Below are 139,810 nucleotides of genomic sequence, written 5' to 3' on the forward strand. Positions count from 1 at the left end.
TCCACAAAGTGGGGTGACTATGCCTACTATACTTGATGAACTCCTAGGAAAACTAACAAACACTTCCAGGGTCCGTTGATGATATTGTTTTAATTTGTAGGGACAAATATAAGGATACCCTATGTGACAAAATGCAAACCGGATTGCGAATGATTTGTAACTGGTGCAGGAAGGCGGGGCTGCGCATCGATCCAGCAAAGGTCCATGTAGTATCATTCACTAGGAAGCGCAAGGTTGATCACCTGAGAGCGAGTAACAGAAGTCAAATATTATATTTGGAAATCAGACTAGATCAAAACTACACTGGAAAATACACGTTGAAAATATAAGTCGGAAACTCACACGGTGTCTGCTGATTTGTACGATGGCGGGTAGACTGCAAATCTAGGAAATTAGCTTTTGTCGACTTGTCTGTGGAACGTACGCAAGGCAGAAGTGAGTAGTGTGGACAGCTGATATAATGGTGAACTATCAGCCGATCATCAAATTGTTTGACTTTAATGGCATCACGGAAACCTTCAGAGATGACAATGCCAACACCATTTTTATTGCGTGGACTACCAAAATGGAGAAGTTGGCACCAATGTTTAGCACGGGACCATTGGGTTTCTTGTAGATCGCAGATATCAATTTATTATGTCTAATAAATACCACGTTATTTGCACATGCATGCATTTTAGCTACTGGGTCATCCTCATCGATACGGATTAAGTGACCCGCCCACCGTAACCTATTGAGCCGGATTTTATCCACAACCGGACGGTCAAGATATCGCTCATAGATTTCGTCGTTATGTAGGCTACGAAATCGTCCATCCTCATGTAGGGGGCCAAAAATTCTTCTCTCGAACTTGGCCAAGAGTTCGCAATTCTTTTTGCTAAGAACCCAAGGCCTGTGCGATCTGGATGAAGGCAATTTGTACGTCTCGGGTCGTTCTTCCCATGATGTCGATATCGTCAGCATAGGTTAGTAGTTGGGTGGACTTAAAGAGGGTCGTATCTGTTGCCTCTCTTACCTCAGCATCACGGATCACTTTCTCGAGGGCCAGGTTAAAGAGGACGCATGATAGGGCATCCCCTTGTCGTAGACCGTTGTTGATGTCGAATGGTCTTCAGAGTGATGCTGCTTATCTGGCCTCGCACATTGGTCAGTGTCAAATATAGCGCGAACTCTGTATGTCCTGTATGTCCGTGCAGAGAAACGGAGAATTAATATCTATTTTTCTGGCTATCTTTATTTTTTCATTCATGGCAGTTAGTAGATTACTCTCCAGCATGAGTGATTCCTTGGCAAATTCTAAATTTCACAGCAAAATAAGTCAATTTTGCATCTCTTGTTTCAGCGTCATCCTCTGAGCCCAAAAGAGTAGAGCATGTCACCGTGACAAAGCCGATTCAAGTAAGAAGTTAATCTCCCAAGCTACAGAAAACAGTCAGATGCTTTCACAATTTTCACGTTGTCACTTATCATATTTAGTTATTCGCCGCAGTTGTTCACTTTGATGTCATATTTTGGAGATGAAATTCGATAAGTCTGTGAAATAGCAGAATGTGATATCACGTAATGTATCCATGACTTTCCTGAACTTCCTCAGCAAAAAACGAATTTTCTTTACTTCGCTTTCACATATTGTTGCCAGAAGTGTCCCTACCTTCATGAAAATATAATGTTTGATTGTCTGGATGATCCCCAAGATTGAAGAAGAATCTTTCACGCGAAGACATTTTAAATTAAGTCTAGACTCTTGAGAATGGAGAACGAGGCTAATGCTTCTGCGAAGCGTGACTTCACAGATATGTTGTGGCATCATTCTCGAAAGTCTGTAACTGCTCTTGTATGCATAAGATTTTGCAGACTGGGATATCTTAAGATCAAGGGAAATCTGGCGGTACGTTATTGCACCGAAGGAGAGAAATATGGTTGTTCAGTGAGACGACGGTTTATTGTAATATAAAATGCAACGATGTATGATTAAGGACTCTTGCAATATTGGTAGATGTAAATTATGATATTATCTTTGCCTCGTAAAGCATATTCAAGAGGATCGAATCCAGCTATGCTTTGTTTTTGGAGTTGAATTTTAGCTTTATGGGAATATGATAATATGCTCCGTCAAAAAGGAGGCCCGAATCGTATCCTATTGCACTCCTTGTCAATTCATTTTGATTGGAAGCTGCTTTTTAATTTACTGCTTGATTAAGTGGCTCCATACGCAAGCTATATTCTGGCCCACTGAATAAAAGCTTTGGAAGAGATTAAACCGATGGGAATAACACCGAAAAGGGACGATTTTTTAGGATCCTAAAAGCAGCCAAAATGTAATAATCACGAAAAACGCAAATCCATGGTAAACTTGAAATGTTTGAAATGTCCCTATAGAAAAGGAAGAAACAATATATTCCAAATTTTCACCTACTCTTAGTGGTGAAAACCATCTGCTAGAAAACTGTTCCAAAATATTTTTTATCTTTTTTCCTTTTGTATATTTCGTGTCCCGATAGTTCAGTGGTTAGAATGCAAGGCTCTCGTTAGAATGGTTAGAATTCAAGGGTCTTGTCGTCGAATACTAGGCGACTTAGCTCGGAATGAGTACCAGAGTTAAATCGCGGTAATAATCTCGCGAAAGCGCAATGCCAACGCCCGACGGACGACGGACAAATGCTGCCACCACCTAGCATGGAAGAAACAATCCGCGCAATTCGTCAGCTTCAAGACCATAAGTCACAAGGAGCCGATGGAATTACAGCCAATTTGGTTAAACATGGAGGCGATCAATTACACCAAAGGATTCATCAACTAACGTTTAAGGTGTGGGACAGTGAATCAACTGGCAACAAGACATTATGTGTCCCATATATAAGAAGGCATCTCCCTCTCTTCTACTCTCTCCGCTATCTTGTAAAGCCGGATAGCCCCATAGGCTTCACTCCAGGCTCTGCAACAGATCAGATTTTCTCTCTGCGGCAAGCGATGGAAAGACTGCTGAAATATGGCCATCAGTGACACCATCTTTTCTCCGACTTCAAGGCCGCCTATGACAGCATAGCCAAGGTAAACCGCCAGGAGCCGATGGAATTACAACTGAATTGATAAATATGGAGGCGACCAGTTACACTAAGTGATTCATCAACTTGTGGTCAAGGTGTGGGACATCGAATCAATGCCTGACGATTGGCAACGAGGCATTATCTGTCTCATACATAAAAAGGGAGATATCACACAGTGCAGCTATTATAGAGGTATCACATTGCTCAGTACCATCTATAAGATATTCTCCGCTATCTTGCTAGCCCGAATAGCCCCATACGCCCAGAACATCATTGGCCCATACCAAAGAGACTTCACTCCAGGCAAATCAGCAACAGATCAGATTTTCTCTCTATGGCAAGCGATGGAGAAACTGTTGGAATATGGACATCAGTTGCACCATCCCTTCATCGACTTTAAAGCATAGCCAGGATAAAACTGTACCCGGCCATGGGAGAAATTGTATCCCAACGAAATTGATGAGACTGACTAGGCTAACTCTAACCAATGTGTGAGGCTAAATAAAAGCCGCAGGATCACGCTCAGGATCATACGACATCAACAACGGTCTAAGACAAGGGGATGCCCTATCATGCGTCCTCTTTAACCAGGCCTTGAAGAAAGTGATTCGGAACGTAAATGTTAATGCAAGTGACACCACCCTCTTCAAGTCCCCCCAAGTAGAAAATTTTAGAATATTTTAAAAAATTTTTGTGTTATGCGTCCTAATCGAAGCCCTATCGTATCTAATGTCAGTAAAGGTGGAAAAGTCCATCAGTCCCGGTAGAAAGTTTGAACAGAATACACGTATCGTGGAAGGTTCTGTTCAACTTCGGGTAATTGAGATTAAGAGGAGATTGAAGGGCAGTATATCCCCCGGGGGGGGGGGGGGTCCCATATTCGACACTAAATTCCTTGATAAATATCTGGATAATGCACGCTGATTAACACCTACAACCGTACTGCAAAATGCTGTTCTCATCTCCACGTTGGTTACGCCTGGCCATGCAAAGTTGCAGACGGAAGATGGTGAATTTTCTGCGCCGTAAAACCGACGACCCGATTGATTCCTCAGATTAGAAACTGCAACAGGGATAACAAGTTCACAGTACACTTTTGTCTTAGAACTTGAAATTGATCTTCGAATGAGATCAAGGATACAACGACAGCTAAAGCAATGAAAACTATAGAGAGTTCAATGTCTGCGAAAGGCGATCCCTATTCAGAACTGACATTCGTAGAGCATTCATCCAAGGAGGTGGAAAGTACAGGATAAATATTCTGGCGGTTCATGAAACGAAATTATTAGGCAGAGAAGAAAGTGAAAAATCTTTGGAACAGGATAATGCAACACAGTTTTTGTAGTTCAGAGGAACTTCGCTCGCAATATCGAATGACGAAAAGATAAGACTCGGCAACTTCAACGCAAAGATAGCAAAAAGCTGGTCCACCGTGCAGTTCTTAGGGGTCATACCCTTCACGATATAACTAAGGGGAACGGCAGCAGAACCTTAGAGTTCACTTGCAGCAGAAACATGACACTCTTATCGCTGAAATCATAAAAGAAAGTGGGCCTTACCAGATGGAATGACGTTCGACTAAATTGATCATGTTATCATTGAGAAGAGTGCTGCATCGAATTGTCCTGTTCAAAGCCGCGAGATCAATGTCACAGTATCCTTGACGTACGCTTATACCAATACGCTCAATATTTCGGAGGAGTACTTAATATTACAACCCAGTCTCCAAACGACGAAAGAACAGTTGCCATATAGGTACTTATTCTACAATCTACACTGGAAGAAATCAAGGATGCAATAAAACCGCTGAAAACACAATATACGAAACTGTGAATCAGTCGGTCTGGGGTTACGGAAATGGGACGTGCAGGTTAAATCACGCCGGAGAATAAACAAATAATGTTCTCGAAGGTTGAGTCCTCAGGAGAGTCTGAAGCGCAAATAAGGATGGACGGCGGGTGGCCAATGAGGTACAAGAGTGAGTTGTACCTATCATACGTCGAACCAGAAGCCAAAAGATGTAGATGAATCAAAAATTGAAAACTGCAGTCGATAGACCATTTCCAGTGTATGGACGCTGAAGGGTTCCTAGCCGCCTGCTCAAAGGCAAGGTGAAAGGGAATCGTCGATTGAGTGAAGATGAAAACTTCGGGGGGCAAGGCGCCGACATAGGATTAAATGAGTGGATTATTATTATTATTCTGTTAAGGGAAAGTCGCACCGCGTCCTTGAAGAACTATTGTGCCCCTTTTACTGGTTATAGTGTACCTGTTGATCATAGTATCTCAAGCAGGCCAGTAACCGTTAGGAACTTTAGTATGTTCCCCACTTCCAGCTTTACATCTGGTATTAAGTGTTCTCCCAGATGTATCGACCTACTTTGCACAAGTGCTGGACACTGTCCCAGGACGTGCATAGAGGTTTCGTCCTCCTCCTCACAGAACCTGCAGGCAGTGTCCGTAGATATCCCTAGCTTTCCTAGGTGGTAGTTCAGCCGACAATGACCAGTGAGAATTCCCACTATGATTCGGAGGTTCTTTTTGGTGAGGTTTAAGCAATCCTTTGTGCGCATGGGTTCGTATCCCCCAATAAGCACCCTGGACTGCTCCATCCCTGGTAGGCCCGCCCAATATAGTTCCCTCAACCGTTTTTCTTCGTTTCTTAGATTCATAGCCATGAAACCGTTTCCGATTCCACAGAAGGGTTCTGGCCCGTATAAAGGCATCCCTGCTCCCTTCTTGGCCAATTCATCCGCTGCCTCATTGCCTTCCAGCCCAGCATGGCCGGGAACCCAAAGTATCTAGACCTTGTTGGACGAGCCGAGTGTATTCAGTCTCTCAAGGCATTCCCATACCAGTTTAGAGTTCACCTGGTTGGACCTAAGTGCCTTGATCGTTGCTTGGCTATCGGTGAGAATAGCTATGTTCTGCCCCCTGTAGTTCCTTTGCAGATTAAAGGAGGCACATTTGTCTATGGCGTAAATTTCCGCCTGGAATATGCTAGTGTACCTGCCCATTGGCTCAAAGTACATTTTCCTTGGACCAATGACACCGGCACCCGCTCCCTCTGCTGTGAGGGATCCGTCAGTGTACCAAGTAATCAGTTGCTGGTTTAAGCCGTATGTCGCAGCCACGCTCTCCCAGTTTGCCTTGTTACTCCAACGTGTTTCAAACTTCTTATCGAAGTGAAACCTCGTTGTCATGTTGTCCCTCGGTATCAGTAATTCGGGATACCGCCTAGAAAGGATATCAATCTTCCTTCGATTTAGGCAGCTCCCCGCCTCACTCATGCTACCGGCCATCCTGAATATTGATCTCCTTGCCTGCATCTGTGTGTGCAGATGGAGAGGGGTTAATCCCAGAAGGACCTCCAGGGATGCCGTTGGGTATGTCCTCATTGCCCCACTGATACACACGCAAGCCAGCCTTTGGGGCTTATGTAATTCCCTGGCTTGTGTGCTGAGTTGGGTTCTTTCTGCCCAGATTACCGCTCCATAGGTAATCATTGGTCTTACTATTGCAGTATATATCCAAAGTAGTATCTTCGGGCTACAACCCCATTTTTTTCCTGCTATGGATCTGCAAGTCATCAGAGCCCTCGTGGCTTTCCGACAAGTGTTTCCGACATGTGTCTTCTAGAGTAATTTCTGGTCTAGCATGATTCCCAAGTATTTGACCTCTGTTTCTCGTGTCACCTCCATATCATGTAATGTTATGGCTTTCAGGTGATCTAACTTACGCCTCCTAGTGAATGGTACTATGGTGGTTTTGGTTGGGTTGATCCGCAGTCCCACCTTCCTGCACCATGCACTAGTAACCCTTAATCCAGTTTGGATTCTATCACATAGGGTATCTTCATATTTGCCCCTACAGATTAGAACAATGTCGTCCGCGTAGCCCTGGACTTGTATTCCAGTATTAGTTAACACGTCCAGGAGTTCATCCACTACCATACTCCACATCAGCGGCGATAGTACTCCGCCCTGTGGACAGCCTTGAATGGTGTTCATGATAATAGAATTTGTACCTGTTTGTACCTCTATTTGTCTGCTTTCTAGCATTTTGCCCATCCAGAGTGCCAGGGTGTTTCCCACTCCTTTGCGGCTCAGGGCATGCTGTATCTCTGTGTGCGATGTGTTGTCGAATGCTCCTTCTATATCCAAAAACGCGCACAGTGCAATTTCTTTTGTTTCTATGGCGTCCCGTAGTACCTCTGTCAGCTGATACAGAGCAGTTTCAGTTGACTTTCCTGCCCGGTAGGCGTGTTGACAGTGATGTAAGGGATTACGCTTTAGAACGTTAGTTCTAATATAGTTGTCTATGACCTTCTCCACCGTTTTGAGTACGAACGATGTTAGGCAGATTGGTCTGAAAGATTTAGGGTGAAAAGGATCCTTTTTACCCGCCTTCGGAATAAAGACCACTTTTGCCCGTGTCCATGCCCTTGGTATGTAACCCAGTGCTATGCTCCCCCTTACCACCCTCAGAAGAGACTCTAAGATAATTCCTAGGCCTCTCTGGATAAGTGCTGGGAAAATGCCATCTGCTCCGGGAGATTTCATTGGTTGAAAGGTTCCCACTGCCCATCTTAGCCTAGCTTCTGAGCATACCTCTTTTGCTAGTTTCCAGCTCTCTTTCCTTCCCCTTTTATTCGTTGTTGGGGTGTCAGGCAGATTATTGTCGCCTGCCGCCGAGGGGTAGGACCCCGGGAAATGAGTTCTGAGAAGCAGGTGTACCCTGTCCTCCTCATTCTCGGTGAATGTCCCATCTTCCTTTTTCAAGCAGACAGAGGATATTCTCCCGTCTTTGGCTACAGCCTTGTACAGCCTGGTTGCTTCTGTGATCTGTTCAATCCCTTCACAGAATTCCCTAAAGCTGTTCCGTTTCGCTTCCCTGATGGCGTTGCTATACGCAGTCAGTGCATTTTTATATGATACCTCCGCCAGTCCCCGGTTCGTTTTGCCCGGTTAAAGAGTTTTCGTACCTCCGTTCTCATTCTGGCTAAGTTTCTGTTCCACCATGGTACATCCCTTGATGACTTGACTGTCTTGGCCGGACAGCTGGCCTCGTATGCGAGGCCAACGAGTGGATAGTTAGAGGTATCGGGTGAAATTGCGTTGACGTTTTGTAGGTGCAAGATAACCGCAGCTACGCGAAGTGGACCAGATCAGTAAGCAATACTTAAGGATGCTTCAAGAGTATTAAGGAGAATTGGGTAGAGTTGAAATCAGAAGGGGTAAGCAATATAAATCAAGACATTCAAAAAGCGCGGTTACTAACATCAGTGTCTACTAAAGGACAGCTTAACATCGAATGTTACACCGAGGTCCTGTATGGAACTCAGATACGATGAAGGGTGGCTGTCCCAAAGAGGATTTAAGAGAAGAACACATTGAATGGCAGTAGTTGACGTGACTTGCCAACTTATTAACAGAGCGCCGGAGAACCAGAGTGTCAAAGTCCGTCTGTAGAGACATACAGTCTATTGGAAAAGCTACAAAGGAAAAGAGTTTAAGGTCATTATGGTAAAGCAAGGTAGTGAAAGTGAGGAGAATAGGAACTTCGTTGGTGAAGAAGTTGACGGTATCCAGGGGAAAGAGAAACCGGATATACAACCACTGAAGGGAATACTGCAGGAATGGCTAAAGAGATGGAATGCCGGCATTGTAATGAGTGGCAGACGAATCTTAAATAACATGTTAAGCCCAGTTTGGACGGTAGTATAGTGTTTATTAACATGATGCTATAGCCCAAGCTTGCTTCATCTATCGGTCCAAACATCTGCTACAAATCCGTCAAGATAACCCACACTTTCTGTTAAGAGTATAGGCATTTGGCTATGAATTCGTTGAAGTCTAGTAGATTGATAGCAGTGGACCGACGTTTTGAAAGTCGTGCTGCTCCTTGGCTATAAAATTGCCAAAATGAGCGGCCTCCAGCCGTTGACATCTCTCTCAATAGATCTGTAATAGGGAGAGAGGAGCGAAATAGAACGGTAATTGTCGGTAGAGAATGATCTTCACTTTATGTATAGGGATAATGCGAGCCTCTTTCCACAGGCGAGAAAAGTGACAACCTTCCAAGTCTTTATTGAAAGTTATCTAGAGGAGGAGAGAAATGTGTTAGTTGGTTTTTAGCAGAACTAGGTCGTAGGATCAATTAATGATTTCAAGGTTGCCAATGAAGTGTTTCACTAAGGAAGGAAAATAAAAAGACTTAGTTTTGGAATTAACATAAAAGTCCCAAGTAAGTCCTGCCTTCGAACTTAACGAAAGTGGAAGAGGGCTGGACGAGTGGCAGGTGTTGTAGATGTGATTCCAGAAGAGCGTCCGTATGCCAATGCGTCGTTGATACTTGGATATTAATGACTTTACTAAAGTTCACAAAGTTTTAATGTGAGAGAAATTATCGTAGGAAAAAGCAATACAACTTGCAGAAGATAAGATTAAGAGTGTTATTAGAGGTGAGCTTGAACTGAAGATAGGTAGGCTCATGATAGCGGTTTATGTCCCACCGCCTATGCCTAACTCTTCAAGTTCGAATAAACAAAATACTTTCCCAATGCCTTGTGAACCTCCTCCTTCGTGGTGATCTCATCCATATCCCTGTAGACTATAGAGACCTTGAAGCTACTGGCCCTTATGGTGGTTTCCGGTTTTTTCAATGTGGCTTAAGAGTTTCTCCGCGGTTACATCCAAGTAGTTCTTGAGCTCCAACATAAGATCTTCTTTCTGGGACCTCCCAATTCGGCTAATATTATTTCCCAAATGGGTGAGTTCTGGGTAGGCACTCACTCTCCTGGGAATGTCAGCGTATAACCCTTCTCCATGTTTGAATGTGAATATAATCTCCAAGCACTCCTTTTCGGCGGTGCAACCTTTCTCCAGGCTTCTGCATCCTCCTTATAGGGTGCATTCCCTTTCATCCCAAATTGCGGCTACGTGAGGTTCAACAATAACCTTAGCTCTCTTCCTCACCTGCTCCACTTTTTGCGTGTTGAGTACTTTTTTCTTTTGGTGTTTACTGCCTTGTTGACTTGTTCAACTGTTCAGACAGCCTCTCCCGTGTTCTGACTGGACGCCGCTTGTGTTGCATTTCTCTTTTTCGACCGATATCTTCACTCCTATTTTATCTTGGACTTGCCAAACACCAATCTAATGCTACTTACCATGCTATTTTCTAATTAATATTTCAGCGTTCCTTGATAAATTCGCAGTGCTTCGTGATTTTGTTACCTAGTTCGTTAAAAGCGGTTTCCAATTAGACGCTGCATCTTTCGTTGCTCAGATACTTTAATGTTTAAGCCTATGGGTTACAGAAAACCTACAACAGTTCCTGAAAATAAGAAGGTTGGTCCAAACCAGACCTAGGTGCCTGAAATAGAAGAATCTTAAGTACCAAAGTATCTTTTATAGAATGTTGAAGTTCTTGTAAACTGGGGAGACATTTTTCAACTCTGCTTATTGACACCACTTTTAAATCCTCATATCAACCGGTACCGTCAACTTAAAGTCCACCATTTTCAGCTGGGGTTGGAATTTTTTCAATAATGGAAGTTCATAAAATTCTCATATTCTTTCAATCTGTGAACAGCATCATCAGCACATCCTTGATCTTGACTGGAAGAGGCATCCGCATAAAGTCAGATGATATGAAAGCACTCACATATAACAGCTCCCCAGCCAGCCATTTGTATTTTCACACAGAAGTTGCGGTGTGATGTGCCCAAACTTTTCACGCAAGTAGTCTGGCAGGTTGCCTGTTTGCTGTTGGTACACACAAGCAGATCATATCGGCTCAACCATTTCCTTTTTGAGCACAATATGGTCCCCGTCAAAGCTCAGCGCAATTCAGTCACAACCTTTGTGCGATGATTGGAAATATTATGAACTTCCTTTTCAATATCAGGAGACTACTTTCTACACCATCTTTCTACGTAGTCGAATTGATTCCGCTGATTCCTTCAGATTGAGCCTGGGGTTGGTATCGAGTGCTTTTCGCAACGCAGTCAACAGGATTATCGTCGTTTTGATGCAAATGTTATTCCATTTGGCGTCGTTTTCTCGAATATATCAATGGGAAAGCCATGTCTGCAGTCGATTGGCATTCCGTGCTTCCAATAAACAGATGATATTTTACTGTATCTATTTGCATTTATTGAGCGACTGAAGACGTTCCGTCATATTTCACGCAGGGTAATTATTGTAATCTATTCCACCTTTATGACTTTAGCTGGCTCCGTGCTTGTGGGATTGGCTGCCTTTCTGGCAAACGTTCAATTGCCGATTTTATAACTATTTTGCTGATGTTTGGTGCTTGAGCTCGTTAGCATTCGGATCTTATCTTCACGTGGAACATCTTTACTATTCGACGTACTTATTTTATTTTGCTGCTCTAATGCCTCCCTCTGGCTCGCTGCCATTATTATTTTTGTTCCGCTTGTTGGCCTACACAGAGTAGTCGCGTCATACTCAACAGCTTTCTTGCTGCTTTCAACGGGGCTGGAAAAATTCAATCTTTTTTTCGAGCGAACTAAATTTAAGTTTTTATGGACAAAGTGTCTACACTTTCCGGGATTTTTCAAGCCCTTGTCATTGGCCTGTTTACTCGAATGTCGAGTTCTTGGCGTGGGTAATAACAATAGCTGCAACGAGGAAATTGTTCAATTATGTGAAGTGATGTGAGAACCTGGAAAAGTGGACGTGATTCAGTGAAGGTTTCTTATTTATTTGGGGTGGAGTTCTGTTCGAAAAGTGGAGAATTTGTTATGAAAGTTTGTGTTGTTCTTAAGAGGAACAGTGAGTGTAAACTTGGGGTGAAATCACGTAAATACCGTGTAAGTGCTTTTATTGTTCTTAAAATTGCTTTCCAAACCTTGCGCTCTGGCACCAATCGGCAGCAATTGAATTAAGTTTAAAGAAGGGACCTTCTATTGCGGTGGGATAGGAATGGTGTAGATATTGGAGCACAGCCAGCAAAATTCTCCGAAGTAATGAAATAATGGCGGACTTTCTTTCATACTCAAAAATATATTATTGTTCTATAGCCTTTGAAGTGGAGGCGCCAAACCATTTCGATTTGGAAGAAACATAAAACCGGCCAACCAACCAACCCTAACCACATACCCTATTTCGTTTTTTTTTCTATTTATGACCCTTTGGACTCTTTTGAAGCCTTTACCAAACGAAATTGAATAATGTGCTCCTTTGGTGTTTAATTTGTTCGTGAAACATTATCAAAGGAAATAAGCAATAAGATCTTCCTGCCACCGTAAAAGTTCGAAGTCCTAACTAGGACGCTATCAGGCTCCATTCTGTCACCGATATATATTATTCATCCTTGTTATCGGTGACTCCTTTCATGCTGCCAACCTAGCCTAAACACGACCGCTTTCACCCTTTAGTCATTATCTTCAAGGATATTTGAATAAACCAGCATATACCAGTACATTTGCTATCAGAGTCCGCAGATCAGGATACTGCTCTGGCTATTCTCAACAGACTACGCCTCACACATAAAGAGCTTCAATTTAGGGTTTACGACATGGCAACTTTTACTGATCAAGAACGGCCTGTGGAAGTATACACGAATACGTACAATATAGGTGTATCACATAGCTTTCGAGGATACGCCAACTTATTTAAGTCGAAGGTATAAAATCTCCTCCTTCTCCTCCGCTAACTCCGCAGGCCTGCCATTTTGGTATTACGTTGCGAGGCAAGATCAGTTAAGAACTGCGGTTTACGATGTTATTTATCACCTTCCTCTAATGCTCCCCCTCCCTCAACATATTTTGAATCATTAATTTTTCTACCGAACTCCGAGTTGTCTCAGAGGCTACCGTATGATCCATGGTATTCTTGGGTGACAAGAGCGCTTCGGTGAAAACTTCCACCTCCGCCCTGGACACAGCAAATCTCGAACAGTTAGAAAAAAGATGCTCCACATCCCCCACAATCATCTCAGAAGTTAGGCAACCGACGCGGAAATGGTAGTTATGCTCGCAAACCGCTTAGAAATTGAATCAGGTCGTAGCTCAATTTTTCTATCGTCATTTAATCCACTTTGTGACATCTAGGGCAATTATGTGATTCCAGCGATTTCAAGGTGAATCGTCTTATTCCTTCAGAAACTCTAGCAAAGCTTCAGTCGCACTAATTGCCGATGTTAGGTCTAGGGCTCACCGATTGCACGATGGGAACCATACCTGCTGTCACACAAGCTCCTTCATCTGATGTTGTACGGTAGGCGCACAATGCTTCTAATGTATTTAATCGGTGAGGGCCTGAAGCCGAGACTAGAGCTGTATAAGAGCTGCAGGATCGAACTAACAAATCCGAAGAAAAGGAGCTGAAGGCTTTGCTTTGGAGTACCTAGATTCGGTAACATGTTTGCCAAAAATGTATTGTCTCCCGATGCCTCTTTTACTTAACTCTCAAAATTTGGCTTGAAATGTAGCTTTCGGTCAAACATGACTCCTAGGTATTTGAGCGTTGGTTTCAAATGTATGGTCTGCTCGCCAATCCCACTTTTTATCGATGTCTCCTTTATTCGTTTGGAAGAGAGCGCGAGATCAGCGTTTTCATGCCAATATCTGATTTTCCAATATTATCTGCGAAGTTAACAACGGTCCATCAAATCAAAGTCAACCTTTCGTCGAACATTATTATACTCATTCATTATTATTATTATTATTCTGTTAAGGGGAAGTCGCACCGTGTCGTTAAAGAACTATTGCGCCCCTTTTACTGGTAATAGCATACCTATTAATCATAACTATAACCGTAAGGAATTTTAGTATATTCCCTACTTCCAAATATTTTAGCTTTGCACCTGGTATTAAGTGTTCTCCCAGATGCCTCGACCTACTTTGCACAAGTGTCGGACACTGTCCCAGAACATGTATAGAGGTTTCATCATACTCCGCATAGAGGGCGCAGGGAGTGTCCGTAGATATCCCTAGTTTCCCTAGGTGATAGTTCAGCCGACAGTGACTAGTAAGAATTCCCACTATGATTCGCAGGTTCTTTCTGGTGAGGTCTAAGCAATCCTTTGTGGGCTTGGGTTCGTATCTCCCAATAAGCACCCTGGACTGCTCTATTACTAGTAGGTCCGCCCAGTACACGACCCTCAACCGCTTCTCTTAATTTTTTAATGCCACAGCTATAAACCCATTTCCGAACAGAAGGGTTCTGGCCCATGTAAGGCGTCCCTGCTCCCTTCTTGGTTAGTTCGCCCGCTGTCTCATTCCCTTTCAACTCAACATGACCTGGAATCCAAAGTATTCAGACCTTGTTGAATCAGCTGAGTGTATTCAATCTCTCAAGGTATTCCCATACATATTCACCCGGTTGGAACTGGATGTCTTAATCGCTGCTTGGCTGTCGGTAAGAATAGCAACGTTCGGCCCCCTGTAGTTCCTTTGGAGATTAAAAGAGGTACTTCTGTCTATGGTGCATATTTCCGCCTAGAATATGCTAGTGTACGTACCCATTTGCTCCAAATACATTTCCCTTTGGCCAATGACACCACCACCCGCTCCCTCTGCTGTGAGGGACCCGCCAGTGTATCAAGTAATCAGTTGCTGGTTTAAGCCGTATGTCACAGCCACGCTCTCCCAGTTTGCCTTGTTATTCCAACTTGTTTCAAATTTCTTATCAAAGTGAAACCTCGTTGTCATGTTATCCCTGGTGGTGTAAATAATTCGGAGTTCCACCTAAAAAGAATATCAATCTTCCTTCTGTTTAGGTATTGCAGTGTATATCCAAAGTAGTATCTTCGGGCTGCAACTCCATTTTTTTCCGCTATGGACCTACAAGTCATCAGCGCCCTCTTAGCTTTCCGACATGCGTCTTGTAGAGTAATTTTTGGTCTAACGTAATTCCCAAATATTTGACCTCTGTTTCTCGTTTCAACTCCATGTCATGTAACCTCATGGTTCTCTGCTGATCAAGCTTATGTTTCCTATTGAATGGTACTATGGTGGTTTTCGCTGAATTGATGGGCAGTCTCACCTTCTGTACCAGGCACTAGTAACTCTTAGTCTACTCTGGATTCTACCACATAGGGTATCCTCATATTTACCCCTACAGACAACAATGTCGACTGGGTTAACCGTGGACTTGAATTCCAGTATTTGTTAGCACGCCCAGGTGTTCGTCCACTACCATACTCCACATAGGCGGTGATAGGACCCCGCCCTGTGGACAACCTTGAGTAGTAGTCACGACAGTAGAATTTGTACCTGTCGGTACCTCTATTTGTCTGCTTTCTAGCGTTTTGCCCATCCACAAAGCCAGGGTGTTTCCCAATCCCTTGTGGCTCAGGGCATCTTTAATCTCTGTGTGTGATATGTTGTCGAATGCTCCTTCTATATCCAAAAATGAACACAGTACAGTTTCTTTTGTTTCTATGGCATCCCGTAGTACACCCATCAGCTGATACAGAGCAGTTTCAGTTGACCGTCCTGCTCAGTAAGCGTGTTGACAGTGATGTAAGGGATTACGCTTTAGAATGTTAGTTCTAATATCGTTGTCTATGGCCTTCTCCACCGTTTTGAGTACGAACGGTGTTAGGCAAATTGGTCTGAAAGGTTTACGGCGGGAAGACCACTTTTGCTTCTCTCCATGCCGTTGGTATAAATTCCAAGGCTATGCTGCCCCTTACCACCCTCAGAAGAAACTCTAAGATGTTTCTTAGGCTTCTCCGGTTTAGTGCTAGGAAAATGCTATTTACTCCGGGTGATTGCAGTGGTTTAAAAGTCCCCACTGCCCACCTTAGTTTAGCTTCTGAGCATTCCCCTTTTGCTAGTTTCCAGTTCTCCTTTCTTCCCCTTTTATTCGTTATTGGGGTGTCAGGCAGGATGATGTTGCCAGCCGCCGTGGGGTAGGACTCCGGGAAATGAGGTCTGAGAGGCAGGTGTATTCTATTCTCCTCATTCTCGGTAAATGTCCCATCTTCGTTCTTTAAATGAACAGAGGATATTGCCCCGTCTTTGGCTACAGTCTTATAAAACCTGATTGCTTCTGCGATTTGTTCGATCCCTTCAAAGAATTCCCTGAAGCTGTTCCGTTTTGCTTCCCGCATCGCATTGCTATCCGAATGAGTGCACGTGTACAAGTATGCTGCCAAATCGATAGTTGATATGGCAACTCCTAAGTGTGATTGCCTCCAGGGATCGGTCATCTTCCCGTATCGTGAGAAGTCTATCTTTGCCCTCCGCCATGCTTCTTAAGACGCTCCATAATCGCATATGAAGATCCTCATTCTGAGCGATGTGGAGGTGGATACGATTTTAGGAGAAGTCCTAGAACCGATCTTCGTGGAACCCCACCGGTTGTCCTATACATTTTAGATTTATCGTGGGGCCTATAATACGGACCACCCAGAGGCTTACTTGGTTTCGGAGTAAACACTAGCTTCTGCTGCTTCCAATTTTTAAGAAAACTCCTTTCCTCCAGGCATGCCGTACATATTTTAGTTAATCCACTTGAAACTTTCTGTCCGTCTATGGAAACCTTAATGAGACGCTGATTTGACCATGCCAATGTGCAGGATTTTTATCCTTTCACAATTCTCTCGATCCCGCCTGCGTCGTGGAACCACCAATCGGTATTACATCCCGATTTGGAGTCAGCTCACGATTACGTTGTCTCCTTTCATCTACACGCGACGTCAGTAACCGTGTTTATGGCCACTTCTCTTTGTTGTAATTTGCTCTGGATAGATTTAATTGTGGACTTGACTCCATCCCAATCCTCCTGACTTGCTGTTAATCTCTGTCCACTTCTAAAATTCCTCTAGGTTCCTCCTTTCTTTCACGAATCCGGGACAGTGGAACGATACATGCTCTGGATCCTATGGAACTCCGTCGGAGTGTCAAGGGTAAGGTGGCCAGATTAATGTTGCACAGGTACTGGCGATATCCTCGATTTAAAAGTATTTAATGGGCGACTTGGAAGTGATCGTGTGATTCTCAATTTAAATGCAGGCGTAATTTCTTTTATGGCGGTTGGTCATGATGACTACATCAGACTTTAAAGTGTTAAACCAGAATTCTCTAACCAAACATTAACAGCACTGATTATTTCAGAAAAATATAACTAGGCATCTTCCAGATGACATGCGGTTACAACCGGTGCTATGCCATCGGCACTATCCATCACTCATCTGGAATCGGAAGTACATCATATATGATGTTCCACAACGGTGGCTCAAAAACGGAGCCTCTGGAACACCCGCGGTCATAATGTGCGCGGAGGTCCGTCATAAATGTCAAACGAGAGCTTTTTCTTGTAAATAACTATTAACATTAGTTGGTAGATAGAACAGAAGACTAATCTTCGCCAGCGATTTTGAGTATGAGGTTTCAATTTACTGAATTGAGTGCATTTCACACGTCCAGGAGCACCACCATGCAATATTTGCTAGTAATATCCTGTCAGTGAATTGCGTTTTTGCCAAAGCCGGTAACTAATGTGATGACGGTTCATCTCGGTTGATCTCGCTTCCCGAAATCCAACAGCCAAGAGTAATTTATTGTAGAGTACGCATTCTACCATTTTACCTATAGTGTCCAGAAGGCTTATGGGTCGGTAGGCCCGGTGGCTTTACCAGCCTAATGCAGCAGTACCAGGTTATGCTGCTCCTATTATGCAGGAAATATCCCCTCGGACATGCACACTTCAAATAACTCAGCAAATATGGCTGGTCGGGATTTCACAGCGAACTTAAGGGTCCTCCTTCCTATGCCATCCTGATCTGGGCTCCAACAGCTTGTCTCTGGTTACTGTGGGAATTACCATTACATTCAGAGGTGGCTGGAAATGGTCAGTTCTAATCTCTTTCTGGGGGGCTAGCCCCTGGGTGATTTTCAAAAATCTGTAAGGATGCATGGCCTGCGTGTGGTCCAACCACGATTCTATAGGCGTTACACCACGAGTTTACTTCAGCCTCTTAACAGAGGGGCTTAAAGCATTCCTTCTTGCCCCGCTGGAGCATTGTGGGCTTGCCTTTATGGTTGCTTTTTTTTTACCCCTGATTGATCCTATCTACTGCCCTCTTTGCCGTTCGTCTGGCTCGGTGGCAAGCTCATCGAATTCCAGCCAGTTCACAATTCTACTAGCAGTTAGCTGTGGTACTGAGAATGTGCACCTCTTAGGCATGGGCACGTCACATATTTTGCGATGCATAATGTCACATGAAGAGCTCTTTACATAGAGGCGCCCACTTTAGGTTGGCCAAATCGCACCTCTTTGTAGGTCTGCTTAACCAAAGACTTTGGAGACTATTCTGACAGCTTTCTTGATTTCGAGCGTGATGGCTTTTTGCTCTGTAGATTCCTTCTTAATTCGGCCTGGCGATCGTTCTGCATGTAGTCTTCGATGACATTTTGGAATCAAGGCAGGATAAAGGATGTTATTTAGTTGGAACAGCGAGAATAAAAATAGAGGAACTTTTTTCAATTTTGCCGAAAACGTGATGGCGGATCTTCCAGAGCAACGCACAACTGTGAAATTTTGTATCCTGTTGGGGACATCCACCGCGGAAACTTTTGTAATTTTAAAGATTGCTTACGGAAATGCTGACCTAAGTAAAAATAAGAGTCTATGAGTGGAGAAATGTTAGTTCAAGACCAACCCTGTACAAGACGCCCTTCAAGAAGTGATGAAAACGTTGACATAATCAATGTCCTCGTTAGTGAGGGCGACTGCCGAACCATTTGTCAACTCTGTGAGATGCTGGGAACATCATGCAGTTCAATTCAGATGATTTTATTTACAGATTTGAACATGAGAAAGGATGCGGCCAAATTAGTCCTTTGCGCTCTCCGTAATAAAGCTTTTGAACAAAATAGGATGACATCGATTGTCCTTTTTGCCGGGGTTTACACCAAAGAGTGCTCTAGGGATTTTATCCCAGATTTTCTCGCTCTCAAGTTGGTATTGCTTCTTGGAATTTTCTTCACATTTTATATTATTCACCGCAATTTATTGATCCGTATTGTGATACATATGATTCAACAGGACGTTGACCAACGAGGACCCTTCAGTCGATCTGAGGGGCATACTTTTCACTGTGTTACTTAACCGGATAGCTTCAAAGGGGTTCGGAAAGTTTTGACAGTTGCGTAGAGTAAATGTCTCATCTTGGCAGATGTGAAAGCATTGGGTGCTTTTCATCTAAATAACATTAAAGGGTCGGAATTACGAGTGGCCTCCATTAGATGCAATCATTTCTGTCTTTTCACTTAAAGGTAGGTAAATGATATTAACTCCACTTGTTTACTACACGCTATTTGTCCCCAAGAGTCACAGCTAAACTGAAAAAAACTTTCCACTTATGTTTTTGTAAATGTTCAGGGATTAACTTTATCCACAACCGGCATTAACAGCATTATCGGTATCGGTGGCACCCTAATTTCCTAGAATCCTAAATAGTTTACTGCCTTAATGATAGTATAATTGTGGGTGTTTTACTTTTTCATTCGGTGATAATGAAAACCTCATGTAACTAATCAAGATGGAAAGCTATTCAAGCAATTTGGAAAAATGTTAGAAGTTTTAGGAAAGATACTGTAATTATGAGAGCCCATCGATGAGAAAACAAACTATATTGTTCGGCAAGAGCCTGTGACTGCAGACAAGCAGGGAAAGAGGCAATAATTCATTCTGAAATTGAACCTTAATCAAATCAAAATATTCATTAACCGAATGACAATTTGATATTCATTGTAATTGACAAGTGTCCATGACCTTTGTCCTTAGAATTAGCTAATCTGGTCGCCATTGCTGTGCTTTTTGAGTAAATACTGTGTAACCCATATTCAGAACTCGGAGTAGAGAATTAAAGATTTCTTTCTAAATTCAGTCCTTCGAAAATTAAAGTGGTAAAAATAGCAGCTCTGGTGAAATACAAAATTACGCTCGACCCTTGACCGATGAACAGATGACTAATATCTGTTTTAACTTTATTTACTTGGACCCTTGCTCTAGATGGAGACCTCATGATTTTTCATCAAATCTATTGGAAGTTCCGTCCACTTAATATTAATTGGCAGTGTACAGGTCAGTTGTTTTTGCGAAATTACGTTCCTTAAAGTTTTTGTTAACCATTTCCCAGAGATATTCGATAGGATTCAAGTCAGTGGTTAGTACAGGCCATTGAAGGACGTTTACATTGTTGCCGGTTAGCCAACACTTCGTGCCCATGACCTTAAATATTGAGTCAACTGCATCGCAAGAAAAATGATATCGTACCATCATAGATTTGGCGTTCTACTGTTTCCCAAAAGTAGCTCAACATGATGAATCAGTTCTGTTCGCCGTGATTAAAATTGCCGAATTCCAACCTTGGAATGGACCTTATGCATATTGTTGTATAAAAACCCCGTTACTGATAGTTATGGCTCAGATTTTGCCTTTTTCAATGCGAACTAGCAGTTCTTTGTAGTTTCCGCATTTCTATTTGCAGAAAGGTAGGTCCAATTATCAGGAAGGAATGTCCACACACCACTGGATATTTTCAATCGTAGCTAACTCAAAAAGTTGCTAATAATAATAATCATTGGCACGACAAGTTGGATCCCTGACCCTAAAGCGTGTTGAAGCACTTCGTTCGGAGCACAGACAGGGGGCAATAGGGAGGCGATGTAGTCAATATTATTCTCGCCGGTGGCCATTAACCTAATACAGCTCAGGTACTAATTCCCACCTGAGTCGACTCTTATCCGAGAGAAATCCTTCTGCCACTTTAGCGGCCATACGCTCTAACCATTCAACCATTCGAAAACTCCAAAAACTTCCATAAATTCTCCATCCAATGCTTTTTACCGGTCGCTCTCCAAAGGCAAAGCATTTTTCGAGTCGGAAAATTGACTCTTTCGCTAGCGTGCCTTCACGTCGTTGCAGATTCTGTATTAGTTCGTGGGAGTTAGCCACTGAATACTTACTGCTCGTCGTCCAAAGGACTTGACACTTATTGATCAACCACTTAGCGATGTTATGCGTCGGTGAGTTCGAATCGGTAATGATTTCTCGCATCTCGTCCCCTCCTTGTGGATTTTTGGTTGACATCTTATTCTTTATGGCGCAGCATTTGGCATTCGGAGCCGCCCAATGTTTGGGAATACCGCACTAACTTTCTCCGCTGGTCCGCCTTGATAAAATATAGCGGTTTATCACGAAGTTCCCGTATTGCCTTCAAATTGCGTTTACAAATTTTTGGCTGCATGTTTTTTCGAATGATCTTACTTATACCTGAACGAACATACCACTTTTCTCAGTCGCTTCCGGTATATAAAATTTGTTTTGTAGTCTCACATTGACAGTCTGTGTCACGTGTCCAAAGTAACATCTTCGTCTCCATTACCGCAAGACGCCGTTCATTGTCTTTTATAGTTGGCCAACACTCAGAACCATAGAGAGCGACAGGACGGACAATCACAAAGAACACCAGTTGTGGAACGCCACTTCATCCAGGTTGCGTTAATGCGTGAAGCAATTTCATAACGGAGTTCTCCATTGGCTGATAGCGTTGACCCGAGGTATTTAAATCGGTCAGTGTTTGTTTAAATTCAATCTGAGACCGTGTTGCCTGAGGCGATCATTCCATTTTTGGACAAGTTACTCGAGATCATTTTTGCTATTAGATGCTAGGAAAAAATCATCTGCTTTATGCAGTGTGTAGGGTGCATTGAATGTCCCGTGTGACGGTGTGCATAACAAGAAAAAAGAGGAGTGGAGCGCGCTTCCTTGATGAACACCAACTGAGACACGAAGCGGTTTTTATACACCCGCTATACTTCGAGTTTTACTTTTTGGATCATGGTAGAGCCATTGAACCCAGTGCACGAGTTCTTCTGGCACGAAGTGTTGTCGTAGAGCATACCAGATGAGCTCATGTGGAACACAGTCAAACGCTTTCTCTAGATCCAGAGGCAATGTAAAGAGGGCGATGTTTCTGACGGTGTTTCTCCATGAGTAACTGCGCAGTGTGTATTGCGTTAGTAAATCCGGCTTGATTCACGGTTATTTCAACGATTTCGCGAATACGGTTGTCAAGAATGCGTTCAAAAATCTTCATGGTATGGGAAAGTAACCGGATCGGACGGTAATTTGAACATTCTGCTGGACTACCTTTCTTTTTCCATATTGGAACAGTGGTACTTTCTTGCCAGTCAGATGGTGTTCTTCCTTCCTGAATAACCCGGTTAAAGAATTCCCTGAGCCACAGTGTTGGGTCCCAGCTCTTCGCTTTCCAGAGCTCAGATGCGATGTCATCAGGTCCTGTTGCTTTTTATTCGTTTTATTGTTTCATCGACTTCAGTTGCGCTGACATATGGAACTGGTCCAAATATCGGGAATGATTGTGGAAGTGCAGGATGAGCAAATTCTTCAGTAGAAATCTGTTCCAAGACTCGACGGTTGGTAAGCAAAGTACCGTTCTTGTCATTAACGCAACAGAAGTGTTCGATATCCTGTGTACGTTCATTACGACTTTTAGCAAGTCGATACAGATCTCTCTCGCCATCCCGAGTGCCCAGTTTATCGTAAAGATTTTTGTAATGGTTCACTCGCGTGAAAGCGACTGCTTTCTTTGCTTCCCAGTTGGCATTCTTATAAATTTGCCAATTAGCCGACGTTTTATCCTCGAGAAATTTGTATTAGAGATGTTTCTTTTCACGCACCATCATTTCAACATCATCATCAAGCCAAGTATATCGGTTGATGTACCGCTTACCTGGCTTGGTGACCCCGAGAGTTGCAGAGGCCGCTTTGTGGATCGTGTCTTTTATTTGGTTCCATGATTCTTCCACATTCGTAATGGCCGGCAATCGCATGAATAAGATCGTTTCTTCTTTCTTCTCACCAAAACGCCACCATTTAATGCGCCGCAGGCCAGGCTGTTTTATCGGTGGCTTAATTCGCAGGACGGCAATCAACGGCGGATGTTGAGGTGCGATGGTCTCATGGGGAACGACTTTGCAATCAGTGACAATGGTAAAATGTTGGCGTCTTATGAGAATATAGTCGATTTGCGATTGACTGTTTCCACTATAAAATGTAGGAAGATGAGACAATAGTTTTATTGAACCATGTACAAGTACAAGATCATGGGTGTCCGCAAAATCGATTATACGCTCGCAACCCTATTGCGCGCTCCGAACCCCTTTCCCCCATGGCACCTATTACCGTCTGCCTTTTCACCCACATGACCATTAAGGTCGCCAATGATAATATAGTCGTCAGTAAGCACGTGACAAACCTTTTCATGGAGAAGTTGCCAAAAGGCATCTTTCTCCGCATCAGGTCGACCTGTCTGTGGTGCATACGCGGTGAAGAAGTGAGTAGTGCGATCAGCTTCATCAGCCGATCATCAAATCGTTCGACTTTTTTAATGACATTAAGGAAACCCTCTGAGATGGCATTGCCAACACCATATTGAGTGTGTGGTTTACCAAAATAGAGAAGTTTATAGCCGTTTTTACTGCGTTTGCATTCAATGTAGCAGCTTTTGGCACCAAATTGTCGGGTTTCTTGCAAAGCGCAGATATCAATGCGCCTGACATTAAGGAAATCCTCTGAGATGGCAATGCCAACACCATATTGAGTGTGTGGGAAACCAAAATAGAGAAGTTTATAGTCATTTTTACCGCGTTCGCGTTCAATCAGACCATCGGGTTTCTTGCAGATGTCAATGCGCCTTTTTCGAAGAGCTTCTGCAAGTTCCTCGGTCTTTCCAGTTAGGGTACCAACATTTAGCGTGCAGACACGTATTTGGTTTGTTCGGACTAATTTGCTTACGTCCTGACGCCGTCCATGCGTCAAGAACCCTTGCCCATTTGTCGACAGGACCGGGGCCCGTCCTGACACGACTGAGGTGGACGCCCTTGCATTTCTCCGAGGCTTGTGACTCAATCCGATCATCTTGTTTGTAACGACATTGTATGCATTTTCTTGGTCGCCCTGTCGCGGGACCTGTCACCAAGAGAGATCAGGTAGGATTTAGCACAGTGGAATAATTCCAACTTTATTTATCTTTCCCAGATCTCAGCATTTTATTTTTGTTTCACTGAGGATAATACAGAGCACGTTGCCTCAAACCCTCCTTTACCTGAGCTGGGAATCAGCATACTATGTTAATAGCATGGCTTAACCTACCACAAAAATCACACTGAATCAGAGGGATATCTTCAATGAAGATGACCAGAGGAGGGACTGAATTGGTTAATAAAATCTCCGCGCCTGGATAATAAATAGGCACGTATCAACGGAATACTTAGAGGACCGTCACGATCAATTCTCTAGGGTGACAGTGCTACTCTTGGTTGAGTATGGCCAACTGCATTCTGCAATCTGCCAACTGATTACAAGAGCAAACTCAAAAATCTGATGAACAATTATCTTTATTTCCATAATTATTTCTCAGGACAACCTGTAACTATTCTAGATGGTTATCTAGAATCACAAAACTAGGACGAATGAATCTTTAGTTTCCCACATACCTTTATTCAAAATATTATTACAATCAAGTATCAAGTATAGGAAAATTAAATAGTTTTCCCAATATAATCCGTTATCTTCTTTATTCTCAATCTATTTCTCAGGATAACAACAATGATGCTCACATTTCTGAATCTGGTCTCCCTTGGTAGCTGGTTTATCATTATTGAATCGAATTCGCGTATTACGCTTAGCCTTGTTCGGTCGTTTGCTATTTGGTGAAACCTGGGCTCCAGGTTTTACGGGTGGAACACCTCCTTGTCGGGATTTTTTATTCGAGGTTTTCTTCCGCTGATCTTTGAAATGTCGAGGTTGGCATTTAGTATTATTAATCCCATTTTGTTCACCCATATTGTTATGGGCGCGATCCATTAAGGCGTTGATGGTACTCCACTCAGCTCCTCTAAGGCGCATACTGTCTGTAATATGCTTAACTGAACTATTGCCCTTCCGAATAGCTTCAAGGCAGTTTGTAAGGTTTCCGCAGTTACGTAGAGTAAACGTTTCTTTGCAGATTCGATCAGGTTGAACGTTAGTCGTCTTAGCAAAATCAACGTGGGACGACAGTTGATCGCCATTGGGTGCCATGATTGATTTATCTGAATTCTTTTAGATACAGGACTAATATTAACCAAAGCTGCTTACCACCAGTTCTTTGATCTTAGCAGTTGAATGTTAAACTGAATTCACCCTACCCTTTACGTTATTATATACGAGTAGAGGTTAGTTTTAGTCAGAGACGGCAGCAGTTAAGGGATAGCATATTTATCCTGGTTCTTTAATTTTTTGGAAATAATTAAAATGGAAAATGAAGAGAAAACTTGGAGAAATGTTAAAAGTTTTTGCGAAAAGTCAATTATAATTACATTAGAGGAAAATCGCCATTTGACCTCCCCAATAATTGGAACATTTTGTGGTTTTAGGGCAAGCATACTGGGATACTGCGTAAACGGCTTTTAGTCTCTCCTGGAATATTTCAACTAATTTTTCCTCGTCTTTTGATTATTATGGCCCTAGGAGTGGAAATCCGGGTTACTGGGGGTAATTTCTAAGTGAATTAACGGTTCTTGGGTCAATCGTTTTTTGTTTTTTTTGAAAAAGCTGACCAAACAATAACACAAGTCTTATAATTGGTTCGCAAAACCGGAGCTTACTTTTCTTGGACGCTTTTTGTTTTTCATTGTCTGTGCCAATGAATAGTGGGATTTCTTCGCCATTCCCATTAGTCACTGAATATTTTCCCTTTCTTTATTATTCTTTGCTAAGTGAATGAATGCTAGGTGAATGAATTTTCCATATTTCCTAAATTGAAGTTCCCCATTAATATGCTACGATTTTAATGACATAAGTGAATTCTATTATTTGTGAAGATTTGTTGAATATTGCTCCTTTGGTAGGTTGTATTAGAAAGAATTCAGCGACCCTTAGTCTGTTTCGACGTGATGTCAATTTGTTGAGTAAAGATGCCTGGCATTCAGCCTTCAAACTATTCAATGATACCAATTTTCCGGCAAACCAAACTCATAAAATTCACTGCTTTGGTGAACCTTTTGCAAGGAGTGAAATTCTACGTCGGAACTCTGACAACTTCTGCAAACAGTTCTTGTGCCACTTGTGATCTAAGCACAGTCTTCTTTTCGAGATTTTCATCAGGAGTGAGGCATGATTCTTTACAGTAAAAGAAGGTTTTTGAAGTAAAATGTGTGGTTCAAGGAATTCAAGAAAGATCGTTAAATAATCCATATCGCAATCATGGTAATAAAATGAAATGCCAAATTAGTCCAACCTGTCAGTCATTTTTGAATTTTTATGGAAAACGTGCATTTTTGCCCGGCAACCCAGATCAAAGAGAAGTTGAAGAGGAAGAGTTTCTCCCAAGTAAATTCTACTTTTACCAAATCTTATTATCAACAGTCATCCGTCAATAGATCTTCTCATACCTGGAGCTTTCACTTTTCGGTTTGTCAGCCAGGAACAAAAGGCTTAAGCATGCACACGGAGACGTTGTTGGGCCCGCTGTCGACGTCCAGCCTAAAGAACTGCTAGCCTCTGTTCAACAGTTTATATGCGCCCCCATACGATAGTTGCGAGGACCCCGGGAAGCATCCACGCGAACCAAGATGTGCGTGCAGTTTCTTGAGGGGGAGGGGGGACGGGATGGAGGGAATCTCTGGAGTGTACCGTCCGCCAGCTGTCGTTTAGCTAGCTCAAAAGTCTGGACGGCCTCTGTAGATCAATCACGCGTGAGTCTTTGGTCTTGGGTCCAGACAAGTAGGCATTGATCACTTGATGTTGTGTGGGTTTGAGAGCATGACAAAGTGGATGAACCGCTGAAAAGTTTGCGTAGTATTTCACAGACCAAAAGGCGTTATTTTGAACTCGAAGAATCCAAAGGCTGTGCACATTGCCGTTTTCGGAATATGTTCGGGAGCTACAGGGAATTGATGGTACGCTTTGGCTAAATCCCAGGTCATGAAAACACGGCAGTTAGCGAGATTATTAGCAAAGTTGTGAATGAATTGAATAGTAAGAAGAACTCGTGCGCTGGGTTCAATTGCTCTGCCACGATCCGAAAAGTAAAGTTCGAAGTATGGCGGATGCATCGAAACCGCTTCGTGTCTGTGTTGGTGTTCATCAAGGAAGCGCCCTCTCACCACTCTTCTTTGTTCTTGTTATGGACACCGTCACACGGGATATCCAACGTCCAAGGCCCTACACACTGCTTTATGCAGATGATGCTTTCCTAGCATCTGATAGCAAAAATGATCTCTGCCCAGAACTGAGCGATTTAAATACCTCGGGTCAACGCTATCAGCCAATGGAGAACTGCGTTATGAAATTGCTTCACACATTAACGCAACCTGGATAAAGTGGTGTTCCACAACTGGTGTTCTTTGTGATCGACATATCAACGAACGTCTCAAATCCAAAATTTACCGCAATGTCGTTCGTCCAGTCGCTCTCTATGGTTCTGAGTGTTGGCCGATTATAAAAGACAATGAACGGCGTCTTACGGTAATGGAGACGAAGATGCTACGGTGGACTAGTGGCGTCACACGTTTAGATCATATCCGAAATGAGGATATCCGCGGACGTTATGGGGTTGCATCGATCGTTGAAAAGTTGCGAGAGAGGCGTCTCCGATGGTATGATCACGCAATTCGTGCAAACGAGAATTCACTTGCCAAGATTGGTCTGAACATCGAAGTCGATGGTAAGCGACCAAAAGGCAGACCCAAACAACGGTGGCTTGATACGCTAGATGGGGATTTGAAAGCCTCGAGATTGCACCCAGATCAGGTATTCGATAGAGCCAAATGACGAAGCCGATCACGACGAGCCGACCCCTCTTGTGAACGGGGCAAAGGCTAAAGAAAAAGAAGAAGTAGTAAACGTGCACAGGCTACTACATTTCTTTGCATTGTCGGCAAAGATGCGGTGATATCAGCAAATTCCAAGATTCGTTCAGGACCCGATTGTACATTTCGGGTTGCGGTCCGCGTACAAGTTCAGGACCGACCGAACGCAAGGCTTCTACTGGCGCCGTTAGTTTGGGGACAATAGCCGCGAGGGTTGCCACCGCCTGCTGAAACTGCGCAATTTGGCCGTGGCTTCACTGACAACAGGGCACGCATGAACCTCGTGAGTTTTGTACGTAGTGTTTTCTAACACCTCCAACGATTCGAAATCCGCACAGGCCAAGATGGCCTGGGTGCCTTACGGATTTTGCTGTAACCATGGCGACTTCGGAAGCTCAACTACAACCTTATCCCCGCCCAACTGCTTTATCTCACGCGGCAGCTTTGCTGACTCACTTACTGGCAGTCGGTTGATGAGAGTGCCCTTTAATTTCGAGTAGGAACACTCCTCCAAAAGGTCGGAGACGAGTTTAATCCACGTGCAGTGATGTCCACGAGCGCGAACTACGCCTCCAATTGTCGGAATCAGACCTCCAGGTTACGTCGCCGAAACGGTCGCACTCGTACTGCCACTGTGACTACGAGGAGCGCAGAGGCGCGGAAGGCGTTTTTCGCGATGCTCCCAAACGACATTTGTGAAAATAGACGGATTACTTAGAGAAGAGCGAGAAACGCAAAAACACAATCCCTTCCGAAGCGGAACTCATATCTGCAACGGAAGCACTCGAGTCCCACTGTCGATAGAAGAATGGCAATCAGGAGATACGACGGAGTAACAGAGGCACAGTCTTTGTTTGTTTTGATATTTTAATCAAAATTTTATATAAGAAAAATAAAGTTAAAGTGCCTTACCATCTGATCGTTGCAGTGCTGTTTAGCCTTCGGCGAAGCAAGCTTACCACTAGAAGGCGAACCGCGTTAAACTTGGCTTCGATTCGGAGGAAGTGATGCTGTGAAGATGCCAATGCAAGCGGTGGCGTGAATTCTTGTGAGTTTCCTTTCAATTCCAACAAAGTATTGGTGCAGCGTCGCTCCTTTTGCTTTATTCACTTTGATTGCCCATTATTATTATTCTGTTAAGGAAAAGTCGCACCGCGTCCTTGAACAACTATTATGCCCCTTTTACTGGTTATATTGTACCTATTGATAATAGTATCTCAAGCAAGCCTATAATCGTTAGGAACTTTAGTATGTTCCCTACTTCCAGATCTTTCAGCTTTGCATCTGGTATTGAGCGTTCTCCCAGATGCCTCGACCTACTTTGCACAAGTGCCGGTCACTGTCCCAGGACGTGTATAGAGGTTTCGTCCTCCTCCTCACAAAGCTTGCAGGCAGTGTTCGTAGATATCCCTTGGTTCCCTAGGTGATAGTTCAGCCGACAATGACCAGTGAGAATTCCCACTATGATTCGGAGGTTCTTTTTGGTGAGGTTTAAGCAATCTTTTTGCGTATGGGTTCGTATCCCCCAATAAGCACCCTGAACTGCTCCATCCCTGGTAGGCCCGCCCAGTATAGTTCCCTCAACCGTTCCTCTTCATTTCTTAGATTCATAGCCATGAAACCGTTTCCGATTCCACAGTATGGTTCTGGCCCGTGTAAAGACGTCCCTGCTCCCTTCTTGGCTAGTTCGTCCGCTGCCTCGTTGCCTTCCAACCCAGCATGGCCTGGAACCCAAAGTATCCAGATCTTGTTGGACTGGCTGAGTGTACTCAGTCTCTCAAGGCATTCCCATACCAATTTAGAGTTTACCTGGTTGGACCTAAGTGCCTTGATTGCTGCTTGGCTATCGGTGAGAATAGCTATGTTCTGCCTTCTATAGTTCCTTTGGAGATTAAAGGAGGCATATTTGTCTATGGCGTAAATTTCCACCTGGAATATGCTAGTGTACCTGCCCATTGGCTTTAAGTACATTTTTCTTGGACCAATGACACCGGCACCCACTCCCTCGGCTGTGAGGGATCCGTCAGTGTACCAAGTAATGAGTTGCTGGTTTAAGCCGTATGTTGCAGCCACGCTCTCCCAGTTTGCCTTGTTACTCCAACGTGTTTCAAACTTCTTATCGAAGTGAAACCTCGTTGTCATGTTATCTCTTGGTATCAGTAATTCGGGATACCGCCTAGAAAGAATATCGATCTTCCTTCGATTTAGGTAGCTCCCGCCTCACTCATACTGCCGGCCATCCTGAATATTGCCCTCCTTGCCTGCATCTGTGTGTGCAGATGGAGAGGGGTTAATCGCAGAAGGACCTTCAGGGATGCCGTTGGGCATGTCCTCATTGCCCTACTGATATACACGCAAGCCAGCCTTTGGAGCTTCTGTAATTCCCTGGCTTGTGTGCTGAGATCGGTTCTTTCTGCCCAGATTACCGCACCATAGGTAATCATTGGCCTTGAGTGGTGTTCATGATAATAGGATCTGTACCTGTCGATACCTCTACTTGCCTGTTTTCTAGTATTTTGTCCATCCAGAATGCCAGGGTGTTTCCCACTCCTTTGCGGCTCAGGGCAGCTTATATCTCTGTGTGCGATGTGTTGTCGAATGCTCCTTCGATATCCAAAAACGCGCACAATGCAATTTCTTTTGTTTCTATGGCATCCCGTGGTACCTCTGTCAGCTGATACAGAGCAGTTTCAGTTGACCGTCCTGTCCGGTAAGCGTGCTGACAGTGATGTAGGGGATTAGGCTTCAGAACGTTAGTTCTAATATAGTTGTCTATGACCTTCTCTACCGTTTTGAGTACGAACGATGTTAGGCAAATTGGTCTGAAAGATTTAGGGTGAAAGGCAAGCCCGCTAGGCGGGTGAGTCTCGCTTCGTGGTAAATTACGCTACTCTGGTGCGAAAACCAAACGGATCTATGAAATGTTACGGTAAAAATAGCTCTTCACAAGATAAATTTCCAAAATCGAATAATGGTAACTGAAGAGGAAGTTTAAAACTTATCGTGCTTGATGACGTATAGATCGCGACACAGGGTCGACGAACTTTTATTAGGGGCAAGGGTAGGCACTGGACTTTTCAGCTCTCGAAGAATGGTAATTAAATACTGTATGATCATCACAACCTCTGCCAAAAGGACAACAACCTTCGGAAAGATCCAAATTCATTATCTAATTTGGAAATTTCCTTGCCATTTCCTTAGTTCCGCAACATTTTTTTTAATTGTGAGTCTTTGGTGATTAGCATTTTGAAACTAGATAATAAATTCTAGCAAATCCTCAAAGCATTTTTATTTAAAAATGTCTTATCAATATTTATATTTTGGTCAATTTTCCATTGAAAAGCTTGTAGGTCGCACATATCACTTTATAATAACAAATCAAAATTACACACGAGCGTACTGTGGTCTTCAGTTTTTGCCTTTGTTTCAGATAGAACCGTTCCTATGGAGATACTAATTTCATAGTCCAGTAAGTTTGATAAGATGTTTTGAATTTTGCATTTTACCACGAATCAAACATTTAAGCTGATTAGAGGTTTAATTCGAGGTGATGATTTTTGCTTCAAAAGCTAGTAAGTTGGTCATTTAGAGAGATCTAAGGTCACTGAGCTCAACTACCATAATCTGTTGCAAAACGAAACTAAGGAAAACTGCCTATACTCGGAACGGACTAGAATCAATTTGGCGTTTCCTATGTATGGAAAAGTTTAGATGCACGCTACTAACCACACTTGCAGTATACTCGGTTAGACTATAACGGTTTCACATAAGCGCTACACTGAATTATTATTATCTTAATGAGTCCTGTATCTTCTTCATTGAGACTATCTGATCAAAGGCTTTCCTGGGCTCTACGAACAATTGCTTTCATTTCATCAAATCTGGGTTACACACCTTTTCCTTTGAAGAGATTATTCTTAAGTCCCATATTACTTCCTCACTTTGTAGAAGAGTTTCCCACCCCTTCCTCAATAAGAGCTAATCGTCTCTTGTGTTCGTCTTGGGACTTATCGTCTTTTGGATGGTTGTTTCCTAGAATTTTCTGGTAGGGGTATTTCAGTTCGAGCTCCTGGGGAGTGGCTTTCCCTAGCTTTCAGTATAAAAGCCACTCGTGCGCGTCTCCAGGACTGTGGTACGTATCCTAAAGAGATACAGCTCCGGTAAATCTCATCAAGCCACGGCATAACCCTTTGCTGCTGCTTCTGTAGCATGACTGGCAGTATATCACCTGGATCCAAAGATTTTTATGCGAAGAAGCTGTATATAGCCCAGCCGATCTTATACTCGGTAATTACTGATTTGATACTCTCGCACGGCTGGAGTGGCTGGAAACTCTCCAAACAAGGCTCTGACTCACAGTCCTCCTCGCTGGTGGGAAGGTGGGCTTGACCGAGCAGCTCTAAAGTTTCACCAGAGCCTTCCGACTTTTTAAGAAAGGATGCTCCCATGTTCCTAGGCCAGAATCTTACTGAGTCTTGCGGATCTGTTGGTGTTTTAGATGTTCTGACAATAGTCCAACCAGACTGCCTCTTGGCGATCTTGATGGCCGACTTGTACTTTTTCAGGCAGCCCTTGTATGGCTGCCAATATTTATGCCTGTAGCAGATGTTCAAGCTTTTCTTGCTCGGCTCCCTGGGGCGGGAGAGATCTTCTTTTCACCACGGTGGCCGTGTCTTCTTGCTGTATTTAGCAAGCAAGAGAATTTAAAAGCGGTATCGAATGCCTTTTTCGGAGCTCCGATTTTTGACTTCAGTTCGTCTGTCGTGTTAATCTTGCCAATTTGCGCACCGGAGAGTGTGCTCTTCATTGCTTGACCAAACTTTTTCTAGTCGATCATCCTGAGATCTCTGAAGGGTTTGGAGACCTCTGCGGCGAGATTTAGACTAAAAAGTATCCAATTGTGGTTTGAGGAAAATCTCTGGTCAGATACTCGCCGGTGCTCTATCTTAACAACCCCATCGTTGGTTAGTAGGGTGATAACAAGGACCTTTTCCCAACCGTCACAGTTCTCCGAGCTGGGGAAATGAAAGGTTGGTGTGCTGCCCTTGTTATCATACATACCGATAGGTTTGAAGTAATAATAAAATCAAAAAATGGCTCACGTCTCTCGTTGATTTCTGAGCTGTCCCAAAGCGTATGCCTTGTATTGGCGTCGCAGCCTACCAACAGGTTGGCCTTCTTTGTTGTTATGGTCCTCGATAAATGTTGCAGTTCTTCAGGGGGAGGTGATCGGTCGTGAGCCGTCTTTCGTGCCTGCCTATTCCAGTTTGACCATGGTTAGGTCGCTGGAACTCAGGTCTGTACACAGAAAAGTGTGCAGACTCTTTCTCATGAGGTTACATACTTTAGGTCTGTCCTGAACAGCATCTCGTGTGCTGTAGAATAAATTATAATATTTGCTTTTCAGCTCTTTGATGGTTCGGTCGCCTCCGAACCACGGCTCCTGTATTAGTGCGATGTCGATGTCTTTCTCTAAGGGGCGGAATCCTCATGTTTCCTAACTAGTGAGCTCATGCGAATATGCATAGGTTTGTACTTCCTGAAGATCTCAGCGAGAGGAAATGTCTATTGAGAAAGTGAATCCTCTCTCTTGATCATGGATTCTGAGTTTTACGCGCTGGTCAGAAGACATTTTTGTGGTTTTGTTGAAAACAAAATCATATTAAAATCGATTCACTGCCACTCGCTCCTTCCTCAGAAATGGTTACATTATCACGCAATTTGGTAGAAAGTTTGGAACTGTGAACCCCACACATGCGGTAGTTTGCATTGTTTCAAGTTGAACTTAAGGGATGCTCCCATACACGCACAATTTTTTATTCGCCGGATATAGTCAAATGAAAGGCCTGTTTGGAAGCAAGCGTCAGTTTTGATATCGGTTGTAAAGGGGAGCAACGCGAGGTCCGAAAAGGTTCAATTATTTAAGGACCCGTCTTTAGAAACTACGCAACTGAAAATCTGAAAGAAAATATGATAATGCACACACATAAGTAACGAAGTGAAAATGGGATATATTCAACTTATATCGACTACTAGCTATGCATATATGGAGCCACAAATATAATAATAATAATCATTGGCGCAACAATCCATGTTGGATCAGGGCCTTGAAGTGTGTTAGAGCACTTCATTCAAGACCATAACGGTACACCACAGTACACTGTGGGAGGCAATGTGGTCAGCATTGCGCTCGGAGCCACAAATGCTCAACAAAACCGTCGATCCTCCCTTTCGGCTTAGTACCCAAACAACCAGAAAATTAAAGACAAAGGCAGATGACGTTTCCCTACAGGACAAATGTAACTCATCAGACGCTACTTCGCCTCTGCTTTCGCAGCTGGGAGATTGAAGAGGTTTGACCGTTGTCCCATCTGGTGACGCAAATGTTCCCTTGTGGATCTTGTCGTGATTGAAACAAGTCAATAAGATTAATAGACAAGGTTTCTCCAAACTGCAATTTTTGGTTTAAAGTGTAAATATATATTTCGGGAGCGACTTAAACCCTTCATCAGTACAAAGTTATTTATTGTCAGCCTGTAGTGTAACCCCAAACTGAATGGTGAATAAGCTTATCTCCGTTCAACGAATCAGAGAACTCGCCGTCCACCCTTTCTCGTCTACTCCTTTGCATTGCTCGGGCTACCAACGTGGACTTGAAAACAGGGTTTGGTAGTACAGTCATAGGTTTTAAATCGATATGAATCACATAGGTGTTTATTGATGATTGCAGCGCTGAATCTGCAACTCTCCCTCAGACACGTACTATCCCCTATTTCTCAGTATTGGTCCAGGAAACTTAGTGTTCGCTTTGACTGGCTGACGAGAAAATGCATTTGCTAATATATAGCATTTTTCTTTTTCACATTTTAGCACCTTTTAGCATTTGCAATTTACGTCTTCCAATTTCCTAATTCCCATCCCGGCAATTACTTGTAAAAAAAGATTTTTGTAGGAATCATTTCTACTTTACTTTTCATAATTTTATCTACAGAACCATATGACCTTTAAACTTCCCTTGGAACTCTGAAAACCCATTTAATAATTCCCAAATTTAAAGCTTTTTAATATAAGTGAGATCTCGCTGTGTTTCTAGCAATTAAATTATTTGAAATAATTAAGACTTACCGCCATCAATACCCTTAGTCAACTTTTTCATTTTTTTTGAAAACTTGGGTGTTTAGCCCAAAAAAGTGGAGTCCATGGACTACAAAAGAGGAGATAAATTGCTTCACAAGTGGTCCGGTCCATCACCTAGTGGGTGCGGACTCGGGACTCCCAGCACCCTCAACAAATAATTAAGACTTCCTTTTCTTTTCGCTAGTAACATTTATTAACCTTGTAAATACTGATATTTCCGGAACCACTTGCTCCCTTCATCAGTGTTACAAGTCTCTGGTCAGCAAGCATCTGCTCAGTGTAGTGCTGAGTGGAGCGTAGCAGCTGTAGATGTGGACGCCTTTCACCTTCGCTCTGATAAAGCCCTCCTCCGGGTGCTCCATTATTTCCTCGAAGGCCTATTCTCCACAAGTCCATGGCGCTGCCTGGCCTGTTTGGTCTTTTGACCCAAATGTTACCACCGTGTTTTCAATATAGTTCACTAGTTATGGTCGCTTCGATGGTTTACGAGAGCAAATCTTGCGACTTTTGTTAAGCGCTCTCCTGTATACCGAGCATCTGCTGCTGCTTGCAATGTGCCGATGGTCCATCTTCCCCTTCCCCCTTCCTGACGTGGCACTCCGCTTCACATCTCTGGCGCCCGAACTGCCGTCGGGACTGGAACATGCTCTCTAAGGCGGCACTTAATCCAGCTTATTTTTACTATCCTTGCTGCCTCCACTGGTAGACTGATGATGTAAATTTAACTGTGAGACCTTGTAACGATTTTTCGCTCGAGAGAGAGAGAGTTGATAGGCTATCCATAAAACCTTTACTAAATAAATTCGAAATATAAAATGCGTAATATAATGGCAAATTTAGACAATCTTAGCCGCATAATGTTGGCCTAAGGTGAAACGTGCTAGAAGTTTTTAGTCTGTTGACCCGAACTGCGCTCCTCTTCCAATATTTGAAGATTTTGAATCTCGCTCCCTTGATCCTTGTCACAGGACGCTTCGATTCGGAAAATGAAAGAAATAGTGCTGTCCTTTTGGATATTGACTGCTTCCCTTTTATATAATCATTTCAGACTCTTCTTCGAAGGGCAGGAGAGGCGCCCATGGAATTCCTAGTGAAAATCAATAAATATAATCGAAAGGACTGAGCCAAACTCGCTTTCATAGTGATCCTAACGCATAAGCAACGATTACGGACCAAACCCATAATCACAAACGGGCCACGCGAGTAGGAATCTTTCTACCCAACACGATCAACAGAGACTTACTCTTTTGTGAAGTAGTTGTCATCGAAGCACTTCCATTTTCGACAAGTTTTCCAAAGTGGATAGGTTCGCTGGATCAAAGGAGTCGAGGGGTCACTCATCTGTCCAGCATCGAGGCTCGTATTTTGAAAAGGACACGACTGATTCTGCAGATGAAGGGAATCTTCTTTCTTCTTTTTCTTCAGCCTTTGTCCCGTTCACAAGCGAGGTCGGCTCGTCGTGATCGGTTTCGCCATTTGGCTCTATCGAATGCCTGATCTGGGTGCAATTTCGAGGCTTTCAAATCCCCATCTGGCGTATCAAGCCACCGTTGTTTAGGTTTGCCTTTTGGTCGTTTACCATCGACTTCGATGTTCAGACCAATCTTGGCAATTGAATTCTCGTTGGCACGAATTGCGTGACCATACCATCAAAGACGCCTCCCTCGCAACTTTTCCACGATCGGTGCAACCCCATAACGATCGCGTATATCCTCATTTCGGATGTGATCTAAACGTGTGACGCCACTAGTCCAACGTAGCATCTTCGTCTCCATTACCGCAAGACGCCGTTCATTGTCGTTTATAGTCGGCCAACACTCAGAGCCATAGAGAGCGACTAGACGGCCGACATTGCGGTAAATTTTAGAATTTGAGACGTTCGTTGATATGTCGATCACAAAGAACACCAGTTGTGGAAGGCTTGATTCATGATTATTTCAACGATTTCGCGAATACGGTTGTCAAGAATGCGTTCAAAAATCTTCATGGTATGGGAAAGTAACCGGATCGGGCGGTAATTTGAACATTCTGCTGGACTACCTTTCTTTTTCCATATTGGAACAGTGGTACTTTCTTGCCAGTCAGATGGTGTTCTTTCTTCCTAAATAACCCGGTTAAAGAATTCACTGAGCCACAGTGTTGACTCCCACCTCTTCATTTTCCAGAGCTCAGATGCGATGTCGTCAGGTCCTGTTGCTTTCCCCGATTTCATTTGTTTTATTGCCTCCTCGACTTCAGTTGCGCTGACTGGTGGAACTGCTCCAAATGTCGGCAATGATTGTGGAAGTGGAGGATGAGCAAATTCTTAAATTGAAATCTGCTCGAAATATTCTCGCCATTTATCCGTTGCGGCTCGACGGTTGGTAAGCAAAGTACCGTTCTTGTCATTAACGCAACAGAAGTGTTCGATATCCTGTGGGCGTTCATTACGGCTTTTAGCAAGTCGATACAGATCTCCCTCGCCATCCCGAGTGTCCAGCTTATCGTAAAGATTTTTGAAATGGTTCGCTCGGGTGACAGCGACTGCTTTCTTTGCTTCCCGGTTGGCATTCTTATAAATTTGCCAATTAGGAGGCGTTTTGTCGTCGAGAAATTTGTGGTAGAGGCGTTTCTTTTCACGGACTCTCATTTCAACATCATCATTCCAAAGCCAAGTATCTCGGTTGATACACCGCTTATCCGGCTTGGTGACCCCGAGGGTTGCAACGGCCGCTTTGTGGATCGTGTCTTTCATTTCGTTCCATGATTCTTCCACATTCGTAATGGTCGGCAATCGTATAAGTGAGACCGTTTCTTCTTTCCTCTCACCAAATTGCCACCATTTAATGCGCCGCGGGCCAGTGCATTCCTCACGCTGTTTTATCGGTGGCTTAATTCGCAGGACGGCAATCAACGGCCGATGTTGAGGTGCGATGCTCTCATAGGGAACGACTTTGCAATCAGTGACAGTGGTAAAATGTTGGCGTCTTAGGAGGATATAGTCGATTTGCGTTTTACTGTTCTCACTATAAAATGTAGGAAGATGAGACAATCGTTTGATGAACCATGTATTCATAAGTACAAGATCATGGGTGTCCGCAAAATCGATTATACGCTCGCCACCCTCATTGCGGGCTCCGAACCCCTTTCCCCCATGAATGGCAGTGATAATATAGTTGTCAGCAGGCACGTGACTAGTCTTTTCATCGAGAAGTTGCCAGAAGGCCTGAAAGGTCTGTGGTGCATACGCGGTGAAGAAGTGAATAGTGCTATCAACTGACATAATGGTGAGCTTCAACAGCCGATCATCAAATCGTTCGACTTCTTTAAGGAAATTAAGGAAACCCTCTGAGATGGCATTGCCAACACCATATTGAGTGTGTGGTTTACCAAAATAGACAAGTTTATAGCCGTTTTTACCGCGTTTGCGTTCAATGGCGCAGCTTTTGGCACCAAATTGTCGGGTTTCTTTCAAAGCGCAGATATCAATGCGCCTTTTCCGAAGGGCTCTTGTGAGTTCCTCCGTTCCAGTTAGGGTCCCAACATTTAGCGTGCAGAAACGTATTTGTTTTGTTCGGACTAACTTGCCTACGTCCTGACGCCGTCCATGCGTCAAAAACCCTTGCCCATTTCTCGACAAGATCGGGGCCCGATCGCCGCGTCGACTGAGGTGGACGCCCTAGCATTTCTTCGAGGCTTGTGACTCATCCAATCATCATGTTTGTAACGACATTGTATGCATTTTCTTGGTCGGTCTATCGCGGGACCTTTCACCCAGAGAGATCAGGTAGAATTTAGCACAGTGGAATAACTCCAACTATACTCTATTTATCCCTTTCCCAGATCTTACTGAGGATAGTCTGTTTCCCAGATCTTACTGAGAATAGTACAGAGTATGTTGCCTCCTCCTTTACATGAGCTTGTGATCAGCATACTAAATTAATAGCATGGCGAAGTTCTTCCTTTACTTACTCTTAACCTACCACAAAAATCACACAAAGTCAGAGGGGTACCGTCAATGAAGATGACCAGAGGAGGGACTGAATTGGCTAAGACAATCTCCGCATTCCCGCGCCTGGATAATAAATAGGCACGTACCAACGGAATACTTAGTGGACCGTCACGATCAATTTCTCTAGAGTGACAGCGCTACTCTTGGTTGAGTATGGCCAACTGCATTCTGCAATCTGGCAACTGATTACAAGAGCAAACTCAAAAATCTGATGAACAATTATCTTTATTTCCATAATTATTTCTCAGGACAACCTGTAACTATTCTAGATGATTATCTAGAATCACAAAACTAGGACGAATGAATCTTCAGTTTCCCACATGAATAAAGCAAAATATTCTATATAAAAATTTTATTACAAAAATTAAGTATAGGAAAATTAAATAGTTTTCCCAATAGAAAACGTTATCTTCTTTATTCTCAATCTATTTCTCAGGATAACAACAATGATGCTCACATTTCTGAATCTGGTCTCCCTTGGTAGCTGGTTTATCATTATTGAATCGAATTCGCGTATTACGCTTAGCCTTGTTGGGTCGTTTGCTCTTTGCTGAAGCCTGGGCTCCAGGTTTTACGTCCGGAACGCCTCCTTGTCGGGATTTTTTATTCGAGGTTTTCTTCCGCTGATCTTTGAAATGTCGAGGTTGGCATTTAGTATTATTAATCCCATTTTGTTCACCCATATTGTTATGGGCGCGATCCATTAAGGCGTTGATGGTACTCCACTCAGCTCCTCTAAGGCGCATACTGTCTGTAATATGCTTAACTGAACTATTGCCCTTCCGAATAGCTTCAAGGCAGTTTGTAAGGTTTCCGCAGTTACGTAGAGTAAACGTTTCTTTGCAGATTCGATCAGGTTGAACGTTAGTCGTCTTAGCAAAATCAACGTGGGACGACAGTTGATCTCCATTGGGTGCCATGATTGATTTATCTGAATTCTTTTAGATACAGGACTAATATTAACCAGAGTTGCTTATCACCAGTTGTTTGGTCTTAGCAGTTGAACGTTAAACTGAATTCACCCTACCCTTTACGTTATTATATACGAGTAGAGGTTAGTTTTAGTCAGAGACGGCAGCAGTTAAGGGATAGCATATTTATCCTGGTTTTTTAATTTTTTGGAAATAATTAAAATGGAAAATGAAGAGAAAACTTGGAGAAATGTTAAAAGTTTTTGCGAAAAGTCAATTATAATTACATTAAAGGAAAATCGCCATTTGACCTCGCCAATAATTGGAACATTTTGTGGCTCTAGGGCAAGCATACTAGGTTACTGGGTAAACTTTTAGTCCCTCCTGGAATATTTCAATTAATTTTTATTCATCCTCTCATTATTATAGTCCTAAGAGTGGAAATCCGGGTTACCCGGGGTGTGTGTGTGTGAGTGGTGGGTGAGAAGCTACAGCTGCTGAGCCCGAGTTCTAAGGCCCTGTTGGCCCATTGTATCTGCCACTCCCGTCTAACGGAATATTCCGGATTCGTTAACGTGTCGCAGAATTTCTGTTAGTGGATGGGATGCTACCGGTCGCAACTGGAGGACATCGGAACCAAAGATCTGATGCCTGATTCGTCCATAGGCGGGGCATTCATTCATTCATTAATTACAGGAGGGACGCGTATCATCTTGAGTAATTCCTATTCTGAACATATGCCCAACTAGTGAATTATGGCCAGTCAGAATGTCCACAACACACCTGCCCTCCTGTTTTTCGACAGGATAAACATTGCGGTTCGCCAGTTTTTGAAAACAGACTTAGCCAATGCTACTGATACTCCAATTGCTGGTTCTTCGAGAGGTGCACTCCGGCTTCAGAACCCTCTTTTGTTTTGAGCGATCGATGTAGAAGACTTCCATATATCCCGCCCCGCATTCCTCTGCGGCTTCCAACCTCTGTCTATTATTCAGGGTAACGTCATATCTTTTACCAAATAGATGTATGGGGACACAAGAATCGGAAGGCATTGTGAGAACTGGATTCAGTCCTCCCAGTATGTTCTGGTTGTTCAGCAGCTCAAAGTACTCAACCCATCGCTTCAATATGCCCATTCTGGCGAAAATCAGATTTCCCTCTTTGTCTCAGCAGCATTAGCATCAACGTGTGTAAGACTTCATCCTGCTGACTTGTCGGTAAAACTTGCGCGCCTGGTGTGGTTGCTCCCTGTACTTTTCTAGTTCATAGACCTGTTGATTCTCCCAGGCTTCCTTTTTCCGTCTATGAGATCGCTTCTCCGCTCGCCGGAGTTCGTGATAAGTCTCTGGGCGTGCCCGTGTTCTTTGAGAATGCAAGATTACTTGGGATGCAGCATTCTTCCGTTCCGTTGCTAGCTTACATTCATCGTCAAACCAGCCATTCCGATTTTTTTTGCGACTGGGGCCAAGTATCTTTGTGACCGTATCAATGATAACATTCTTCAGGTGGTTGTGAAGATCATTTATTGATGCTTCATCTCCAGGATCTCTGTTGATTGCGGTTATTGCGACGTCAATTTCCCCTATTGAGTGTAAATAATTCCGAAACAATAAGTTTAAACAATCTTGAATTGGATGGCTGAAGTTTTAAACGAACGTTTCTGCCCAGAAAATCGTACTATTGTCTCCTGAAGACTCTGTAGTGAAGCATAATGTTTTGTTTCGTATTCTTATTATTTGAACATTTAGTTTTCAATAACACTGGTCCGCATTTATCACTGTATAATATACCCACGTCGGCAAGACAAACACAAAGAACCCCTTAGCAATGAAATAGAGGGGTCGCCGTTCAACGAATTCAGCCATCGCACGTTTAATTAATAATGTTAAATTTCAATCTTATCCTACTGGACTATCTCATTTTCATTCTCTTCCACCTTTCTTCACGTTTACAGCTACATTTGATCATATCTGTCCCTGAACTTTCTCCCTTAGATTGGCTATTCAATTTCTGCAAGTCTGAAGTCCTTTCACAGAATATCGTATTAAAATTATTCATGGCATTTCCATTTAAATGTCGAAACATTTTACAACAGTCACCATCGGTAAGCCCTGGGAAATTGCATCGTCCTTTCAATTCACGTCTAGGGTTCATTGCCTTTGGAATAGTTTTATTCGTACTTCCAATGTCGACACAGTAAGGATGTTCTTGAATGTATAGTGTATCTGCACGGCGACCATTTTGGTCACATGCAGGTTCGCTACGTTGAACTGCCCCTACCCATAGTACGAAGAATAACAACGCTGACCATTTAAACTCCACAGAATCCCATTATCCATAACCTTCTCAATATCGGGGCTTGCTCTGTATACAAGGAGCTAACATATAGTCGAACATCCCATATAACTGACGTCCTTCTCATTTATCTGGTCTGTGCACTTTACCCTCAATTGAATTGGACAGATTGGATAGACATTCCAGTAAATCGAAGCCGTCACAACATTTATTTGAAAAACAGTTAATGGTTAGGTTTCGAGAGTATCTTCGTAAATTTCTTTATGGATCCTTGTGTTGTATTGATTTTAATGGAGGCATAATTCTTGGAAATTGCTGAGGTTATCTCTGCTTGCTTTTGGATAAGTGCCCAATTTATCCCTGCTGTCATCATTTGCTTTTATGTTACAAGAACTAGGAATAGATATTCCGTTCTAATAATTTCTTTTTTCAAAATTATTTTGATGAGACTCTTTTTATTCGAAATCAATTTGAAGGGGGGGATCCATATTTCATATTCCCCTGGGGCTGAGGTTTGCATGGAGGCTTTTGAAAAAATATTTTTGTAGGACTGAAGATCCAATTAGAGACTTCAATTTATTGGAGTCAAAAAATTCAAGTTGTATCTAAGTAAATTCACATTTGACAAGTGGCTCCACTTGAATTCATCTGATTTGTATATCGTCCGGGAAAATGTCGAATTTTTTTGACAGTTCTCATCCCCAAATGAATACTGAAAACATCATGCATGTGATTGAAACAAGGCTCTGACGTTATTTGACAAAAAACCCATTTGCATTTATATTTTCTATTTTATTCTCGAGCGCTATGCTACCAAGGAACCTCTGCCAGTACAAGGTCCTTATTTTATAATCCCTCGTAGGGTTGAATGAACCCGTACATTGTCAAAGAAAGTCGACAAGTATCTTCTTCAAATCATTAGAAATTGATTCAGATTCATGAAATTTAGGCTCTTCAGAGGAGCACATGCACACCATTATCTCGTAGGTTTGTGACGTACTGAATTTCCGTGCGTGCAGTTTCTGAAGTAAAATATTGTTCGGAATAACCTGCTACGTATTCATCTATTTATCTGGAATAAATTAATCAAATAAACCAATTATAGGTTCAAGATACATTACAAAGGTCAGAGTTGTTCATGAACCGTGAAAAATCTACGTCATCCAGATTATATCTGTCTTGAATCTCAGAATTATTTCATTGGAAGATATGGAGTCGTAGTAGCATGCCAGAAGGTATGTTGTTTCTCTGCAATTAATTGAATGCGAAGTGGGTTTCGGTAAAAGCGATGGCATTAATTAAGATATAAAGAGAGTAGGAAAGCGACAGAGCCAGAAACTGAGATTTAATTCCTTTGAATCTCCATTCGTATCCATAATCATTTGCTGAGATAGAATTAATAGGAAGGGGGCTAGACTACTTAGATGAATTATTGTGTGAAAAAACGATGACCAGGTCGCGCTATTACAGATGACCAAACCCAACTGTGTTAATACCCTATAAAATACCAGTATCTAAATTTATTGGATACAATGAGGAAGTACTCACTGGCATTGAAACAGAAAGGACCATATAGACAGACAGACAAAAAGGTTGGAGATAGGAGGCAGGGAGTTGCGGGCATTAAGAGTTTTATGGCTCTTCATGCGTGGGAACTCGTAGCTACAGCATTTCCACCAAATCTCGTATCAATGGGCATATCCGTTTCCGAATAAATGGCGTGTGTCAAAAGGACGTACAGGTAAACAGAGAAATAGATAGATAGAGTCAATCAAATCTTTCACTGCCATCGCGTTCGCCCCCAGGTGGCATACTTCTTGATATATAAATACGTGGAAATACACTGATTGAAGTATATGCATTGCCAGATGTTTACTCGTTCCTAATGCGTGGACACCTCCCCGTCCTGACACCCTAGAATACAAAAAAAAAATAAAAATGAAAAGGAGAATAAAACTTTTGGTGCAGGGGCTTGAATCCTAGTGCTTTTGCGAGTGTGTAAGCAGACTTCCAGTCGGTGATATCCTTCGGCGGTGGGTTACTTGTTTGCATCTGTTACTATAAAAATAATATTTAAGAGCAACAAATTCTTTCAAAGGATGGCTCTAGTAAGAGTGCATAAATGGAAGAGGACGGTAGATATATCAACATTTGGGACTTTCATCATCATCATCATCATTATCAACGGCGCAACAACCGGTATCCGGTCTAGGCCTGCCTTAATAAGGAACTCCAGACATCCCGGTTTTGCGCCGAGGTCCACCAATTCGATATCCCTAAAAGCTGTCTGGCGTCCTGACCCACGCCATCGCTCCATCTTAGGCAGGGTCTGCCTCGTCTTCTTTTTCTACCATAGATATTGCCCTTATAGACTTTCCGGGTGGGATTATCCTCATCCATACAGATTAAGTGACCCGCCCACCGTAACCTATTGACCCGGATTTTATCCACAACCGGACGGTCATGGTATCGCTCATAGATTTCGTCATTGTGTAGGCTACGGAATCGTCCATCCTCATGTAGGGGGCCAAAAATTCTTCGGAGGATTCTTCTCTCGAACGCGGCCAAGAGTTCGCAATTTTTCTTGCTAAGAACCCAAGTTTCCGAGGAATACATGAGGACTGGCAAGATCATAGTCTTGTACAGTAAGAGCTTTGACCCTATGGTGAGACGTTTCGAGCGGAACAGTCTTTGTAAGCTGAAATAGGCTCTGTTGGCTGACAACAACCGTGCGCGGATTTCATCAACTTTAAGACCCATAAACAATTATGCACTTTTTCTCTTCGTCAAAGATATTGAAAGTCAGACTCCAGTGAAACCATAAATGGAGGAACAGAGAAAAAAGTTGTTTGAACAGAAAACAAAGCGGACTTAGATGGACTTAGGAACGAAAAAAAAGGATGTGAATAGGCAAAAACTCAAACAAGCTACGCGGCAATGCCCCTTGTACACTCGAAAAACGAAAAAGCTGAAAAGACGGTATTATCAAATATATCTAACAGATCCGAATTATAAATTTTCACATTTCAAGACGAAGCAGGTCAGGTTGGAACGGGGTAGTCGAAAATTAGCTCAAGATAAGTATACCAAAGTTTTATCAAAAAAGATGTGGCTCATAAGAGGGGATTTTTTGCAAAGTCAACTCCGATCCGGAGGTAATAGACTGTGGACGGAACAATAATAAAATCAGACCTTCCCAGAGAAAGCGTAACTTGATGTTGGAGCGAGGTCAGGCGACGAAGAGAAAAGTCTATAGGGTAATAGGCTGAAATATGAGCTAAAACGGTGAAGTTCGCCCTACTATGCAAGGATATCCACGTGGAAGTTCGAGTTGTAAGAACTGACACTAAGGATCTCAGAAAAACATGAGGATGACAAAAACTGCAGCAGCGACTCTCTCGAAAGCAAGGGAGGCAAAGCCCGCTAGATTGTGTGTAGATTCAGGTAGGAGGTGCTTTTCAAAGTGTACTTCAGATACTCGGCATTTGGCCACATGACGTAAACAAGTGTTGATAATTACATATATGGTTGCCAATTACCCTATCAACCACACCTACGTGCAATCGTTCGCGGTTTCCTGAAATGCGCTTCAGTTCTCCCACTACTTCCTCAGAGCCTATAGGTGCCCTTTGGGGTAACCCACCTATCGGTCATCGTGGGTAAGTGGGTTCCACTGCATGGCATAGCCAGCAATGCAATTGTTACCCCTCCCGAATATGTGACCTAACCACTGCCAATTTTATCTTCCGATCACAACGCATACGGGGCCTGAATGTCGACCAATTTCTGTAATAGTATCGGTTTAGCGTACTCCAAAGGTACGACGTTTGGAATTCTTGAGTAATAGTGGAGGTTTCCATGTGCTACTCCCATATAGCAGCACCGAAAGAACACTACTACAGAACAGTCCCAACTTGATCTTTGATGTTGAGATAATTGCATTTCCAGATTTTAGGCAAAATAGCGAAAGCGGATCTAGCGCTATTATCGCGTCAGGCAATATCCAGTTCAGTGTCACCATTGGCAGAAATCACGTTTCCTAAATACATAATTTGATCAGCTCTTCGATCCTTTGCCCATTAATTTAGATGGGAAAAGTGCGATGATCCGTCAAACTGAGGACCTTGGTTTTGTTGATGTGTATCTTCATACTACTCTACTTGCCTCTCTTTCCAAAATTAGAATCATTTGGCCAAGGTCCATGACCCGATGAGAAAGCAAACATATGTCGTTAGGGTAGTTGGAGTGTTTGAGGAAAGATCTCATTGTCCATTGAATTCCCCCACGTCCTCCCAACGAGGTGGCATGAAGAACGTCACCAATACCAAGAAGGAATGATATCAGTGACAAGATGCCACCTGCCGGATTCCGATTTGGATCTCAAAATTCTATGCAACTTTACTTCGTTGCAATATTTGACATTTTGCGCAAATTTTTATAACTATAACAAATTTATGTGGATTTTTACTGAATTTCCCCTGGACACTGTATACATGCAGCTTCATGATTTTTTCGACCCCTGCCACTCCCCGTATTTCCAACAAATGTCAAAACTAAAACCAGACAAAATATTAATCAAGACTTTTCATTTGATATTGAACATAACTACATTCGGTGAAAAAAAAATTAACACCCTCCTTTTGTATGTATGAGGACCCCGCCCCCTTAACCTCAACGTAGAAAAATGTCACTCACTGCATGTCTGGCCGTTCATCGTTCCCACCTTCTCACCAAATTTCGAGTCAATCGGTATTGCCGTTTCTGCAAAAAGGTGCGTATGACGGACGGACAGACATTGAACTAATTTTAATAAGGTTTTGTTTTGCAATTGAATACTATACTCGCAGTGACCACCAGGCAATTTACATGGACATCAAGGGCAAATCGAACTCGGAAAAGAGTTCTTGCAGAATGCCGTGTGATTTGTTCGGCTGGACGAACAACACGTTTTACGCGCCCCCATAGATATCATCAAATCATCTGATGGGTGACGGAAGCATGCGGTACTACAATGCCTAGAAGGCGATTGCTCCCCAGTAGGCAACCCAACTACTAGTGAAGTACAGAAATCGCAAGTTTGCGAGCCGCATATTTCCGGGCAAGGTGGCTTTACCTGCGGCTCAGGGGAATGCCCAGTGCGGCCGCTCGAGAGGAGGCACAGAGGCAACTGTGTGGCCGCCTAAAAGAAGCCATTCAGAGAAATAAAAGCAATTGCTTCAAACAGCTGGGAGACCATGCCGATTTAAACCCTTGGACCGAGGCCTATAGTTTGGTAATGAAAAGGCAGCGGAGATCACCCCAGGTGACCTATCCGCACCTATTGAAACAGATTGTTACCACTCTGTTCCCTCACCACGAAAATACGGGAAGGTAAGCGGTTGTCTAGCTAAATGAGGACATAATACCTCCAGTAGCTGTGGAGGAGCTGCGGGAAATACATGGTAGGATCGGTGACAACAAAACCCCAGTTTTGGACGGCATTCCCAACCGATCTTTGGAACTGGTAGTGAAGAATACGCCTGACCTTTTTGTCAACATCTTCGAGGCGTCCCAAAAGGAGTGAACTTTCCCATTCCAGTGAAATAATAACAGTTGGTGTTGCTTTTCAAACCTAACAAGCCACCTGGAGACCCAGCTGCATATCGTCCTGTATGCCTGCTGAATACAATCGGGAAGATGATGGAAAGCAAGCGATGGGTTTTCGGAGTGCCAGTTTGGTTTCTGAAGTGCCAACTATACAGTGGATGCAATAAGCATGGTAGTGAACCTCGCAAAAGGCGCGCTAATTTCCGGCGGCTACTGTGCTGTGTTGGCGTTGGATGTTAGAAACTGGAACAACAGGGTGCGATATATTGTGAATGACCTCCTCCACACGTTCGCCAAATTGTTTACAAGATACATGGAATTATAGGAAGGCAACCCGCCTGGCCGTTTACCACCGTCAGGCAGCAACGCTGACTACGGCTGCTTCTATAATGTTGAAAATTTGTCTTTGAATGGCCGGTGGCCGGTCTAGACTTTGCAGGGTGCTTATTCGGTATGCGCCCCAAGCCCGGAGCTTAGATTTGTCCTCTATTATAGTAAATATCTACAGGTCCTTCTTTCGCCATAGCGAGAAATGACGTTTCATCCAAAAGTTTCCGGAAGCCTCCTGCATAGTTTTAGCAAAGGAATAGGGCACGTAACCTACAGAGACAAACTGTATTTGAACCGACCCATCCCGATTCGATACATGCTCTTTTATACGTTTTCATCCGCCTGTCAGAAGAGTTCCTTAAGATATTATCTCCTGCTCTACTGGCTACCCGGCTTGAAGCTGCTGCGATCCTTTTTGCTCGTGATTAGCTAGTTCCCTGTGGATGATTCGTTTGCCTTAATGGCAGCTCAAGCAAATGAGTGCGGCGCATGCACTGCTTCACCTGGAGAGCTCTTGCCGTGCAACTCCATGAATGTTTGCTCATCTAATACCCTCTAAATTCTAAGGAAAACTGCTTGGTGGTGATTGTGGATATAATCCTCACTATCATACAAAGACTTGTTACGCATATAGTGCGAATAAAAGCCGGCTTTACAACTAAACTAAACTTCCCTTTCCGAGACTTCTTCACTTAACTTTCGTTGGTCCATAGTATTTTTAACTGGTAGCATTTGCTTCCTTAGTTCCCCATTTAAGGGCTCTCGCGTTGAAGTTACCAGAAATAAACTTTGAATTTCGGTTGGTGTGCCTATGGAGGAACAAACTAAGCGATCTAGGGGTCCACTCAAAGCCTCTCTCCAATTTTACGAACCAACGAACTAGCTAGGCGAGGTTTCACCCTTGGCACCTCAATTGCTGTTGTCGGGAGTGAAGCTCAGAATTGTTTGTCAACTGTTGATTTGAGAATGAGCGTTGCCTCTGTTAAATTGAGAAAGACTAGGTTCTCGAATAACAAAACCCGAGAAAAAGATCTTATATGCCGGACATGTGGGTACGAGTACAGGGTCACGATGGTCTGCAGGGAGCACTAGCCAATACAAGATTGTGACCCTAAGCCGATGTAGTTTAAGGTATGTATAGGTATACTTTCTTTGTGACTGTCCAGCTCTAGCTGGAGCCCGACAACGGACATTAGGAAAACCATTCTTTCTAGTCTCAAGGGAATTTTCCACTGTCTGGTGAGGGAGTTTATATCTTTTTCTAATTCCACGAGCTAGCTCTGAAGATTAAAACCCGCAGGAGGTGGTCCTATTTTCCTTGTCACGGTCTTGAAAGTTGTGGAGTAAAATAGCGCATCACTTTATGTTATTCAAACCAACTAACCAACCGCTGGCAGTAATTTGGTGAGTTAATACACCATTTTGCAACGAGCTCAAAGTGGAGCTTTCTTTCATTCGAATCGTTCCGAGCAAGTTTCCGTTTATTGAGTTTTATTTAGTAGGCAAACTCTAATACGGGAAGCGCTATTCAAGAAATTTGAGGATTCTGAGGCAATTAATATGACAAGCCTAAGCTGGAAAAATAAAAATATCCAACTATCATCAACACTTCGTTCTTAAGTACAGAAAAAAAATGGGCAAAAAATCATCCATCTCTTATATAAATTAAAAGCATCCATCCCCTGCACCCCCTAAAACCATCGGGTTATTTCGCAAAATGTTTTCTAAGATAAAGATTTTCTTATTAAAGATTCTCTACAAATTAAGGACCACTTTTGTCCACTGACCAATTATTTTGTGGCCCATTTCGGAACAAAAAGCCTCTTAGAATTTCTGCTGCTGAAAAGGAGTGAATGGAACCACATTTCATTTAGACCCTCGCAAAATCCAATCTTCAAATGGAAAAGAACTAGAAAAAGCAATTTCATTAAAAGTAAATGAAACCATCCATCATAGCCATTTCTTCTTGGGCCGACATCAATAATTAGACTTTATATAGCCTACAATCAGCAATAAATTAACTTCGACTAATTTGTCCTCTTCGACTCTCTTTTTTGCAGGAACTTCGTCAGAATCGATAAGCTTTAATCATGAACTACGGTCGTCAACACTATAGTCGTGTCCTAAACAACGGAAGAGGTGGCGGTAAGTTCTAAGGACCATTCTGCACCCTTGGCATTTCCTCGTGTGTGGGGGTGTTGACTGCTGAGGCGACAACTCGCATAGTCTTCCTATTGTCGGTTGTTTGCCGATAACCTGAAACGACAAAACATCATCGACAAGAACGACACAAAAACGACCACCTAATTAATCGTAACGACATAATGATTAGCGGGTCATCCATAACGAACTTCACTAGCTACGGCGGCGGAATTCTAAGGAATGTCAACAGCACACACTATTTTATTATCGACAAGGAGGGGGGCGATGGGGGCGACAACCACACGGAGATGGATACAAGCGACGTAGCGGAACCGGACGATGTGATCCAGAATGAAATTGTGCAGATATTCTTTTGTGTCTTGTACTCGACAGTGTTTGTGCTGGGAGTGTTCGGGAATGTCCTTGTATGCTACGTGGTCCTTAGGAACAAGGCTATGCAAACCGTGACAAACATCTTCATTACGAATTTAGCACTTTCAGATATCCTTTTGTGTACTCTGGCCGTGCCCTTCACGCCACTATACACCTTCATGGGCGGGTGGGTGTTCGGTCGAGCCCTTTGCCATTTGGTGCCGTTTGCTCAAGGATGCAGTATCTACATTTCGACCCTGACACTTACGTCCATCGCCATAGATCGTTATTTCGTCATCATATATCCCTTTCGTCCGCGAATGAAGTTGACGACTTGTATTGCGATTATTGTCAGTATCTGGGTGGTATCACTCTTAGCGACCCTTCCGTACGGGCTTTACGTCAAGGTGTTCTCGAATGCAACGGACGGTTTCGAGAACACTTACTGTGAGGAGGACTGGCCCTCGGAACATTACCGCAAAGTTTTCGGCTCTGTCACGACGATATTGCAATTCGTCCTGCCATTTATAATAATCTCGATATGCTACACATGGGTCTCCTGCAAACTCAATGCGCGGGCCAGACTAAAGCCAGGGTCGAAAAACTCGAAGAAGGAAGAGGCAGATCGGGACCGTAAAAAGCGGACGAATCGCATGCTTATTTCTATGGTTGCGGTGTTCGGAATATCGTGGCTTCCCCTAAACCTCGTAAATATTTTCAATGACTTCTACGCGCGGTCGAACGAATGGCGGTTTTACACACTCTTGTTCTTCGTAGCGCACTCAATAGCTATGTCTTCAACATGCTACAACCCCTTCTTATACGCTTGGCTTAATGAAAACTTTCGAAAGGAATTCAAACACGTCTTACCCTGCTTTAATCCATCAAATAACAACATCATCAATATCACAAGGAGTTGTCGTTCCGAACGGAATACTTGCGCTCGCCACGGAGACTTCGAGAATGAGAACATCTTACCCCACAAACACGAGATTATCCCACGGGAACCCACTTTCGGTAAGGGACGTGGAGTCGTCATTACAAAGAAAGTTGACATTCTGCTTAATGACGATCCCATGCGCACGTCGATAGACCACATTGATGAAATCACCGTAGATAACCTTCAATCTGAAACGCCGTTCATTAGTAGCGATAACAATGTTACAACGAGTACCATGGTAACGGATAATCATCATTAATCGCATTAGAGACAGTTGTAAGAGCTTTCGCCATCCATTCTGCTTTTAAAATTTCCAAGGAGTGTCATCGCCCCACCGCCGTTTCAACGTTATCGTCGTAAGGAACATACTCTCAAGCGGATGGAAACGAAGGTAAGTACCTTGACTATTACTTGTCACAAGCACTAATTCAAGGATGTGATGCTTCCTGTATATGTTCATATCTCCTCCTCATATCTATTACAACAGGTATCCATTATTCCGTAATCCTTAGTGGGGAGCTCCTCTAATAAAGTCCTCTTCTTTCCACCGGAAGATATTGCACTTTTCTGTGGATTTCCAGGGATGAAAATTGTGTAAAGTAAAAGATGAAAACGTTTTCCTGCTTTCCCTTGTCATCTTGATGTCTATAAATTGGCCATGATGCATTTCAGATATTAATATTGCTTAATGACCCACTTCACAGGATATTTTTTGAGTTTATATTATTTTTGTTGCGTTCAGGAGCTTTCTGAATTTTTATTACTTCTCAGATGGATTGATGTTCATCCTTGAGGAAATAAAGAGATTTACAGCATTCAAAGTTGAAAGACATCAAGACTTTTACATCATGTCCTTGTGGACTCTTCGCTTTAAACTATTGAATTTTTCCCAAATATGATCCAAGATACTTTCAAGTATCCTTGAAAAATTTGAAAAGAAGGGAAGCAAGGTTTACTTTGAGAAGTATCTAGGCAACTAGGCTGTTGACATTACGAACGAAATTTCAACCCCGGTGCACACGGGAGGGGAAAATTCCTGGTATATTGTAAATGTCGTGTAAAGCCGGTTGAAGAGATGTAAACTAGTCTAATCTATCTATGCTTGTTTTTATTTCTGTAGAAACAAAGAAGTCTCGGAAGAACTAGAAATGTATTGCTAAGCAAGACCCTCTACCAACAGAAAGAGGCTTTACAATTAATCATCACCTTTATAGCCTTGTATGATAATTGCAGCAATTTCTACATTCTGTAGACCTTGAATCAGTTGAAGGGTTAATGTGAAGTTTGTAAGGCACCCTTTTACTTTTTGGGAGCTGGATTAGACAGGACTGACTGAAAAATATTAGAGTAGCCCCGTATGTGACCGGATGGTTCAGAGGTAAGCATGCTACATCCGTATAGCAAAGTTTCGAATAAGCACCCCCCTCTCCCCCTTCCTCCTGCTTCTCTTTCAATCACTGATTATTCCTTCTTTCAACCCGCACCCAATGAAGCGCCCTTTTGAATCCACTGATAGATTCGACAACATAAGAACAGACGAAACAAAAATGGAAAAATTCGTCCTCGTTGAGGACCGAGTGGGTGTGTCGTGAATTGGGCGGTTTGAAATTCTCTCAAGTATTCCCTGCGTGCCGTTAAAGGTGACTGAAAAGAGTAGAGCTTTGTGGGTTATTAATTTGAAGATCTTGAAATTCTTTGTGCATCCAAAGCGGATACAACTCCTTGTAATCGGATTGCTCGTCCTACGACAACATTTTGCTTTAGTCTACGGAATGTGTGGCTGCTTCTAGACGAGGGTACGGAGGCATCCTGAAATGTTCGCTTGCTCCAATTTTAGCGAGACTTGTGGCAGTCGTTGGGGGTAAACCAGGTAACATCATGGGACTCCGAGGTACACCGAGGTACACCCTCCTTCTGCAGCACTGTGCTACTGTACTCTGGTAAGCCTGCGAGAGATAAGCGTGAATCTGGTGTTTGATTACCGCTTACAGCATCTGCTAGGCGCGCCCTCATGCCTAGCGAATCAGTATTAGTCATACTACTAGCTGAGAGACTCCGGTCGAGGATAATGAACATCTCAACAATGCAGTATTGCGTACTAACAGAAGCTTGAGATCATCATCATCATCAACGGCGCAACAACCGGTATCCGGTCTAGGTCTGCCAGGAACTCCAGACATCACGGTTTTGCGCCAAGGTCCACCAATTCGATATCCCTAAAAGCCGTCTGGCGTCCTGACCTACGTCATTGCTCCATCTCAGTCAGGGTTTGCCTCGTCTTCTTTTTCTACCATAGATATTGCCCTTATAGACTTTCCGGACTGGACCATCCTCATCCATACGGATTGAGTGACCCGCCCACCGTAACCTATTGAGCCGGATTTTATCCACAACTTGACGGTCGTGGTACCGCTCATAGATTTTGCCGTTATGTAGGCTACGGAATCGTCCGTCCTTATGTAGGGGGCCAAAAATCCTTCGGATTCTTCTCTCGGTCGCGGCCAAGAGTTTGCAACTTTTTTTGCTAAGAACCCAGGTTTCCGAGGAATACATGAGGACTGGCAAGATCATTGTCTTGTACAGTAAGAGCTTTGACCCTATGGTGAGACGTTTCGAGCGGAACAGTCTTTGCAAGCTGAAATAGGCTCTGTTGGCTGACAACAACTGTGCGCGGATTTCATCATCGTAGCTGCTGCTGGTTGTGATTTTCGACCCTAGATAGGAGAAATTATCAGCGGTCTCAAAGTTGTATTCTCTTATCTTTATTCTTCCCGTTTGACAAGTGCGGTTTGATGTTGTTAGTTGGTTGGTTTTTGGTGCTGACGTTGCCACCATATACTTTGTCTTGCCTTCATTGATAAGCAGCCCAAGATCCCGCCCCAATTACCGCCTGCTCGATCTGGATGAAAGCAGTTTGTACGCCTCGGGTGGTTTTTCCCAAGATGTCGATATCGTCAGTCAGTGTTATCAATTTCGTCGGGATACCGAATTCTCTCATGGCCGTATACAGTTTTACCCTGGCTATGCTATCATATGCGACTTTAAAGTCGATAAATAGATGGTGCAACTGATGTCCACATTCCAAAAGTTTTTCCATCGCTTGCCGCACACAGAAAATCTGATTTATTGCTGATTTGCCTGGAAAAAACCTCTTTGATGTGGGCCAATGATGTTCTGGGCGTATGGGACTATCCGGCTTAGCAGGATAGCAGAGAATATCTTATAAATGGTACTCAGCAACGTTGCTGCAATGTGTGATATCTCCCTTTTTATGTGTGAGACAGATAATGCCTCTTTGCCAGTCGTCAGGCATTGGTTCACCTCGCCTGCATATTTAACCAATTCGGCTCCTGGCGACTTATGATTTTTAAGACGATGAATTGCACGGACTGTTTCTTTTATACTTAGCAGTGTTTGTCCGTCGTCTTCAGTTGGCGGGACCTCCAACTCGCCGATGTTCTGGTTGTTCAGTAGTTCATCAAAGTACTCAACCCATCCCTCCAATAAGCCCATTCTTGCGGAAATCAGCTTTCCTTCTTTGCCTAGGCAGGATGAACATCGAGGTGTGTAAGACTTCATCCTGCTGACTTGCTGGTAAAACTTCCGCGCGTAGTGCGGTTGCTCCCTGTACTTTCCGAGTTCACAGACCTGTTGGTTCTCCCTGGCTTCCTTTCTCCGTATGTGAAGTCGCTTCTCCGCTCGATGGAGATGCTTCATCTCCAGGATCTCTGTTGACTGCGGTTATTGTGGCATCCGTTGCCCTCTTATAGGTATTGCGGAGGGCTGTGTTGTGGATGACTTCTCACCTGATTGTCAGAGAGATTCTGGGTGGTGTTGTTATTCAAGCTCGAAGCACCAAGCCAACGAGATAGTTATCCGAGTCTATATTGGCCCCCCTATATGTTCTGACATTCATAATGGCTGAGAGGTGTCGGCGTTCGATCAACACGTGGTCAATTTGGTTGAAAGTGGTCCCGTCTGGAGAGGCCCACGTATGTTTGTGGACCGCTTTTCGCGCAAACCAATTACTTCCAACAACCATTTCGTGTGACACTGCTAATTGAATAATCCGCAGTCCGTTATCGTTTGTATTTTGGTGCAACCTATCGGAGCCGACGTATCGCCTGAATACGGGATCCTCCCTACTTGGCTATTAAAATCCCGAAGTATGATTTTGATATCATATCTGGTACAGTCATCGAGACTTCCTTCTACTACCTCGTAGATGGTATCCTTCTCCGACTCTGCAGTCTCCTTTGTAGGGGCGTGAACGTTAAAGTTATATTGGGACAGGGTATCGGCTAGCTGCTCAGCAGCTTCATCATTGTACAGGGAGCGCACGTTCCATAATGAAATGCGCAAATCGTTATTCCTTTATCGTTGCTGAGTTCGTCGTTGTGTAATCCGTCTGGTCCGAGGCTCCTGTTGTAGTTTCGTAACAAATTGTTTTCCGTGTAGGGTTGTCAACCCCCGACCTGGAGGACCAGTTGGTACAATTTGTCCCATTTTTAGCCACGGGAGACTCGCCTACATCAAGATGGGCGGCTTTTAAAAAAACTTAAAACCTTCAAACTTAGAACGGGAATCCCTGGATGACTTCCTATATGCTCCGGTAAAAATATCAATTATAACATCCGCTTCATCCTCTTATGCATAGAAAATTATGGTATTTAAGTCCTGGCTTCATTTCTGATTATATATTTCATTTAGTTCCTGCAAGTGAACCAGTTTAAAGTTCGAAATCCTCATTAATTTGAACTCAAGTCAAAATATGGAACCTCAGTTCAATGACGATCATGCAACCTTTCAAGAAAACTTGTGTGAGCAGGAAGGAAATCCAACAATTCAACTACAGAGGCGACCAGCTGTTACATCAATCCAAAATGGGGAAAACATCAAGAAAACTCGTAATATTATTATCTCCGAGGCGCGACAATTTTTAGCAAACCTGTCGCTTTCCAATAAAAGAAAGCGGAGAGCGCTTTTATCAGATGCGCTGATAAGGCTTGGTTCCTACGAGGAGTTTATTGCACCGCTTTTGGAGCGAAAAGATAATCCGTTGAGTCTTCGAAAATGCATAGGTGGGAATTCAACGAAGCTGAGCAATGAGTGATAGCCGGATTGATACCAAAATCGAATTTAGTTGCGAAGGATATTGTTAGTAAATATTTAGGTGTTGTTAATAAATGGTTTTAACATTAAGTCCAGTCTCTTTATTATATATGTTCATCATTTAACTGGAGAATATCATGTCAACCGCTCCCACCAGGATGTCCTGTGAACTTTTCACTTGTGCTTCTGGAGGACCCACTCACCAGCCAGCCTGGGTTACTGGATTGTATTGCATGGCTAATAGCCAATAGCCAATCCGCTATTGTTCCCCTGCTTAATGTATGACCTATCTACTGCTACTTCCGCCTATTTACCATATTAATATTTCCATGTATGTCTCCTTACGCTGAAGAAGTTTGTCGTTCGAAATAGTGTCAGGACTGAGTACCCCGATGATATGCCAGACAAATATTGACAATGAACGCTTGAAACTCTATAGTAAGAGGAGTTGTCATTCCTCCTCCAACTTTTCAGTTGCCTTCGCTGTATAGGCCTAAAATTCTTCTAAGGACTCGCTATCTGAAGGGCTCGATAGTCTGCTCTTCGAATGTGATGTATATCTCATTTTATCTAATATTCTTATAATAAGAGTGTGAACTCCATTACATTTAATAACACTTTATTTCTTAACTATACCATCTTTTATTTCAGGTAAGCTTTTCTGCCTTATGGCAGGCTTGTGCTTTTATGAATATCACTTCACTGACTTACCGTAAACTACTTTTTCTTGGATATTTTTTACATTTTTATTCAAAAATAAAAACATAAATGAACAGATTAACCAGGTACAATCCAAAACTCTATGGTTAATGGTTCTGGAGTCATCACATCAACATCAACATCACCGAAAACATCATCAACGGCGCAACAACCGGTATCCGGTCTAAGCCTGCCTTAATAAGAAGCTCCAGACACCCCGATTTTGCGCCGAGGTCCACCAATCCAATATCCCTAAAAGCTGTCTGGCGTTCTGACTTACGTCATCGCTCCATCTTAGGCAGGGTCTGCCTCGTCTTCTTTTTCTACCATAGATATTGCCCTTATAGACTTTCCGGGTGGGATCATCCTCATCCATACGAATTAAGTGACCCGCCCACCGTAACCTATTGAGCCGGATTTTATCCACAACCGGACGGTCATGGTATCGCTCATAGATTTCGTCGTTATGTAGGCTACGGAATCGTCCATCCTCATGTAGGGGGCCAAAAATTCTTCGGAGGATTCTTCTCAGAGAAAATCTTATCCATTGCTGATTTGCTTCTTTGGTATGGGCAATGATGTTCTGGGCGTATGGGGCTATCTGGCCTAGCAAGATAGGAGAGAATATCTTATACATGGTACTCAGCAACATGATACCTCTGTAATTCCTGCACTATGTGATATCTCCCTTTTAATGTATGAGACAGATAATGCCTCGTTGCCAATCGCTAGGCATTGATTCGCTGTCTCATACCTTGAGCATCAACAGTTGGTGTAACTGGTCGCCTCCCTATTTAACTGATTCAGCTGTAGTTCCATCGGCTCCTGGCCTGGCTCCCAAGCCGATGAATTGCACGGACTGTCCGAGTCTATATTGGCCCCTCTATATGTTCTGACATTCATGAAGGCGAAGAGGTGGCGACGTTGTTTGAAAGTTGGTTGAAAGTGTTCCCGTTTGGACAGGCTCACGTATGTTTGTGAACCGCTTTCCGCGGAAATCAGGTACATCCAACAACCATTTCTTGCGATACTGCTAACTGAATAATCCGCGGTCCGTTATTATTGGTATTCCTATGTAAGCTATGGCAGCTGAATACGAGCTCCGTCCCTACTTGACTGTTGAAATCTCCAAGTATGATTTTGATATCATACTTGGCTCGCTTCTCCGACTCTGTAGGGGCGTGAACGTTTATGAGGGGTATATTTCTAACCTTTCGCTTGTATTTTCAAAGCCGATAACAGCCGGTTTCATTTTCTCGCCGACTAAGAAACCTACTCCGAGCACATGGTTTTCTGGATAATAGTAATAATCATTGGCGCAACAATCCATGTTGGATCAGGGCTTTGAAGTGTGTTAGAGCACTTCATTCAAGACCGTAACGGTACACTAGGAGGCAATGTGGTCAGCATTGCGCTCGCCCGAGATTATTACCCTGATTTGACTCAGGTACTCATTCGCAGCTGAGTCGACTGGTATCCGACGTCAAATCACGATACAAATTCGACTGCCACCAGTGAGATTTGAACCGCGACCTTCCGTATGACAGCCTTGCGCTCTAACCACTCAACTATCCGGATACGTTGGTTTTCTGGATGGCTGTTATAATATACGGTGAAGCGGCTCTTCTCCAGGAAGACAGGAAGCGCACCTTCCATGAGATAGTGCGCAAATCGCGCGGTCAGTATGCAGTCGGGTGGTCTGGGTCTCCTTTGCCCTTGCTGATCAATGCGAGTCTGGCCACATTCCACCGACAAGGAAAAATGCCCTCCTTGAAGCAAGTGTTGACCATTTCAAGCAGCAATTCTGGTCGCTGGTAATTTCGCTTCCTCGTCTTTTCTGCTCCTGGCTTTTGGTTGGCAGCCTCTTTGTCTTTGGACAGACGTGTCTCTGGCGGCGGAGTCAGTGGTTTCTTTTTTCCTTCTTCGCCTTCTCTTTTTGGGCCCTGGAAACTACTTCGATAAAGTCTCCTTCAGGCACGTCGTCCTCGTTCCGCTTTTTCCCCAGTCCGCTTTGCAGTCCGTTTGATGCAAGTAGCGTTCTCAGCGAAGAGTGCGCTGTTTCTGCTGTCCAATCGTCTTCCTCTGATCTCCACGTTCGCCTATAGAAGAAGATGCGGTCCAATAGTTTCTGCAGTTCCATCAGCCCGTTTTAGACGCCTTTGCTGACGTTCTTTAGGAGGAACGTTGCCTACCGCATACGCTTCACCACTGCCGCGCATTTCCTAATGAGCCTTTCTTCTTCGGCTCTAGGGAGGACGGTCGACTGCAGCCCTCGCTGCCTCTTTCGCTGATCGCTGCGGTGAACAACGCATTTTTGTGCTGCGCCCAAACGCACTTAGCTCTTCCTCCTTCCCTGTGGTTTCGTCGATTTTTTTTGTTCATGTATGAGCGGGCCGTAATAGTCAGGAACGGATATGATAGCGGTGGTAACTGTAGCTGGTTGAAAGTGTCCCTCCTGCACGAGGTTCGTATCCTCGATCGCTGCTGCAAATGTTGGGACTGGCTGTGGCTCGGTTGCGCCTATTTTCTAGGTAGTTGCTTCGAGCGATAGGGTAATGGCTTCGAGTCCTCGGATTAGGTCCTCTTGCGATTTATTTGTCTCGCGCGCTCCTCCGAGTTTTTTGCTAATTTGGTCTTTTGAGTGCAAGCGCTTTCTGTCTCGCGGAAGCAGCAAATGCCACGACATGAGTTAGAAACATATTGTAGACAAAAAGCTACCTAGTTCTACAAGCCGTTGATTTTTGAAAAACTAGGTTCTTAGCCCAAAAGGAAGAGACAAAAAAAGTGGAGACGGTTTCTTTCCTGTTAGCTTGGCTCGGCATTATTATCCTTAGCGTTGTTCAGTAATGTTTCGTCATTGTATCCAACACTTTATGGAAATCGTCCTTTGTATATTTTAATTCTTAATTTGTAATAATAATTATTTTACATTTGACTGGTCGTGAATTGAATTAATCACTTCTGTAAAATTAAGTTATCTCTATGAACGATATTGTAGATATTTCAATTGCCTCCATTCGATCCCTTTTAACTTCATTGAAATGCAATCCTTCCTACCTTATGGGCCTCCCCAGAGTTGCTAATGGTTTAATGGACAATATACATAGACACATATATCCTATATTTACCAGAAAATCCTACGTATAACTTTCTTTACATTCTACATACATTTTGAATATATTATGTACCAGTTTCCCTTTATAAGTCTACTAAAAATCTTTTTCCAATAAACAAGAAACGAATAAAGTTGGCATTTCGGTGCTGGATTTTCTTTTCCGTACCAAGGTTGTTTTTACGGTTGCCTTCCTACATTTCATTTGAAAAAATCACTTTTCCGTAACTTCTGAATCAAGAGCATGTCATGAACCTAAAGAGCTTTTCTCCGACCTCCAGGATAATAAAAATAATTAGCTAATGCCAGGATCCTTCAACTAAAATTCAATTATATCATCTGTATCTAATTACCCTTTTAGCCTTAAATCAAGGTTTTCAAGACACTTTAAAAGAAATTGTCTTGAATTTGTCTAGTTAGATATGGTTGATGAGTAGCTCTAAGGATCAGGGGCTGGTAAATAAAAAGCCCAGATTAAAGGCTGGTGACTCAATTCTACCTATTACTTCTTCCAAGGACAACTTGAGGATTAACTAAAATGGATAACGACGTAGTAAAAGCCATTCTGGAAAATTTTTATCAAGACAACATGAACCCCACCAAGCAGGAATGTGCAATCCTTGCCAGGAGAGTTAATCGGTTAGAGCTTTTTGTGAGAACGTGGTTTGAGATACGAGGTACCGGCGACATGCGACAAATCCTTGAATACAATGAGAAAGTAGACACATATGAGAATTTTATTGCGCCCCTGCTTGAACGAAGTATCGAGTTTACGCACTATAAACCGTCTTCTACTATGATAAGTAAATTGAAATCAGATAGGAAGGCCCTTCTGCATTGGATTTGCCCCAACAAATTGGTTAAAGTTTTAAGAAAATTTAAATGGCTCGCATGGTTCATCGTCTTTCCACTTAGACAGTTGTATGGGATCCGAGGCTACTTTAGAGAATCTTTAATATGTGACAAATATTTCTAAGTTTCCTTTTAATTAATAAAATAAATGTCTTGTTGTTTCTAACTTTATTAAAATCGGTTTGCACTCATTCAATAGCGGTTGACCTCATTCGACGAAATGGTTTGAAAATAGAACTCTGCATACAGTTAATGCCATCTTTCTAGCTTGCAATTAGGGGGGGGTGTTATATTGCTATATATTCTTGGATATGAAATCTACAAGACCTTTTAAATTTGAAATGGCGAGCCCCGGTTCCCCCACTTAATTTCGGTTTACACATGTCGTCAAGGCGACTTCGAACCGTTGGTAAAGCCTCTGAGTACCCAGACCCTAGTGGTCCATTGGACAATCTTCTGCTAAAGGCAACCGAGATTTCATTTCCATCTACAACGCGATGAAAAGGTATCCAGAAAAGTTCCACCGTATTGGGTACAGAAGTAGAGTTCAAACGGTTTTATGTATTTCTGAACGACTTTCGACGTGATTCAAGGACTATTAAACGTCCTTAATGTAGCCTGGCTAATACTGCAGACTTCGATACGCCCGAAATCGCCATTAGGATCGCATATACTTCGTCAGTCAGTATATTCTGACACGCATTCTTCTGGCTCGTCTCAGTTTTCTCTTCGTTTCAAGATGCTATTATATCATATCTTCTACCAAACATATGTATGAGAATCTGAGAGTGGTGAGGTTGTACATCAATCCAGCCAGGGCTACCGCAGTATTTCACCATTCGCTACAAGGTGCAACCTTAATCACCATAGCCATTAGGATACATGGAGGTAGAGAAAGAGAGATTAAGAATCAAATACATAACATATGTCGAAAACTGACAAGTGCATTGATGAATTCCAGATCCTTAGCAGGAATGAAGTGGGGAGGTTTCACGAAAATACTACCCTGGACATACACTGCAATAGTAAGACAAATGATTGTCTATGGTGTGGTAACATGGGCAGATAGAACCGCCCAGCAACAGCACAGCCTAGTGTCTATCACTGGGGCAACGAGGACATGCCTAAAGTTATCCATGGAGGTCATTCTGGAATCAGTCCCTTGTCACCTTCATATACAGATGCAGAGAAGGAGGACGACCTTCAGAATGTCCGGGGTATCAGCGAAGCGGAAAGTAGCCTAAATCGAAAGAATATTGACATTCTTTCTAGGAGATATCTCGAATTATTGATATCGAGTGAACAGCGTGGCAGTAATCTACAGCCTAAACCAGGAGATGATTACCTGGTACACTAACGGGTCCCTTATAACAGAAGAAGAGGGCGTAGGGGTCAGTGATGCAAGGAAAATGTATTTTGAGCCAATAGGTAAACACACTAGTATATTTCAAGTGGAAATATACGACAGTTAATCGGCCATTACAATAGTTAGTTCCAACCTCTAAACTGGTATTAGAATATTTCAATAGATTGTAGGGCAGAATGAAAAGGAATGGCTGAGGGAATCATGCGAGGCGAGCTTCCTCCTGGTAGCCCTACTGGCCATCTTATACCTCTTCATACAGTCCTTGTAGAGTTTCCTTATGACAGCAATAGGAGCGGAACAACCTTCGATGGAAAAACTGATTTCATTATATAAGAAGAAAAGATTCAAATCCCTCATGAACATTCATTGAACTGAATTTAGCTTTAGGTCTCCTAGGATCATGAGGTATTCAAAGAGTAAGATGTACAAACGAAGGGCTCTGTACCGGCTCAAGGACGTCAAACGCCCAGTAGTCAAGAAAGAAAAGATCCCCTTCAAGAAGGTGAAAAAGATCGGAGGTCCCAAGAACGGTGGTGAACGGAAAGTTTACTTGAAGAAGCCAAACACTGAAGAGATTAGTCCGCTTCACACTCTTTGCTCATACCCGCAACACACGCCGCTCACTGAAGCCTAGTCGCATCCTGATTTTGCTCCTTGGACGTTATCAAAGCAGGTCCTGAAATCTGGTATGTTGTTGGTGAATGGCTTGTACACAGTGAACGCCTGTCCTCTTCGTCGCATCTCTCAGCGATATGTGATTGCCTCCTAAACCGGCTTGAACATGAGCAAATACAAGGTTCCAGAACACCTCGATGGCAACTATTTCCGACGCATCCTAAATAAACAGAAGAAGACCGGCGAGGCCGATATTTTCGCCACCAAGAAGGCCAAGTATGCGCAAGGGCGACCGAAAGGCTCTCTGAAGGTGATCAAGGAAAACAAGCAAGGCAAATTCATCATCAAAGACTTGAAGAATCATTTGAAGGCTATTTCCTGACAACCGTGACCTACGGGTTAGGCTGTGTACTCTAGGAAGCCATCCGCACACTCCATCAGGTAGCAAATAATAATGCTCCAGAGGAAGGAATTCGCTGGATTATTAAAAATACCTTTTATATGGATGACCTGGTGTATGGTGCCCATAGCAGAAACGAGGCCTAGGACACTATTCGCAAAATCACGGAAACGCTATGGAAGGGTCCAACTTCCCTTAACTAAGTGAGTATCTAAGAGGAGAGAATTTCTGCGGCACGCTGACGAGCGTCAGCAAATTCAGCCCTATGGTGAAAGCAGAGGCGGACCTCGGGATCCTTGGCTTGCATTATAGCATTCTATCAAAAGAAGAGTCCTTAGTATAGCCGCTGCTATTTTTGATCCTATCTGCTAGTTACTCACAATTGTGGTGGAATTAAGGATTGAAATTTAGCGTTTATAGTAGGGTGAGGTGTAACTCATAGGGTTTATGCATCGAATGACAGTTACGCAGCGGTCGTAAATAGCCGGAAAAAAGCGTTCAAAGGATATAACATTCGGTTGATTGCTGCTCAGGGACGCATTATCCCACTCAAAGCCCGAGTGAGGATGTCTTCCGGTGCATGTACCATTCCAAAACTGGAATTGCAAGCGTGCAAAATTATACACAGATGTACGGTGCGGCTTAGAAATGGTCCCCATGAGGTTCACCCTTTGTTGGGTTCGTAGTTAAAAGAGAACAAATTGTTGCAGCCAAAAGTTGCTATTGTTCATCATGCGAAATCGAAGTGTAATCCTACGGGTTGTGCTTCTAGAGGGCTGAGTCTGCAGAAGCTCATCAGTTATGGTTCAACGGACCACAGTTCCTGAAGCACGAGCTTCCCCTCACGTCTAAATCCAAAGATCTTTCCTCATCTAGCAGCTGAGTGTGGAGTAGTTAAACTTCAGCAGAGGCAGCTTTTTGGGGCAGATGAAGAGGATTAAACGAGGGAAAGCAGTAGAAAAGCAGTATTGGCTGTCAGCACTTAAACCGTTCACAGACGAAACCTCTGGAATTCTACGTGTGGGTAGAAGAATGAAGCAGGCGCTTATTCCTTTCAAACAAAACCATCCCATTATATTCCTGCCTTACAGAACTGGGTCAAAAGATGTATTAGGAGGTGTGGTTTGTACACTAAAATGCGTGGAAAAACCGCAGTGCCGAAGATGGCTGACCTTCTAACTGAACGAATAAGGCCAGCTACGATATTCGGGAATGTCGGAGTGTTTCAGATAAAGCCTTCTAATCTGAAATCTATAAAAGTGTACATAGTTGTTTTCGTTTGTATGGCTACTGAAGCGGTACATTTTGAGATATGTATGGATCTGAGCACGAAAGTGTTTTACCCGAAGAGGGCAGCAGCATACAGTTCGCTCTGATAATGGAATGAATCTAGTGGGAGCGCCAAAGGTGTTGAAAGAAGCTTGCCACCAGTTAGCATCCTGAAATTGAGGGGATATGGTCCTAAGATTGAGCTCCCAGAGCTAGTCACTTTGAAGGATTATTCGAGGCAACAATCGGGAGCCTGAAGCAAGTGTCTTTCATATCCAATTTCACGTACGACAGCTTTGACACAGCCGTTTGTACGTCGGAGCCAATCCTGAATAGTTGGCCATTATATCCGTTAACTAATAATAGCCAGGACTGACAAGTATTAATGCCAGCCAATTTTATTATCCTGAGAAGCCTCTTGTCACCTATCTGAGGTCATAGGTGCGAGTGGAGCTTCCGCAACTAACAGATTCAGGATTTGCAAAGACATTTCTGGCTGAGGGAGAGTTAATACTGGTTATGGAAAACAGTCACAGCTCATTAGATAGGAGAAAGGGGCTTGACGTTTATTCCGATTCAAAAGGGGCAGTGCGACAAGTAAACCTTAAAACTGCTAGCAGGGATAACATTCATTGAGCCATTCATCGGCATATGCCACTTCTGCCAGAAAAGGAACCCAGCGGCGATCCAATGCCAATGGTAATTCCGCCACAATTACATTGAAGAGCCAAACGGAAGCGAAGGCAAGCAGCGATTTGTTTGTGTCTACGCCTCTTGCTGGTCAGTGCGACTTCCTGGTCGATAGAGCAGTGCTAGAGTTCAGGGTAGTTGATTTGGGCGTAGTGCAGCCAAAAGCTTTACACCTAAAAAATGGCCACAACAATTGGAAAAATTCGGATGAATTTGCGATAACCTTTGGGAGAACGACCGAAGGCAAACCTACGGGCATGAGCGAGCGAGTATAGAAATAAGCTGGACGGGTGTTTTATGCTACGGCCCTGGGAAAAAGGGATTCTTCCAAACAGTGGACTTGACTTTACATTATCTCGGCCGGTTTAACTTCTCTAATAAGGGTAGATGAATTCGCTGTACTGCAAGCAACTTTTTTTCCTCCAGTTTCCCTTTCAAGGGGCTTTCAAAAATCTCTTGACATTTCGTCACCTTGGGTGGAGATAAAGGTTAAAATATGGCTAATATTGCCAGGGATCCATCGATTTCTATATAACTCTTGCCATTCATATTATGACTCTTTCACTGAAGTTTAGTGTATGCCTTCCCAGCATGCTTCAATCAGCATTCTCTCTTGCAGGACCTTCTTCTGTCTCTGTTACTAATGGGAACCTACTTCCTGGTTCAAATTCAATTCGCGTGGATAGTCTTTCTTCCTATCTAACGAGGGCAATTTCAATGAATGTTCTACTGAAAGTTTTCCTCCCTAACAATTTCCTTCAATTATTTATTTAATCGTGAATTCTTCAAAAAGATTTTGTCCGTATATAAATAATTTGGCCAGATAATTGCCAGAATGGATGGTATTCTTTGATGTTCCGTACATATTTTTGTTCCATTGCAGTAAGGCCGAATTTCAAAACACTAAGTGCTATTTTGAACTTAGTTTCCACTGCAAAGTTTCATTGGGATCCTGAAAGCGTCTGCAGAAGCTATTGAAAATATTCTTCAAAACAGAATAAGCACTCATTGTACAGTTTGACTTTTGATGGAATTACGAGTATTCCTTGCTTAAAGTTGGTTTTTCCCTATAGGGACTTTTCGCCAAAAAAATTGAAAAACGAAAGTCAATAACCGAATCTAAAAAATCAAATTCAAATATCGAAAACTTTCTCCGGGCACTGTTCATACAATCCAGTCAGCTTACATTCTTAACAAGGACTCCGAAAAGCATGAAAAGAAAAGTTGTCCAAGGAAGTGATGCTGCAGCAGAGTGGATACCATTTGTAGGATTGCGGACGGGATCCCATTGCCTGTACACGATGTATCTTCGAGTGATTCCCTTCCTGCTCGCCCCTTCACTCGCAAGTTTGTAAATTTGATTACCCAAAGTGTTCAGTCTCTTATCCTCAGAGGTTTCTATTAATTCTTCATGAGGGAATGGCTGTGTAGCGCAGGTGGGATTTTCTGAATAATAAAAGTAAAATCCTCTTTAATGGCTCCAAGCACTTTAGATACACACAGAATCATTTTGTTCGAATCGCACTCGAGATAGGGTCCCATTCACGGTCTTGAAATCAGGCTGTGTACCAAGGACACTGGCGGAAGATTCAGATGAATCATGGAACGGAAAGAAAAGGTAGAATGTGACAAAGAAGATTGTCATGTGGCGGAAAGGATGAGATGGATCAAAGGTTGCCCATATTTACATAATGAATTCTCATAATTTATGTCGAATCCTCTCTCTGCAGCATGTAGCCGACTTTCCGGGTAGTTTTGGGGGATAAGATGGCGCTTTATTGTTGTCTTTGCAGGGACATGAGCGAATATTTTATCCGAAATTAATGTCGTTTTATGAGCATAAGTCGTAAATATATTTAAGACCACGTACCTGTCAAGATTATGAGGATGGCTACCATATCGTTCATACACCCCCGAATACGACCTGTTTATTACATTCCCAATAAAACCCCCGCGTAAAGTTAATGAACAATGTATTCTTAGAAAGGATCATCACCATTATTACGCCAGTATCATTACCGTTTAACAACTTGGTTTAAAATGGGTTTACCGAGGAATAATCAGTTTTATTCAGTATGGCCAAAAAGTATGTTACCAAAAAGTATAAAAAAATGATTCCATTGTTCCATGATTCTCTGTACCTAAGAACATGGGAGTGAAGGCTCTCTATCCACTTACGAAAATGTAAGTACTTCATGCAACAGGAACTTCAACAGCGAAGATAATGATCTTTTTCCTGTAACACATTATTCTTAATGAATTTCATAAAAATAAAAAGAATGTCCTCACACTGCATTGAGAAAATTGTTGATGACGTGTTATGTTATAGCGGAGATGAACGTATCTAAATATGCGCTGATGACATAAATTCAACGAAAGGGAGTTTCCAATAATGGTTGGTAATTATGAAGAGAAAAGTTTAACCTAATCTGAAAAGCTGCAGCTCGACTACAATAGTGGAGAGGGAGGGGAGGAGGGTTCCCTTATTTGCTCTTGACCTACTTCCTGCTAGTGCGCAATGTGCTTACATAGGAACTCCAACGCATGCCTGCAAGTACTGTCAAAAGTGAACATCTTAGGCTTAGGTGAACGAATGATTTTTGGTTGGCTTATCTGGTAACCCCGTTGTCCTACAGATTTATTTGACTTATACGCCTATTGCCATGCATTAACTCCAAGCCTGTAAGAGACTCACCTTCGGTTCTGACTTCTAGAACAAACTGGAAGTTTTCAAAAAGATAAAAGTTATGTGATCTTACTTCCAAAGGCATCTCAGTTATTTTCCAGGAAAGTCCTCTGTTGCCTGTTCTAGAGCTGCCAATTATATAAGAAGTGTGCAAGGATATTTCATTTTACCAGCTGTTTGTTGTAAAGTAAGGTCCTCCGGGACCCCATTGCAGTTTGGACGACCAGGTGAGGTGTCCGATTTAAACTTATAGAGGTATTGTCGGTATCTATCATAAATGGTGAAAAACGGGGTAAGATTATAATTGATTGCCCCATTATTTCTCTAAGGGATCAACCTGTGTGTCCATCGACCCTTGTTTGAGTCGTCCCATCGCTGTTGCCATCTAATTATAGATCTCTCCCTTTCGGTGCTTTTCGCTTCCGATAAAGCAGAGATGGCCTTGATTTATATATGTTCGTCACCTCATCTGCCAAAATGCCAATCATCTGAGACGATTCGGACGGCAGAACACACCCTTAGGGCTATTTTTCTGTAGACCGCACTCGGTTTATCTGCGTTAGATAAGATATGCAGCACTGATCCCCAAACTGGGACTGGATACAGCAAGATGGAACTCTGGAACCCTGGCTACAGGCAACTTGCAAGTATGAAGCGGACCTCTCACATTGTTGGATACCTTTTTGCAAATATACTCCACGTGCTGCTTAAAACTGAACTTTGCATCTATCATCACTCCCTAATATTTGATGGCGGACTTGGAAGTGACAATATGAGCTACTGTCTCTTCCTCCGTGGTCGCTAGACCATTGCTAACGAACCAAGTCTTAACTGCACAGATTGCTTCGCATGAGAACCACTCAGCATCGAGATGCTTCGCTACCATAACCAGTGTAACGTCGTCGGTGTAGCCCACGAACGTGGCTTCTTCCGGAACCGACAAATTAAGAACATCGTTGTCTGATACATGATTTTCAACAGTAGTGGGTCAAATACGGAGCCTTGCGGGACACCCACGGAGAAAACATCCCCTTGGGGCCCATCATCGGTGTTATACCAGAGCGCCTGTTTTCGGAAGTAGCTTTCCACCGTGGCAGCGAGATAGGTGGATACACTAATCGTCGCCAAGGACTTTTGTGTACAGATCCAATTAACGGAATTGGATGCACGCTCCGGGCTTCTACCACGCAATGGTACCACCCCCTCCGTGAATTGAATTTTCGGCCAAGCCAGTAATCAATTTGATGGCGTCAATAGTTGATCTGGATTTACGTTTTTAATGAGTCAAACGACATCAATGTCGAATTGGTGGACCTCGGCGCAAAACCGAGATATCTGGAGTTCCTTATTAAGGCAAGCCAGATAGCGGTTGTTGCGCCGTTGATGATGATGATGAAACAACGTCAAGTGCGGCGCCCCTGTTAACAGAAACAACGCTACCTAGATATACGAATTGGTCGACGGTCCTGAAAATAGCAAGAATTTTGCGACCCATTAGACACAAAAAATTAGTTTTGTATGTGTTTATTTCCAATCCGACTCTACTTACCTCCATGACTTGGTGAGAGCAGATTTCATTATCGTAGCCAAGGTGGTCGAGGAAAGTTGGCATCATCCATTGAATTCCCCCTCACCCTCCAGCCAAAGCGGTGTCATTGATAATGAGAAGAAATACTACTAGGGACAAGACCATCACCATCAACGGCGCAACAACCGGTATCCAGTCTAGACCTGCGTTAATGAGAAACTTCTGACATTCTGGTTTTGCGTCAAAGTTCACCAATTCAACATTCCATAAAACCTTCCGGGTTCCGGTTGTAGAGGCTACGAAAACGTACATCCTCATGTCGAGGCTAGAAATTCTTTGGAAGATTCTTATCTTGAACACAGCCCAGAGCCGTAAGAAGAATCCTCCTGTTGGCTGAATCAAAACCAAGTGGCCAAGAAGTAAATCTACGTGCTTGCGTGATGAAGTAGGTGAATGCTCTGAGGCTTTATTAGGCCCTCAGATCCGTGTCTGCATCGGGGCTCATCTGAAGTGGCTTCTGACAGAAATACTCACCAGAGGTATACTAGCACCATGTGAACCGGGATAGTCTCAGAAGAATTCCTGGGGCATTTGCTTTTAGCCCAGTTATCAGTGGTTGGCCTCCTGGTGGGAGTTTCATGGCGGTTATGGTTACATCCAAGAGCATGAAAGACAAGAACATTAGTTACTTTTTGCGACAACTTAACCTAACTCGGCAGAACTTCTGCTCTTTGGACAGAAAGTGATTACTCTCTGGGTTCGCACGTTTCTTTCCAGTAAAAATAGACGTTATGAACTTATAGAGGATTGAAAATTAAATTATTGTTCTTGTGTCTACGCAGCTCTGTACCACGTACTTTTTAAGGAGTATGTGCAGTGAGGAAAACGTTTTTAAAACAGTCACTGCTTCACTATTATATCCAAATTTTTATCTATTCTGGATCTTCATCGTTGGCAGTACGAAACTGATCATCCTAGAGAGGAACTAATCTAAAGAATGAAGGAGATGCTCAATCAATTTAAGCCTCAACTCGCGGGAATGACCGCCATTAGAACTTGGGCATTGCGTGCTAGTGCAAAGAGAAACCGAGCCCGCAACTTCCCTCTCCTTCAATGGTATTCCGCGATTTTCTTTTCCGCTCTGTATAGTAAGAGTCGGTTACAGTGGCTCTCCTCTTCAGGTAATCAACCGCGTTGATTTCCTGCTTACCCTGGCAATGGATACCATAACTAGGGTGGTTGAAGTCTGAATTTTCGGTGATTGCGTTCCCTTTCAAACTAAAGTGTAGTCTATAATCTAAAATTAAGTCTTATCTACAAGAAACAACGAAAAAGGTTAATTTCTTCAAAGATCCGTAATCAGAAACTACTCAACCGAGAAATCTGAAAATGAATTATGCTGGTCCAGGCATATGGTATACAGGCCTCAAGTCCGCGATTTGTTAGCACCGATGAAGGGAACAAGTGGTTCTCGAAATATCGATATTTGCAAGAATAAATATCTACACCGACGAAAATGAAACAACAAGTTTTTTATTATTTTAGATAATTAATCGTTGGAAACACCGCATAATTACACTCAGATAGACATCAAAAATGCCTTTTTCTTGGGTGCTGCGCTGGTGGTCCATGATGCTCCGAAAGGGCGTCATAGGATCATAGGAAGTCGTGGAAATGGAGCGATGAGCGGATGGGGTCGAAAACTCTACTAACCGCTGCGAGTTATGGTGGGCGTGACGCGCTGAAACTCCGATGTCGAGCAAAATTCTGAGAAGTTCAGCGTAGTTTATGACGTGACATAAGAAAATCAACTATTGCGCTGGTCAGGGAAGCGGACGATGCTGCAGATCGCAATGATTTCAGAATTGTTTACCGCATCACGAATGAACTGGCATTTGGTCGGAAATTTTTCGATGATCCTGTGAAGGACGTTAACGGTTGACTTCACATCCACGATGGTGAACAACCGAAGGGGCGGACAGAACATTTCACCAGGGTCCTTAATGGTTTTATATTCCGTGAGGTTCCTACTCTTGGGGATGAAATGGCTAGTCATCGTAACATGCGGCTACGAACTGTTCCTCAAAGCTAAAGAGAAATCATTTCGGCCATAAATGCATTCAAATGGAGTAAAGCCGCTTGGCTTGACGTTCTTCCCACAGAGTTATTGCTTCCACTCGTACGGAAATCTTGAGAATCCGAGACCTTTCCCAGAGAGTGGAACAAGGGGATGATCGTTAAGTTTGCAAAGAGGACAGCCGTTTTAGGTGTTCCCCTGCTGTCGCAAAGATAATAGCTAAAATAATTCTGAAACGCATTAAAGAACATCTCAAAACTTGATCGACAGAGAGCGAGCTGGTTTCCGCTTTGGATTCTGCTGCATCGACCACATCAACACCCACACTAATTCACTGAACCTGCTCTTCATTCATTTCGAGAAAGTTTTGGTTAGCGTGAATACGGAGTGTATCAAGAGTGCTCTATATAGGAGGGGCATTCCGAAGAAACTAATGGCGATAATTAGAGCGACATATGATGCCACAAAATGTCACATGCTCCACCAAGGTAAAATCTCCAAGGATTTGCAGGTCCAAAGCGGAGTCCGCCAGGGTTGCATCCTGTCACCGATATTAATTCTTCCTGTTATCGATGGCGTTCTTCATGCTGTCCTGTCTGGGAAACGAACTAAATATTGTCAGACACATTAACAGCGTTAGGTCCGCTTTCGCTGACCTGCCCAAAATTTAGAAATGCAGTTGTCTCAACACCACAATGAAGTTGAGATTATTCTATGCTAGTGACACAGTTTTGTTGTGTTGCTTTATAGGAGTAGCACATGGAAAATGAATTCCGCTTGGGTAACCCCAAAACCTCCAAGTTTTCATCTATACCTGTCTGTGTCATATCATCGGAGTGCCACAGCTTGACACTATTTCAAATGAGCAACTTGGTCGGTGCACAGGCTTGGCGCCCGTATGCGATATGATGCGCAGCCGGAAGTAGCAGTGAATAGGTTACATATTAAGGAGGGGCAACAATTCCACTGCGGGCTATGCAATGCAGTGGAATGGATTCTCCCAAGATTGCCGACGAGAGGGTCGCCCCAAGTGCACTTGTCACAGAATAGTAGTGGACCAGTGCGAGCGTCTCGGGAAGTCGTGGAAGAGGGAGCTAAAATGCATTTCAAATAACAGCGGGCGCGTAAGTTTACTTGACGCGCTATACCCTACCAAGGGGTGAAAGGCAACCTTATAGAGCGCCTAATCATGAACGAGAAGTTTTCTCATTTGCCTCCCATTTAGTTAGTCAGCTTAGTTTAGTTTAGTGGGAAGAGCCGCAATTCCAGGCACTCAGACCTTTTGTTAGGCCAAGGAAATTACCAATGGCGTTGCGCCAGTGACGTTGGTAGACTTTTGGGAATTTGAAAACATTCTCCAAACGGAGAGAATAAGAAAATTCTTCGGTGAAGGAAATAGTAATTTTTTCCTGTGATAGTTTATGGAACAATGTTCTGTTAAAAACCCCACTAGGGTTTTCCTGGGTAGCGCCAGGTTCTGTCACCAAGATTTTTGTCTGCCGGCTAGAGTTCAAATTTCTCCATTTGGCTGCGTGAATTCTTGCACTGTAACCCTTCCGAGTGGAATTGACAGTGGATGACCGGATACCAAAAGCCAAAAGCATCATTGTGCTTGGACCTGATGACTGGTCGCCTTTCCAAGCGCCAAAGGAATCGATATGTGGTGTCGGTTGCTTCCCCTTTCACTACCTACTAAATGAGGGTAAATTTAAGCTAGTTTCGAGGGCCGCGATTGTCATAGTACTCATTGTTCCCATAAAACTTAGCCAATCGAGCCTTTGAATCTGCGTCGGCTGTTAACAAAGTTCAGTCTCGGCCACCGGAAGATGCATGCATACATCAAATTTGGCTTTATTATGGATATATACATCCAGTGAATACGTTGTGGTGAAAACCCTTGTTTCTGGATGTGGTTCTTTCACGTTAGTTTGGAGTTGAAATATAGCCCTCAATGTTTGACTGTTTATACCAGGTGGATTTCCTCCCCTGCTAAGGTGGGTATCGTGTTGCTACTCCTCCTAATGTTCCCAGTGGGCATCACTAGTCCATTTTTCCTAGCATTCATCCTGAGTTCGCTAAGGAGGCACCAACTGGGGATTCCATGGAGAGTTGCATTCCGGCAGTCACATACTGTGTTCGCAAACTTGCCGATAGTTATTATCGCTAGATCGCCCACAAATACTAGTGCGAAGACCTTTGTGACCTCCAGGAGCCGCAGCATTTGAAGGATCCAAATGATTCCATGCTGCCGCGAATTTAGCATAATTGAAGGCACTTTCGATGTCAGTGAATGGGTCGAATGCATATACTTTTTCGCAGATCATCTTGTCAATTTTTGCCGTGAGCTCATGAAATGCTGTCTTCGTGAAATTGCCTTTCGGGTAGGCGTGTCACCCAGAGTTGTAAACCGATCTTTTAATGTTTCCAGTCCTTTTGGCAAAATGTCGGTAGGCAAATGTAGATGCAGGGCATCCATTCCCTCTGCTTCCTATTTACAAACTTGTAGAAATTCCCAAATGGACTATGTATGCTTACCGTATCTTAGACAATGTCAAAATCCCGTTCTGACAATCACATTTCATTGAGTTCATTAAAAGCAAACACATTTCCACTTACCTTTGGTCAGGAGGGAATGAAGTTATCGGTAATTAATTTACTCTCATGCGGTTAAATTTATTTGGGCTGTCTATATGAATGAATCCTTAATTGGTCCGAATTTCCTGTTCGCTCGCCGAAGATATTATATGTACACATCATGAAAAACAGCCACTGGCTCACCGATTCCCCATACGGTTGCATGTCACATGACTCAATAATTCAATTATTCCTATTTCGACCTGCCAAGTGGAGAACATGTAATGTCGATTTAATTGTGACCAGAAACAATAAAACGTAATTTAATGGCTAATTTCAGTGTCAACATTAATTGCCTTCCAAGTCAAAAGCGATAGTGCTGTAATCAACATTGAGGGAGGTGTGAGGAAGGGATGCTTTGTTAGGACAGGGAACTAAGATTTATGCTGGAATTTCCTGGAAAGAATTCGATGTAGGCATATGTCAGGACCTAACATAGACATACACCCATGCATGATTTATGGTTAGAAAGATGAGTCAAGCATGCTTTTATGTGTAATCGATGTCCTTTAACAAATAGTTGGAAGTAATTCGAAGCTTTGTAGACGACTCTAACAATCACTGAATAGAATAATTTTCTGAGCACTTAACTAGCAGGAATGTCTCGTAATCCGCTCATCCCCAGCAGTAACATTGTAGTATCCAGCAAGCTGCCGGTGAAACTATTTCTCATTACAATAACGTGGTGCGAATGAAGCTGTTGAACAAACTTCAGCAAAAACCCCGTACGAAGCTTGCGATTTCCAGGATTCTCTTTTCAAAACTCGACACCACATACCTAAGTAGTTTCAGTTCCAGATTGATTTTAATAGCCAAGTTTACCCTTGCCCACGAACTTAGTTTGAGTCCGAGCATTCGTCGGGACGCCTTCCTGTCCCTCTGCCTGAGAGCTTCTTTCCTCTCACACGATTAACTTCATTTTTGCAGCGACTGGGACCCGGAAACATCAGCATCTGCTCCAGATGCAATCAAGCCATAGTGAAAGCTGAAATGCTTTGTCGTACGTGCCAGCTTCATCTCACCATGGGTGTCTACATTCCGCCCTTCTTGCTACAAATATTTGCTATTACAGTAAAACTGGCGGTATCCTTGTGGAAGTATTTGTTCTCAGGATCATTCTGTATGCGGGCGCTTTGTGAATCTTGAAATGGATGTGTGGATTTCTGGGCGTGCAGTTGGCGAAAGCAAATGTTGAATGGAAAGCAAAAAGGAAATGATGTCTCGCCACAGGCAAACAAAATGTTTCCTAGATAAAAAGGATATTGAATATAAATTGATGTGTATGCCTCTCTTGTATAAATGAAGGTTTTGATTTATTATATATTGGAAATACAATAGGAACACGCCTCACCTATTCCAGAGAGCCTCGAATACATTTTAAGTCCAGCCTCCTTTTTGATGCAGACACACGCAATTTACCTACCTATCTTTTTGCCCCTGGAGCGTGCACTTTACTCAATCAACAGAACCTCCCCAAATGCAAAAAATATCAAAGCGAGCACCTACAGCTTCCCTGCGGGCTTTATCCTTTCAGAGTCCAAATTAAATTTTAAATGGTTATGAAACGTTATGTAAAATATACCATTTGTGGAATTGAGGTAACGTAATTTGGATGGGCAAAATGAAATCAACTCTCAATGGAATAAATCCCCAAAAAGGTGTTTATAATTCAATTTTTCGAAAATTATCTCTTTGACCAGAGGCTATCAGCGCCTGAATTTCCGAGAGCTAATTTGATTGCTAAGCCATGGGGAGTCTTCCACTAAACCAAACGAGGGAAGATTAAAGAGGCTTTTATCGAATTTCCATTTAAATCAATTCTATTCCACTTTAATTTCGTTAAAATAACGCTATTTTCTAACCTTTATTTATCATCCCGGATTTAGAATTAATGACCTTAGGACAAAGAGCCTTTCACATTTTTTTGTGCCTTCTTTTGTTTCTTTTTTTCATTTCAACGTTGGGTATTTTCTGTAGATGTGCGGAATCTGGCTCTATCTTATTTACATTTCAAATTTGGCACAAACGTCAAGAATCCTGTATTTCTCTCCTTTCTCCGGTAGTATCGAAGAGCTATTATAATTTTTAATTTCCTTCAAGCATAGTCCTAGGCTTGGTTCAATAAGTGGTAAAATTCAAAGGAGTTAGCGTAGTCCTTATAGCCAAGAAAAAAATATTAGAAAAGGACAGTTGTGGACTCAACCTAGGCAGCAGTTGATCTCATAGTGTCATTGTACACTATTTAAGAGTAAGTAGCCATTCCGAGAAACTTGATTGGCGCCGTCGTTTTATTGCCACGAATGTTTACGATCACATCTTCCATCGGAAGGACAAAGGAACTAAAATTTAGCAAGTTCAAATCTTTAGATCCAGGCCGTAATAATTACGAAGGACAACAGCTTACCAACCCTATAATAAAAGATCTCTCTGAGGTCGTCAAAGGACTGTTTACCTAGCGTCCGTAACCTTTAATTGCAGCTGGATAAGCACAAATGAGGGGCCTTTTCTCTTCGACCATGCGAATCGTAGTGCTCTGTGCAAATCGACATAATTCTGTACAGATTTGCCAGTGTCTAACTCTTCGATTTCGTTTATACCAGTGCAGAATGAACCTGATCGAGACCAGGGCCCCTCAAGTTCTGTTTATGGCGCGTTAAAGCCCACCCTCTTCGGTAGCTTCCTCAAAATTCATGCCCTGCATAGTGCATTGCATAACAACTGCCTTCAACGGTAATTCACTCCGCATGCACATCGTGCTGGGTGAATAAGCCCCAAAGTCCATCCTTATATTCTGTTGCTTCCGTTATCGATACGACTTCACTACTGTTCTTGGTTGTATAACATTGGGCAGCGGTCTACCTTTGGTGGCTGAAGTGATTAGTTAACGGAACAAGCAAATGCGGACCAATCCTTGAAACAACCCCTAAAACAGAACTGCTCCTTGTCACCTCTAGTTGCTTCCATTTATTCAAAAGTTCTTGCATTTTCAGATGAATTGGAAAAAGGGGAGGATCATTTAAATTCCGAAAAAGGGGGCCCATCTTGAGTCATCCTGAGCTGGTCACATTAACACTCTGTGGGTCATTGAAAAGTTACAAACTGTGAACCTTGACTTCCTCCGCTTCTTTTCGACTTCAAAAAGACTTTCAATCGCGTCAACAGGGAGAGTACATAGATTGTTCAACGCAGGAGAAGCAGTTTAGGAAAACTATTAGTTATTATCAGTGCGATGTGTGACAGCGCAAGTTGCCACGTTCACATCGTATTACATTTCACAGTGTGAGGATTGCATTACACCACCGTTGCTATTCATTCTACTTATCTTCTTGGACAGTCTCATGGCAGGTCTAGCTAGACCCGAATGATCGATAGCTCATGCAATACCTCCTTGTCAATTTTGGTCTTCAGTGTGCGGTTCTCCTGTGCTATAGGTACCCCCCAGTGCAAAAACGATTGCCTGGCGATCTGTAGATTTAGTTCTCGCTAATATGTCACCACGTGTTACGGGCCAGTACAGTGCTGGCAACGGTAAACTCCTCTGTTAAGGCAGATGCCCTCTCTTTGATAAAGCATAACCTTCGAATTTTTTGGCCCCCTACATGAGATAGACGATTCCGTAGCCTACATAGCAACGAAATCTATAAGCGATACCACGAGCGTCTGGTTGTGGATAAAATCCGGCTCAACAGATTGCTGTGGGCGACTCATCTAATCCGTATGGATGAGGATCATCCAACCCGGAAAGTCTATAAGGGCAATATCGATGTTAGAAAAAGAAAACGAGGTAGACCCTGCCTGAGATATCGAATTGGTGGACCTCGCCGGGGTGTCTTGAGTTGCTTTCTAAGGCAGGTCTAGACTGGATACCGATTGTTGTATCGTTGATGATAATGACGATAGCTTTCGGAAGCTGTCATCATGTGAAAATGTACAAACGTTCCTAAGAAATTCCGCAACTTGCATTTCTTTGAGGGTCCATAAATTGAAATTAACAGCAATTAGTTTTGAACATCGTCATCTAAGGTCGAAGATCAAGTTATAAAGTATGTTTTAACTTTCGACGATATCAAAATTGGTGGAGCATAGTCCACAGAGCCAATAGTCAGCTGACTCATAAAATTTTGAATATTTTGTGGCCATTAAACCCATGGAACATTATGTACTAGTCGAGTCTCTGGCCCATTCATTTTCATTAAGATTTCGGTAACGTCCACTTATTAAGCAAAATTGGTTAGCAAATCCTGAATCATTGCCAATGATTGACTTCCATTGCAGTTATAGACTTTCTAAGTGGCATTGCTTTTTTCGGGAATATTGGTACCTTCAATGTAAAAACCTAGGAACCCGCAAGAACCCTTCGGAAAAGGCGTATTGATATCTTCACTTTACAAGGAACTCAATGGTCTGGTGCCAAAAGCTGTGACATTGAACGTGAATGTGGTAAGTGGCTATAAACTTCTCTATTTTGGTAGTTCACACACTCAATACAGTGTTGGCATTGCCACCTCAGAGTTGCCATTAAAGAAGTTGATCGATTTGATAACCGGCTGATGAAGCTCAACTAATCGCACTATTCACTTCTTCACCGTGTACCCAGCATAGACAGATCTAGAATCTGATGCCGAGAAAGATACCTTCTCGCAACTTCTCGATGCAAAGACTTCTAACTTGCCTGCTAATGACTATATCAACATTGCAGGCGACATGTGAATGAAAAAGCAGACGGGAACAGGTGCCATGGGGGAAAAAGGTCTGGAGCGCACGATCCATAAAGCGACCTCTGCAACCCTCAGGGTCACGAAGCCAGACAAGCGGTTAATCAACCGAGATACCTGGCTTTGGCATGACGATGTTGAAATGAAGGTCTGTGAAAAGAAATGCCTCTATCACCAGTTTGCCGATGATAAAACGCTGGTCTATTGGCAAATTTACAAGAATGCCTACCGGAAATCAATCACAGCGATTGCTGTCCATTACAAAGATCTTTACGATAAGGGTGGCGAGAGAGATCTGTATCGACTTGTCAAAAGCCGACACCAAAGCACACAAGATATCGAACACTTATATTGCGTTAATGACAAGAACGGTGCTGGTCGGCGATGGATAAATGACGAGAATATTTCGGACAGATTTCAACGGAAGAATTTATTCATCCTCCACTTCCACAAGCATTGCCGACTTTTGGAGCAACTGCACCTGTCAGCGCCACTGAAGTCGAGGATGCAATAAAACGAATGAACTCGAGGAAAGCAACAAGATCCGACGAAATCGCATCTGAGCTCCGGAAATCAATCGGGCTATTCAAGAAGGTAGAACACCACCTGACTGGCAAGGAAATATTACAGTTCCAGTGTTCAAATTACCATCTGATTCGGTGACTGTCCCATACCATGAGAAACATCGCCTTCTTTACATTGCATTTCTGGATCTGGAGAAATCGTTTGACTGTGTAATGGACGAACTCATCTGGTATGTTCAAATCCAAAATTTACTGGAATGTCAATCGCTATCTATTGTTCTTAGTGTTGGCAGACCGTAAAAGACAATGAACATATTCCAGTAATGGAAACGAAGATGTTGGATTATCCACGATTGAAACAAAATGATGAAACAAAATGTCGCAACCGATCACGACGAGCCGACCCGGCTTGTGAACGGGACACGGGCGAAAGAAAGAATGAAGATCCAGTCTCTTTCTGAAATGCGCAATCTACGTTTGAGCTTCCTATTGCAATCTTTTGCAATACAAACCATCTTCTCAGATTGAATTGATCACTACTGTTTCTACATGCTTTTGTTAAAAATTTATCTATTAGGCTTTTAATTAGGCCTTTCTTCCCAGACGGAAGACAATGTCTCCATTGCGGCCAATAACTTGTACACTGCCTCTGCTGACAGTTATATTGTCGTGATGTGAACATATCAATGTGTCTTTCTGCTTCATTCAGGTTCTCAAGCTTTACCCATATAGGACCTTTTCAGTTCGAACATGATATACCCTTTCTGAGGTTTTCGCAATCTTCTCGATTAATCAATCATCGACCCTTCATAGAAGTCCAAAATTACCTTGAAAATTAAATTGGGTAAATTTCTTGGCCTTGTAGTGAGAGACACTTTGCCATTAGTAGCGGAAGCTGGTGGTAGATGTATGCCCTTTTTCGGTGCAAAAAGCGGTATGACAGGAGAACTGTCAAAAAACTTGAGGAACTCTCCTGATGGTAGAGAAACACGGAGAATGCTTTAGCACCTCGCCAGTTGTAAGTAAAAAGTCTATGGTAGAGGTCATAATACTGAGGTAGACAGACTCCCTATCCCCTCTCTTTCGCCTATCGACTTCCATATCCATTATTTCCGATGAGTGTCTCCCGATATAATGCAATGGCTGCCTCCTAGGGATCGACTTTGTCTCGTTCACAAGCGGGGTCGGATAAATGAAAGAAACGACGATCGCAAATTTAAGCTCCTTTTGTTTGAATTAGCAAGTGGGGTGTGGATAAGACATCGTGGACAGGAAGCCTTAGTATAGACAAACTCCATCTTATTTCCAAAAATATTCCTGACTAAGAAGGGAGAGCGTTCAATGATCAGATAAGATAATTGAAAAGAAAGGAAATGGACTTTGATGCTGAAGAGCCTGAACAGTCAACGTTTTATCTTTGAGGGAATACTCACTATGTCCCCATAGTTGGCAATAGTCAACTTGCATGGTCATGTTCGTTACAATCTATACAGTTTCAGTCCACAGCCCCAAGTGAGTTACACTTTTCACTGCAAATACCTACCCGACCTTGGAGGGCACTTCATTCCTGCTCAATTGTTGGGATTTTTTTTTCAAACTTTATTTTAATTCAGCGCCACTTTTCGGATGTAATCCATTTTAAATTTTTTTTCTGTGGCCTCATTCTGTCTAAAAATTCTCCAGTAAACGAATTTCCACTGAGAGAGCCGGTTTCCTACCCCATGATCCGTGTCCTCTAGATACCAGCGGACAAGGATTCGTAGTCCATTAACTGCTGAATGTTCATGTGGAAAATCGGAACTGGACAAAGGAAAGAATGACCATACAAATATGTACACGGGTGTCGCTTTGGAAAAACAAAGTTGGTGGAAGTATGTAAGTAATTCCTTTTTAAAAAAATAATTGAATTGTAAATCGATAACAGTACCTGCTTAATACCCGTAACGAATATCATGCCGCCCCAAAAATGTTCACCGAAACAGTCCGCTTAAATTGCAACCGTATCAATGATAACTCCACATTGGTTTTTCTTATGGCTTTGAAAATTCAACACCATTTTGGCATTGTCTCCACTTTGTTGTGCCAGTTGCTTTATAAAGGAAATTAAAATAAACAAATGAAAGTAGTGAAAATATAAAGGACACAGTTCCATGTGCATGCACTCAAATTTATATCGGAATTTCACGTTAATTTCACTTATGGGGATGAAGCCGGAAGCATGAACAAATGAAAATGCTTTTAAGCGATTCAACAAAAATGGAAATTTAATGGAATTTAATGGAACTACTCGTAAATGGTATTTGAAAGCTTAGTTAAAATTGTTCACTACAATTTATGTTTAAATAGGAATAGAGTCCATGGAACAATGTGTGAACGAAACCATCTTTATCTTATATCTCCATAATCTGATTATATTTGTTATAACCTCGCACTGGCGCATTGGCATTACTACATATCCTTTCAGGGATATATTGTCCCTTTTTCTTAGTAGTTTCATATCTGACGTAAGAACAATCTACATGTAGTTCTCTTTGTATTCAGAGAGAGAACCTTATGTTCATGAGAGATGACCATCTCATATAAGTGCACCAGCCACAAACTCCTAAGGCCATTAGTGTTTTAATAAGAGTAAGGAGGCAGGGTCCAGCCAGCTCAGATCTTCAGAGATAACACGTAACATTCACGATGGGATGTAGCTCTCCCACCCTGCAGCAATGGGTCCTTAAATAATGGTTTACTTAGTATCCATAGCCTGGCTCTAGCTAGAGCTGGACAATCATAAAGGAAGTGTCTGAGGGCTTCTTTCTCCTCGCAGCAATGCAAATTGTAGGGTAATCCGAGTCTGGCGACGTTATCCCCTATAGGCCAGTGCCCGTAATAAGACCGTATGCAATTGCCCGGGTCTGGCACAATAGCTCTCGCGATCGGGTTTTCTTATATGCAGGCTAAATCCTCCTCGACTTGGCACAGGTCAGCCTTCGCCATTTAAGTTCCGCGGCTGCTAAGTAGTGCGAATAGATTCCGTTCCACCCAGACTATTCATTAGCCTGGGGGATGTCACCACTGAATCGTAGGTCTTAATAGCCGCTTGGTTGTCGGTCAGAATGGCTACGTTACGTTTGGAGCTTAATTCAACAGGCCTCCAGTCTCGCTAAAACTTTCGTTCAGAGTACACTGGCGAAGCCTGGGAGACCGTGCTATTCGGGTACATTCATGCACCCACTCCACACCATGTTTGATTCGTCGGTTAAGAATATTGTTTGATAGCCTTGCAACTTGCGTCGGCCTTTTGCTCCGCCCTTGTTGGAAAATTCACAGCAAAGTTTCTCTTGAAGCATTAGTAATAGAATCAGAATAGCAATATCTCCTTTTGGGTTGGATTTATGCCAAGTCTCTTCTTTTGGTTGGATTTATGCCGGCCCTCAGGAACAACTTTCCCAGCCCTCGTTCCATGATGTCTCTCATAATAGAGGAAAATATCCTTGACACCAATATCACCAAGTCGTCAGCATATGCCACTACCTTTACTCCGCTCCTGTCCAATATCCATAAAATGTTGTCCATCACAATAAACCAGAACACCGGCGGGATGGCGACACCACGAGACATGTCTCAGCTCATAGCTTTGATCAAGTGCATACTTCCCTGGTCAGATTGGATTATCCTAATTCATAGCATGGATGTTATCCAATACGTAAGACACCCCTCCAATACTGATCAAGGCTTTATTGATGGTATAAGTACCAACGTTGTTGAATGCTCCCTCTATATTCAGGAAAGAGCTAGAGTATACTGCTGCTAGTGGCCGCTCAATCGTCATTTAAGCTAGGCGTGTTGGGACTTAGAAAAAGTCGTTCTCTCCATAATCACCCTTACCTGGATATTCGGGACGCGCTCTAGGGTCTCACTAATGAAGTGCTGCTGATTAGTCGAAAGTCCTTCGCGAACTGATGGCTGCAGCTGCTTTTGATATGAAAACCACGCGGCCGTGTCTCTAAGACTGTGGTACGTATTCCGAAAAGATGCCGTTCCGATAAATATTGACAAGCCTCGGCACACCCCTTTCCTGGTGCTTTTGAAACAGCAGCTCCAGAGTTTCGCCAGAAGGTTCTGTCGGGAGCCTTCTGACTTTTTAGGAAAGGATGGGCTGTTATGTTCCTTTGACAGAATCTTATTGAATCTCGCAGATTCGCTTTCAATATCCAAACAACGGTTCAACGTGGATCACCTGGAGAGTTTTTTCTTGGTAAAAATTAATAATTAAATTAAATTAATAATAATAAATAACTAAAAAATATCCAGTTGCGATGTGAGCTCTCTGGTTAGACACTCTTCAGTTCTCCACCCTAAGGACCTCATTGTCGGATAATAGGGCGATAGCAGGGGCTTCCTCCCAACCGATGCAGTTCGTCGAGCTGAGAAAATGGAATGGAAGGCATCCCTTAAGCTTTAAAATATACACCCCTTCCTAATGACGGAATTGTCCTTAATACTACATTCTCGTCCTATCTTGTTGATTAGAGTTTCATGTCGTTGTCTGTGTAGCGTAACAGTAAAGTTTGTTTGATTCTGTCTTGAAACTGAAGCGTGCTTCAAAAGCAAAACCTCCCAGTAGCTTCTGGAGACGCATTTGTGAGCTAAGAACAAAGGCACGCAAAGACACCCACCTAAAATCTCTGGAATACTGCCCCTGTTTTGAGGAGGAGAAATTTTTCGCCATCTGAGAACCATCTCTCCTTTCATAAGAATGGTTGTCTTCCCTCTGTTATAGAAATGGATGATGATTAGCTAGTATTAGACTAGCAATGGAGTTGTGATCTCGAAGGGTAACCAATTTTTCGATATAGGTTAAGTTTCTGAATCCAAACAAAGGAAAGGAAGTATGTTATTGTATGGGAGGGAAATGTCAAGCTAAGATAGCAGCTCAATTGGCCGGGCCTCATCAACACCTGTTACAAAAGAGGCATTGGCACTTCACTTCCTTCGACTCCAAGTGCTCAGCTGTCCAGTTATTTGTTAACTTATCTTGGCGAAAGCTGAAGCTTTTCATAGTTTTTTCTCCAGATTTTTGGATTGTTGATCGATACCCTTTCCATCATAATATATATGGTTACCATTTACCTCTTGGTGGGGTATAGGGCGTCAACCAACCGACGATCCCCTCATTCATGATTACCGGAAATACGGTTCAGCTCTCCCAAGATTTCCTGAGATACCTGCACTCCTCCTCTACTGAAGTGGATTCCACAGCGCAGTGCAGTTGTCGCCCCTCCTTAATGAGTGATCTATCTACAGTCATTTCTGCCTTCCGATCACAGGTCTGTGCGCCGACCAAGTTCTTCGGTTGAGACAGTGTGAGACTAGCGTACTCCGATGATACGACGCAGACAGATGCTGACGAAGGTTTGGAACTTTTGCATAACAATTGAGTTCACTTTCCATGTGCTACTTCCATATGGCAACACAGGAAAAACGTTGGCACAGAACATCCCCAACTTGCTGTTTTTAGATAGATGCGTTTCCAGATTTTAGACAAAGCAGAGAGAGCGGATTTAGCGCTGTTAATGCGTCGGGCATTATCCAGTTCAGTGCTACCGTCGGAAACAACCACGTTTCCTAGATATACAAATTGATCGACGCCTTCGATGCTCAGCCTATTGATGCTGATAGAAGAAGTGCGATAAGCTGTCAGACTAAGATCCTTGGTTTTGTTGGCGAGTATCTTCAGTACAATTCTACTTCCTTCCCTTTTCACATCCAAAGTCATTTGACCCAGATCCATGACGCGGTAATATATAATATATGTCAGATCGTTGAGGAAAGATTTCAAGTTCGCTGAATTCCCCTACATCTTCAGGACAAGGCAGCAAGAAAACCAAAAAAAATGCCACCAATTGCAAGAAGAAATAATATCAGTGACAGGATGCAACCCTGGCCGACCCAGCTTTGGATGTTAAAATCCTCTGTGGTTCTACCTCAGCGCAGCACACTTCCTGACCAACTTAATAGCAAGTTTTCTCTTGCCATGATGTACACTACGCTCAACTTCTCGGAGTTCGAGCCCTGTCAATGGAACGAGCGGTCAATGGAACCTTCAACCCCTTCCATTCATCGATCCGCTTATACGATTATACGTGCAGCACCTGAGAACAGAGCGCTTTTGATGGAAGCTCAATGTTCATCAATATTCTCAGGTGGGCTGGTAAGTATATCTGCTGTCCGATCAGCAAGATAGCTCTTCTAATGCCGAGCGACAGTTGTATCATGTAAGCAGGTTTTGAACTTGGCGGGACATAGCTCCGCAAACCTGCGGGAAGTGGCGGACGCAACACGCTTGCTAATTTAAGTGACCATCATATGGTGATCCCTTTTGAAGCCAATGTCAGAGCCTTTCTTGTTCCACACATCTAAGGGACAATTCATAAATCTGCTGCTGATCGCGCGGTGGTGTTTTGTCAGTTGAAAACCAGCTGACCTTGCGGAACATTTTGTGCTCGAACAATGTGCCAACAATGTTGAGCCGGTGGAAGTAGCTGAAATCCACAAACCTCCCACCATTATCGTTACGGTCGCCAAGACCATGTTTCCACATTACATGTCTGAGCAAGGTGTTGACAGCGTCACGATCACATTGTCACCTTTAGGGAGCCTCCTCTGAACTGCGTGTAATTGCTCGTCCTTCTCCACTATATCGGAAGTCTCCGTTGGTACATAACGTTGTACAATTGTGATGCTCCTTAGCCAGGACCTTGCAGTCAGAAGTCTGTCAGAAACTGGCTGCCAGGTCCAGAGGTTGCACATTGCAGTAGCGGTCAGAAGCAATCCGACACCTGTTTCGTACTGGCTGTCTCTTGGCTTTCTAAAGAACAAAAGCACATTGCCGCAAGAGGGAGAGAAGTAATCTCCAAAGTTCCGCCATCTTATATCGCTGAAATTTCCGGTCGAGTTTGAGAAAGCGAACATTTTGTGGACAATATCTACCATTGCAGACGAGCATGCGCATATTCCAGAAACCAATCTTCGTCGTGAGGTCAGTTTCTATGATGATAACTTGAAATTGCTATATTTGTTCATCTGTTGATGCTTGTGGCACGTGCTGTATTTGGTCGCTTCATTGACTATGAACGGCTCTTCTTTAGAAAACCGTGAGTTCCTAGAGTTCCGAATTGATTAGTCAAAAAATTCGATATCGTCGAAAGTTTTGGAATATAGTGTGATTCCTCTGCATTGTGTCTCATAGTCATAGTTTAGATTCTTGGTCTAACATGTGGACAATCGTGTCTTTCATTGTTACTGGGGACCATGTGTCCATGATTAGCTTGATTGACGCCTCCTATTATTCCTTTGATATATGGAAACTATGGAGTTTATGTAAGTGATTTTAATCGAACAACCTCTTATTTTCGTTTCTGAATATTTTATGCTGCTTGGTAGTTATTATTGCTGACCTACAGGTGTTGCTTTATTCTGGCAACCTCTCCCAATAAAAGAGTTTTAAAGTATTGCATCTTACGGACGGAAGAAAGTGCTTAGCTACAATTTGGAGGTAGCATTCTTTTATGCGACGTCTCTAGCCTCAACTTCGTCAATCCTTGTAGAAAGTTTGGTGAGAAGGTCCAAGCCGGTGTCTGTGAATTCACACTGCTCCTGCTGATTCGAAGTAAGTGCCGTCTCGGATATTACCACGGAGTGTTATTCCAAGCATTTGAAACCACAATTGGTTAAGCCGGCCCAGCCTTGTTTGGAAATACCACAGCGAATAATTACTCCGGTTATCCTGGCCTAAAAGGGGAGAAGAGAAAGGGAGTGGTTCCCCCGGATTCGAAATTTTTTCGGGGGCCCATATTTCTACCATAAATTTAACCTCAGGCCAGGGCTTCCTCTCGAACACCCCACGTTCCGAAACTATAAAATTCACCTCTGCACTATATGGAACGTGAGGTTTTTGTCCCTGGAAATTAATTCAGTGCAAATAAGAAGACCTAGATTCTGCGTAATTTTCTACCTGCGACCTTCCAGCTAGAATGATGTTCCATTCACTTGATTCCGGTAAAGGCAGTTCTACTATTTGTTTTTCTTTATCGATGACATCGATCTAGATAGAATTTGCAGAGAGAATGTTCGAACTATCACTCTGTTGTTGTCACGTCTGGATAAGCAGTTCTTCTCACAAAAGTCTTTTGCCTTGATTGATTAAGAGATGAGGATCTCTTTCTAGGTGCTCATATCTCACTAACTCAACGACTTTATTTCGCTTTGGGACGTCAAACTCAGCGGGATTTGCCGAAATCTTGGGTAATTCTTTCGTTGACTGGCAACTGAGATAATAGGTAAGTGGTAAGGTAGTGAAAACTATCTGGGCCTCCTTAAGTTTGAAAATCAATCTAATTCCCAGGTTGCCTAGGAGATATTATCCTCTTCCTCCTCCCTTCGACGAGCCTGACAGCAACTTTACTTCTTCATCATCAAGGGAAAATGTTTAGCGACAGCTCTTTTATGAACGTTGATAAGTCTCCGTTGACTTTTCCAATGTTTTAGATCCATACATCAGAACGCTGGCAATACTCCATACTCAAGGCATTCTGTAAAAAAATTTCAACACTGTCTGGTTGCCACGAAGAATTCTGATGCAAATGCACAAGTCAAAGATAGTTCCATCACGATTAGATCGCCGAAGCACTTCTGTGATAATCAGAGAAAGAGACTCCAGGCTCGAGTTGAAAATCATTACGCTCGACCTTGAAATCGAGTAATCAATCAAACTTTGTCAAAGTCTCTCTGTTCCGGGCCGCAGAAAAAGCTCGGGGCCCGCTGGGAATCGTTCTTTTCCCTCCCCCAATCGATAGGACAACTTTCAAATAACCGATCTTTAGTCCATTTTTTTCGAGAATTTGTTGGATTTTCTGCCTGGAAACCGCACTAAGTGCCATTTTATGTTTTCTATAGTTAACAAATATATAACATTTATGACAACGATAATCTCTTCTGGATGATCCCGCTTTATCGACTGCTACAGAATTCCTTTGTTGCGCAAACACTTCAGGTTTCTTACCTCAAAACGCTATTGAACTAGAGGCAAAACATCACAATTTTCATATCGGAGGGGCTTCATTCCCGGCCGGCCAGGAATTCTCCAAAAACTTTGGAATGCAAACTGTATTGAAATAAACGAGTAATACGGCTATTAAGGTCGCGTACTCAGCGATGACCTCCTCCAGACTCCAATGCAAAAACGCGCTGAATGGTTTGGGCGGCACTCTCAAGGTCACCCTTCTCTGGGTTCCCGGTTATAGGAACAAAGAGGAAAATGAGCGGGCTGACCGATTAGCCAGTCGGGCCTCTGCTCTTGGAGGTCTTTCAGTGGATGCAGTCGGTGTCTCGCTGGCAACTGTCAAGGGCTGAATCTACTCGCACTACTTAGCAGCCACGGACCTCAGATGGCGAAGCCTCACCACCTGTGCCAAGTCAAGGAGAGTTTGGCCCGTTTGTAACAAAACTCGATCACGAGAGCTCCTGTGCCAGAACATCTCTAAAAGACAGCACCTCCGGTTTTCCGCCATGTTTGAATAGACGATTCACTGAATTTTACAGATGGTATCTGCAGTGGTGTAAAAAAAAGTCCAACAAAATGTCCGATGTCTTTGTGACGAGTAAAGCTGATAATTTCTCTTAAAATTTCAACCAAAAACTATTTAGGTAAAAAAGTTCTATTTTCCGCACAACTACAACCAACGACCGTAAGAAAATCAGCCCACGTTTTAATGCTGGCTTGCTTCCTAGTGCACGCCCCGATGGTCATACTATTCAATGCTGAGATTCCTTGGTTTGATTTTGGATGACATCCTTCATGCTGCACCCTGTTAGTAAAGGAGCATTTAATTGTTCTTCGTCAGGTTGCTAGATTTTTTGGTCTAAACACTTCCTTTACTTCAGTGTTGCAGAATTTCCCAACTTATTAAGTTAACTAATGTTTCTCCCCGATGGAAAGCTTTCAAATGCAGTAATCAAGCAGTAAAATGAAAATAGTCCTGTGGAAAATTCCTACATTGTACGCACATTAAAATGCATGGCAACATACTCCCTGAAATACGTCAGATGCCTCATGTATGACGAATTAATTTACGAAACTGCACTATGATATTTACGTATGCCAGGCAGAGGTACCACATAAGCTCTTTGGTAATGAGAAATTTCTAAAATTGAAAATATGAGTGCATACCTGGGCAACAATAGGACCAGCAGATGAAAACCTGGGAGAGTAGCTTTACGCCATTTCTGAACTTCGCACAGGATATGCAGGAGGATGTTAAATAGAACCATGAAATACTTTCATTAGAAATATTTCGAATCCTTAGAATAGTTCTGGTTTATAGAAGTTTCTGGGTATGAGAACTATTTGTTCAAGGATGCAAAGCATGGCCAGGACTGGTGGAAGCTCCAAATGGTAAAATTTCTCTCTACGCATTGCTAACAACTCAACAATGAAATTTTAATGGAAAAATCGGATTGCGGAAGTGAATCCTTTGAAATGATGGGGGCGAGTCTTAGGAGATGAGCTTACGCTAGTGGGCGTAATCTATTTAAGTGCACATTATATTACCATCAGTGGCATTCAGCGGGATTAAGTAGGTATGATACTAAAATTTGACTGTTATTGGTGCGGATAAAATTTTATCATAAAATCCTCCCCGGAAAAAATTGGCATGCTTTTGGGATTTTCTTCATTAGACATTTCAGATGAATTTGTTTTCCCCATTGAATAAGTAGAAAATATCAGTAGGTGTTCAACCGAGATAAACGTTCACTCAAGAGAAAGATAAGAAAAAAATATACCACCAGTTGGTCCTTCTAAAAAGAAATTGGTGTTGACTAACAACAAATAATTAACTTCTTTGAACTAGTGCCATCTATTCCGAACTGTGGTTTTTTTATCGCTTGTCAGTTCCATACATGTAGCACTCACACCCTGCGGTTTGATTCCATCGTTTTCCTGTTCATTTGCGTCAGCGAGGTTAGGAAGAATGCTAATAAAAAAATTTTGCCATTAACATCAACGAACACAACAAGTTAATAAATGGCCACTCCATAAAGCAGAATAAGGTGCATTGGCGCTATGGGGCCACGTTTTGATGGTTTGATTATTCAAAAAGGGGAAGGAAAGGGGCAAGTAGGGTATGACTGGTTGGGATACTTACAACCCCACCTTAGCCACCTTATAGTTAAGGACCAGACTAGACTAAACTACTAGACTTTACCAACTTTCTAATCGAATGTCTCTATATTCGGCATATCATCTGAACACGTTCTCTGACTATGTAAACTTCACGGACTTCTATTTCAACTTGCCCCTTTCAACGTTTCCCTTTCGCTAATTACAAGGCTCGTCTCTTACTTCTTCAACATTGATGGTTACACGCCCCGTTTCTTTTCTCCCTCCTATGGTGTATCGCAAGGTTCCGTCCAGCGTCCACCAGTATTTTTATTCTTCCTCCACGACCTTCCCTTTCTTCTCACGGCAACTAGCTTGCTTTTCCCCGATGACCTCAGCCTCTTTTCGCCTCTGTCCCTTCAGCCGAACTTAGACACTCTGTTTCACAAGTGATCTATGAATAAGTTGGCATTAAATACTAGCAAATACCAATTGATATTCTACTCTCTCAGATGCTCTTCCACTTTGTTTTTCTACTCTCTTGGTGATCAGCCTTTATTTTACCAGAGCTCTATCTAAGGGGTCGGTGTAACTTTCTATGAAAGAATGTTTGGCCTCATATTGCGCATCGCTTCTGTTTTTGAATCTGTCCCTCCTTAAACTTTTTAACAAGCTCATTTGTAACATTCATGAATATTGCTGTGTGATGTGGTTCCCTTCCTGCAATTGTAATTGTCTTGCCTTCGAAAAAGTTCAAGATAATTTACCCCGGTCTCAGTTTTTTTATAGGGACTTCCCCCGTGAGCATTATCCTACCCGATTCTACGCTGTCAATGTTTCTTACTTGAAACTATGCAAAACCTATATGTATACTCTCTTCGAACTTTCTACTGGCCTAACGGACTATCTCATTTCTATTAGTATAACTTGCCGCTAATACTTTCGTTTTAAAAGTAGGCTAAGCCATCCTATTTATTGTGGTGCGCCGTTTTGATGCCACAAACTCCTAAGACCGTGACTGGAGGAGAAGGGAGGCAGAGTGCAGTCGGTTCAAATCTTCAGAACTAACCCGTAGCATTTACCCAATGTCCGTAGCCTGACTCTAGCTAGAGCCGGGCAATAGCAAAGAAAGTGCCTGAGGGTTCCTCTTATCCGCAGCTTCGGCAATACGAATTGTAGGATATGCCGGGTCTGCTGACATCTAATCTTATATGCCCAGATTTCTCGAGGTACTTCGTCTAGAATGTTGCTCTGGCCGTAGGGCTTCGCTGCCTAGCATCCGGACTCACGTAGTCTGACGGCACTGCACGCTACCACATATTTAATGTGGAAGTCTAGAGGAAGGAGATGCAGGAGTACATTGAGAGCATCTGCTGGGCAGGATTGCAGAGTCCCGGTAGCACTTGCACACGCGGTTCCTTGAATCCTTTTAAGCTTCGTTCTATTGTGCTTTTTGGAAAGATTCTCTTGCAACATAGAAGGCTATACAGGCCTTCTTAACTTTGAGTTCTATGTTCAATCTCCAATTTAGCTTAGCATCCAGGATTACACCCAGGTAATTTATATTGGAAGAAAGAATCAATCTTTGTTCACTCAGCCGCGGCAGGTGGAATTCAGGTGCTCTTGTAGTAGTGGTGAATAGTATCAGTTCCGGTTTGGGCAAGTTTACGCCAATATTCTCTGAATTTCGTCCATCACTATTAACCAGAGCACCGAAGAAGTGGCGCCACCTTGCGACGTACTTCTGTTCACAGCTCTGGTCAAGTTGTTGCCTCCCAAATCCGACTGGATTATCCTGGTTCTTAGCATAGAGATAATCCAATGAGTGAGATACCCCTTCAATCCAATTCTGGTTCAGGCTTCTTTGACGCCGTTGGTACTAATATTGTTGAATGCTCCCACTATATCCAAGAAGTCAGCTAGAGTATACTGCTTGCAATGCAGCTCAACTGTGCCAATTATCTCGTGTAGAGTAGTTTCTGTGGATTTGTCTTTGAGGTAGGCATGATGTGACTTAGAGAAAGGCGTTCTTTCAATTATCGCCCTTAAGTGTATGTCCAGGACGCGCTCTTGGGTTTCAATGTAAAAGAGTTGAGACTGATTGGTCGAAAGTCCTTCACGGACTCATGGTGGCGCCTACCTGGTTTCGGTATGAAAACCACTCGTGAGCGTCTCCAAGACTGTTGTACGTATTCTAAAGAGATACGGCTCCATTAAATCTCGACAAGCCACGGTGGACCCCTTTCCTGCTGCTTCTGTAACACGACTGGCATTATGCCATCTGGACCCCAAGATTCATATGCGGGGAAGCTGTTTACAGCCTAGCCGATCTTATCCTCAGTAATTACCGATATGATAGTCTCGCATGGCTAGGGTGGCTGCAAACCCTTCAAGCAAGGTTCTGACTCACAGTTCTCCTCGCTGACAGGAAAGTGCACCTGAACCATCAGCTCCAAGGTTCCGTCCAGGAGCCTTCCGACTTTTTAAGAAAGGATAGGCTCCCATGTTCCTTGGACAGAATTTTACTGATTCTCGCAGATTCGCTGGTGCTTTCGATATTTTGACCACCTCTTGGCGGTCTAGATGGCCGACTTGTACTTCTTCAGGCAGTCCTTACATGCCTGCCAGTATTTATGCCTGTAGCAGATGTTGAAGATTTCTCTGTTCACTTTCCTGGGGCTGGGCAGATCTTCAGTGCAACACGGTGGCAATGTCTTCTTGCTGCATTTAGCAGGGCACGAGACTCTACAGGCGGTATAGAATGCCTTTTCCAGAGCCTCGACCTGTGACTCCAATTCATCTGTCGTGCCAATCTTGCCAATTTGCGCACCAGAGAGATTGTTCTTGATTACTTGACCAAACTTCTTCCAGTCGATCCTCCTGGGGTCTCTGATGGGTTTTGAGACATCAGCGACGAGATATAAACTGAAAAGTATCCAAATATAATCTGAGAATGATCTCCGGTCTGATACTCTCCCGTTCTCCATACAAACAACCCTATTGTCGGTTAGTAGAGTGATATCAAGAACCTCCTCAAAACCGGACAGTTCTGCGAGCTGATCGGTCGTGAGTTATGTAAGCCCATGAAATGTACACGTTCCCTGCCCCCGCCTGCTCCAGTTTGACCACAACTAGGACGCTGGAACTGAGGTATGTACGCAGAAAAGCGCACAGACTCTTGCTCGCAAGGATACATGCTCTAGGTCTGTCCTGATCAACGTCTCCTATGCTGTGGTATAAATTATAATCTTTGCTTTAGAGCCCTGTGATGATTCGGTCACCTCCGACCAAAAGCTCCTGTATTAGTGCTATATTGATATCTAGGAGGAGAGCAGATTAGCTGCGGCACACTTCCAGTGCTGCAGATTTATCTGCCTTACCCTTCGTATGATCTGCTTGCATGGGGGGTTCATCAATCCCCGTTGGACCATCAAGCCTCATCTCCTCCAACAGCTTGTTGGCGGCGTCGGTTGGATTCAGGCCGTCGTCCGGTGTTGCAGAGCGGAACAACTTCACCTTTGCGTTCCTGACTCCGAACCGCACTTTATAGTCGACCTTTTACAGTGCCTCCTGGCGCTCTCCATTTATTCGGAACAGAAAACGTTGGCTGTTTGTCTGAGGTTCCTCCTCCTTGATAACTACCCAGTCGTCCATGGGAATCCTTGGGTTTTGAAGGCGCAGAACGCAGTATCTATATGTATGCTCTCTTTTAACTATCTACTGGCCTTATGGACCGCCTCATCCCCATAAGTATTACGTGGCCCACGGCGTGTAGCAACCCCGATACCGATGCGTTCGAAGTGCCTTTCGCGCTAGAGCTTGGTCCGCTATACACTTATACTCTCGTTTTAAGCGTAGACTAACCTCTCCTTCGGGAGTAAATGAATAGATATTGTCCCGATGTGGCTACTACTGTTTATATTGTCTAAGATGGAGTGATGGCGCAGGCGAGCAGACCAGATAGCTTTTACAGATATTGAATTGGTATAGCTCTAGTTTAAATTTGAAAGTATCCAGATGTAATCCGAGAAAGCTCCTTGATTGCATACTTTTCAATTTTATATTGTCTAATAGTAGAGTGGTCCCATGAATCTGCTCCCTGACAACAACAACAATTAGCGAGTTCGCGTAGCAAAAGGCTGTCATGCTGTCCTTCTGTGAACACTAAACTGATATTTAATAATAAAAATATCAGAAAGAGGCTAACCTCGTTCGTTGATTTTTAAGAAATCATAACACAAGTGTTATGCGTTAGTATCGCAACCTTTAAATAGGTTGGCTTCCTCCAGTTTTGCAGTAGGCGTTAAATGCTATAGTTTCTATCGCGGTGGCGACTGATCAAGATCAGTCTAGCAGACATATGTATACATCTTTGCATCATCATCAACGACTCAACAACCGGTATCCGGGCTAGACCTGCCTTAATAAGAAACTCCAGACATCCCGGTTTTGCGCCGAGGTCCACCAATTCGATATTCCTAAAAGCTGTCTGGCGTCCTGACTTACGCGATCGTTTCACCTCAGGCAGGGTCTGCCTCGTCTTTTTTTTCTACCATAAATATTGCCCTTATAGATTTTCTGGGTGGGATCATCCCCATCCATAAGGATTAAGTGACCCGTCCACCGTACCCTATTCAGCCGGATTTTATCCACAACCGGACCGTCATGGTATCGCTCATAGATTTCGTCGCTATGTAGACTACGGAATCGTTCATCCTCATGTAGGGGGCCACAAATTCTTCGGAGGATTCTTCTCTCGAACGCGGCCAACAGTTCGCAATTCTTCTCGCTAAGAACCCAAGTCCCCGAGGAATACATGAAGACTGGCAAGATCATTGTCTTGTACAGTAAGAGCTTTGACCCTATGGTGAGACGTTTCGAGCGAAACAGTTTTTGTAAGCTAAAATAGGCTCTGCGGGCTGCCAACAACTGTGCGCGGATTTCATCATCGTAGCTGTTATCGTTTGTGATTTTCGACCCTAGATAGGGGAAATTATCAACGGTCTCAAAGTTGTATTCTCCTATCCTTATTCCTCCGGTTTAACCTCTGCGATTTGATGTTGTTGATTGGTTGGTTTTCGGTGTTGACGTTGCCACCATATATTCTTCTATTTTGTCTTGCCTTCACTGATGTGTAGCCCAAGATCTCGAGCCAATCACCGCCTGCTCGATCTGGATGAAGGCAGTTTGTACTTCTCGAGTCGTTGGGTGGACTTAAAGAGGATCGTACCTCTTGCATTTACATCAGCATCACGGATCACTTTCTCCAGGGCCAGGTTAAAGACGACGCATGATAGGGCAACCCTTTGTCGTAGACCGTTGTTGATGTCGAATGGTCTTGAGAGTGATCCTGCTGTGTACAGTTTTACCCTAGGTATGTTATCATAGGCGGCTTTAAAGTTGATGAATAGATGGTGCAACTGATGTCCATATTTCAACGGTTTTCCCACCGCTTCCCGCACAGAGAAAATCTGATCTGTTGCTGATTTGCCTGGAGCCGAGCCTCTTTGGTATGGGCCATTGATGTTCTGGGCGTATGGGGATATCCGGCCTAGCAAGATAGCGGAAAATATTTAATAGATGGTACTCAGCAACGTGATACCTCTATAATTGCTGCACTGTGCGATACCTCCCTTTTTATGTATGAGACAAATAATGCCTCGTTACCAATCGTCAGGCATTGATTCGCTGTCCCATTCCTTGAGCACAAGTTGATGAACCATTTGATGTAACTGGTCGCCTCCATATTTAACTAATTGGGCTGTAATTGCATCGGCTCCTAGCGACTTACGATTTTTAAGCCGATGAATTGCACGGACTGTTTCTCCTATTTTTGGTGGTGGCAGTATTTTTCCGTCGTCTTCAGTTGGCGAGACCACCGATGTTCTGGTTGTTCAGTAGCTCATCAAAGTACTCAACTCATCGCTCTAATATGCCCATTCTGCCGGAAATCAGATTTCCCTCATTGTCTCGGCAGGATGAGCATCGCGATGTATAAGGCTTCATCCTGCTGACTTGTTGGTAGAACTTCCGCGCCTGGTGCGGTTGCTCCCTGTACTTTTTTAGTTAACAGACTTGTTGGTTCTCCCAGGCTTCCTTTGTCCATCTGTGTACATCTTTTACGTTCATCACACTCTGGTTAGCTTGATTCATGGAGCATAGGGAAAGTAGACTATTTTTCAAGGGCTTCTCTTAGCTCAGCACCATCTCCGTCGTAGATGCAGATTGTAGATTGCTTGTTTCTTCAGTTAGGTGGGAGTAAGGAGTGTCCAAACAATCTAACCAGCAGAAACCGGCTTGAATTTTAGGAGCTACCAGTCGTTGCTAATCCAAATAGTACCTGAATTGCAGAAATTTTGGAGGAACTAGCTCTCGCATGCTACGACATGGAATTTACGAACTAGCTGGCATTGATCAGAATACGGATCCACTATCAGGGTGGTATCCATTGATTATGGGCAGCAGCTTAATCACGCCACTGTTTTACACCTCCGGTAATAGTTTATACTGATGGGATTACCATTATCTTGCGCTACTTGTAAGTGACTCTTGGCTATCTCTCTAAAGGGTTTCGGCGACCATGCGCCCTTTAATGGTCATAGCTACTAAGTTTTTTGGCGTTTAAAACTTTGTATATTCTGTAACTGCTTGGTTGAAGTAGGTTATGCTTTCTAATGGTCATCCAATTGTCTGCCGTGACTTTCACTAACAATTAACCCCGTTTTTTACTGAAAACCATTTCTCCTTTCGTGCGATCTTGATCAGAATATAGATAACCTTTTGATACAGATTCATGAGAATGACCGCAATTGATCTCCATTCCTTAAGCGGTTTGGATTGCTATCAGTACCTTCTAGTATTTGTTCTCCGCCGATCACTAGATGCCGATGGCTTCGATATTTGCTACGCACTTTTTGACAACATCGGCTTCCCGGCTAGAAAGTGGCGTTTTGTCGGGAATGGGTTGTAGTTTTTGGATTTTAGTCGTTGTATTCTGACAGAAGACAAGCAACTTAGCATCGTACTATGCCCCTTGAATTACCTTCCGTCCTGCTGCCGTCGTTATAAATAAGTTCCATAATAGCTCTAATGAGTTAGCGAGAAATAAAACGCCACCAATATTTCTTAAATAAGCCCGAAGGTATCTTAACTGTTCGGAGTTCAGATACTCAAAACCAAACTCTGCTTGGCTTGGGGTCCAATTGGCATCTTTTGCTAATATCAAGCAGTTATTTCCTGTTGTCCATCTGCAAATTTCACTTACCCCTAAAACATAACCAACAGCAAGGTGAATCTTTGTCAATGAGATAAATCTACTTCCAGCCCAGGCAACTCTGATAAAAGGCAGTTTCCAGCAGCCACCACCAGAAAATCGCATGAAGGGTTGTCAGCTTATGAAACCTTAACCTGAAGCGTGGCCTGACCAGGACACATAGTATGAATTGTGAAAATAATTCCATCTGAGAGAAACTTTGCCCCGTTCACTTAGTTCATCTTAAAATTCCAGCTAAATTAACTCCTTCGAAGTTCCACGAAATTCACTGCTATGCTAATGCCTAAAAACAAACTAGATTTTCCATTGGTTTATTCTCAGTGCAAGGTCAAATCCATTCCAGCTATTTATGTATATTACAAGTCTATATATTTTTCAACACCCCCGATTACATTACCCACAACGACGCAATATAATCTTTTCAACTTGCATTGCTCCCGCTTTCTTAAAGAGACCAGATTCTAGGATATTCTACCACGATTAGGTCGTTTATCTACTCGACTGGTCACAAGCTGGATGCAATACTCGCAATCATGAATACAAAACCAGAAATGAGGACAGGAACATGCATAGATCAATGTCTACATCGATTGAAAAATGCATTTTCCCGTTGACTGAATCTGGGCTGCACGTAGCCATTCATATTTGACATCTGAAAGATTTGCCATGCATGAGGACAATTTGTTACCCTCCATCCCCAGACCGGTGAAAGCAACAACTACGATAGAGCCAGAGGATGATGGCGCTTGTGATTTAAACGCTCATTTCATTTTCTCCAGTTCCGCCGTTTTCCATGAGAATCATGGGCAATAATGTAAGTAGATTTTCTGCGGGAAAAAGCTAGAATGCATTTGGCGACATTCCGACTAGTGTAATCCGATAAAAAGTGATGTATGGCATAATTTTTGGCCGGGAAATGGTTTGATAATCAGAGCAACGTACACGGAAAGTACCCTTGGTGGTTACACGAGTATTGGAACGTTGTTTGTCCTTCGGGCTTAATTTATGGAATTGCATAAATTGCATTTGGTTTTTACTTAGCAAGGACTGTGGCCTTGTGGGGAATGGAAAGTCATGGTATTATCAGATTTTCAAAAACTTGCTACAAATCGTGACTCTCTGTGGTTTTTCCCACTTATAATTCCAACCATGTTGGAAAAGTTTGGCGACGAGGGTTATTACAAATCTCAACCAATTTTATACTTCATCTGATAGAAATTGAATTTAAATTATTAAAATCTAATTGTTTTGCTTTTAGTAATATCACTACCCATAATCACGTATGCTCGCCAATCGATAAGCTGGCATTTTAGAATACTCGTAAGAGGTGCAAAGTTGATTCAGAAAGCACGCATTAAAGCAGGAGCCTTTCTTGCCCAAATTACTCCTCCACAGTATCATCATCATCAACGGCGCAACAACCGATACCCGGTCTAGGCCTGCCTTAATAAGGAACTCCAGACATCCTGGTTTTGGGCCGAGGTTCACCAATTTGATATCCTTAAAAGCTGTCTTGCGTCCTGACCTACGCCATCCCTGCATCTCAGGGAAGGTCTGCCTCGTCCTCTTTTTCTACCATAGATATTGTCCTTATAGACTTTTATGGCTGGATCATCATCATTCATGCGGATTAATTGACCCGCCCACCGCAACCTGCTGAGCCGGATTTTATCCACAACCGGACGGTCGTGATATCGCTCATACATTTCGTCGTTATGTGGACTTCGGAATCGTGCATCCTAATGTAGGAGGCCAAAAATTCTCCGGAAGGTTCTTCTCTCGAGCGCGGCTAAGAGTTCGTAATTTTTCTTGCTAAGAACCCATGTCTCCGAGGAATACAGGAGGACTGACAAGATCATAGTTATGTACAGTAAGAGCTTTGACCCTATGATGAGACATTTCGAGCAGAACAGTTTTATACGTTTTGTGTAAACATAAATCCTTATTCAAATCGGTTTACAGTCTGTCTGTCCGTCACATGTATTTTCCTCTGAGACGGTTGTCGCGATTGACACTAAATTTGGTAGACAGATGGGGACTGTGCACGCTCACGCATATAGTGAGTTACATCCTTTTACATTGAATTTAAGGGGGGTCTCCATACATGCAGAAGGGGGTGTAAATTTTTTTGTCAAATATATTCACGTGGGGTATCAAATTAAAGGTCTCGGTTAGTACATTTCGAAACCAGTCTTAGTTTTGACATTTGTTGGAAAGGTGGCGAGTGAGGTGGCCATTCTCGGAAACTACCCAATCGAAAAATCTGAAAAAGCCAAAAGGCTGCCACTATATGGTGCCTAGGCTCCGAAATACCCTCCATACCGATAGCTGTTCAAATAAAGTTAAGGAGGTCATCCCGTATGCCAGATTCGCGGAATCGAATCAATTATATCTAGATATAGTGTAGAATATATGGGCAAAGTAATTTTTTGGATAATCGGAGACGTTTGGAAATTATAATGTTAAACACGTGGTAAGTAACATGCCAGATTTGTGTCGATCGCCGTAATAAAGTGCGTATTTATCGATCCGAATGACGTTCGAATGACTTCGCTAAAAGGACAAAAATTGAGGCCAAGGCTGCACATGTGTTTCTTCAAGAAACCTAAGGTTTATGGATTAGGTATAGCAGATTAATGGTCAGTTAAGGTTTTATGGCTAAAAATCGCATTCTACTTTTTAAATGCGTTTTTCTCGAAACTGCATATTGAAAATCGGCTGCCACCATAGCAAAAATCTATCTACCCAAATTCGTTGAAGTTTTCACTACTTATTCAGAACATATTTCAACGGTCCGCAAACTAGGATAATTGCGATTCATTCAGTAGTTTTCTTTTTTTCATTGAAGAAGCAATGAAAAAACAACAAAATTCACAAAAAATTTAATACGGCACCAAAAGCTTTTAATATTTTTTAATAATCCTAGTTTACGGACTGTAGTTAAGTCTGTATGTTAAAATGCCGTTTACTTTTTTTTTAAGACCATCACAACGCCCTCTAGTGTGGCAGCGGAAAACACCTTTTTTGGAGATGGGTGTATAAATTGCCTTGCATTTTAGTAACCAACAATGCGATCGGGGTGAAAAAATTATTATGCACACTCAAGATATTAATATGATAAATCCACGGTGAAAAATTCGTATTTGTATCTTAATCCAGTTCTTCACAAAAAATTTCAAAAAATGCCAAAAACACGGCCTTCACACGGGATGGCCCCTTAAATAATAGTACATTACTATAATTTTAAGTAATTGACAGGAAAACGCTCCTTAAGTTCACCCTAGAATCATGCACACTCAAATCTCTTTATAAAAGAAATACACAAAACCTTTCATACCTGAAGCGTCTAGCTTTCGGATTCCCGATTCTTTATAAGCTCAAATAGGCTCTGTTGGCAGGCGACAACCGTGCGCGGATTTCATCGCCATAGCTGTTATCGGTTGTCATTTTCGACCCTAAATAGGAGAAATTTTCGACGGTCTCAAAGTTAAGGTCCCCTATTTTTATTGTTTTCGTTTGACCAGTGCGATTCGATGTTGTTCGTTCTTTGGTTTTTGGTTCGACAGTATAATTACCGGAAAGAATCAAACATATTCTAGGGATACATTACAAGAAAAGTTATCCTCACCCCAAGACTTCCTATATTGAAAAGCTTAAGGAGAAAATTTGCCCTTCCAACTTCATTTTTGATACTGATCGATAGACATACTGAATCAATCAATCAAAGTGAGATCGTGTTAGCCGCAGCTTCAATCATTCAGAGCTTTGTTAGGCCCATTGTATTATGCCCGGGAATCTCTATTCATCGGTCTCTCGCCGACGATGTTCGCAGGCTCTCGCGAACTTTTGAACATTCTCCAGGTACAGAGAATGCGCAGACTATTCGTTAAAAAAACCTTACCAAGGTATCTTCATCCGAGGAGGCCGGGTAGCTGCATACGAAGTGCAGGGCCGTCTCTTCTTCCTCCTTACATTGCCTGCTCCGATTTTTTGCATGTGCTAGTTTAAGGGGTAGTGTCTCGTTAAAACCCCTACTAGGGTTTTCCTGCACCACTTCTTACCAAAACCAAATTTTCTCCTATTTGAGGGTGCCTAACGTCTGTGGAAGGTGGTTGTTGTTGACGTAAAGCGGAAGCGTTGGCGTGAAATTTAGTCTGACTTATCTGTGACAAAAGATTTCAAGTCCTCATGGAAATCCATGAAGGGTTTTCGTGGTTACCTTAGCGGCAAGTCGCCATGTTGAGATCCTTTCTCTATAAGAGCTGACGGCTACTTTACTTAGGCACAAGCGTGCCTCCGCCTCTGATACGGATGATATCACTTATCAGCAGGTACCCTGGTTGGCGCCGGAAACATTTTTCTTCGTTGCTATATGGGCGTTACCTCATCTAGTGTAAGTTGAGTCCTTCTGAAAACTGATCTATCATTCGGTTGGTACCCATCTAAAAAACACTTAAGGACTCAGAAATTTCGACCACTTATCGCCCAATTGGTCTCATTAATGTGTTTGCTAAATTGCTTAATTCTGTGCTCATGGTTCGTACCAAGTTCATTGATGAATACAAAGTCCTGCCTTGCTAACTGTTATGTCTATTTGATGGGCAAATCTACGTCTGCTTGAATCATAACCTTTTGATAGAAAAAGATAAAGGTCAACAGGTGTTGACTATGGCATTGGATGTGAAGAACGCCTATGAGAAGATTGATCTGGCTACCCTTAGCGACGTAATGTCACATTTCGCTTTCCTGCTGAAATTGCTTTATGGGTGTCAAGGAGGCGTCGATTGAACACCTGGAGGGAGGGGCTGGACAGCGTTCAAGTTGAAAATGGCATTCCCAAGGATGCGTTTTAAGTCCAATGTTGTTTAATGTCTATACAACATCCCTGCATAGTAAAAGCTCTGATAGCCTGGCAATATGCGGACGATTTCCTCATTTTTGCCGCTGAAGACGATTGGTTGTCGATTCCCAAATGTTTGCAATAGCAGTTAGATGCATTTGCCGATGAATCCCGAGGATTGGGCCTACCAATCAACATAACCAAATCCCACTTTATATCCTTCAAAAGAAGCAGGGTAACACCCCCTATCGATCTGTGGCAAGGCCGATTATAGATTATGCCGCTACGTGCACTATGAATCCGCCAAAATATTTTGAAAACAAACTCAACTCAATATCTGCTTGTATCCTAAGAAGATGCTTATGGCTGACCGGAACCACCCCATTACATCAGATTTTAGCTTTGGCCAAGGAACGCCTCACCGTTTCAGAAGACAGACAAAGAACTTCTTAAATTAGGGGAAAGAAATTCTAAAACCCATGATTTGGTTGTTCAAAAACCAGATGCTGAAAATGGTGTCCTCTATCTGTAAGTAGTTCCGGAGCTTGTTTGACACTGTATTTCCCAATGTTATCCCCAGAACCTTTAATAAAAGTTAGGTTATCCTATTCTATGGGGGGGGGCACCTGTGGCAGGGCTCAGGTGGCGGCTGCATATGCCAGGGCGGTGGAAGGCCTCAAATCAAGGCGTTTTCCTATGCCGGCGTCTAATGCTGCGTCCAGGCGTGGTGGGTTCGGACAGGATGCAAGTCTCACGTTTTTCCTTGGATGTCAGCTCGGTTTTGGCGGTTGAACTTTTTGCCATCCTTCATGCCATCAAGGTGGCTTTCAGGATGGATGAGGAAAAGGTTGCTACTAATCAGATTCTCTCCATACTTGTAAATTACTTAAACAAACTACGCCATTGCATCACCTAGTGGGCGAAATACATGCCCTTGCTTTTGAGGTCTTAAGGTCTTTAAAAGTTATATGGTACTTGGCGTATCTGTGCTGTTCTGAACGCACTCCTATAGAAGGTGGTAGGATGAGTTTTTGGCGATATCACGTGTCAAAAAACCATTTTTCTCTAACATTCATGCTTTTCATATAATTCAGCAGGAGATTGTAATATATATAGTTTCAGTTTCTACGCAGCACGGCATTTCCTGCCATCCCCGTTCTCGTTTCTTGCATTGATCTCTCTTTACCCTTCGGCGCTCCAATTGTTTGCAATGATTAGTAGTGCCGCGAAGAAGTACTTGATCCATACTGTGTCAGATACTTTTAAACTACCGAGCAGTTTCTATGTGTTCCTGCGTCAAGGTGCTATCGGCTTTCTAGTCTAGACTGGGGGTCGTTCGGATGGAGGATGCAGACAACCATTTAGTTCACTCGAAAGAATACTGAAGCTTGGTTTTTCGGCCCTCAATCACCCTCAATTCTACAATGTATCCTGTTTTTCTCGGATATCGTCTTTTTTATTATCAATTCAATAAGGACTAAACACACATAATCCCAAAACATTAATGGCTAATACCTGCTAAGCTCGCAACACGTGTCCAGTCTGTTCGGGCAAGATTTGACACTTACGTGCTTGTAAGTATGTCGGCTAATTAAAAAAAATAATCAAATTTAATAAATTTTGCTTCTTTTTGGCCATAAACGACAGCATATTTCTGGCAACATAGGTTGAATGCCTGCCTGTTGATGTACTTCGTGGGTAGCTTCAGGTCCGGTAAACCTGCCGGGTCCCAGGAGACAAAAAAAACAACAACAAGGGGCGACAAAGCGGATCCTTCACAAAGGTTTTTGCCTACCAGCAGAAGATCAAATTTCTTCATTTGACTTCGTGAATCCTTGCAATTTCCCCCTTCAGAGTAGACTTGACGGTAGATGACCGGATATCAAAAGCTGGTTCTGGCCGCACCATTGTGCTTCCTCATTATCAGCGACGTTTGAGTGCCAAGTCAGCCAAGTTTCAGCATCACCTGATGGCAACTCCACACCAACCGGCTCGAGGCTGTTTAGTACTGATAATGCTGCTCGACTTTCGGAACAGATTTCAATGGTTCGCTCTTTCCGTTTTTGTCGTAAACATTATTCTGCTGCCAATAAAATGATATACCTCTCCACCTGGAATATGGTCATCATTCTTCCGTTAGCTCATGGGGTGCTGCTTTCGTGGATTTGCCTTTTTGTAGGCATATTGGGTACAGTGAAGTGGCCACCTAGGGATGTGTATCCCTTATGAACCGATCTGCTAGTCTTTCCAATCTTTTTAGCAGAAAGGAAGTTAGACTGATCAGTCGGAAGCTGTTGCCTCTGTGCAGGTGGGTTTCCCAAGTTTAGGAATAAATTATACCTTTACATCACGCCAGCTGGTTGGGAGATAAGCGTGTGGTAGGCAAGCGCGAATGTGTAGATCCAGGGCATCCATTCCCTCTATTACTAGAGTAAGAATAATTCCATCCGGACCTGCAGGCTTGTATCTTTGGAACGAGTTAAATACCCATTTCACGCGTTCCCATGAAATTACTTTGCGTATCTGATTTCAGCCTCTCGGTTGAGGACTGTGTGCACTTGTCGGCCCCGGAAGGAGATTTTGGCTGCTGCCTGGGAAGTGCACTTCAAGCAAATGGTTTGCGTTCCCTCACCGCGTTCTCTGTACCTCCTGTTCTGTAAACGTGGATTAATCAGCTAATAGCTATGTTCTTTGACAGAGGATCCGCTTTCGCTTTGAGGTTGCCTCCAAAAGCGTCCCCATGATGACCGTTTGGCCGATCTTATGCTCTTCTTTGAAGCTTTTTGAGCCTTTTTGTACCGAATCCAGGAAGGGTCTAAATCAGATTTCAGAGCTCGGTTGAAGAGCATCCTTGTCGGCACTTGTGCCTATGATGAACCGTGTTCCCGTATTTTTGTCGAACATAATCAGGCAGCATGAAGATCATGAAACGGGGCCGTTTGCCACTTTTAACCGCCCCCGATGGCGTTTTTCGAAATCCAGTTGTGGGCAACCTTGAACAGTATTCATGATAATAGAATTTGTACCTGTCGGTATTTCTATTTGCCTACTTTCTAGCATTTTGCCTATCCAGAAAGCCAGGGTGTGTGTCCGGATAGCTGAGTGGTTAGAGCACAAGGCTGTCGTACGGAAGGTCGCGGTTCAAATCTCACTGGTGGCAGTGGAATTTGTATCGTGATTTGAAGTCGGACACCAGTCGACTCAGCTGTGAATGAGTACCTGAGTCAAATCAGGGTAATAATCTCGGGCGAGCGCAATGCTGACCACATTGCCTTCTAGTGTACCGTTACGGTCTTGAATGAAGTGCTCTAACACACTTCAAGGCCCTGATCCAACATGGATTGTTGCGCCAACGATTATTATTATTATAGAAAGCCAAGGTATTTCCCACTCCCTTGCGGCTCAGGGCATCTCGTATCTCTGTGTGCGATGTGTTGTCGAATGGTCCTTCGATATCCAAAACCGCACACAGTGCTATCTCTTTTGTTTCTATGACATCTCATAGTATATCCGCCAGCTGATACAGAGCAGTTTACCAGTGTTAAAAGTGTTAACAGTGATGTAGGGGATTACGCTTTAGAACGTTAATTCTCATATAGTTGTCTGTGTCCTTCTCCACCGTTTTGAGTACGAACGATGTTAGGCAAAATGGTCTGAAAGATGAAAAGGATCCTTTTTACCCACTTTCGAAATAAAGACCACTTTTGCCCGTCTCCATGCCGTTGGTATGTATCCCAGTGCTATGCTCCCCCTTAAAAATGCCATCTACTCCTGGTGATTTTAGTGGGTTAAAAGTTCCCACCGCCCACGTTAGCCTAGCTTCTGAGCATACCTCTTTTGCTAGTTTTCTGTTCTCCTTTTTTCTCCTTTTATTCGTTGTTGGGGTGTCAGACAGAATGTTGTTGCCTGCCACCGTGGGGTAGGACCCCGGGAAATGAGTTCTGAGAAGCAGGTGTACCCTGTCCTCCTCATTCTCGGTAAATATCTCATCTTCCTTCTTCAAACAGACAGAGGATATTGCCCGTCTTTGGCTTAAACCTTGTTAAGCCTCGTTGCTTCTGTGGTCTGTTCGATGCCTTCACATAATTCCCTGAAGCTATTCCGTTTTGGTTCCCTGATCGCGTTGCTAGACACAGTCAGTGCATTTTTGTACATCTGCCAGTCCCTGGTTTGTTTTGCCTGGTTGAAGAGTTTTCGTCTCGTTGCAGGCCTTCCTTCAAACAGCTCAGATACCATTTAGCACCTGTGCCACTGAGATCTGTCTCCTTCCTGACGTCTGACATATCTATCTCAGTTGTGCTTTTGCTGGTACCAATGTTGACCTTGAATCCACTTCTCCCTTCTTGGGTGTAATCTCTCAGTATTTTGGAGATGTGCCTCCGCCTGATTAACCAGTTTATGTACGGTAGGGTTTTATTGGTGTTTGTTTTTTTTTTCTTTATTGGTGGTACTCATTTGATTCCCACAAGTATGGGGGTTAGGAGGTCCACCGTGCCATAGCTCCCCGTAGCACGGTAAGGTCAAACTTACTCACTGAGGCGACCAGGTATCAGTGAGGCTCCGTTCGAATACAGTCAGTTACCCCCGATTGCAAACTATACAATGGGCACAGTTCGCACGACACCTTGAATTGGCAGAGGTGTTTTTCGACTCCCCAGTCTAGATCCGTAGCGTTTTGTTAATAGTATGGTCACCTGGTACAGGATGTGGCTATCATCACTTACTAACGGTCTTGGTAGACGAGAGGCTTGGCCCCTGAAAAGCCACGCATCGCCCTAGAAGAGAGACAGCTCGTCCTCAGAGAAAGATAGGTTGGCCTGAGAGAGCTGTGTTCCGCGTCAGTCCATCCTGCAGTGCAATGCTTGCCCCCAAACTAGACTTGTAGAAGACATCACAAATTAATCATCATAATCTGTCTAGAAGGGTAAGGCAAGCGACTTTAAAGGAATGGCTCAAGGACTGAGTCATATACCTCTTAAAGGCATTTTATATACACATATTTCATTCTGACTTTAATATTAGTATTAAGGACTTTAGTTTAAATAATATTATTCTCCATAAAATCTATTCATTTCTCATCTATTTCCTTTTTGTCTCCCCATCTAAATCCGGCATTCAAGCCACCGTCGAACTAACACAATTGAGAAATTCAGGATTTCAAACGTTTCTCTCTTTATTTTCAGGTCCGATAACACTTCGTCGTTGCGAATATTGCTACATCACAGCATCCCTGATCCAAAGGCGGTGAGTGTGACACGACATCGTCTTTTTCTATTACTTATTTTCCTATGCATCGTTTACACCGCCGCTGGGAGCAACTAACAGGACTCACCTTCAGCTTTCGTCCTCCACAGCCAACTATCTGGAGAATCGATTTATATTCTAAGACTACAACAGGAACGAACCCTGATTGCATCGGGGAACAGCATAATTTGTAGAGATAGGGATGCTTATTGGGGGCGAGGATTCTTTCCTTTTTTGGTTTTCCTTGTGCAGCAACGCGGATTGTAGGACAAAGATATCTGGCCTTCGGCGAAAACTAGTCTTCCTTCTACTTGAGGAGGAATTTATTATGAATTGTTGGAGAGATTGTGGGAGTATCCAATGGACTGTGCGAAATCTTTTTTATACGTTTTATGTTTTCATAGATGTAAGATAATATGCAAAGGAGACTCAGAATGTTTTTTTATTTGAACTGGTGCTGCATGGGGATAACAATGAGTGAGTGTTTGGATTTAGTCAATACTAACCGTAAGTGGATATTGTATATTGTTGTATAATAGCTGCAGACTGAAGATGCATTGCATAAAGGAACTTTTTATTTTTTATTTGGTTTAACGGATAGACGACCGGATTGCATCGTGATCGTATGAAAAATGCATGCTTCACTCCCATATACTAAGTTTTCCTGCAGATACCAGTTTACTTTTCTCAAAAGATAAATTTCAGTTTACCCTCCTTGGAGGAAAATATCAATTACGTCCTGTTGAACAGGAAGTAGAACTCCAACAGCAACACCTCCAAACAACGAGCCACACTTGAAACTAGGATAAATGGTGTGCCAAATCAAATATTTTCCAATCAATGGAGCGCCACACAGTCACCATCAATCATACAAGTTTGCCGTCTTATCGATTGCGGACACTTTACGCAATCTTTCGAACAAAACCACTTCATTAGACATCACACTGATTCCTGCGAAAATATACTTGAATCATTTGATTTATTTGAAGATTCCTCCTGGATTGGAAATCTCTTCCAATCATCTGTGATGCTTTCATATATAATCAAATTACGGGGAAATGCCATTTAGCTGGTGAATCCAATATCCGTTGAGCTATAAATCTTGAAAGTTTTCCACTCATTGAACATATCAAGTGCTAGAAGAAACAAATTAAGCTGGGACGAAAACGCATGGTGTATCCTGCTGTGAAGTATCTTTGATAGGATATAAACAGGAAGGTGAGTTTGGTATTACCGAGTGAAGAATTTCAATCAATATGACAATCGTGGGATTTCATGCAATTGCTGGGGCCGATAGCGCTACTTTATGGTATTTTTAGTCAAAATATGTTCTTGGTAATCTCGTGGGGTCCCAAGTTCCTCGAATCTGAACAAATTCGAAATTATAATTTATATATTTAATTCTTTAATTCCATAATTGATAATTGGCAAACTGGAGGATTTCCCTAGATCTAGAGGAAATTCAATTTAAATTCAATATTAAAAACAGAAGTGATTAACGGCAACCCGGTATATAACACCGGGTGAATGCATTTACGCACACAGTGTTGGACTCCCGATTCGGTACGTCGTCGGACTACGAACTAAACACCTCCCCATAGTCAGAGAGCTAGCCTGGAACCGTTTGTTCGGGTCAGCCCCCGAACTCTCCCGCCTTGCGGAGCCTTCAAATCAGGGAATTCCTTTCACCAACGGGAGGGGAGAGGAGGAAGGGAACTGTCAGTTCAAGGAACCCCCTGCCATCCGGCTCCTCCACCGGTCGAGTTCTATCTTCTTAGCAACGAGAAGGGCCCGAACATAATGGGCAACACGGTTCCACCTGTCAGCAGTCCTCAGCATCTCTTCCACAATGTTGTCTGGAGAGAGATCCACTGCGTTTAAATAGAGCTGCTGACGAACCCCATCCCACTTTCCACAAGAAAAAAAAGTGTGGTGGGCATCGTCCACAACTCCATTGCAAAACACACAATCCGGAGAACGCGCCTTTCCAATCTTATGCAGGTAAGACTGAAAATTTCCATGCCCACTTAAAAATTGGGTAAAGAAATAGTTAGTCTCACCATGCTTCCGATTCAGCCACGCAACTAAGTTGCCGATGAGCCGTGTAGTCCATCTGCCTCTAGTTTCATTTTGCCAAGAGAGCTGCCACTCGTCTAGAGTGTGTTGCCGTTCTTCGCGAGCAACCACCTCCCTTGACTCATCTCTCTTGCGCTTGTATATGGCCTGACGCTCCCTCGCAAGAAGGGCAACGGGGATAACTCCCGCGATCACGCAGACGCCACCCGTAAAGCTCCCCGTCTCTGTACTTGCACGAGGCGTCTACGATATACCTCCTTGTTAAGAGCGCCAACCCATACCTCTGTGCCGTAGAGCAGGGCAGACTGCGTTGAGCTCATCAGGAGACGTCGCCTACTAGACGTAGGACCCCCAATGTTTGCCATTAGCCTACTTAACGCCGAAACTCCAGCCGCAGCCTTGTTCGCTGCTGCTTGGATTTGCTCAGAAAAGCTCATCTTTGAGTCAAGAGTCAACCCGAGGTACTTTACCGCTGATTTTGACTCGATTATCGACTCGCCGAACGATATGGTACGCAGGGTCGGAATTCTCTTCTTAGGTTCTCTTCTTCGGTTTTTTCCAGTGTAAGGTTGAAACCATGAGTAGTCATCCATCCGCTTACCCGTCGCATCAATATGCCGAGTCTGCTTTGCGCCTGTTCGACAGTGCGTCCAGCAACAAGCGCTGCGACATCATCTGCGTAGCCGACCAGGCGCGATTCTTCTGGCATGTCAAGTTTAAGCAGACTGTCATAGGTAGCGTTCCAGAGGTCCAGCCCTAGGATGGATCCCTGTGCTACCCCCGATGTGACCTCCATCCACCTTTGACCCTCTAGTGTTTCATAGAGCAGGGAGCGGTTCCTCAGATAGTCCCTGAAAATCCGTAAGAGACAGTTCGGCACGTTGAAGGTATTGTCTAGTGTGCCTAGAATGTCTTTCCATCTTACGGAATTGAAGGCGTTTCTGACGTCAAGCGTTACGAGGAGCACCACCCGTCGAGTTCGGCGGCTATCTGCCTCTGCTCGTCGAACAGCGTCCACGACCTGCATGACAGCATCAATTGTCGATCTCCCTGCCCTAAAACCAAACTGCCGGGGAGATAAATCTCCGGCAGCGCGTATCGCTTCAGCGAGTCTACTTCTGATGAACTTTTCGAGCACTTTCCCAGCAGTATCAAGCATACATAGTGAGCGGTATGAAGACGGCAATTCGGGATCGCCTTTCCCTTTAGGGATCAGCGCAAGCCTCGCAACTTTCCAACGAGCAGGGAAAATGCCCTCTTTCAGACAAGCGTTGAATGCGCCGAGCAGTAGGTCTGGCCGGTGTTGGAATACCAGTTTGTACACCTCTGCTGGAATACCATCGGGTCCTGGTGCCCTCTTGTTTTTCATAGAGAGGACTGCCTGTTCCAACTCTTTTACAGAGAAAAGTGGACAGTCCTCTTCGCTCTCCGCGCCGACGTCACCATTCCATACGGGGTATGCAGGGAAGAGTGCCCTCACAATGCGGTCCATCTGCTCGGTCTTAAGTGAACAGGGTTTCCGCAGAGCCCCGATTTTTCGGGTTACAAGTTTGTAACCGAGTCCCCACGGATCCCCATTCACCTCGTCGATCAGATCTTGCCAGCAGCGAGCTTTGCTCTTATTTATTGCGCTGCGAAGTCTCCTTTTGGCTGATTTGTACTCCATCATTATGGTACATGCCTCCTCCCGGTCGCCTAGACGTTGTGTTAAGCGGCGGAGCCTGTGACATTACTTCCGGAGCTCTGCGATTTCCACTGTCCACCAATACATGGAAGGTTTGCCGCGCCTCGATGTCTTCCTGGGCATGGAGGCTCCGCAGACCGTCGTTATCAGGTTCATAACTGAATTTACAACAGTGTCGGCAGCGGCGCCACCGCCCCCAGGAGTACCCTTCAGCGTGGCCCCACCTCTTCCCAGAGTTTCGACAAACTTCCCGGTGTTCACTTTCGCGACGTTCCATACACAGAAAGATCGCTGGGGTGGCGCACACCGAGAGTTTGTGTCCACCACTTCGAAAGCAATGTATTGGTGGTCACTTGCCGAAAAGTCTTCCAGAACTCGCCACCCGTTCACCGGCGACACCAGTGATTCCGATGCGAAGGTTACGTCTGGAATGCTTCCTTCGCAGCCCGGGCGCCGGAACGTTGGGGTGGATCCGGTGTTTAGAACTACCAGTCCTGTTCTCCGCCGCCATTTCCAGAATTCGTTTCCCTCTGGAATCTGTGTGAGGCATGCTCCATTCAAGTGTCCTAGCATTGAAGTCATCCCCGACCAGGATCCGCCCATCCGTACTTAAGATAGCGTCCTCCAAAGCCTCAAACCTCCGACGGAAGTCCGGCATCGTCTCATTCGGCGTAAGATAGACACTAAAAAACGTTATCCCTGAACACCGAATCCAGACAAAGCCGTCGCCTCGGCCTTGGGCAAGAACCCCCAGGGGGGTGCCGTCCCGACCCCAGATGGCAGCGGTACCTGATATGTCTGGGTGCCATGAAACTGGGCCCTTCTTTCGGTACTGCTCACTGATGAGTACTAAATCAGCTTTGGTCTCCGCAGCGAACTGCGCTAGCAACTCGTAAGCGGTTGCACTCCGGTGAATATTGATTTGTAGGATGCGAATCATGTTGACCGTATCCTAGCTCTTTCCAGTTCTGCTCTGAAAACTGGACACCGCCCCGATCCCGCAGTGTGCGCAATGCTCTCATCAGTCGTGCCACGGTCCCTGCATAGGACCTTTTCATTGCAGCTATTCGCTTTGTAACCTGCCTGACCGCATTTACGGCATGTTGCCCTTCTGTCAGGTTCCCGACAGTTTGCAGATGTGTGCCCATAATCCAAACATCTGTAACATTTGGTTGGGGCGGCCCGAGTTTGTATCCTACACACTACCCAACCAATTCTTATTTTCCCGCTGTTTAGAAGCTTCCTCGCGTATTGCTCGGCAACTTCCACCACAGCGAGTTTTTCGCCTCGGGAGTTTGCGGAGGTGATACCAATCCGGAAGACCTTGCTATCAAGTTAACTGTACTTCATTTATCAAGACACTAGGCCAATTTAGAGTTTACCTGATTGAACTCGAGTACCTTTATTGCATCCTGGCTGTTAGTTAGCATGGCAATGTTTTGCTTCCTGTAGCTCCTCTGGAAGTTAAGGTAGACATGCGAATCTATGGCATTTATTTTCGCCTGAAATATGCTGATATGCTTACCCATTAGTTCAAAGTAGTTTTCCTTGGACCAATGACGCATCAATGTAACACGTAATTAACGAAAGTCACTTCTGCTTCTGCCTCACTTAGGAAAATTTTCTTTCGATTTAGGCAGCTTACCGCTCGGATTTTATGAAAATTTCTCACTTAAGCAGCAGATGTCGCCATAGAAGAAAAGGAGTCGATCCAAAAAGGAGCACTAGGAGGATGTTAGACATATTACCATAGTCCCAGTGATTGACACACAAACCAGTCTTTGAAGCTTGTGTAACTTCTTAAGTGCTGTTCGTTGATGTGGGGTTACCCATTAGAAAGTTGGTTCTACTGTAAGTGTCTACCTTACCACACTTTTTAGTTGGAAGGATGTCAAGCGAAGTGGTTTGGAAGCCTTAGGATCAAGGAATCCATTTTGTCTACTTTCGCTGTCTTGCTGTATATCCTGAGGTTGCAATTCCCCTCATCGTCTTCAGAAAGGAGCTTGAAATAGTTTCTAGACCCCTTGGAAGTAATACAATTCACATACTATCCGCTCTGGGTGTCGTCAGTTGTTTAAAAATTCCCACTGTCCATCTTCGTCTAGCTTTTGACACTTCTTCTGTGTATCATTTTTGTGTCTCCCACCGTTGGTAAGACCCCCGGGAAAGGAGTTTTGATAACTGGGTCAAACTGTCCTCCCATTCTCGGTGAATGTGGCTTCTTCGTTTTCGAGGCGCACAGAGGATATGGTTTTGTCATTGGATAAAATGATGTATAGTCTGAATGGTATCGTATTCTGTTCTATCCTGTCAAAAAAAAGTCTTGAATTTATTTCGCCTTGATCCGGTGACGTTCTTTGCAGGAACATCGAATGAACTGCGGCGATTTGCAACTCCTTTTGCCACCTTCGTCTTCAGTCGCAGTGGCAAAAAGTGCCTTTAGATCCTTGCCTTGGTTGATCCACCTGTTTCCGTGGTTAATTAGATATTATGGCACCCCTTTCGTACGTGGGCGCCTAATGGGAGAGAAGGATCTGGTTTTCAGCTTAGGACCCACATGCCAGCGGAGTTCATTGCGTAGCTGATCATCATCATCATCAATCAGCAGGTCCGAAATAGGGACCCAAGTTCATAGCACCCCGACTTATCAGATACCGTTGCCATCTGGGTTCGGGATATCATTTTCCATGAGATTGTTGCACAAGGACGAGGGGATAGCTTTTTCTGGTTTCCATGCTTAGGGGTAGTGCTTCCCAGCGTCTATTTAATACCGAATGAGAGGATGCCAGACTTTCAATAATCACCTGGTCGGGAACTCAAAATTCACAATCAAGAAATCATTGGGTACCTTGGGGAAGAAAACAAATTTATCGATTGAGTTAGTCAGGAATAAGTCATCGTCTCCTCCTGCGTACTGTTTACTAATGTTATGATTATTATTATTATTGAAAAATGTCTAACCTTGCAAAACCGCATCAAAATGTCCAGGATCCAGTTCATGCAAAGCTTCCGGTTCGTGCATGGCAGATAACAAAATTTTCCGGTTCCATAAACATGTGAGATGTTTAGATTGGTATGGGAAAAAAACAAATGTGGAAAGTTTCAGTGAAATGTACTGCAATATCCAGCAATATATATGGTTTGTGATAAAGTTGGGCACGCCTTCCTTTTTCTTCCCTGGCTAAAACGGTTTGTTGAAAATCACAAAAACTGCACTTCGGGAACTACTAACGTTGTTCAATTAAAACGTTCCTCACTTTCGAATGAAATTCTGTGGCCAATATTCTGTCTGTTATCGCTTCCCAAGGCATGAGGCGCACTTAACGAATGGGGTAGGCATTAATCTGGTATCAAATTCAGGCTTCTCTTTCCCAGATTGTTACTATGAGCAGAGAATGCGGGCACCCTCTTCTTCATCCCGATGACTGCTGGAATCAACACTACTGCTGGCTCCTACACGGTACGATAGGACATAACTCGTAAAGTTCCGCCATTGTCCTTACGCTGAGCATTTGCGGTACATCTCCTTACTGAGTAAGTCAGGCGAAATTTCGGAACCGGAATCGTAAACATCCTTGTCTTGTCTGCGGTGCTGCTAACCTGCAAGAAGAAACTCACCTGTCACGTGTCTATTATGATGCCGAGATATTTCACCTCTGGTTCCGACAAAACCATGGTTTCACCAACCTTAATACGGGTGACTGTAGAAACCCTCTCCTTGCTCAAGACAACGACTTCGGTTTTCCCCACAGGAAGAATCCATGTTCAACCGCGGCAGAACTATTTCCAGTGTGCGCTGAGCTTGTTCAACCATGCATTCGATAAGCAATGCCGGAACACCATCCGGATATCCGCCAGATGCGATTTATCAGGCGTTTCGAGTCATAAGAAGCTATCATATAGGGTATTCCAAAAGTCCGACTGTGACCTTCATTTTGCGCTATTATTCCCAGGTCTTATAGAGCAGGTCTCGGTCCTTTGGATAGTCTCTCAATGCGCACAATAGGTAGCCTAGAGCACTGAAACGATTTTCTAGTACCTCAAGCATGTGGCATCACCCCGCAGAATTGAATGCGTTTCTGACGGCTATTGTCACAAAGAGTACCACCCACCGACGGTTGCGACTGTGTGCATCAGCCAGTATCACGGCCTGGATCACTTCCTCAAAAATATCAATTGTCAATCTCTCCACTCTAAAACTTTTTGCATTGCGTCTGCCTCAGGGTTGCCTTCGCAGTTTGCTAGTAGCACAAGCGTCACAACCTTCCAGCGGGAGAGGAAAACACCCTGACAAGGATCCGTTGAACGCACTGAGAAGTAAGTGCGGTTTGTATTTACATACAAGCTTCAGCACTTCGCCGGCAGTAACATTCACTTCGGATGCACCGCCTCTCCTAGTTCTGGTGAAGAGTGGGCACTCCTCAGCACTCAACCTTTCACCGACAGGGTCGGTGCAGATGGAATGGGCTGGAAAAAGGGTCTGTATGATTTCTTCTTTCCTTACTGGTTCGATTTTTCTGATAGCCAGCTTATATTCGATACACAATGGTTCCCTGTGCTCCTGCCAGCAGCGTGCTTTCTGCCTCTTGATTTCGTGGCGGAGTTCCTTTTTCTCTTTCTTATATTCTGTGGTTAGGGTCGCCCCACGTTTGCCTCTCGCTCGTTGAGTAATCCGCCGAAATTTACGGCAAATCCTTCGCAGGTTTCTGATTTCATCCGTCCACAAGTACATAGATAATTTATCTGGATGATGCATTACAAACTGCGGTGATAAAGCTCATTGTTGAAAAAACTGGCGATTCAGTCACAGTTCTTCTGCCTGCGCCTGCGTTTTGTCTCTCAAAAAAGCTTCGACAAATCTTCCATCGTCGATTTTCTGGATGTTCCACCGGGTAGGTGTATGCCGAACGTGAGAGAATTGAGAGGAGCCTTTTGTCAAATATACTGATGTTCACCGACTGTGAAATCTTCCATCGTTGAACCGCTGACACTAAGGACTCCGTGGTAATTACTACCTCAGAGATAGTGCCCTCGCAACCAAGGCATCGGAATGTCGTAGTGCTACCGATACTTCGGACAGTAAATTTTGTCTTGGCAGCCATCTCCAAAATCGGTGTGCCCCATTCGAGGGATCTGACGTTAATGTCTCGTCCGACTAAACCCTCCCTGCCGTGTTTCTAATCTCGTCTTCCAAGGCGGCTAGCCTATTCCGAAAAGCGAATATAGGTTCATTCGGTGTGACGTAAAGGTTGAAAAAAGTCATTTCCGCACAACAAATCCAAACGAAGCTATCTCCTCAACCATGGTCCTGCACTCGCAATTAAACCGTATCCCTCTCTCAGATGGCAGTAATACTAGGTATATCAGCACACAATAATGGTTACTTGGTTACTTGGTTGTTTCCTGGATGTGGATCATAGTTCAAGGCTTTTTGCTGTCTGCAACTCTTCTTTAAAGACCTGGAACCGCCCGGAACTGAAAACATGAGCCACTTCTTCTTTCTGCAGACCGCTCCGCTTGCAAAAGGCACAGCATTTTCCAACTCACAAGTTTTCGCTTTGTGACCAGGTTCGCCACATTTTTCCTCCAATTTTTCTCATCTGGAGTTCACAGGTGTCACTCTGATCCTGAGATTGATCACATCTGGGTAATCCCTTTTTATCACTTTTCCATCTCTTTCATGTTAGTGAGGCAATCTAAATCTCTTATTTCAATAGTAGAAATCACTGCTTTCGTGGCTAGAATGCTCTGGACTGCCTCACAGGAAGTACTCTTCTTATTGGTCTTCGATCCAAGTTTGACAAGTACATCCTCGGTTCGAATCAGTAAAAAATTAAAGATCTACCTGAGTATCCTCTGATTTGGAGTTGTTGCTGACTTTTCGTAAAACTCCCTTTGTTTGGCTTGATGAGAATGGCTTCTGATCATGGTTTGTCCTTTCTATTTTTCTTTCGCGCTGATGTTGTCATCGTAGTCGACTCCGACGTTGCTACAGTGAACCACTGCCGTCGCTCTTCAACTTAGGTTTTGGTTGTTGAATTTTCTCCTCCATTCGACGCTGCTTGTTGCGTTTCGGTATCGCTAAAGCACTGCATTTTGTGTAACTAGGGGCTACCCCAGAGATGTGTTCTTCCTCAGCTTTGCTTCAGGGGTCTTCGAGGAGTTTTGCTGACGTGTAAAAAGGTCCAGTAGTTCTTCCATCTGCATTATGCCATTTTGGACATCCATGGTGATGTTTCGTTTGATGATGGCAGTAACCTTCATTTTTCTTGCTCTACCGTTGTCGGACGGGGTCATCTTCTCGCGTTCTTGCTTGGTTGGGGAGTTCGTGACCCTATTTCCCGATAAAGGGGTATTAAGCAGCTTCGACCTTGCCATATTTTTTCGTGGCTCTTTTTCCGAACTCGAATGCGATGGCGTCTCTCCTTCCTGGCCGCCAGGACTTTTAGCCTCTAAAGTGTCACTCTACACAGTTGGGATAGTGGGTCTTTCTAGTTTCTAACTTCCGCTTCTTGTAAAGGGATTTTTTTAAAGTCCCCCATTTTAGCGGCCAGAAATGGTGAGGATGGTGTTCTTTCGGACCTTCTAAAACTGTCTGCTATTGGCAGCTGTGTCGCTGCAATTGTTGTTGCTATTGTTGCAGTTTGAACATTTGAAATTGTCACAGTTAGATGTGTGCCCCAGACGAGTCGAACCTATTATCGAGCGGACCAATGCCTCAAGAAGAAGAAAGTTATTAGATGTAGGTAGGATATATCTATTTGCCAGGATTGGGTGGGCCGTCCTGATCATGTTATTATTAGGCCGTATTCTTGGCCGTTTGTGAGTTTCACGATTTTGGTAATTAAATAGGACAAATGTTCAATGCGTTCAATGCGTTTTGGGCACATGCTGGATAAACAATTATCCCGCCTACATCGACTGGTTCTCTATGAAATTAAAGAGTTCAACACCGACGCTAGCAACATTCCCAAATTAGTATCTCAATATTTAATGCAGCTTTTAATCTAACATTTACCCAACCTCCTACAACAAGGACCGATAGTGAAGCTAGGCGTATTCAGTATCACTTTATTATTATAGTCCAGCCCATATGCTGCCTCATTTTATTGCACTCTGTAAGCCACAGAACATCTGGATTAATCATTATCCTATGACTTTTTTTACAATGTTATTTCCTTTATTTTTGGTTGTTCTTTGATGCATTTATCGATTAACGTTATCGTTAATCAAGAACGATATCATTCAAACGATTTTCTAGCCCGATTCAACCCCATCATCGCTGGGGTGAGAAAAGGTAAGCTGGAATGATGATGAACACCCACCCACCGGCCGTGTTTTTATGTGTGTTAATTGCGACCAAATAAAGTTTAAGAGTATCTTCTGATAGCATTAACTCGCCCGAAAGCTGATTAGATATCGTCGTAAAAAGTCATAAAACTATAGTGCGGGTGTTAAATAGGAGCCATGTGCCAGTTGCTGCAAGTGATTGGATAAACGGTCGAATTAGTGTCAATATGAGCGAGAGATAAATATAGAACAAGGCCATAAAAGCAAAAGTTACAAACCACTTTCGCCAATATTGGAAACGTGATGGAAAAGATAAATATGCCTGGAGGAAGGCCAGATTCTCTCGTCGGTGGACTCTGGACGAAAGTGTTTTTGCCTTTCCGAAAACCGTTCAATCGTCCTGAGTGCAATTATAGGATCGCTATGAGGAAGGAAAAGCTACTTAAACCTTTAGAGAGTATCTTCGTAAGTCGTTTGCTGAGTTCAACCGAGGAAAATTCACGACTACCGAAGTTTATGGCTACAAATGCATTATTCAAACCTCTCATTGGCCTGATTTCAACAACACAGACCCCCAAGAATTCTTTGAAATCTTGCGTGAAAATGCGAAATATATCTTCAAATAAATTTAAAAAACATTACCAGAAAATTACAGTAAACTTTCCAGGACTTAAAAGTTTATCCCTGCAAATTCGGCCACATCAGCCCATCCGATCGAATATCGCATTTTCAAGAAATTTCAAAAATGATATCGGTTTAAGTCCCCTCATCGTTTATTATTCATCTTTTTCGTATTTACAACTCATCCTTGAAGTGATACGTAAGGAAATTTTCCGAAAAGCCGGTCGAAATGATATCCGCTTACGCTTTAAATTGTCCTTCATGCGTGCGGCCCCTCTGCCTTGGAAACTTCGTATCCTTCGTCCTCTGTCGGTATTTAGTAGGGAGGACGAATAAAGAATATTTTAGAACGAGATATTCATTTGCCAAAGGACAGGGGATTGAATCAAGAATGGGCGCAGACAGAAATCCATATGCTTTTCATGTTTACTAAATCCCATACAACGACCTTTTCTCTTCCTACTTTCGACCTTCTTCCCAGTGTTTCCGGGGAAAATGTTGCAAAGTAATATGGGAAAATGTCACATTTAAGCCACTTCATTCTGTTCTCTGTAAAGAAACCCTTTTTTTATGTCATCTCAACACGTAGTTGTACTCAGTGCTTATTGTGAGAAAACCTTATACACGTGGAGCTGGGGATGAAGTTTACAGGATAACAATAGGAGCAACCAGGCTAATGCATATCAATAAGGAGGGGTTATGTGTGAAACCAAAGAAATATTACTTCCATTCTCGTGCACAAGCAACTACGTACGATAAGGTAACGTCCTGACCTTGCTCCCCTTTAAATCACAATGGAGGGGGTTCAAGAATTCCCTGCAGGATCGATACTTAGCCAACTGACACAGACTCACCTGTGAATATTTTAAGTGAATTTGATTGATTGGCTTTTGAGTGCCAGGTTTTGTCGCTGCTTCAGCAACAAAACATGATGTGATTGGATGGTACTAGGATGGCAGATTTCCAATAAATTTATTCTCATCTCGACAGGAAATTTGTAGTGGTTTGGTATGAAAAGGTGATCCCCATCCATTTATTTTTCCAAGAAGAATAAACAATAATGTTTTGGTTGGAAAATCGATTTATAAAATTCGGCAGCACTCATTTTAGATTCTATTGGAACGTGTCCGGATTTTATTTTTAGATAAGTCTCTCTGAAGCAGGCTTAATACCCAAGTTACATAACTAATGTCCTATTATGCCGGCGTAAGAAATCTAATCTGACTGTGGCACGTGGTAAAAACGTGATGAAGGAACAGTGTAATCTAATAGCTTCTGAGGGACCAATAGTCATTAGCTGAAACTCCAAAGGCTTAACATCAATTTACGTCGTGGGTTTATAAAACAATAAAATCCAGAAAATTAATGACTATAAATAGTATCAGATTTCGACGTTCAGAATCTCCTACTACATCCCGGGGTCAGGAGGTTGTCTTAGTCCTGCAGTTATTCAATACTTTGTGCGAAACCAACCCTTATTAAAATCAGTTTACCGCTGTCTGTTTGTCTTCTTTTGACTGGAGAAAGTTCATCGGGGACAAACATCTATACTCGAAGAAGCGCTTGCCAGACTCCTACCTATATTTTCCCAACACTATCTTCGCGGTACCACCATTCTGTTATTATTTTGTAGGACCGTTAAGTTGTTAAGTGCTCATCTTAGTCGCTACTACTTGACGTGGTGTTTAGTGCAGTAACTTTCGTCGGTATTGCGACTCTTTTAGCATGTCGAGCATTAACAGACTATCCATCCCTAGAGTGGATCCCTGTGTTACTCCGGACTTGGTCTTCATCCTCCTCAGCATGGATTGCTTCAGATAGAAGCTCAGACTCTGCTTTTCCTTTACTGATTAGCGCGAGCTTCCACACCTTCCAGCGATAAGGACCAATGCCCTCCTTCAGGCAAGCGTTAAACGTTCTGAGTAACAAGTTTGATCATTCGTGGAATACCAGTCTGTAAACTGCCTCCGGGAGACCATCAGGATCTGGCGTCTTCTGATTTTTCAGGAGAACTGTCAGTTCGAGCTTTTCCTTGGTGAAAAAGAGGTAGTCCTTGACGCCACCGCGCCATTAACATCAACCTGTACGGGATGTCTGGGGAATAATGCCTGTACAATGTGACCTATCTGATCAGTGCTAAATATGCGAGGTTTCCGCAGAGTCCCAATTTTCCGGGTGGCAAGTGTATAGCCTAGTCACCACAGGTTTGGCCAACCGCAAGCTGTGCTTTTGTTTATCGCACTACCGAGTCACTTTTTGACTGATCTCTACTCCGCTTTTGAATGCCTTAATCGGTCGACAATTTCTGCCATCCACCAGGACATAGAAAACTTGCTAAGGCTGCGATACCTTCGGGTCATGGAAGCTTCACTAACTATCGTTATCAGGTTCATCACCGAATTTACTAGAGTGTCAGCTGCAGCGTTACCACCCCGCGAAGGGCCCTTCAGCACGGCTCTGCCTTGTTAGCTTCGAAAAATCTCCCGATATATAAACTCGCAATATTCCATGCGAAGGGAAACTGCCGGGTTGATGGACATTGAGAGAAATCATCAACTACTTCAAACGCGATTTAGTGGTGATCACTTGCCGAGAAGTTTTTTTAAAAGTCGCCATCCGTTCCCCCATCGTGCTGGAGATTCTGGCGCAAAAATTATGTCATAGATGCTTTCTTCGCAGCGTGGGCGCCGGAACGTTGGCATAGATCTGATGTTAAAACTACGAACCCGGTTTTCACCGCCATCTCCAGGATCCGTTTCCTTCTGGAGTCTGGCTGAGGCATGGCAGTGGTAGCCGATAAGTCGAGATGCTATGAAACCGGGTCTTTGTTCCCGTATTGCACACTGATTACCACTGGAACTGATATTTATCTGGGCATTGGCTTCCTCTGCACATTCATGCTGTATGACTTCCTCCACTTCGGTCTTTTCTGTGAAGCAGTCAAGATCTCGGATTTCTAGAGAACAGATAGGTTATAGACTAGAAACGAAACCCTTCTCCCCCAGCAGCGTCTTAACCGCTTCGCAGAACGTACTATCAGTGGTTATCTTCCTGCCTAATTCAACGATGACTCCACCACCCTTAGTTTTGCATATGGCCTTCCCCCGGGTTGATGAGCAGAGCTTCCGAGCTTCTTTTCTATTAGTGCTTTTTTGTCCGTAGTCTCCCTATCTTTGAACAAACGAGTTTCTGATGGCGTAGCGTATTGTCTTTTTTTATCCTTCTTTACTTTCATTTTTGGGCCCTGGAAACTAATTGGATAAATACTCTCGTTTTACACTGCACCGTCTGCGATCCGTGTGGCGCCTATAGCGGGAAGTGCATTCGGTTCATGTCCGAATCTTCCTGCAAAGGTCTAGTGATTTTCACTGGGTTTTTTTTCCAGAACAAGAACGCTGCAGTGTACTGGAGTTGCCGCCCCCGTACGGGCAGCCACGTCATTTTGCAAGGCTTCCTCTCTATTTAAGTATTACAGCTCACGGTGTCTCTTTGGTTGGGCACTGGGCGTTGCGGTGAGCGAGGCATTTTCGTGCTGCGCGCAAACACAGTTAAATCTTCCTCCTTCCACATCATGTGCAAGAGATTGGGCTGCAATAGTCAGGAAAGAGAGTACTCTCGGGTACAAAGCCCTTACTCCAGTTTACGGAGACCTGACCTATGTTTAGCTGAACCCGAAACTCACGAACGGATCGGCGCTCACTCGGGGTAGCGCGGTTAACTGAAACCAGACACTCGCCGACCAAGGTCCCGAAGGGGCTGGCTCCTCATATACGTCACAACTACCACCTTGGCACACATTACCCCATCGACGTTGGCAGAGAGCTGTCGACAGCTCTGAAAATTCCCAATGTGCCCTTCCGTATGGTGGTCATTCACGGTTCGGTCTTCACTGAGAGGATTTCCAAAGGCTACTACCTAGGACGCAGGTATACTGCCAACTAGGGGTTTAGAACTAATTACTCGGGCACCTCGATGACGTCACTCCCCGTGTCGCGAGTGACCCGTTAAATATCGTAAACGGCTCCTGAGGCGTTGGTTTAAGGCTTCGAGTGAAAAGTCAGCCCAGGTTTTTCAGTGGTAGCTGAACTTTAACAGTTTTCTTTTTCCACCGCTGTGGTACTTTTAGTACCAACTCACAAGTTACGCGATGGTCGCGTGACGTCGTCTGGTTACCGTAAAATGCGCCATACATTATGTTCCGTAACAGAAGAAAGAAGACAGGCCCTGCGAAATTGTAGAGCAGGTTTCGCTTTCGGTAACAGGGAAAGATTTAATGTCTAGTTTGGCGCTTGTGCTTAAACAAGTGTTTTGATAATACGGTCCCATCCTGCTGAATTGAACTTGTTCTTGATGTCAAGAGTTACTAGGCTTTATTAAGGAATCAATCAATATCAATACGTCACCTCGCAACCTTTTCGCTGCGTCCACAACTTCGACCTCAGTTACTGCTTTTTGCTCTTTTCGGGAATTCGCCTATTCATCAAGTCTCTAGAAGCTCTCATCATCAAATGGTTTTGGTTTTTTCAGTTATGGATTTATTGTTCTGAATCGTTCATCAATCGCTATATACATGAGTAGCCTGATCTGTCTGTCTGTCACAGACACTTTTCTCAGGAACGAAATTTGGAACTGTGAATCCCCACTCATGCTGTGAATTTCACGGATGCAAGGCGGATGTATTAATTAGTTTCGACATTGTGTATCAAGGGAGGAAGCATGAGAATTGGAAAGTGATCACATGTTTTACAATCCCATTCTCGGGAACTACCACCGAGCAAAATAGCAAAGCCTCTCATTTGTATATGAGACTTTGCCCACCTTACTTGTCTTATAAGCACAGGGTACTTTGAGATTTCATCAGAATCTAAAATATCAAAAACGAAGACGTGAAGACGGCTTGGTGTGTAATACCGGGCAATTCAGGAGACGCTGCCTCACCTCCTTGGAAGCAACATGGCCGAAGCGATTCGCAGATATCCCGCTGCTCCCGGGGCAGAAGTGAGGCAACATCCGTTGCCTGCCTTAATAAGAAACCCTAAGCCGTCTTCGCCGCTTTTAAAAATTTTACGATATATACCTACCCACTTGTTGCAAAATTTTATATTCTGCGATGAAGCAGTTCTCATATCTAAGAGGGCTTTCCCTTAAGTCTCTGTTTTTTGCAATTGTTTAGATCGATGAACCAGGGTCTTCAGAAGACTCCAGCGGCTTTAGTTCACGCATGGCCCTAAATGTATCGGAGGACCCAAAGGAAAAGAAACCTACGAGAAAAGATGGAGCAAAGGCTTCATCCTGCCTTAGGGTTGCAGTCCCTTTCGTGCGGATGCTTTTGAAAGTGATTTACCCCAAGATTTTCCCTAAGGTGTTTTTTTTTGCCTGGAGACAGACGCCTACTCATGGACAGATCTATCATATCTGCAAATGGCTTTGATTGGAGCCTCGCGTTACTAATGGTGACAGAATACGCTTACTTCCGAATACGTTCGTCTTTTGAAGCCCATAGCTGAATATGAAAGAAATTCGAGTCTAGACTGCCTGATTGTCAGAAATGTATATTAGTTTTCATCGCGTTTTTTGTTGTTGTAGATTCTTTGATTGTCATGTGCTTATCTTTATTGGGGAAAGGAGGTCGATCTCCTTAGAACCTCTTCCTCGGAAGCTAGTATTCATAAGAATATTGTTAAGGACATCGCAATGCGTCTGAGAAGAACTATACCTATACGTCCCCTAGTTCCAAGTATTCCAACCTGGTATCTGGTATTAAATATTCTCTCAGGTGCGTGAACCTACTTTGCACTAATCCCGAATGTTATCAGAGAACATATGTAGAGGTTTTATCACTCTCCTCACATAATCTACAGACAGTATCTATAGATATCCTTAGCTTCCCCAGGTGAAAGTTTTACCTGCACTGACCAGTGAGTATTCCCACTATGACGCAAAGGTTTCCCTTGGTGAACTTCAAACAATCCTTCGAGCACTTGAGTTCATATCCCCCTGTGAGCACCCAGGACACTTCCATTCCTGATAAGTTCGCTCAGTAAAGTTCCCTGGGCCATTGCTCTTCGATTTACAATATCGTAGCAATGAACCCATTTCCGACTCTAAAGAATGGCTCTGCTCGGCCTCATGTAGTTCCTTTCAAGGTTGAAGGAGGCACATCCGTCTATGGCGGATATTTCTGCTTGAAATATGCTGGTGTGCTTATCCATTGATTCAAAGTGCGTGGTGTAGGGGAAATTAGCTCTGAGAACCAGGGTACATCTGCTTCTCCTCATTCTCAATAAATGTGTTTCTTCAGACATACAGAAGATGTTGCCTTGTCATTGAATATAATTTTCTTATAGCCTAGATGCCTCTGGGGTTTACTTTATTCCTTCATAGAATTGCCTGAAACTGTTTCCTTTTGCTTCCCCGATTGCGTTGCCATACGTCGTCAGTACTCGTTTGTACCTCTGCTAGTTCCCGGTTTGTTTTGACAGGTTGAAGAATTTTTACACCTCCTTTCCCATTCCGGCTGGGTTCCTGTCCCACCAGAGTACGTCTCTTGATGAGTTTACTGTCTCAAAAAGACAGTTGGCTTCATAGGCGTCAATGACGACTCTGTTTAAGGTATGTACCCCGGTTTCGAGGTTTTTTTCGCTCCTGATTTCACCGCTCACCTGTAGATGAGCCATGCTGCCATTCAGGTGTCTTATGTAGCTGGAACTTCTACACAAGACACCTGAATGACAACATGACTGTCCCCTTGGGACTCGTTATTATTCTAGTAACTTGTGAGTTGCCCTGAATGTTGAATCTAATTATTCTGTGATCAGACTTAGAAGGCTCATCGACAATAAACAGACCAAGCCGCTCATCAGAATGTTCTCAAAAGTTATGTATAGTAACTCTTGCCTAGGTTATGTATTACTAACAGTGGATTCCAGAAGGTATTCACCTGTTCTATTAACATCGCTGCTTCTGGCGTGTTTTGGCATTACGGTCGAGAGAAAATGGTAGCGACTTCCCCGACTGTTACCTCCTAGAACATACCCCGATGCTTCGACGGCCTCTTGAGTTCTTCCCGAGGCTTCCCGTGAGACTTGGACAGTCACAAGGTCTCCACTTAGAAACTCTGAATGACAAATATGTTTTAAGTTTCCTTTGAGAATGATGCAGGCACTTGGTTTTTAACAAGAGCAATATCAAATTATCTGCACGCTTCCTCATTATAGACCGCGATTCTTGACCAGGATTCTTGAACAAGCACTAATCCAATGTTACCTCCGGAACTTACCCTAGCAATTGCTGCAGCCTTTGCATGATGGAAGTTTACCTACGTTATTTTAATGGTAGCCATCGGCTTCGTTAGTGCTTGGGACTCTTCTCCAATGTCGAAGAATCGACCTTCGCCTCCGACATAGCACTCCCTTGCGTGTCGCAGTTCTACTTGAGCCCTAGAAGGTGTAAGTCACGGTTAGCCAGCTTGTCTTTTTCTGTGGACAACTGCCCTTTCAGACTGTATGGCTTCCGAGATTCCTTCTGCGAAATAGGGGTTCCACTCGATGTGCCCTTTTAGGTATCCTTCCTTGGTTTCCCCTGTGAACGTGCACGGGCATGCTATCAAATCTGTAGTTGGCGAGGCAGTTATGACGTTTAATTACCTCCAGGGAGCAGCCTTCTACAGCGATACCCGTATATGTAAATCCAAGTTTCGAGTGATGAGAAGACGTAGAGGACTATCCGTCTCAATCGCTCCGGCTTTGGGAAGGAAGACTGTCACCATGTGTGCTACTGTATATCATCCCCAGCACATTTCGACAGTTTCGTTCTTTTCAATTCTGCCAGTATAGGGACCATAGTCCTGAGCTATTCCGCCGTATTCTCCGTAGCGCAGTCTATTAGTATAAGACCTGGTCGAGAGCGTATGCCAGTGGAGACATGCTCCTTATTCCATCCCTTATACATCTCCATAACGATGAGGTCTTCAATTATTTCCTGCTCTTTACGAGTGAGTATTTGCTCCAGAAATACTTTCGGCAGCATGGCTAGTATAATGCACTAGAATAGGAAACGACGGGTCTCCGAGCCATGTCTTCACCCCACAATGAGGACTTTGGGATGCCAAGCACTTACATCAGAATAAAGTACTCTAGAAGGCGAAGAATGTGAATAGGCAGCTAACTAGCATTAGCGGGAGTTTTGAAGAGACTTCATAGGCGACCCGATAGGGTTTCAAGGGTTTGTCCTCTATTTCGATTCGTTACTAAAACTGTACAGAAACAGGACAGAATCTAGGAAGCTTTGCGTTGTATATCTGCAGTCAATTTTTTCTTGTTTGTGTGTTGATTCTCACTTCATTCTCAGTACCCTTGTCATTTAGGTAGATTACCAGAACTATCCATGATCTAACCAGAACTCTAACCCGATTGGCACCTGACTGCCCATCGTCGCACTACCAGATTTAGCGAGTAGGTTTGCTTTTCTTCTAAAAATTTACAAAATAACTAATATTCTCATTCAAGAAGCTAGGTTGAAACTGGGATTTCTTTTATGTTTTCTATGCAGTTGTGTGGCTCTAACAAAACGATCCGAAATCCTTTTCCAATGACGTTGTAGATATTCGAGATTGTGGGGCCGAAAAATAGCATCTCCATTGAATTAAGGATCGTCATTTCCATAAGCTTTTTCGGATTTCTTTCCAACCCTATATTTCGGAACAGCGGCAACTGGATATGACTTCTACATTTTCAGATCTGCTTCTTGTTCGAAATTGCCTCTGTCAATCAGCCAAGGTCAATTTTGCATAATGCTATCATTTGAATATCGAAGCTACCACGATGCGATCATTAAATATACGAAGCCTCTTATAGGACATAAATCGTTCAACAAATATTATCAATAGGAGGGAAAATTACCATTTTGCAAACACAAGCCCACAACACAGTAGACAAGCGAAACCTATCATACATTGAAGCCATAATGTGATGCCTAAACTCAAATTACGACCTAAGACAACGTTTGAAATTTGTTGACACAACTCTTGAACTGTTTAAACTTCTGGAAATATGTGGCTTGTGGCTTTCAGAGGAAATTTCATACTCAACTTTCAACTTTCGTCTGCTATTAGTCCTTAATGACTGCTCTCAGTTGCCAAGCAAATATCAGCCATTAGTAAATAACGAAGGAGACAAAAAACACTCGCTGGCAGTGGTAATAGGTTTGGTTGCAACAACTGGTAAGCAACAGGAATTTGAGCGTTAAATGTGTTTGTTTTATGGGCTTAGAACTATGCAGCTTCAATTGAAGGATTCGAGGAAATGAATCCTTTTGTTCTGTATAAGTCGGTTTTTAACCTCGACCTAAATTCCAAAACCAACAGACAAAAGGAGCTCTTACGTAGCTTTATTGGCGCATCCTGTGACTACTTTAAAAACCTTTAAAAGTCAATTAAAGATACTTCGTGCATACGAGTACCTTTTTGTATTGGAATCGTTCTTGGAACCATCGAAAACATATGAAGGAATTTACGTCTCCTTTGAAACATATTCTTGAAATGTAGTACTCTTCGAGCCTCTGTGATTGAAACTCTAAAAAAGTCCCTTACAAAGCTTCTACCGTACCGATATTTTCCTTATAAATCTTGTCTTTCTGAATCGTTTATCCCTTGATTACCCACTCATGCAAAGCCTAGAAATTGCTTCTCAACCTTGAGGGTATTCTACCCGATTTCAACGGGAAAGCCGTGCTAAAAAGTGCTTCTACTTTAAAAATTCATAAGCAAATAAACAAGCTGCTACACGGATGTTTTCATCCCCATATGGCAAACCTGCCTGTAAACATATTCTTTTTGTTACGAGTACATTCTCCATAAACTCCATTTATCATTTTATGTTTTATTCTGGAGTATGACACGACATGGTACAAAGGAACAGCAGGGCTTACACATGAGTATTTCTTTATAATCAACTGAAGTTGGTAAAAGATACTGATATCCTTGAGAGTGGCTAAGACAAAATAGAAGCCTGCAAGGCAATTTTGTTAAACAAGCGGTTACGCATCATCAGATATGTATTTCAACGGAACTATATACTCATAATTTAAATGGCAAATCCAAACTTGCTACCGACCAGGACAACGGCGAAAGGAAAAGAAGAACATTGTTAATTTAAATACTCATTCCTGGGAATGTTATTTTGTGTATCTAAACGACAGAATGGCGACCCTTATTAGTCATATATCATCACATCATGAAAGCCAAACTATTAACATTAACAATGATGTTGGTGGTTACTATACAAAGTAGTTGGGCAGATATCCTTGATGAGAGAATCATTAAGGGACCATTTGGACTATTATTCAGGCCAGGACTTTTTTTTGCATTTTTAAATAAAAGGATGCTAAAAACGGCCTAAGGAAATGGTTTATTAACTAAATGCCTGATGTGTTAACGTTCGCATTTATAAAGACTTGACAAGCTTTGTTTTTCTAGAAGGAATGGTCTCCAAGTGTGTCCTTAGTGACTGTACTGCCTACGTATTTCATTATATACAACCGTATTGCACTATTGACGTCATCTGAGTGTGCCCACCATTTTCATTGTTATTAACATCACCACACGCGATCAATTTTCCTCTTTAGTCCAGTTTTGACAATGTCCAGTTTGCCCTTTCTCTGCACGTAATTGACACTCCTTAGCCCCTAGCATTGTTTCATAAAGGAAATCCTAATTTTTTAAGAACTGAAATAAACCGACCACAGCGTTGGCTAATAGTGATGGTATTGTCTTCCCTCCTCCCCATCAGCTCACTAATCCCTCAGGGCATATCATTTCTTCTCATCTTGTCTTGATGATTATAAATTTAGGAAATCAGCCTCGTTTCCAGGTGAGAATATGCAAACTCTTTAGAGGAGGTCATACGCTACATGAGAGATGGGACTTGTACCTCAATGTACACGTTAAACTCACGGAAAGGGGTACACGAAAGGGGCGTTCTGGGACTTGACCTGAAAACCAAGGAATAAAAAGTAAAAATTCCAAACCAACAGCCGGTATCCTGTCTGGGCCTGCCTTAAAAAGGAACTCCAGACATCCCGGTTTTGTACCGAGGTCCACCAATTCGGTATCCCTAAAAGCTGTCTGACGTTCTGACCTACGCCATCGTTCCATCTCAGTCAGGGTCTGCCTCGTCTTCTTTTTCTACCATAGATATTGCCCTTATAGACTTTCCGGGCTGAATCATCCTCATCCATGCGCATTAAGTGACCCGCACACCACAACCTGTTAAGCCGGATTTTATCCACAACCTGACGGTCGTGGTGTCTTTCATAGATTTCATCGTTATGAAGGCTATGAAATCGTCCATCCTCATATAGGGGGCCAAAAAAATCTTCTGAGGATTCTTCTCTCGAACGGGGCCAAGAGTTCGCAATTTTTTTTGGTAAGAACCCAAGTCTGGAGGACTGGCAAGATCATAATCTTGAACAGTAAGAGCTTTGACCCTAAGACGTTTCGAGCGGAATAGTTTTTGTAAGCTGAAATAGGTTCTGTTGGCAGCCAACAACCGTGCACGGATTTCACCGTCATAGCTGTTATCAGTTGTTATCGCATGAGTATAACTCAGCATTTTCGAGATATTTTGCAACCATAAACAGGGCTATGGCATGCATAACTCACCACCGTGGCTTCCTCCGGGACCGGAAGATTAAAAATATCGCTATACATGATGTTTCACAGCAGTGGCCCAGTATGGAGCCCTACGGGACACCTGCCGAGACAACATACTTTTGGGGTCCGTCATGGATGTCATACCAGAGCGTCCGTTCATGTAAATAGCGAGATAAGCGGGAATACCAATCTTTGTTAAACATTTCCGTATAAGGTTCCTATTGGCCGGATTGAACGCTTTTCTCATGTCAGTAACCAATTTAATAGCACCAATGGTTTATCTGGCTCTACGGAACACATAATGTCGATCTGAAATGCCTTCTTGGCTCTCGGTAACCGGTAGCAATCTATTTTATATTAACCCACTCCAGAATTTTCTCCACACCGTCCAGAAGACATATGGGTCAGCAGGAGAATGGGTCAGTTGGAGGTTTACCAGCCTTAGGCGGCAGTACCGACTTCTGCCGTTCCTCCTAGGCATGGACGCGTTATATGCTTTGAGGATGCATTGTGCCAGATTCTTCCGGTAGAGCCTCTACAATTTTCGTCCACTTTGCAGTGTTGAATACGCTTTTTACATCGAGAGTCACTATTGTGCAGCATTAATCACCTTGTATCGCAACCCGAGCCAGGCTAGTCACCATGTTGATTGCGTCCTCTTACGGAATCCGAATTGCTTGTCAGAAAGGCCTCTTCCTTTTTCCGCAATAGCGAGGAGTCTGCTGTATATATCATAACTCCATCAAAAAGTTTTCCAATGGTATTGACCAAACATATCGGTCGATATGAGGAGGGGTCGTCCAATGGTTTACATGGCTTCGGAGTTAGTATCAGCTTTCGTAGCTTCCATTGTTAGGGGATTTCTCCTTCTCAGAAACATACCTGCTGCTGTCCTGGCTACCACTTTCAAGGCGATATTCGGAATTCCATTCGGCCCTGGTGTCCTATTTCAATAAACTTCCTTGCTGCATCTAGAACTTACTTTTCAACCACTACAGAAATTTGGTCGAGGTTTATATTTACTGCAGGGAGACTTGTAAATTTCACACCCTCTGGGAAAAGAGTATTCACTATATTCTGCGGCAACGTAGGACAAGTAATCGGCGGGGAGCGTTTGCCTTTCAGTGATGACATTACTGACATTTGGGCGCAACCCTATTGATCAGAGTTAGCTTCAGTACACATCCGGTTGAAATGTCCAGATTGGCTCTGCACGACAGCTACTTGCAATTTTTCCTTGCATTTTTCTATTACATGTGGACCTCTACGAATTCAGGTCGATTTCTTCTGCTCTGAGAGCATCTCCTAGCTTTGAAGTAGGTTCTCCGACATTCCTCGATTTCTAAATTCCAACAGAAATATGAATTTCGTTTTCGGAAAGCTGTAATTTTTCCGCGTCTGTTTATCTGCCTGTCTGTCAGACCCGATTTACTCGCTGAACGAAATGTCACGAAATTTGGTGAGAATATGTCGTCTCTCTGCCCCTTTATATGCAAGGATTGGCATAATTTCGCGTTATGATTACGGGGGTCCCCATATATACGAAAGGGGGGTGTAGATTTTTTATCACGGAATATGGTGATGTGAGGCATCAAATGAAAGAGCCGGATTAGTAATTTCCGAGAGTTCTGACATGGGGTAAAATTCAAGAAACTGAAGACCCAAAATGTGTCCTAAACAGTGAAACAGGTCTCGTTCTCAGAACCTATCCAGCCGAACAATCTAAAAAAATCATAGTGAAGCTACTGTGCAGAATCTTGGACTCAAAATCCCATTCCGATATCTGCTTATATAAAGTTAATAATAGATATATTCTAGAAATTTACCTGAAAACCCCCATTAAGTTCATTCCAGATGTACGACATCAGTATAGGTGATAATATAAGACACATTTTTGGAAAGTTTGAATTCAATCCGACTATTATTAACAAAGTCATAGAAGGACAAAGTTCCGCATTCCACATGAATTTATTGTACGCCTAGACATCATCACGTAAAATCAACCCACATCGCACGGCTTCAACTGAATGGCGGCCGCACTAGTTTGAGTAGCAACTCGCTCCGCTCTCGCTCCAAGTCAGGGAGAATCTGGCCTGCACGAGAGCTCCTGTGACAGACGCGTGCAAATAGATACACGATTATAGCGGTTTGCACGGGGCACTGGCCCATAGGGGACCATGCCACCGGGCTAACCCGTTGGGGAGTTCCGTCCCCACGTACTCGAGGAGGGCAATCAGACCCGAGTCTGCAAAGGACTCATCTGAAGTGGCTTCGGCCCTGAAGCCTCACCGGGGGTTATCTGGTACCATTGGAACCTGGACGGCCCTCTGAGAGCATATGCTCCAGGAGAATTCCTGGAGGATGTGTTCTCGGCCCGGTTATTTGCGGTTCGCCCCCTAGTGGTAGTTTCATAGTGGTTGTGGTTATGCCTACATCGCGGGCAGAGCTCCTCGGAGCTCAAGTGTGGAGTTGCGCTGTACAACTCTGTTGCCGTACTCCTTAGTTGCGGCAGAGGTGTTAGATAGGCCTCGCATCCACTGGTATGAATGCTGAGCCTGCACTCAGTATAAACCTGGCCCGCTGTGCTTGCATGGCGGGGCTCTGATTGTGGTCCCAAAATCAATCCGTGTCCGAAAAGGATCGTGGGATTATGCCTACACGGCAGGTACTCACGTTAAACCCCCAGGACTTTCATGCCACCAGGCTCGACATAGCCTACAATCAGCATTGCTGAAGCTGCGGAGAAGATGGGGAAATCCCCAGGCACTCCCTCTGCAATTGGCCACCTCTAGCTAGAGTCAGTCTACGGACACTGAGTGAACCAGTCTTTGGGGACCTCAGAGAGATTGCCAGCTGCAGAGTGGGAAAGCTTCGTGAGTGCTACGCGCTGGCTCTGAAGATCTGAGCCGATTGGACTCTGCCTCCCTGCTCTCATAATAGTGAAATTGTAAAATTTTAACTGACAGTTAATCTGCTATGCATGGTCCATAAATCTTCAGTTTTTCAAGAAAATACATTTAAACCCTTCCATTTGCGCTCCTTTAACGAGGCCATTCGAGCGCCGTCCGGACCCAAATTTCCAATATTCAAAAATTCGTTTGCCCAAATATTCTACTGTACTATATCTAGATACAATTGATGGCAAAAAAAACTATTTCTGGGACCTGATACACGGGATCACCCCCTAAAATTTACACATGCCAATCCTTTTCGATTTTTCAATAAAGCAAGGTTCGTATAAGTTGCTTTGTTCCTCCACATTTCCCTGGAAAACCAAGCAAGTTTGCCAGAGTGAAATTCTTTTATTATTTGAAGCAACCTAAAGGTTTTATATTATATCCATAGGTTACTGGCTCACAAATGTGGCCACTTCGGTAAAATAAGAATACCGAGACTGAATTCCTAACACAGATTTTTCGGGGGATCGATATTCCTGGGTTATCTTGAAGTTTCAAAGTTCAACCGAATCTTCCCTTAGAAGAAACCCTGTAGTCTTTCTCGATAGTTCAGAATGCGACTCCACACTCTAGTTTCAGACAGGACTTTATACGTCTCTGACGGAATTCCTAAATAGATTGCAGTCAAAACAGCACTTGAATTTGCATAATTATTCTTTCTTAAAAAGATAGTCTCACTTAGTTCTCCTCTTGCAAAAAGGTGAAGTAATGTGAAATTCAAGTTTATATTATAGAAGCTGTTCTTAAGAGCGCAACCGCGTACCGAGGGTAATTTCAATTAAGGTACGAGCAAAAAAAGCCACAGGTAAGAATAGCTCACATAAACTCACTGCTCTTGAATCCAAAACAAAATCAAATTTATATTTCAAAAATAATATCTCTCCCCTCATCTTTTCGTGAATAGTGAAAAAGTAGACAGTTTTATCTGGAATCCATTTAAGAAATTTGTTTACGCTTTCAGATTGAATTGAAAGTAGATTGTTAGCAGAATTGAAAGATTGAAATAAATTTTCCCAGACCGTCAAACCTCTTACGTTTTAATGGTTGCCTCTCATGCTATCATTCAACGGCAACTATATCATTTCAAATAGAGACGCATGCACGATTCTCAAAACAATTTTCATAGATACTCATGAAAAGATAAATCTACAAAGAGACTTTTTCAATCATTTTTCGCTGGTGGTTGTTCCTTTACTCATAAACCGAAAACTTACTACTATTGGATAGAGCGATGGATGAGCCCTACATTTTTCAAGGGTATATTTTTCCAATTTTTCAGTTTCATGGACTATCTACGATGTGGTGCTTTCACAAGGACTGGCAGCAGTATCAAACTGATTGCCAATACTACGATTTTTTACAGTTCGGAAATTTGATGGAGCTGAGCTGATGGTAAAAAAGTATATTAGATTCGATGTAGTGCAGATAACTTGTGTTTGGAGCAGCCATTTTTTTAGGATTTTGATAACTTTTTCAGTTAAATTGAGTTGTAGAGCAAGCAATTAAAAACTGTCGCATTGGAGGGTCTCAGTTCAAATCTCGCATATGGGACTAAAAGGCCTGATTGCCAACCATCCTGCTATTTGAGACACCTAAATATTTCTAGCCTATTTCGTTCCTTTTGACTATTCCCCTTCGCGTTTCAATTTCATCGGAATTATTGTTCCTTTTCATTGTTGGATTAACAGGTCGCCTTCATCCTGGTTTCGCGAAAGGATGAATCCTACCCGAAATTAGTGAGTTAAGATGTCAAATGTTTGGAAAAGTATACAATATGTATAATACTAAGCAGAAAATCCCCAAAATTATCCACCAGAATTCCAATTCCAATCGTATCTTGTTACTTATAAAACCAAGTCCCTTAGCCGTTTATTCAGGAGCGTGACGCCTTATGTCAATGAAATCTGGTACAGAATAAATGAAAGTCCTGGGGGTTTAACGTGAGTACTTGCCGTGAAGGCATAATCCCACGGTCCTCTTCGGACACGGATTGATTTTGGGACCACAATCAGAGCCCCGCCATGCAAGCACAGAGGGCCAGGTTTATACTGAGTGCAGGCTCAACATTCATACCAGTGGATGCGAGGCCTATCTAACACCTCTACCGCAACTAAGGAGTACGGCAACCGAGTTGTACAGCGCAACTCCACGCTTGAGCTCCGAGGAGCTCTGCCCGCGATGTAGGCATAACCACAACCACCATGAAACTCCCACTAGGGGGCCAACCGCAAATAACCGGGCCGAGAACACATTCTCCAGGAATTCTCCTGGAGCATATGCCATCCCGGTTCCCATGGTACCAGATAACCTCCGGTGAGGCTTCGTGGCAAAACCACTTCAGATGAGTCCCTTACAGACTCGGGTCTGGTCGCCCTCCTCGAGTACGTGGGGACGGAACTCCCCAACGGGTTAACTGGAATCAGCCCGAGGCGGAGAACCGCAACGGAACCTTTCACCAGCTAACTACCGCTCTGCGTACGGTACAGAATAAATTACGAAACACGAGAATAAACTCCGCAACAACCGGTATCCGGTCTAGGCCTGCCTTAATAAGGAACTCCAGACATCCCGGTTTTGTGCTGAGGTCCACCAATTCGATATTCCTAAGAGCTATCTGATGTGCTGGACTATGACATCCATCTAAGGCAGGGTCTGCCTTGTCTTCTTTCTCTATTATAGATATTGTCTTTATACACTTCTCGGGCTGGATCATCCTTCTCTATACGCAACCTATTGAGTCGGATTTTATCCACAACCCGACGGTCGTGGTATCGCTCATAGATTTCGTCGTTATGTAAGCTACGGAATCGTCCATGCTCATGTAGGCGACCAAAAATTCTTCGGAGGATTCCTCTCTCTAACTCCGCCAAGAGTTCGCAATTTTTATTGCTAAGAACCCAAGTCTCCGAGGAATACGTGTGGACTGGTAATATCATTGTCTTGTACAGTAAGAGCTTTGACCCTATCGTGGGACGTTTCGAGCGAAACAGTTTTTGGAAGTTGAAATAGGGTCGGTTGGCATGCAAGGATTTCATCATCGTAGCTCTTAAGGGTTATGATTTTCGACCCTAAATAGGAGAAATTATCAAGGGCCTAAAAGTTGAAGTCTCCTATCTTTACTCTTCTCGTTTTACCAGCAGGATTTAATGTTGTTGGTTGTTTGTTTTTTGGCACCGATATTGCCTCCATGTCTTTTGTCTTGGCTTCATTGATGTGCAATCCAAGATCACACGCCGCTTGCTGGATCTGTATGAAGGCAATTTATACATTTCGGGTCATTCTTCCCATGATGTCAATATCGTCAGTATAGACCAGTAGCCAGATGGACTTAAAGAGGATGGTGTCTATCACATATACCTCAACTTTACGGATCATTTTTTCTAGGGCCAGGTTAAAGAGGACATATGGTAGGGCATCCCCTTTTCTTAAACCGTTGTTGATGGTGAATGATTTAGAGAGCAATCCTGCTGCTTATAGGTGCCCTCGTACATTGGTTAGGATCAGTCTAGTTAGTCTTATCAATTTTCTCGAGATACCGAAGTCTCCCATGGCGGTGTACAGTTTTACTCTAGCTACATATGCTATCATAGGCGGCTTTAAAGTTGATTAGAAGATGATGCAACTGATGTCCATATTCCAATAGCTTTTCTATCGCTTGTCGTAGAGAGAAAATTTGATCTGTTGCTGATTTCCCTGGAGTGAAGTCTCTTTGGTATGGGCCAATGATGTTCTGGACGTGTGCGAAGAATATCGTATACACGATACTCAGCAAGGTGATACCTTAATAATTGTTGCGCTGCGTGATAACTCCCTTTTTGTGTATAGGACAGATAATACCTCGTTGCCAGTCGATAGTGCCACGTTCATTTGCTGTCCCCATGTCCGAGACGTTATCAACGGTCTCCTATGTAGTCTATGTAGTCTCCTGTCTTTGTTCTTGTCTTTTGGCCAGTGCAAGTTTTCCATTTTTTTTTTTGTTGATTCCGTCCCCTTCCCGTAACTCTCCACCGTACACACAGAACACTAGCGTGGAACCGTTTATAACATTCCTCGGTACAACGTAATGGACAGCACAGCTCCAACTGTCAGCACTCCTCAGCGTATCCTCGACTATGTTGTCTGGAGAGAGATCCCCTATGTTTAAATAGAGCTGCTGATGAATTCCATACCACCTTCCATATGAAAAAAAAGTGCAAAATGCACAAACCGGAAACCGTGCCTTTCCAATCTTATGCAGGTAAGACTGAAAACCTCAATGGCCAATTGAGAACTGCCTGCCTCTAGTCTCATTTTGCCAAGAAATTTGCCACTCGTCTAGGGTGCGTTGCCAGTCTTCAGGAGCAACTACCTCCCTTGGCTCTTCTTCCTTGCGCTTGTATATGGCTTGATGCTCCTTAGCAACAAGGGCAACGGAGATCACTCCTGCGATCCGCATCACGGCCGGTTCAGAGACAGTGCGGTACGCAGACGTCACCCGCAAAACTCTCCGTCTCAATACTTGCGCGAAACGGTTACGATATACCTCGTTGCCGAGAGCGTCAGCCATACTAGCCCATACAGACTGCGTTGAACTCATCAGCCGACATAACCTGCCAGATGTAGAACCCCCAATATTTGATATTAGCCTACTTAAACAAGAAATTCTAGTCGCAGCCTTCTGCTGCTGTTTTGCTTTGCTCAAAAAAGCTCATCCTTGAGTAAAGACTCAGTCCAAGGTACTTTATCGCTGGTTTTGACTCGATTATCGACTCGACGAACGATATGGGACGCAGGGTCGGAATTCTCTTTTTAGTCTTTATGACTACTTCGGTTTTTTTCCAGTACAAGGTTAAAACCATGAGCAGTGATCCATCCATGCACCTGTCGCATCAATGTGCCGAGTCTGCTTTGCGCTTGTTCGACAGTGCGTTCAGCAACAAGCGCAGCGACATCATCTTCATAACCGACCAGGCGCGACTTTCTCTCTTTTTGGCTGATTTGTACACCCTCATATGATACATGCTTCCTCCTCTTAGACGTTGGGTTCAGTGGCGGAGTCTGTGACACTCCTTCCGGAGCTCTGCAGTTTCCAATGTCCACCAATACATAGAAGCTTTGCCACGTCTCGATGCTATCCATGGAAGCTCCGCAGGTCG

General features: G+C 43.3%; 1 protein-coding gene and 1 pseudogene across 3 annotated transcripts; both read left to right on the forward strand.

Annotated features, from left to right (window-relative positions):
- Window positions 1–11,441: 11,441 nt before the first annotated feature.
- On the forward strand, window positions 11,442–108,967 carry LOC119649141 (prolactin-releasing peptide receptor). Of its 3 annotated transcripts, none has more exons than XM_038051149.1 (3): window positions 11,442–11,882; window positions 50,219–52,003; window positions 108,337–108,967. In XM_038051149.1, the coding sequence occupies exon 2, from the start codon at window positions 50,483–50,485 to the stop codon at window positions 51,869–51,871; it is 1,389 nt and encodes a 462-aa protein (XP_037907077.1). In that variant the 5' UTR covers window positions 11,442–11,882; window positions 50,219–50,482; the 3' UTR covers window positions 51,872–52,003; window positions 108,337–108,967. The 3 variants fall into 3 exon arrangements, with proteins under 3 accessions (XP_037907077.1, XP_037907078.1, XP_037907080.1); XM_038051150.1 differs by lacking the exon at window positions 108,337–108,967 and adding an exon at window positions 56,323–56,799; XM_038051152.1 differs by lacking the exon at window positions 11,442–11,882 and adding an exon at window positions 18,898–19,301.
- On the forward strand, window positions 63,154–63,750 carry LOC119647751 (annotated as a pseudogene).
- Window positions 108,968–139,810: the final 30,843 nt, after the last annotated feature.

Source organism: Hermetia illucens, chromosome 2 (genome assembly GCF_905115235.1).
Source record: "Hermetia illucens chromosome 2, iHerIll2.2.curated.20191125, whole genome shotgun sequence".
Taxonomy (NCBI): Eukaryota; Metazoa; Arthropoda; class Insecta; order Diptera; family Stratiomyidae; genus Hermetia; species Hermetia illucens.

Excerpts from the sequence above, each read along its gene's own strand:
- LOC119649141 (XM_038051149.1), top strand. The coding sequence starts at position 50,483 with ATGATTAGCGGGTCATCCATAACGAACTTCACTAGCTACGGCGGCGGA.